The 144,179-nt window shown below is 37.5% G+C and overlaps 1 protein-coding gene across 8 annotated transcripts; it reads right to left on the reverse strand.

Moving 5' to 3' along the window:
• Positions 1-5,627: 5,627 nt before the first annotated feature.
• On the reverse strand, positions 5,628-119,532 carry NRIP1 (nuclear receptor interacting protein 1). Of its 8 annotated transcripts, XR_014263077.1 has the most exons (4): positions 115,706-119,532; positions 54,328-58,628; positions 53,361-53,431; positions 45,395-45,553 (listed from the first exon to the last, which is right to left on the reverse strand). XR_014263077.1 is itself a non-coding variant. In XM_082460334.1 (1 exon), the coding sequence occupies exon 1, from the start codon at positions 119,418-119,420 to the stop codon at positions 115,950-115,952; it is 3,471 nt and encodes a 1,156-aa protein (XP_082316460.1). In that variant the 5' UTR covers positions 119,421-119,532; the 3' UTR covers positions 115,405-115,949. The 8 variants fall into 8 exon arrangements, 1 of the variants encoding a protein (XP_082316460.1); XR_014263075.1 differs by lacking the exons at positions 45,395-45,553; positions 53,361-53,431; positions 54,328-58,628 and adding exons at positions 5,628-6,657; positions 20,824-20,916; XR_014263079.1 differs by lacking the exons at positions 45,395-45,553; positions 53,361-53,431; positions 54,328-58,628 and adding exons at positions 82,676-89,266; positions 109,786-109,940.
• Positions 119,533-144,179: the final 24,647 nt, after the last annotated feature.

Consider the following 144,179-nt stretch of genomic DNA (forward strand, 5'->3'; position numbering starts at 1 on the left):
ATTCTTTTTAGAAGAGTAGTTGAAATTCCCCAACGTGATGAGTCCTCCAGGGGAAAATAATGGTCTTCAACTTAAAATTGAAGTTTAAAAAAAAAGAAATTTCAAAATATTAAAAGTACTATGATAATGTCTGAAAATTAAAATAATTGCAAAAGATAAAAACAGCCATTTCTAATATGGTAATTATTGTCTGAAATGAGTGCCAATTATAGGTCAGAGGAACCTACAAAATACTGCATATTCTATTACACATTACCAATTTGGTTAAAGAGGGATGGCAGTATCTGTATGCATATTGTACAAAGACAACATATTGCAAATATATTTCTATAGTTATATTACCTATTTTACTGCTGCATGTCTAATGAACAAGGGAATTCCACTCTTCATTATTAGCCTGCAGGACTGGCATTTGCTTTACAAGGGAATTGTCAATACAGGAAAGGGGAGATCTCAGAAGTTATCCACTCTACTAATCAGCTCATTTACGACTGGCACATGGATTAAAAAATTGCCCAGCATGGAATCAGAAGCCAGTATTACAGTGTTTTATATCTAGGTATGAGATATAAAATGGTCAATTAGCAGTGTCCTAATAAACAAATGTATTTTGAACAAGAAAGCATTTCAAAACCATTTTTGCTGTGTCCTAATGTTTCAAGCACTTTACCCAAATACTCTTACCATATAAGTACTCTCCCACTGGGATGGACTGGTCCAGGATATTTCAAAATATCATTTTAAGGAACACATTCTTGTTTTTCCCTAATCTTACAAGCTTTACTTTCAAAGACCTTTAACAACAGGTGTTAATAAGGTAGTTATCACAATTGGCTACTGTTTATATATATTTAACACTAAGTATTAGAGAATATAGTGATGATAGATAGAATATATTATCATCATTATTTATTGTCCATTATTTTTGGAGTGTCTATTGCCTTTAGGAAATATTCTTGGCAAAAAGCACAATATTCTCTAGCACCACTTTTGCTGTGGTTTTCTAGAAATGCCAAATGCTACAAGCCTCCAGGGGATGAAGACAGTTTTGCAAACATGGATGAGTGCTTCATTTGGTGTCTTTTCACTTAACAGTCCTCAACAGAACCACTTATGCACTGATTATTTCTGACGCCATTCTATTTTGAGATGATTTCTCTAGCAAAATTTACGTTGGAAAAATCACAAACACAAGGAGAATGTTTTTTGTTCCCATAACACATTATTTAACAGCATTTTCTCCAAGGGACAGTTATTTTTCCTTCTGGAACATTCTTCTTATGAAGAACTATTTTAAACATGTAGAGATATTGTTTTACAAATAAATTATGACAGGATTTCTGTGAAGATGCTAAGTAACTTATATGAGAACCACTGTTTCAGATTTTGCAGGAATTTCAGAATCCTACTTTGAAGAGAACATTATGGCCAGGATCACTGTAGCTAAATGGGAACAAAAGCAATTATCTCCTACAGACAGCCTTTAAAAGAAGCCACCTTTACTCAATTCTCCAGATACTTATGTAAAAAATGATGTTTGGCATTTGATTCTACTAGAAAACCCTCACCTTTCCTTCAGCTACTTGGTTACGTAGACTTGACCTTAGATATCACAGAAGAAATATAGACTTCAGGTAAATGAAACCAAATTAACACATGAACATCTAGTGTTTCCAATTCTAATGATTTCTTGGGCAACTAGATTTTACTTCACTTTACTTCACTCTTGATAAGAAAAATAATCATCAGTGATATATTAATAAAATACCTTTAAAATCATGTATCTGACAGTTTAAGGTAAAGTTTATGCTCCAGGAGTTCAAATTTTACTGCATTTTTAATAATTTGTAAATCATGTTGACACTTTTAAGAAAAATGTCCATATTATCTAAGTCCAAATTTTACTGCTTTATCATTTCTATTGTGTATTTTGAAAATGGAAATCTTTTGATCTTAAATAACCAAGTAATAAAATAAAGTAGTAAAAGAAACTGAAAAGCCATGCATCTGACTCTTTATTTCAAACCATTAAAAATCAGAAAAAAATTGATGACTTAATTCACAACCAATAGAAAAAAGAAAAAAATCCTTCTTTATACTGAAAGTGTATAGCTAGATCAGTATGAATAAAAATGAGTAATTTCTGGTTGGTCAGGATAATGGGTAGTTATTATTGTACCGATATATTTAATAGCTTAACCCAGATGGCACTACCTTTCTTTGTCTGTTCTTTGTGAGAAATTACTTGGCTATTTACTACACTTATTTCCCAAAAGAATGCTTATTATTCTGGGAACACTACTTTACAAACACTCTATCATAAAGAAAAATAGGAAAAGATAATGTCCTCCACCTTTGAAATCTCAATAACATTTTAATGTTAAAAATGATTTGCTTTTTCCTATATCAGTGGTAACACAAATACAGGCATATTTCAGAGATATTGTGGGTTTGGATCCAGACCACTGCAATAAAGTGAATATTACAATAATGTGAGTCACACAAATTTTGTGGTTTCCTGGTGCATATAAAAGTCATGTTTACACTATACTATAGTCTATTAAGTGTGCAATAGCATTATGTATAAAAATGTGCATACCTTAATTAAAAACACTTTATTAATTAAAAATGCTAACCATCATCTGAGCCTTCATAGAGTCTTAATCTTTTTGCTAGTGGAGGGTCTTGGCTTGATGTTGATGCTGCCGACTGATCAGGGTGATGGTTGTTGAAGGCTGGGATGGCTGTGACAATTTCTTAAAATAACACAACAGTGAAGTTTGCTGCATCGATTGACTCTTCCTTTCACGAATGATTTCTCTGTAGCATGCAATGCTGTTTGATAGCATTTTACCCACAGTAGAACTTCTTTCAAAATTGGAGTCAACCCTCTTATGCCCTGCAGCTTTATCAACTGAGTTTATGTAATATTCTAAATCCTTTGTTGTCATGTCAACTATCTTCACAGCATCTTCACCAGCAGTAGATTCCATCTCAAGAAACCACTTGTTTTTTTTTGCTCATGCATAGGAAGCAACTTCTCATCCTCTAAAGTTTAATCATGAGATTGTAGCAATTCAGTCACATCTTCAGACTCCACTTCTCATTCTAGTTCTCTTGCTATTCCTACCACATCTGCAGTTACTTTCTCCACTGAAGTCTTTAACCCCTCAAAGTCATCTATGAGAGTTGGAATTAACTTCTTCCAAATTCCTGTTTATGTTGATATTTGACCTCTTCCAATGAATCACAAATGTACTTAATGGCATGTAGGATGGTGAATCCTTTCCAAAAGGTTTTTCAATATACTTCACTCAGATTCATCAGAAGAATCACTACCTATGGCAGCTATAGCCTTACAAAGTGTATTTCTTAAATAATAAGACTTGAAAGTCAAAATCACTTCTTGGTGCATGGCTGCAGAATGGATGTTGTTTGAGCAGGCATGAAAACATTAATCTCATTGTACATGTCCATGAGAACTCTTGAGGATCAGGTGCATTGTCAATGAGCAGTTATGTTTTGAAAGGAATCTTTTTATTATGAGCAGTAAGTTTCAACAGTGGGCTTGAAATACTTAGCAAACCATGTTGTAAACAAGTGTGCTGCCATCCACACCTTGTTATCTCATTAATAGAGGACAAGCAGAGTAGATGTAGCATAATTCTTAAAGGCTTTAAGAGTTTGAGAATGGTAAATGAGCACCGGCTTCTACTCAAAGTCTCAAGCTCCATTAGCCCTTAACAGGAGAGTCAGCCTGTCCTTTGAAGCATTGAAGTCAGGCATTGACTTCTCTCTAGCTAGGAAAGTCCTAGATGTGGCATCTTCTTCCAATAGAAGCCTGTTTCATCTACACTGAAAATCTGTTGTCTAGTGTAGCCAGATATTCTGGAACACCTGATGCAGTTTCTCCATGAGCACTTGCTGTTTCACCTTGCACTTTTATGTTATAGAGGCAACTTCTTTCCTTAAACCTCATGCACCAACCTCTGCTAGCTTCAAACTTTTCTTCTGCAGCTTCCTCTCCTCTCTCAGCCTTCACAAAGTTGAAAAGAGTTAGGGCCTTGCTCTTGATTAGGCTTTGGCTTAAGGGAATGTTATGGCTGGTTTGGTCTTCTATCCAGACCACTAAAACTTTCTCTTTATCAGCAATAAGGCTGCTTTGCTTTCTTACCATTTGCGTATTCACTAGAGTAGCACTTTTAGTTTCCTTCAAGGACTTTTCCTTTGCATTCACAACTTGGCTAACTGTTTGGCACAAGAGGCCAAGCTTGCAGCATAACTCAGCTTTCGACATGCCCTCTTCACTAAGCGTAATCATCTCTAGCCTTAGATTTAAAAGTGAGAGACAGCAGCACTTCTTGCACTTGAACACTTAGAAGCCATTGTAGGGTTATTCATTGGCCTAATTTCAATATTGTTGTGTCTCAGGGAATAGGGAGGCCTGAGGAAAAGGAGAAAGACAGGGAACAGCCAGCTGGTGAAGCAGTCAGAATACGCACAACTCTTATCAATTAAGTTCATCTTAAATAGGAGTGGCTGGCGATGCCCCTAAATAATTACAATAATAACATCAAGGATCACTGAAAACAGATCACGATACACACATAATAATGATGAAAAAGTTTGCAGTATTGTGAGAATAACCAAACTGTGACACAGAGACATGAAGTGAGCAAATGCCGTTGGAAAAATGGTGCCAATAGACTTGCTCAACACAGGGTTGCCACAAACCTTCAGTTTGTATAAGAAAACATGATTATTTGTGGTGTGTAATAAAGTGCAGTAAAGTGAAGTAGGTCTGTACTAAAAAATCCTGTTTGACAGAAATCCAACAAGAAGCTGAAGTAACATGCCAGGCATGTGGGAAAAACACTGTGGAAAAAAAAAAAATGCAGTAACCCTTTACCCAATAAATTCCTAGCATTTTAACAGATGGCTTTGTTATTGGCACTCACACATTATTTCAACAATTACCATGCTGTCTGCCAATCATTGCTTACTAAAATTTGTAAGGACAAAAATGATGCCCATTCCTGTGAAAATACAGTTGACCCTTGAACAACACAGGTTTGAACTGCATGAGTCCACTTATACATGGGTTTTTTTCAACAAACACATACTGCAGTACTACACAACCTAAGGTTGGTTGAATCGATGGATGTAAAACCACAGATACGGAGGTTAGTGCCCTTAACCCCCATATTGCTCGAGTCACCTGTATTGAGTTAAGAAGTTCAAAAGTATGATACCCTTATTAATATTACTTATTGCATATTAAATCAAATGAAATATAATACTAATCCTGAGAAGTAGCCTCTTAAAATATAAAAATACCTCGTCCGAATCTGTTTCTGCTCTGTACTCTTATTCCACCAACTCGGTTCCCTGTACAAGTCTAATCTATGTTCAAGCTTATTTAAACATATGAAACATTTCAGAGTTCAAATATGAAATTTATCCTGTTACTCAAGCTTTCCCTACTAGCAAACTTGGCTTCAAGCAGACCCCAGAGGCAAACCCTGTCAGAGAAAGATTCTCTAGGCCTACCTACCCTCTTCCAAATCCATCTCACTAGAGTAAACAAGCCACCAAAGAAAATCCCCATCCCTAAAATATTGCTTAGCTTTTGTGTTGGACTAGAGGGTATTATCGACATTCATTCAGAGTTGCAGTCCAGATTTCCCCTGTATTGGTTTCCACTATTACATCTATTATATGATATTCTTTTCAAGCTTATGTTTATAGGAGAAAATCTGAAATACTCAGCCATTGAGCAGACCAAACTCTTAAGCTCAATATACTTTTATCTTCTATGTATTTATGGTCCAAGACTGGCCTTCAGTTTAAAAGTAAAAGAATCAAATGAGACAAAGTATCAAAAAATATATTGCAACTCAATTTAGGGTTTGGTCTAGAAGGCCAAGGAGACTGTCACTTAAGAGAGAACTTCAGCCTCTCAACAAATCAAAGTTTATTTTCTTTGACTAGTTCCTTAACTGAAATGAAAAGGTAATTTGGATCATTTCTTGACATGCCCAAGCAACTAGTAAATTGAGTCAATCAGCCATAAGAGGTACAATAAACATTAATGTAATTGATATTAATCATATCCACTGCAATTATGTAAATATAGCTTGGAATGCCGTGTGTCAATTTAGTATGCTACTGGTGCTTTTAGAGAACCTGTGAATTTCTAAACTCAAAGGCACTAAGAATGCTTGAAAAGCGTTGATATTGCCATGAGCTATGTTCCAGCTGACTTAGGTATTAAAATCATCTTGACTTAAGATGGTTACATCCCAATAAACCCATGGTTAAGTTGAAAATATCCTAAGTCGAAAATGCATTTAATATACATAACCTACCAAATAACACTGTTTAGCTTAACCACCTTAAATGTGCTCAAAACACTTACATTAGCCTACAGTTGGGCAAAATCACCTAACACAGAGGCTATTTTATAATAAAGTGTTGAATATTTCCTGGAAGTTACTGAATACTGTATTGAAAGTTAAATAAAGAGCGATCATATGGGCACAGAATGGCTGTAAGTGTATTGATTGTTTACCTTTGTGATCGCGTGGCTGACCGGGAGCTGCAGGTCATCACCACTGCCCAGCATCATGAGAGAGTATCATACTGTATATCGTTAGCCTGGGAAAAGACCAAAATTCAAGCTTCGAAGTACAGTTTCTACTGAACGCGTTATCATTTTCACATTATTGTAAAGTCAAAAAATCGTCAGCTGAACCATCATAGGTTGGGAACCATCTGGATAGGCTGAAAGCTACCCTTGTCACATCTCACAAATAAAGCTGTGAGTGATTCCATCCTAGCCCTCTGGTGAAGCACAATTAGATGAACTAGATGAATTTTTATGCCTTGTATTACATTAACAGCCAATGAATTGAGGTTCTTCATTTGCACATGGGGGCATGAGAGGAAAGGAAGCACTGAATTGTCTTTCAGAATGTGTGGCCCTGAAATCTATTTTTGTAGGTGAGCCCTTTGAGATGCCTTCTGAATAAGGGCTCAAATTATTAAAACAAAATGCCGTCGTCTATGGCAAAGAAAGAGTTTGACTACATGAATGAGACAAAACAGAAACCCCTGGGAGTTAAAGGAATGCTTTAAAACTAGGATAAGACAATTGTGTTTCTGTTACGTATTACAAAAATGTAACTTCAGGAACATCCATCTCTGTTTCTGCTTTTGCAATTATAAGTTTTAGTTAAAAATTCTCAGCCATATCTTGCTCTCTTCCTATTGCGGAGATATAGCTCATGTGATGTCACAAGATGAAGGCTGCTAAGGCAGCTGCTCAACATAAAAGGTCTCTAAAAAGCAATAGCTACAGCTGTATCAAATCCTCCCTGTGGAGCCATATTCAGACACATGAGCCAAACTCATATCATGTGTCTTCTTCCTCTCATACAAATGAAAAGTAAAACACTGGGGGGAAAAAGACAGTAAAATCAACATTAGGCCTGTCAACTTAATTACTTCAGCACAAGTTATTGAGTTTTATGTAATGGATTCACCCCAAATTATGTGCTCCTATAAAACAATCATCTTTGATAACAGATATTGTTATTTAACTTATGGCTTATTTTCCATTTAGAATCACCTGGTATTTAATGTCACATGTTTTAGGCAATAGATGGACTCCTCTATATAAATACAAAGCATCAAAAATTTAACCTGCTTGCTCTTCTAATCAGAGGCAGCTCTACTGTGAAGTGATCTAGGTAGCCACCAAGGACTTAATAGAGGAAGTTTCAAGTAATACAGTCAATTTTACTCTTACCTTACAGAATTAAGAATAAAATTCAGTTTTCACAACATTTGATAAAACATGTATTTTGTTTCTTCTATTAGAATTTTAAATAACAAGGTAAACAAGTGTATCACACACACAGGCAAGAGTATTATGAAGTCACAATATGGCTTTGGTTGGGTGTCTCACTAATTCTAGGCCCACCTTTATTTCAAATGGATAATATTTGAGAAAAATGATTAGCCTCAACCCAAATGCCTAATATATCCAGCCACATTCACCAGAGCTATGCATTTCAGTTCAGAATTTTGTCATTTTATTTCACTCACAAAATTCTTTATGACTGAATCAGTTCACTTATATCATATGTATAAATGATGATCAATGGCTTGGAAAAACCAAAAAGCCAAAAACACTCATATTCTTCAACCCAGTGATCCAATTCCTGAAAATCTGTCCTATGGAAATAACATAAAAAACAGCAGCAAAGTAAGCACATGCTCAGTGCACTGCTATTTTAGGGGAAAAATACTTCTACATGTTTGCTAAATTACTCTATATTCACTATATGACATATTATATAGCTATTAAAATTATTGAAAGCTGTGTATTCTTATATTTAATAAGCAAAAGACTATTTGAAGGTGCTGTTTATATTTGCTCACCTTTAGAGCTACCTGGCGTTCTCCCTCATCTTTCTTGTGAACTGCTCGCACTCTGGTCACCAATAATATCCTAATGGTTAAATTCTGGGCCACTATCAACCTGTTATTTTGATTGACTTCAACAAGGAACAAAAGGAACTCAACCTTCTCTGCCATCACCTTCCATTTCTCCACTCCCTCCCTACCACATATACTTTGCTCCTTTTCCTGTATGCTCTAGTCGTAAACTTGGGGGCCTTCCTTGTCCCCTAAAATGATCTCTTAAATATCTGTTGTAATCCTGAGTTCCTCTCTATCTCCTGCACCAAGCTGCCTCGTTCAGTCCCTCATGATCTCTTCCCTAAACTACTGCAATTGCCTCCCTGCTCATCTCTCCGGTCCCAGTTTCTCCCCAGTCTATTATTTCATCCTCCACCTTCCCAATTTCTCACCATGTCACTTTCTCTTTAAAATCATTGATGCCTTCAAATTAAGCTCAAATAGCTTGTATAGCATGCAAGGACTTTCTTGCATCTCTCCTTTTCTCAATGACCCTATTTCACATTGCTATGTGCTCCCACTTATACTGAACCACTTGCATCTCCCCTCATTTCTGCACCCATTGGAATCCCTGTCTGCAAAGTCTTTTCTTACCTTATTTGCCTCACTCGCTCACCTGTGTCTCCTTTTACTATTTCAGATTACTCTTCACATAACTTCTAATTTAACTGTTTACATGTGCATCTCTTTCACTATATCTTGACCTCCTCTGGTCAGGCATTGTGTCATATTCATTTTTTTATCCCCAACTATGTTATAACCTCTGGTATTCAGTAGAAACCTAAGAAATATTTATTGAATGAATGAATGAGTGAATGAAAGGAGTAAATAAAGGACCTACAGCTATGTAAAATATGCATACATGTAGGCAAAGACTAGAAGTAAATGTGGGAAATAGAACAGCTAATTTCTGATAACTGAATTAAAAGTATTCCTATTTTTAGTTACTTTATGAAAATATTACAGTAATAAAGATCTTTAAAATCCATAGTAAATGCCTACTATAGAAATTTCCATTGATGCATAAATGCTGATTAGCAATATTCTCATTGCTTATAGTACTGGTAACTTCTGTACGTACTAGTGTGATATAAGTAGAGATTTTTTGAGAAAACTTTTAGGCCAAATAGAGTTCCTGTATACAAAATTATTGGTCCAAAGTCACAATATTCAAAGTCATTCAAGATATTAGAATCTTGGGGACTTATTTGAAATGGACAGGCAATTTCTGAAAGGTTTGCTTAAGGCTTCTGTCCTAAGTAGTAACTTTGCTAGTTCATGTATGCAGTTCTGTCCATATGCAGAATATGGAATTGCAAATGGGAATGAAATGCTCATCAATCAAACATCAAATACTAACAAAATCAGAAACTCTTTGCATTTCCAATTATGCTAGATCACTTTACATATCCCAAGCTCCCTAGCAGATAAACAACTTCTTGTGAGAAATAATAAAATATCATGCTTTCTTAGAATATATATATATAAGTAGAGAAGAATAGCAAGAATATGCGATCAGAGATAATCTCTTTTTAATCAACCATGATTAGTCATGTACCTTAACTGATACTACTTTCTGTAAGAATGTTCTTTGCCCTTTATCATTAGCTGAAGTTACAGTGAAAAAAAAAAAACCAATTTCCATGACTACTGATATATAAAATCATATAGGAGCAGGAACCTAAATATTTTAAATATGTTTTACTGCTTATTAGAAAAATCACATGATATTAATCAGTTCCCTCTCTGCTGGCTGAAATTCTTCCATGGTAGCCTAAAGAGCTTAGAACTATAAAAGACTATAGAGATCATCTAGAGCTTCTAACTTTTGCACATCCTGCTACATAGAAAATGGTAATATTTAAGCCAAATACTATGGGAGGGGAGTTACTACATGGTGGACCACTACAGAGAACTGCTCTTAAATCTTAGGCATCAAAATCTCAGGAGTTTATCAGGATGTCCCTGGGGGTTCAGTGATAAAGAATCCACCTTCCAATGCAGGGGACTAGGGTTCAATCTCCGGTTGGGGAACTAAGATCCCACATGCTGCGGGGCAACTAAGCCTGGGCGCCACAACTACTGAGCTCCAGCACCTCAATGAGAGAGCCCGCATGCCGCAAGCTACAGAGCCCACACGCCCTGGAGCCCGCACGCCACAACTAGAGAGAGAAAACCGGCACGCCACAACTAGAGAGAAGCCCGCGTACCACAACAAAGAGCCCACACGCCTCAACAAAAGATCCCGCATGTGGGTGTCGCAACTAAGACCCAAGACAGGTAAGAAAGAAAGAAAGGACGAAAGAAAGAATTCACTGAAAAAAAAAAATCTCAGGAGTTTATCAAAAGAGCCATACAAATCTGGTAATGTAATTTCAACTGTTATAAAGTTTTGAATGGTTGTAGGAATACAAAACAAAACAAATGATGCTCAAATTTTAAAGAAATTATATTAAATTAATTTATTAATATATAATTAATAAATTATATAAATTTAATAATAATAAAAATTATATAAAATTAATAAATTTTTAATTAATAAAATTAATATATATTAATAATTTTATATAATAAAATTATATAAAGTTAATAAATTAATTCCAGTCCCATAGCATTTTAAATATCACATTTCATTTCAAACTTTAAGGATCTAAGCAGGCTGCAGTCTTGGTCTAGCCCGTGGTCACTGGGATTGGAGAATATGTGTGGTTGTGCCTTCATATCAGCTAAAATCTATCTGAGCTTCACGTCTGTCCCAATCCCTGCTCATCTTCTCTTTCCTCCTCTGGTCTCTGATCAAAGGCAGGTGGACTCAGAGCCTGGATTCTCCTTCCTCAGCCCCCTCTCCGCATCCCTCCGTACCCTGCAGGAAGCTGTCCCCTGCAGCAGCCATCCCGGCCTCGGGGTAGCTGGGTGTTAGGGCTTCGTGCCCTCTGTAGACTCTAACCTAACCTTGGCATGTTTATGGGAGCCTAGAGCATCCTCCTTTTTTAAAATCTGGCCTCTGGCTGGCAAAGACGATGGCTTATTTGTCCCTCTTCATCTTTAACTTGTATATCACTTTGATCTTCATTCTTCTCTGTTTTTCCCGTTTGTGCCATTCTGAGAGTGCCTCACCATCCAAGCTATCAGATGAACTAGACAAGGGGATCTGAGCCCCATAGCCCTTCTCCCAGAGCTTTCTGGTGGCATCATCCACATCCTCTGAGGCCTGAGGGGGACGGCATGGTAGCCGGATAGGTGGCTGACTCAGATAGTTCTTCCCTTGATCTTGATTCCATTAAAATTGTCAGTGGTCAAACTTGTACTCCTCTGGTCCTCATCGCGGATAAGGCAGAATCCTTTACACTTCCCTGTCTTCCTGTCCTGCACGAGACTAATGCGAACAATCTCCCGGTACTGGGAGAATACGCAGAGGCTATCTCCCTCAGTCAGTTCATAAGAAAGGCCTCCCAGGAAGATCCAGGCACTGTCCTTGTACTCGGAGTGCCGTGATGCCTCAGCTATCACCATAGTACCGGCCTCCCGTTCATTCAGCTTGTTAACCAGCTGCACCTTGGTTAGCGGGTTCATCTCCCTGGCCTGGGGCACCACGCAAGAGCACCTCAGTGCCTGGGCAAAGCCTACGTCTGGTGGACGCAGGAGAGCGCTGCTTCTGGTGAAGACCTTCAGGGCAGGTGACCCACACCTGCCCTGCTCTCCCCACATGCCCTCAGCTGCCATTCAAGTTTCAACTTTTCATGGTACCTCATTCACGATGAAGAAGTGTGCTACTGCTCACTAGTTTGAAAGCCCTAATCTAGTCCATTGTAAAAATAGATGATTAGGTTGAAACAAAGTCTTCCGTTCTGAAAAGATGTCTGATCATAGAAGTTGTAACTTCTGTTTCATTTTTTTTCCTTATAATAAATCCATTTGAGAGTCTACAATGTGCTAGTTTCACTTTGGCTGAATTATTAAAAGTAAATTTTAAAAGTAAATATGTTACAAGGAAGAAACTTAGACTGAGCTTTACTTAATATGACTCATTGTATTAGAGTTCTCCAGAGAAATAGAACCAATAGGATGTAGGTAGGTAGGTAGATAGATAGACAGACATATATCTATGTATAAAGAGATTTATTATAAGGAATTGGCTCATGTGGTTACAGAAGCTGAGAAGTCCCAAGATCTGTAGCTGGCAAGCTGGAGAGCCAGAAGAACTGATGGTGTAGTTCGTGTAGTTCCATTCTGAAAGCTGAAATGCTCAAGACCCAAGAAAAGATGATATTTTAGTTCAGGTGGAAGGCCAGAAAAGACCGATGTCCCAGCTCAAAGCAGTCAGGCAGAAGGAACTCCCTCTTACTAAGGGAGGGTTAGCCTTTTTATTCTATTCAGGCCTTCAACTGGTTGGATGAAGGCCACCCACATTAGGGTGGGCAATCTGCTTTACTCATTCTACCAAATCAAATCTTTTTCTCATGTAGAAACACCCTCACAGACACATCCAAAATAACATTTGACCAAATATCTGGGCACCACGTAGTCTAGTCAAGTTGACACATGAAATTAACTATCATACCCATCAATTTCCAGATTAAGTCCCAAAGCCACTATAGTTCTGCTTCACTTTTTCATACTTATTTTATTGATGTAGAGAGTGATCCTTTGCTCTCAAAGATGGCAGTTCCCAGGGTGAATGCAACACACATTTGTGTGTACAGCGTAAAATGGCAATGAATAACCAATACCTACTAACATAAGCAATGACTCCACTGAATGACTCGTGGCATTTTGCAGAGTCTTAGTTTGATTTGATTCTCAAAATCAGCCACCCAAATTTTTGTGAAACTACTGCTACTTCTGTAACCCACAAGTCTATAAGAACTGACTTTTTTTTCCCCAAAGTTGTGCTTCACTGGGTATGTCAGTCATTTGCTAGTAGTCCCACTTGAAAGCTTCGTGAAATAGTCACTTAGGTGCAATGCTCATACTCAATCTCGTCATATGTCCAACCTGTTAAATCTGAAACCCAGAAGATAATTGCACACTTGTCACCCTGCTTTTGTTACTTCATTTCTATCATTATTGTTAGCACAGATAAAAGCACTCAAAATTGGCATATAATAGAGAAGTTGAATAAGCATTAGAAACCCCTTTATACCTCTAGCACAGAAAACACACCTCTACAGTTGTACAACTTGACCCATAATTAAATGTCATCTAAGAGACAAGATATATGTATTTCTAGTGAATAAGTGGACTTCTTGATTTATTTTACTTATGAAAGATGGACTAATGACATATGCTTCAGTGAGATGTTATCATGGATATAGCTGATAAAATATAACCCTGTGTATTAGAGAAGGGATTTGAAAATACTTACTCAGCTCTGTCCAGGAGCATAAATAATTTACCCCAAGTCTTTTCTATCACAAGCATCCAGGTTATTCTACACCCTTGAGACCATATGGGAATCAGGAGGTGGAAGTCAACCACTGTCAGTTATAAATCTGAAAGGCATTAGATGGAGGAACACACAAGGAAAAATATCCCCTCCAGCATCGATATTACGTGTATCATCATTAACAACAACACAAGTTACAAGTGTCTTATTGGAAAAATGATGAGAATAGACTTTGAAAAGCCTAGCTAAATAGGAATGTGTAGCTATACATACGTACTCCCTCTTTCTTTGTCTAAAAAGTCCACTTCACTAAAAAAAAGCTATATGAGGCACAGCAGGCCCGGTACCTAGGACCAGAATACTTTTTGAGGTCCATGAAAACATATTAATTCTTTAAAATCAGGAGAAAAATTAATTTCATGTCAAAGAAAATGTTTTAATGTATAATTATATCTTTAAATCAATGTAATCATAGAACATAATTTTTAATAATTGTGTTTAGGGATGATGGGGCCCATGAAGACAAAAGTGCTTAAAGCCCATAACAGTCGCAATGTGGTGCTGCTCCCCAAAGCTATGTTTACCCTACGTAGCCCTGCCTCCCTGGCCGTAGCTGATTGAAACAGGGATAGATGCCTGACCTACATCAGGTCTATCAGATTCTGTCTCCTATGGGTTTGGAATTGAGATTTAAACTTTATTAATAAGTATTTGTTAGCTTATGGGACCTGCACCTTTTGTAGCCTTTGGTACAGTCGTGTGTGTGATACAGTGATCTGTCTGCAAGAAAGGGAAAGGAATAAGAGATGATGTGGCCTGTGGGACAGAGAGAATGAGACGGGGAGATGCTGCCTGAGTTCCTGGCGCTCCCTAGTCTCTGTAGGCCGGGGCTTGTTTGTCCAGACTTTCCTGGAATCTATGAGGTGTCCCAGTCTCCTTCCTTAAATTCTATTTTTTAGGCTAAGCTGTTTGAAACTTTTTTTTGCTAATTTTAATCTAAGAGTACTGTATTAGTTTGCTAGGGCTGCTATAACAATGTACCACAAACTGGGTGGCTTAAACAACAGAAATTTATTATCTCACAGTTCTGGGTACTACAAGTCTGAGATAATATTATCAGCAAGTTTGGTTTCTTCTGAGGGCTTTGAGGGAAAGCTGTGTTCCACAATCTCTCTTTGGCTTGGAAATGTGTGTCTTCTCTCTGTATCTCTTCATATTGTCTTCCCTCAGTGTGTGCCTGTGTCCAAATTTCCTCTCCTTATAACAGTCATACTGGATTAGGGCCCACCCTAATAAGCTCATTTTAATTTGATTATCTCTGTTAAGACCCTATCTCCAAATAGGTCACATTCTGAGGTATTCAAGGTTAGGACTTCAACATATGAATTGGTGGGGGACACAGTTTAACCTATAACAAGTATTAAAACAAGAGGGTAAATGTAGATTAAATTGTAGAGTGCCAATGTATTATTGTCATTGATATTTTTGATATATTTCTTCCATTTTATGGAATTTGAATTTTTAAAAGGCACTTTAACACATAGAGGAAATATCTCTGTAGAAGCAGTCTAGGGGAAAGGATAATTGCACAGGGCGGAGGTGATGGCTAGAAGACATGAAAGTGCAGACAGCATCCAAAATGGTGTGGAATGGTTTTTAGGGAATGAATCTCATTTTCATGTTAAGAGCTGCCTGTGCAAAGTCTTCATTTTAGTAACTTGGACTTTATAAACCATGTTTTGTTAAATAATTCTCATATATAGACAGAGCCTTCAGAGAATGTAACAGAAGTTCCTGAGTACATGTGTTAGCATTCCTACAATTTCTGGACTACGGTATATAGCACAGTATATCATGTAATGTATAGCAAGAAGCTGGGAATCTAAAGATAGCATTAAATTAATGAAGTGTTGTACAGACAGGGACATTCTCATTATGTTTCTTTTTTTTTTTTAATTTTATTTATTTATTTTTGGCTGTGTTGGGTCTTCGTTGCTGCGCATGGACTTTTTCTAGTTGCGGCAAGCGGGGTCTGCTCTTCATTTGCGGTGCGCGGGCTTCTCATTGCGGTGGCTTCTCTTGTTGCAGAGCACGGGCTCTAGGTGTGCGGGCTTCAGTAGTTGTGGCTCGCGGGCTCTAGAGTGCAGGCTCAGTAGTTGTGGCGCACGGGCCCAGCTGCTCCGCGGCACGTGGGATCTTCCCGGACCAGGGCTCGAACCCATGTCCCCTTCATTGGCAGGCGGATTCTTAACCACTGTGCCACCAGGGAAGCCCTCATTATTTTTTGAAATAAGTTTTTGGGTCTTAATTTTTTCTCACATTCTTTTTAAGGAAGACTGACTGTAAAAATAATTGTATCAGTTGCTTCAAAACTGTTTAATACATTAGATGGAAGGGAAATAAATAAATAAATAGATAAATAAATAAACGGCACTTTATATGTTTCCTCCTCCTTCTCCTAAACTTGACTACCGTAAACTTAATTTTGCCCATAATTTTCTTAGGTTTTAAATTTCCCAAACATGATACAGTATCCCATCATAGCAAAGAAAATGGACTCTAGAATCAGACCACCTGAGTTCAAAGCCTTCCTCTGCCTCTATAATGCAGTTGTAGGCAACCTATTTAATCTCTTTGTGTCTCAGTTTCCACCACTATAAAGTAAAAATAAAAAGAGAACCTTATTCTTAGGGGTGTTAGGAAGATTAAATTAATTGATATAGATAAAGTGCTCAGCGTAGAGAGAGTGCCATTGAAGGCTTTGCTATTATTATTGCAGAGAATGAGTCCTGGCCCTCTTTTATGAAGTTTGCCTTTTATGACAGTCCTAAGGCAAATCTCAGCTGCTGACTGCCTTTCTTAGGTAGGTTAAAAGCACAGACTAACCTTGAGGTGAGGTTGTCTGGGTTCAGATCCACCACTTACTTCCCTAGCATCACAGAGTATGTAACCTCACTTTCCCCATCTGTGAAATGGAGATAATGGTACCTACTGTACAACATTTGTTGTTATAATTGAATGAGTTAATTTATGTAATGCACTCAGTACATACCAAGTGTACACCTACCTTAGTTATCATTGCCACTACTGGCTGAATTAACCAGGTGGCAATCCCTGACACTGAGCAGAGCCACCAATGACATAGCACTGACCCTGGTGAAGCTCATGGCCAGACCACTGCTAGACTCTACAGATTTTTGTGAATTTTTGAATACTCTTTTCTTTCTTGGAATTTATAGTCAGAGTTAAAGTCCTAATTTGAATAGCTTTGGCCTATGTATAAACACAATTTAGTTTTCTTTTTTGGTTTGTTTCAAACAGTTTTTTTAAATATTATAAGAGCAGTGCTTTAGAAATATAAATCTTAAATTTGTCACTTTAATTGTAAGTTAAGGACAGACATAACCTCAATGTAAAATACTTATAACCCCATGGCATGCAATTAAATATTTCTGGACCACTGCTCCCAAAGAATGGGGTGGGTGGGGGGAATTATGTATGAAACATGTATTGATATTTATACAGTATTTATAAGTACTTAAAATTTTTTGGCCTCCCTCTGGGGAAGGGAATCTAATTTTCTGATTAATTAGTATAAGACAATTCATTTCCCTAAGGTATAGAAATCAATAGAATTTACAGATACTTGATAACAATTTGATGATCACTCTCTTCAAAATGTCTGTATATGTGACACAGAGAAAACAACAATTAGATGTAAAATATGTAAAACAAAGCTTTTATTTTATTTGCATTTCAGAGCAAGAACATTGACAATGCAGTATTACTTTGCTGATATTATAGCACAAGAAAGAAATTTAGTCACACTGCTGATAAAAGAGATCATCTTGGAATTCTATACTTGTATAATTGGGGAAGTCTAATACATAGAAGTAAAAACATTTCCCACAGTGGTGCTAATTACTGTACAGTATCCATAACCTTTAGAGCACTGAGCTTAATTCAAACAGAAATAGCAGATGGTGTTTCAGGAAAACAAGCATTTATATATTTTTTTTTCCCTTTTCATATGCAGCTATTAGAGAAAGGCATGTTGGAAGTTTATTGAGATCCAATTCTATTTTGTTTTCTATTCTGCATTCTATATATTTTATTCTAATAACAATGAAATTAAATTAATTTTAACTTAAGAAAGAATATTATACTCATCAAATATCATGTAGAAAACATATTTTATTTATCTTGGCAAAAGTTCCACTCATTTGATAAGATAAAAGAATAAGCTTTTCAAATGTATACTGTATTTCAGATCATGATTTATTATTTTGTGCTCTATATTTGCTTTTGGAAGTGGACCACTTTGGGAGAATTCAGATTAGAGCAAATGGAAATACTGGCTAGAACCTGAAACAAGTGACATCTTCTGACATCAATTTGTACCATTTTCTATAAACAAACAAAGCCTGGATAAATCTACAACAATAATTGAAAGACTTGCAGGCAGAAACGCCCAGAGAGGCTCTCTCAAGGGGATGACATCATGATTTATAACAATCTTGTTAAACTTCAAATATATTCCTCCTGAGTGTAGTTTTGCACATCTGTCTTTACATCTACTCTTTGGCTTCCATTTTTATTTCTCTATTTCTATGACTATTCACTTATTCCAACCAAAACAACTGGAAATCAATTTATTAGCGACTGAATTAAACAGCCCAACCCCTAAAGTTTTCGAAAAAGACTGAAGTCAAATTTTATTGTGTAATATATGGATATAGCAGACCAAGGTAGGATGACCTACACTATGTGAGCGTTATTTGTATTAGCTGCTACTGCTATGCTTACCATCCAGAGAGATTCCCCATCCTCCCAATAAAACAGCTGGATTCATGTGAATCATCAATACCCTCAGGTATAAACTGTGTCAACTCTTTGCCCTAATTTTGCTAGTATATAGCCAGTATTAGAGGAGATGTTCTAATTTGATTTACTTTAACATGGTCAATTTCAAAAAAAAAAAAAATCGATCAGTGATAGTTGTTCTTTACAGCCCAAACCCCAAAACTGATGATACCTCTCTGAATTGATTTAGATTTGGTCCTGCTTGAAAATGACCTGTCTAGATTCCCCCCTGCCTTGTTATTCTAAGTCTCTGCTAAAACCAACACATACGCTATGGTCTGACCATCAGGACTGCATTATAAGTGAGTTGATATCTTTCATGGTCATTTGGACAGATTCTAAAGCAGTCTTGAATTAAATAGTCTTTATTCTGTTAATGTCATGTTACACAGAAGTTCCAGTCTGTAACATAAGACCTAATGCAAATATACCAAGATCTCACTTTAGCTGGGACCACCCTCCTTGATATTATTCTTAGAATCTCACAAATAACTTCAGGAATTGGTTCATTCCTCATATCAGAATATATGAGGCCAGAATTTGGCTCATGTGATTAGACTGAAGGCAAAATTTTCACTAAACCATGAACTCTATTTGGCAGTGGAAATGACATTTTTTTCAAAATGAGTCCCATCATGAAAGCCCTTGGTCCACTCACTCCATATCAGTATAAATCCTTGCTGAATCTAGAGATTTATGTTTTCAGTTTGGCCTTCCTTTTCATTACTGGAGAGCTTTAATTTCTTTTCATTACTTAGGGTTCTCTCATTTTCTTTCCTCACTTTCAGTGCTCTGCATATATTACACACCTATATTTGTCTTTGATAATGGAAAAAAAAAACTCATCACTTTCAATGCTCACTCGACATATCTTCATTATCTTGGGAATATCTTCACCAAAATATATTAAAATGTCACTAGAGAAAAATGAATGCATATAGAATATATGAATATTGCTGGGCTAGATCTGTATCTCTATCTCATTAGTCAGCATGCAGCCTCTTGGCTGAATGCCTACATTTCAAGCCCAGCAAAAAACAAACAACAAATAGATTTGAGAACATCAGGCACAAATAGAAAGAGTCCTTTTTCTGTGTTATTGTTCTACCAGTTATTTATCAATTTACGTCTTTTCCTTAGTCTTTTTTTTTTTTTTTTTTTTTTTGCTTCAGAGTCAGGCAAATTCCATTTGTTCCTTTTTTCTACAAATATTTATTGTGTACCTTCTATGTGCCAGGAGCTGCTATAGACACTGGGAACAAAGAATGAATAAAACCAGTAAAGTCCCTGGTCTCATAAATATTACATTTTAGTGGAAGATGAGAGTCAGTAAACAAATAAATACACAGATAAATAAAACAAATAAATACATGTGCTCTGGGGACAGGGGGTATGTTATTTTATCTAGGGATACTTGAGTAGAGACTTAAAGGAAAATAAAGAAGCAGGTCACATGAGTATCTGAGAAAAGAGTGTCCCTGGCAGAAAATGGAATGTGCAATAAAATCCTTCATAATATGAACTGATCAAGACTGGCTTGGAGATGTCAACTCCCAAGTAATGAACAGGTCAGAATTATAAGTTGTTTAAAATATCATATACTACTTTATTTTCTTAGATATTTTGCAAAATTCCTCCAAAGATATTGTTCATGTAACCTTTACTCATAGTTTCTAAATTCTTACAAGTTGGTATTACAAAATTGATGACTCTACACTTCCTCTCTTTAAGGTTGTTTTACATCTTTGAATCAATGGTGGGTGAGGTTTTATTGTACTGTGTAGTTGTTTGGTTACTTGCTAAGAAAATTTTCTGCAAGTTTCCAGACTGTGGGTGTATAGAGAGCACAAGCAGTATAACCAGATGTCCTCTTTCTCATTTAAGAGCTTAGATTTCAAGTGACACTTGCATATTTTTCATATCGACTGCTGCATTTCGTAGTAGAATGAATGTTCTCTGCAACGAGATGCTGTGATCTTTGAAAATGAATGTAAATCCCTATCCTCACAGGCAGTCTCCAAAGGCAATCAGAAAAATGCATCTAGATATTTGAACATAAACAGTGAAAGCAAGAGGAAAAGAGTCCTTACCAAGTGGAATAGAATACCAAATGAATGGAGTGCCAGCTATTTTATTCTTGCAGGCGAACAAAATGTCTCCTTTTTATTCCTTTTCTTTAGTGTCTGTAACCATCAAATGATTTAATTAATACTTGGCATTTAGACAATAAACATTATACCCCTTTCTTCTTTGATCATAAGACCAGCAGGAAGATAAGCAAAAAAGTAAATATTTCTAGAGGTTCACAAATACCTGAATTCAAACTAATAGCGAGTGCAAATGAGAGATAACACTTTCATCACTGGATTTAAGCTGCTTTTTAACCTGATAAAGTCTCAACCTCAACATTGATTTTTCTCTAAAATAAATAACTTATCTGGAGGAACAGCAGATGAATTTACATCCCGCAGAAATAATTTAGGATGCTGATTCTCTAAGGTTTGTTGTAAGACTAATAAATATTGACGAAGAACAACAAGAAAATTCCCATCCAAAATAATGTGAGCAGTTTAAAACTTTATTTTTTGTATTTTGCCTTTATTCTCAGTACTTCCTGTAAAGAGCTTAGTAATCACTCTTTGTCATTTATCTTCTCAATATTTACATGTATAAAATAGTGAAGGGAAAATAATCATTTCTAATGACTAAAATAAAGAGGGTTTAGATAAAATTTTAAGGACCTAAGTGGATTATTGGAGCAATTAGACAGATAATCCCTGCAAAAATTCACAAATGTGGTTGAGGTAAACATTGTTTTGTTAGACTTTGTGCCTATAGATTTCAGATAATCACCTTGATTTTCTCTTTACTCTTCATGAAGACACACAGGCTAAGTAATTTGTGTAACATATATTATCTATATGCTGCTTTCAGTAGCATCATCTGTTTAATCAACATTTATGGTTAGTTGACTTTTCTTAATTAAAAAAGGAAGATTAACTTAGCCATTAATTTACGATCTAAAAGTATAAGCTTCCACCTTGCCAAACAAATAACTAGCACTTGCAAATGACTGTGTGATTCCACTTGACTGATTTTTAGTGACAACATGGCGTAGTGACCTTAAGAGGGATAACATGGTACAAATGTAGTGTAAATATATATCAGATAATGTTAAGTGAAAAAAGTAGACTACACTATTACATCTCCACTATAATTAAAACTGTTAAAAGTAAGACAAGAAATGAATGGAAACAGGGAGAAAACATAATGGGTGAGTTCATTGCCATCATCAAAAATTTGGGTTCAACTAGATTTAGATTCAACTGAAATTTAATGAATCCCTACTATGTATCAAACACTATGCCAAGTTCTTTCATTCTCCTTTATCTCATTATCTTTCATCAATCTTGTAGGAATGGTTTATTATTATCCTCATTTTACCTAAGAAAAAAATAAATTTCAAAGAAAAGACTAGATTATATAACTTTGTGAGAAACCAGAGTAAGCCAGGGTCTCTGTTGTCTTTCATGTATTTCTTACAACACATAGTGGCTTGAAAATAAATAAATATAACTTGAAAGCCTAATCAGTTCAACTATCCAGTGGTTTAAAAAATACACAATATATGCTATATGTAATACACTAGGCCTCACTGTCATTAGGCATGAGGCTTTCAGGAATTACGTCTTGCTTATAGAGTAGGACAGTCATGGAAGTCCACGTGGATAAAGCTGCAATGGACTGTGGAAAGAGATCCAGAATATACCTCTGTGAAGAACCTTTATTCTGAACTCCTCTTATCTGTCTAAAGGCAGAGCCTCCCCAACGAATTCAGCTATCATAAATCCCTTTTCCAGGGGATTTTTGTGGCCATGAATAAGGTGGGAAAAGACCACTTGCACCTGCATAAACAAACATTATCACAAACTTTCTTATCTCCTGTTTTTTCCTCTAAGAACCCATTTATTTTTTCTAAAGAAACCCATCTTTTTCTGAGAACCCTTTTCTCACCCCTCCCTTTCCACTTTTAAGTTAGATATATAAGCCCCTAATCTTAGCTGTTTAATGAGCCACTTCATTTGTGCACTCCCATGTCCAAACAAATAAACTTTCTTTTTCTCTTGCTAATCTGTCTTTTTTGTTGGCTTAATTTGCAGTACCCCAGTCCCTTAATATAAGTGGGTAGAGGAAAAAGGTTTCCTCTCCAAGAGTTTGATGATGAGAATAGGGTGGTTGGAACTTATCAATCACTCTGGAGGCTGCCATATTGAGATATTTTACTATAAAGAAGCATATGCCTCTATAAATTATGAAACTGTGTATTCATAAACTTGCCAATATACTAAAGAATGCTGGTTTGTAGCAGACAGTTCACATTGCCTGCATGTTCTTTTTCTCTGGAAATTGAGGTTACTAAGTGTTAAGAATTGTAAACAGGACTTCCCTGATGTTGCAGTGGTTAAGAATCTGCCTGCCAATGCAGGAGACATGGGTTCGATCCCTGGTCCAGTAAGATCCCACATGCCATGGAGCAACTAAGCCCGCGCCCCTCAACTACTGAGCCTGTTCTCTAGAGCCCACAAGCCACAACTACCGAGTCCACATGCTGCAACTACTGAAGCCCACACACCTGGAGCCCATGCTCCACAAAAAGAGAAGCCACCACAATGAGAAGCCCATGCACCGCAACGAAGAGTAACCCCTGCTCACCACAACTAGAGAAAGTCTGCGCGCAGCAACAAAGACCCAATGCAGCCCAAAAAAAAAAAAAAAAGGAATTGTAAACAGTATGTGTGGATAAAACTAAAACTAATAAGATAGATGAAAAATACCCTATGCAAAGTATTTAAAGAATGTAGAATGTTTTTATTAAGGAAAAAAAGGAGAGTAATCTTGCCCTGAAGTAATTTTTTAGAGGTTTTCAACACATTGTTCCAAAACAAGAAAGAGGAAAATAAAGGACAAAAGCCTGATGGAAATAGAAAGTTATAAAGAGTTGGCAGAAAAGAAACAGGAGAAAGAAGAGAGCAAAAGCGAATAGCTTATGTGGTTAAACTGGCTAAGATTGAATGGATTTGTTACAAGGAGCTTTATTATCAATAACCAGTGTAAAACTAGAGTTTGGTTTCCTTTATCTGTAAAAATGACAAAGTTTTCTTGGATTACTTCTCTGCTCTTAATAACAGATTATAAAAGGTTTTTCTTTACCTTTTGAGTCTTTCACCTGGGAACAAAGATTCTGTGTCTTATCAGAATAATTTCTTGTGCTTTATGTTGTCTTTATCATGTCCTGAAAATTAAGAGAACCAAAACTAAGTTCTCTAAATGTTAAAAGAGCTAATTTGTTTATTTGTTTTAACAATCATATAATCTCCTATATTTACTTTTTTAAAAAAAGTTTTTATTGGGTAAAAGTCACATAATATAAAACATACTATTTTAACCGTATTTAACCATACAGTTCAGTGGCACTAAGTACATTCACATTATTGTGCAACTCTCACCATCATCCATCTCCCCAATTTTTCACCTTCCTAAACTGAAACTCTGTTCCCTTTAAACACTAACTTCCCATTCCCCCTATATTTACTTTTAAAATCTTTTATTATCACTTTGGTTGAATAGTATTGTTTCATATTGATCTGTGATCCTGTTTAATCAAGTGTTCAAACTTTTTGACATTTTTGATAACTTCTCCAAATCAAATTCTAAATAAAGTCTTATTGACCTTGAACTGACCTTGAGATTTCCCAGAAGGTCCCTGGAAAATTTCAAAGAATTTCTTTTCTTACCTTGTAAAAAGAGAGATGTCAAACTAATTAGGTTTATTTGATAAGCTAAATTGCATGGAAAGCATTGTCAAATAAGTAGAGATACTTACTTTCCTAGGTTATATTTGTATGTGTATATGTTATTAATGTAAGTATGTCAGAAATTATGTAAAGTTTTTAGAAATTTGACAATGTTCTTGCTATCCATAATATGTCTTGGTATAATTTTATCAGTCATAATGCCAGTTATTTTTAAAAGTTGTATGTGACAAAGTCATCTAAATTTCCTTTTCAATTGCCTTATAATAAACCCTCATCAGATCTTTAACCACAGTCATTTAAGACTTTAGTGATTCATACATAGTTACTGTTTTACTCTGATTCTTTTCTGAAAGTTCTTACAATCGGCTACTGGCCAAAGTGCTTCATCTTCATCAAAAAGGACTGTCTCAGAGACTCATGAAAAGGACTATGGCAGGTACTCTGAAGTACAAGCTTCTAATGGCATTGCTTAAATAACTTTAAGATCATATACTGGAATGAATAAGGATTTCCACAACGAATGGAAAAGCTAATGAGTTCATAAAACCACTAACCCAAGATCAAACAGAATAAGAATTAATTATGTGGAGCTGAAAGAACTAATGAAGAAGGATTATGGTTTCTTTTTTGACTTTTTCTCAGAGTATTACTGGTTTTTTAGTGTTCTGTTTTCTTGATATAAAGAACGTCTTTCTTTTAAGCTATTTATACACAATAATTGAATAGATGATACCCTGTAAGTAAAAATGAAGCATTTATATTTTTCTTGTTACCTGATCCCTCCAGAATGCAGAAACTCTGGCAATATAGTTATTTGTGTAAGTTCAATAAGAATATTTTCTCCTTGTAACAGGACATAATTGAAAACGTTAGTTTTACTAAAGCTTTCACTGGAATGTCATATTTGAGAATGATGTGCATAGCATCAGTTATAACCATAGAGTTTTAAGAAACTAGGTTGACTTTATAAAGCCAATGTTTACAAAGCCCTCTTTAAAAAAACTGGTGTTGTATCTGATTTATAGGATTCCAAGCCTTACAAATAAGTAAGGATAGTAACTTCCTGACCAGCTCAGGAAATGTAGAATATTTGGGGAACCTCAAGAAGAGACAAATTCACCCAAATCTACAGATACTGCAAATAAAGTCTGATGGCGAGTTCTTGGCTTGACTTCCCGAATTCAAGAGGCTTTAAAAAGTTCCAGCAAAGCAAACTTTAAAAAGTCTATATAGTCAATTTCCATCCTTGCCACATTTATGTAAATAACCAGGCCAAATTTAATGAAACTAGACTTATTTTGTAAGCAAGAGTAATTTTACTTTGCCTATTTTTGATCAAAATTGGGGTGACTGTAGAGAAAAAAGTTATGTTTCATTGAAAATCTGTAACGCATCCTTGTGGGTTATCAGATTCTAGTCCTATTCATTGTCTTTGAGCTGTTTTTGCCTGTTTCTAAACTGCATCCTGCAATCTTGTATATTTTTTCAGCAATTAATCTTTCTAGTTTTACTCCTACCCTCCTGACTTAGCATCACTGAGGACTAAAATTGCCCTTTTCCCAAAGAGCTGCAAGCTGAAGCTAGATGAATTAACACAAAAAATTCATCACCATAACTGTGGATCACTCATAAATTTTACTAGAAACCTGCATCTTCCATACTCTGCTCCAGGAAATAACCATGACTGTGACACTGCCACTACCATCCTTACTATACCATCTAAAGACTCTTTGAATGGAAAAACAAACAAAACAACACCCCCGGGTTTGCAGTCTATTCTAGTCATCAATCTTTATTTTTCTTTTGTTTCCATAGAAATATCCCTCATTAAGTGCCTAATTGCTTACACCATATAAAGGCCTAACTTTGGTGGGTGCCCCACCCCTACTTGTACCACTGCCTCCTGAAATAAGATACAACTGTATAATTTTACTGGCCTATTCCCAGGACTAGAATACTGATTCAATGAGATATGGGGTAATCAGACAACTCAGCTTATTTATGAAACTTATGGGAAGTTTCAGACAGGGAAATTAAGGGATACAGAACATAACAATGTGTATAATTTTTTTTCTGCACTTCCCTTATCTGTCTAAAGAGATTTCTCCCCAAAGAATTCAACTATCATAAATACCTTCTCTGGGGGTGGTGGTGGAGAATTTTATGCCTATGAAGAAGACAGAAAAAGACCACTCACACTGGCATTAAACAAACATCACAAACTTTCTTATCTCCCATTTGTTTTCCTAAGAACCCATTTATCTTTCCTAAAGAAACCCAGTTGTCCGTCCTGTAGAAGTTTTTTCTCCTTCTCGCTTTCCCCTTTTAAATTAGAAATATAAGCCATTTACCTAAGTGAATAGAGGATAAGACCCCCTCAACCCCTGCCACAGTGATTAAAGATTTAGTTCTGCAAAAAGAATGGGCTCAGAAGATTTAAAGGTAGTAAATAAATGAGAATGCCCACTGAAAGGGGACAAAGGGACAAAAGAAGAGAAGAGAAATGTAGAAAAGCTGAAAAGTCAATAGAAACAAAGCACTCTTTGGTTGATATTAAAACAAGCCTATAAACTAACCATTACATAAATAAATAAGGTAAAGTAGGGCTCAGTAAACTAAAATCAATTCTTTATCTTACATAGACCATTGGAAAGTAAACATTGGACTGAGAAGAATTTATGTTAGCCCAAACACTATTTAGAAAATAGGATTCTCATCTATTAAATACATTTAATTAATTTGTATTTAATTCCTTTCAAAAGAGTGGAATGAAAAAATCTGTAAATGCTCCTTATTGTTCTAACATGATCAAAATGAAATTCCACATGCAAACTAGAACTTCCTAATTTCATGCTCAAACTAATTCTCAGATGAAGATGGCCATGACCTCTTGGAAAGAATTATAAACCTGGAATAAGAAACCTTGGTCCTCATCTTCACAGTACATGTCTATATTTTGTCTATATTTTCTAAGGCTCTTTGCCACTATGAATGGCTTTCTAGAACCAGCCCAATGAAGCTGACATCCAAAGCTAATAAGTCAAAATCCCTAAAGAAAAGGCAATTATATTGACCTAGAGGCCACAAAATATGGGCATTCCATACAATCCTCCCCCACTACCACATCTCCACGTACACACATCACACTAGGTATGTCATTTCCTAAGGTTGGAAGACAGGTCAACTTATCCTCAGGCCAAGAAGTATAGCTGGATGGTGTAATCTGAAAAACTTCCTAGGTATTTTCCTCCAAAAGTTTATCCCCACACTTGTTTTACAGCCTCATTGTTAAACCTCTCTTTAGGATCAAAGATCTCTCTTCAGATTAAATGACAGTGTAAATGTGAAAACAGCTATCCCAGTGCTAGTCACATAGCACAGCCTCAATTAAATGCTTACTGAAAAAATAATGAGTTATACCTCCGAATAAATGTCTTAAACAGTTACAGACAGAGTCACCATTTTATGGCCACTTCATAACCAATATTGACTGTACAATTCTCTTCCCCTCTTCTTTAGGCGTGTGGAGAAGTGCAAGCTCTGTCACCATTCTTTCTACTTATCCTGCTCCATTGCCTCATAACACTTGCTCCATTGATAATCCTGTATTTATCTTGTATTTTCAATCACTTGTTTTACACTGGCTTTTTCTCTCAGGCCATAATTATGGTCAAGCCTCTCACATACTAAAATGATCCACATTTGGCCCTGTTTGATCTTTTAATGAGTAGCCTATCTTCATCCTTCAGGTCAAAGTGTTCTTTAAGGAAGTCTGTATGCAGAATCCTCTTTCTCTGATCAAGTCTCTATTCAAACATTTTAATCTGGCTTCTCTCTTACAACTAAAATGTGGCAAAAATGGCTACCACAAACTTCTTAGCTGCTAATTTCAGGAGCTTCTGTTCAAAAGCCACATATTTTATTTCTTTTCAAAAATTTTTTTTTAATGACACCCACCTTCCTGAAACCCACTTAGCTTCAATCACACAGAATACTCCCGGTTTTCTTTTCTGTCTGATCTTTCTTTTCCAATTGGCTTTTCTGGCTTTGTTTCCTCCTTTCACCCCTCAAATATTGATGTTACTCATGGTTCTTTGCTCGACTCTACCTTCTGTTCTCAGTCTGCACACTTTCCTTGGTGATCTCAACCATCTTTACAGTTTCAATTTCACCTATGTTCCCAAACATCGCTCTCCAACACTAGCTACTCTCCTGATTTCCTGTAAAATATTTATAACTGCTTCTCTACAGGAGTTTCATAGAAACTTCAAACTCAACATGTTCAGTGTGGACCATTTATCCAAATATTCTCATCTGCCAGGAATTTAAATTATGTCCATTACCAAACAACTCTCAAGGTTTGTCCATTCCAAGTCATAAATATGTCTTGAATACGTCTCTTCCCCTCACTCTCCACCATTCTCCCTTAGCTCTTGTCTTGGACAATTATGATGCCCTAAAATTCATTTTTTTTGGTTCCCCGATTCATTCTCCTCCCTATGCCTCTCTGTCACCCACAAGAAAAAATCCAAATCCTTAGCTTAGCAAACTCATTCAGACTTCTTCTAGTCTCTTGCCATTGCCCCACCATTCATGTATTCATTCAGTCAAGAAATATTTATTATAATTACTTAATATTTATTCTTTTAAATATAATGATGAATAAGGCATAGTCAATGAACCTGTAAAATTTACAACCAAGTAGAGAGGAAAGACAAATTTTTTTAAAGTGGTAGAAACTATGTCTTTGGGGTATATATTCTATACAGAAGGAGCATGAGAGAAGGAGTATGTAATTTTTCTGAGTGATATATATTAGGAAAAGATTCATAGGCAAAATTATGCTATACCTGAATCTTGAAAGAGCAAAATGGTGAAGGAGGGAGAGTTTAAGAAAGCCCTGTGCTCTAGAGAAACCAAATTACTTGAAGTTTCCTGTATTTTCCTTGGGCTTTCATACATGTAACTATACATACTGCTCCAATGTCTTCTCTCTTGGACACCTAATACAATTTTTCTGAGCCATCTAAAATGTCACTTATCACGTGAACCCTTTTATGACCCTGCCATAGACTAAATCCTTTTCTTCTCCCTGATCCATAGCTTGCCCATACCTCTAACTGCATTGTGGTTATTTGTTCCCTGTTTAGTTATTTGTAGCTAGGAATTATGTGGTTTTCATCTTTGCATCTTGATTTCTGGTAGATAACAATCACAGTTTCTATCATTATCTGTTGAATGCCCATAATTTACAGTGTTTGATGTACATAATCTCTAGTTTTCACAAAAACCCTTAAGTGTAGACATTATTATTATGTTTATAAGTGAGAAAACTAAGGGTCAGAGAGGCCATATTTGCCCAACTGGATACAGTTGGTAAGTAGTTAAGCTGAGATTAAAACTTAGATGTCAATCTGTCTCCAAAGCCTGTATCCTTATAAATGAACTACAGTATCATCCTAGTGGGTCCTGAAGAAATGTTGAAGGAATAAATGGATGAATTAATAAATGAATCATTGAATTTATGATCTTCTGGAGTTGAAATGATAAAAAATTAGGGCAAGCCCCATACTCATTAGCTCCCTTTCTTATATGAGTCACTGTCTGAACACACAAAATTTCATCTGCAGTCTTGCTGCATGTATCCTAATCATCTGTCCTGATCTGCTTGTATCTTGAACATAACTACCCCATTAAAAAAATTGGCTTTTTTCATGAGCACTTCCACATCATAAAATTCTACCTGAAAGTAATTACATAATGGTGGCTAAGCGCAAGATATTATCTGCAGATTAAAAAGTCTTTTTGTCCACATAGGAAAACAACCTAATAAATAAAATGTGGTTATTGTTATAATTAAATAAGCTTTAGAAATATATTCTCACTCATTTCAGATAATTTACATATCTGTTATAATTCCTTCAGATGCAGTTATACAATAAGTAATGTGTAATATAAAAATACCCAAATAGGAATAAAGCTTGTTTTGGTGTTATTTGGTGTTTACCTTGTCTGGGAAACCTAGAAATCAAAAACTTGAGAATGATACATAATTATCTTTCTGTTTTGTGCATTTTGTACGTATCTTTCATAAGCAAGTTCTGTAATTTGTAACCTCATAAAGAAAAATTGAGACTATCTGAACCCACTAAATAGCTACTTTAAGCATACTCATACCCCATTAATGCAAAATGAGGTTCCAGTGGCTTCTGTATTACTCAGTATACACTAAGCTATGCTGTAGTAACACATAAACCTCTAAATCCAAGGATATGGTAGGTTACATGTCTCCAATTATGTCCATATCCTGATCCCCAAAACCTGTGAATGTTGCCTTACATGCAAAAGGGGTTTTGCAGATTAAGTTAAAAATTTTGAGATGTGGAAATTACACAGGATTATCTGGATGGACCCAATGTATTCACAAGGATCCTTACAACAAATGAAGGCAGGGGGCTCAGAGTCAAAGAAGGAAATGTGAACATGGAAGCAGAGAAAAGACAGAGAGAGGGAAAAAAGAGAGAGACAGAGACAGAGACAGATTTGAAGATGCTATGTTGATAGATTTGAGGATGAAGGAAGGACCACGAGGCAAGGAGTGTAGGTGCCCACTAGAATCTCGAAAAGGCAAGGACACAGTTTCTCCCCAAAAGCCTCTGGTAGGAATGCAGCCTCAACAAAACTCTGATTTTAGGACTTCTGACTTCCAGCTGTGTAAGATAATAAATTTGCATTACTTTAAGACACTTAGCTTAAAGTAATTTGTTATAGCAGCAACCGGAAAGTAAGACAAAGGGTCTTAACATTTAAAAAAGCTGTCACTTTAGGCATGATACATGTCCATCACTGGACAGTGCAGGGGCTTTCCTTTATGTATTATACCTAGTCAAGGACCCACGTTGGCAGAGACTGCACCAACTGAAAATCATCAGTTACCCCAGCAAGGGGGAAGAGAGTGTGTGGTGATTTCAGACCCATTCTTCTATATTTTGGTCTAGAAAGTAACACATGGCACTTCTGTTTATGATCCTTTGGCCAGAAAAATCATATGATCCTGCCTAACTGAAAAGTTGCTGGGAAGTATAACCTTCCATGAGCCTGGAGGGAAAAACTGGACATTGGTGGGCACTAGTAAGGTCTGCCTCCACCATATCTGAGGGAGTTGATGAAAACCTTGGTCAAGATAGGTGAAAAGAAATCTTTCTGACCTGGCCTGCTCTAGATTCTACTCTTTCATAGATCAGAGTCTGCTCTTCTGTGCCAGTTTGTGTTGGGATGACCAGCTCCTTGTATTGTCAGAACCTATATTGTTAATTACAGAGAATTCTCAATTATCTGAAATCATTCACATCTAGATGTCATGTAAAAAATCTTTATTAACTCTCTCCATAACTGTAGCTATTGCAAAGCTATGCACAATTGAGAATCTGAGAAATTTATTTCTCCGTATTGTGTGAAATACCAGCTGCAAGTGCAAATCATGCTGGGTTTGGCATCTCCTTATTTTTCAGTCAGTGTTGTTTTCTGTATCTTTATTTGAGCCACATTGGAGCAGACTAAAAAAATATAACCCACTCTTTCTTTTTGTAGAAGAGAACAGCTCACGGGTAGACTGAACTCTGAAAACAGAATCCCAGTGTACTATTGGACACCCCAAATTTTCACTAATGCTGCTAGAGTACTCTAGAACTCTGTACTTAACCACTTCATGTAAATTTCATGTATATTATAATGTTCTCACTAGGTTGTGATGTTAAATATATGTGATTAAATGTCATAGATAAGAAAAACCAAGTGATACATATATATATATACATATATAGAGAAATTACATATATATATACATATATATATGAAAGGGAGACAACAGTAACACAATAACAGTTGGACCACTCTAGCTATGATAGGTATTCTTCTAAGAAGCTCCTCCTGTATAATTTCACACCCTGTATGAACTCCTCCCTTTGAGTGTGGGCTGGACCTAGTGACTTGCTTCTCATGAACAGAATATGGCAAAAGTGATGGGATGTCATCTAAGTGACTAGGTTACAAAAGATTGACTTTCCTCTCACTTGCAGATTCTCTCTCTGGCTGGCTTTGATGACGCAAACTCCCATGTTGAAGAGGCCCATTTGACAAGGAACTGAGGCTGGCCTCTGGCTAGAAGTGTGGAAGCGAAGCGCTCTGTCTGAGGGTCTGCAAGGGATTGAGTTCTGCCAGCAACCATACGAATGAGCTTGGAAGTTGATCCTCACTCAACTGGGCCTCAAGATTAGACCACAGCCCCAGAGGAAACCATGATGTATAGCCTGTGAGATATGCTGAGCAGAGGACCCAGTTAAGTTGCTCATAGATTCCTCACCCACAGAAACTATGAGATACTAAATGTCTGTTATTTTAAGCCATTGAGTTTTGGATAATTTATTGTACGGTAGTAGATAACTAAACCCTAGGCTTTTGTTTGTTTCATCTTTTTTATTGGAAGAACTAAATAATTTGTAACTAGGAAAAATGAAATGATTTCAATGATATTAATATGGTCTCTTCTGAATTTTGGTGACAGAAAAGCATAGTTCATTAAACTTTTAGGCATATCTCTTCTTCCCCAAACTATTTTTTTTTAATGTATTTTTCCTTTAAATCCTTTGAACCTTGTCACAGACATAAAAAATAACCTAAGCTCATAGAGAGGAAGACTAGAGAAATCAACTTATTTTAGAACATAAATATAGATTTATTGTGGCCAACTAATGATACTATAATATTGGCCAAAAAGTGCACACTCAATAAATTAATGAAAATCAAAGTGAATTAATTCCAGTGCCATATGTTTGGAAAACGTGGTCCTTAAAAGCAAGTCAACATCAGAAGAAAGAAAAATTCATTTAAGGACTATTAATCATCTCCTATCTCCAAGACCAGAAAGAAAAAAATAATTGACATAATTAATAATCTACTAGATCAAGATTAAAAAAATAAAGACATGCTTAATAAAAGGAAATCATACTAAATATCAAACTATTAAAAGAGAATACCATTCTGAATATACACTTCTCAATCCAAATGCATTGCCATAGGAAAGGTGTAATTCAGTAAAAAACTCTATATTTTAGATCCAAAAGCTTGAGTTATAATTGAAAAGAACCTTCCGGACCCATATGATGTTACCCTTATATATATACCACAGTAACATTTCCTCCAGTTCCAAAGTTTAGGATTTTATTTCCAATAGTGTTTGAGAGGTCAAGAGTTAAAATAATGTCGTTGTTATACATGAAAGACAAGAATTTGAATTGCAACTTGAAATCAATTGGAAACTAGTCCAGTCTCTAGAGGACAGTTGTAATGTGCTTCACAGGGCTAACTCCTTAAGAATCAAATGCAACTACAAATTCAGCACGCTAAATGAAGCTTTTCAATTGCACAAGAGAATGAATTTGCATGAATGACAATTTCTGCAATGCAATATATAGCTTAGCCTTGACAAAAATCTTTAACCTTAAAGATAATACTAATCAAAACAATTCCAAGCAACATTGTTTATTGTGCTGTTATTTGGAATTATCTGGTAAGATTTTACCAGTTTGTCAATAATTAGGTGTTTAGGTTTTTACTAGTTTGTTAATAATTAGGTGTTTAGGTTTTACATAAATGAGAACTAGCACTCTCAACTCTAAAATCTGGGGAGGTTAGTAGCTTCGTAAAGTTGGAGAAAATGTAAATGCCCAGGCTCAGTTTTCTCACGTCTGAAATGGAAGTCTGGAGCAAATGATTCTATATCAATCTGCTATTGCTGCTAAACAAACCATCCCAAACTTAGTGGCTGAAGACATCAGCCACTTATTCCTTTCTTTCATCCAGTGGGTTGGCTGATCTCAGTTAGGCTCACTCATACATCTGCTGTCAGATGACTGATTGGTTGTGATTAGCTTATCTTGATGGCATCACTGGGAAAACTCAGCTCTTCTCCATTGGTCCCTCACTGGCCTTCTCGTGTGTCTTTCCTGCAGACTAGTCAGGGCATGTTCTCACAGCAGTGGCAGGAATCCACAAAGGGAAGCAGAAATGTAGAAGGGTTGTTTCAAGCTTCTACTTGCATCAAGTCAGCTATAAGCCCATTGGCCAAAGCAAGTCACAGAGCCAAGTTAGGACCAAGATGGGAGTTTCTACCAAAGGGCATGGAACAATTGTCCATGGAAAATTGGAGCCATTAATAGAATCAATTTATCATACTCTCTAAGGTTCTTTTTCAGCATAAAATTGATTGATTATAGGGTTGGGGGTTTTTGTGGTTTTTTAAGAGGTCTCCAGCACAAAATACTGGGAAATATACTGAGCGTGAAGAGGGAATATAAAAGAAAGAGAACCAAGTACCTCCTCTTTGACAATAAGACTCCGTGTAATTAGATATGAATAGCCTATACCTGAAAAAAGTTAGACATATTTTAATTAAAAGTTAGTGCCATACAACCGACTGATCTACCTTTCATTCATTTTCCTCTTAATATTTTTCTACCAAAGTTTTTCAAAACAATATAATAACCAGGCAAGAAAAATTCAAAGGATAGCCAAGTTCAGTGAATGAATGATTACATACATTAACTTTCACTTCTCATTCCCATTCACAGAAGAAAAAGAAATTTTAAAAAGGGGAAAGTGATAGAGTATTTTTTAAAAGAAAGAATATTAGGGGTTTTATTTTTGCACATTTACTTTAACGCTCATCAGAGCCTCAAAATAAAAAGGCATCTTTTCCTTGGGATAGTTGTCCTGACAGATATTGAGGAGTAATTTGTACCAAGTAAGTGGCACTGCGATGTCATTCCTAGGAACTCTTTTATAAACTACAACTAGATAAAAATAGTCTTCCCTTATTGACCTCTTTTAGGACCAGAGAGGGAATCTATTAAATTTCAGGCTCAAATTATGCCCATAGACAGTCTTAAAATCCAAGGTTATAAGTCATAATCTTGGCCACTGGTTAAATCATCCAGTAATAAAAATGCATTTCTTCCCTGTTTTGAAGGATAACCCTGAGAACTAAGGTATGGTAGAGGACAAAGTTATGCAAGCACATATAAATCACAGTTATGTTTTAGTCATAGTCGTGATATCTCCGCTTCCAACCCCTCTCTCTTCTTTTCCTCTCAGGTAGATCCCAAGACTCTCAACAAACACATTTACAGTGATGTTTATACTTTACCCATACAAATGATATAAGGCGATAGTCAACTCTATAATCCTAATTTTCTAAGAATTCCTTAATTGGGTTAAAAGCTGTGACCAATTTTACTGATGCATAAAGAGTTTACTGAATCAACCATTATGCCAAGATGAGAAATCTGATAGTTTGGCTTCCAGAGCATTTATCTTACTAGTATCCTGGTGTATAGGGTGGGGGGATTGGGAGGAAGGGAATGATCAATCTATAGTGGACATTTGCATGTTCACAATTTCTTAAAGGTTCATATTTTATCTAGGCAAATCATTTGAATTTTATATTCTACTTTATATCATGGCACTCTTGGGTTAGCATAAAAGTGTTTGAAATTTTTTGACAGTTAAATTACTTCTTTTATTCCAAATCCCCATGTAAATTGGCACAATAGAAAGAAGTTGTAGGCTCATCCCGTGGTTTCAGTAAGCCATGTCCCAGTTTGGGAAACATGACACTAAGTCGGTCTGTTCTGTATTATCTGTATTTCCCTGACAATCGAAGTTTCATTTTCTAAAGTTAAAACAAAATCCTAACATAGTTTTGTATATTGGATATTGAACCTGGAATTACTGACTTCAAAATCCTTATAGATATCTTGCTTGATTCCTCTGTCAGGACCCAATTCTTATTTGAAAAAGTATATGAGGTCAGTTTCTGTTTATCTTGAGATTTCACTGGGATAACACAAAATGCCACAATTTTGCCTTCCAATTCCCTGTCTGGTGAATAGTTATATGCTGTCAGTAAAGTTCTTGAGCCTACATCTATGAAATGGGCCCAAAAAAGAAGGTAAAGAACAGGTAAAACTTTATGCAGATCAAACAGGATGGGAAGATGATTTGGAGTTATGTTCCAAAATCGGTCAGAATCTGCCGATTAGTTCTGGACGCCTTTCACACACTCTCAAATTCCTGCGAAAACATAGCACTCTTTTAAAATGTCATATTACATGGCCATTCATTAACTTTTATACTACTATTCAAGCCCATCATTTCAGAAAGTCCTTCCCAAATGTTTCAGGGTGAAACCAGGTTTCTCTAACTGCCATTTAAATCATCAAACCAGAATATACTTCTTTGCTCTTAATTTAATTTTAATTTACATCTGGTGGAAAGCCTGTCATCCAAATCTCCCTACCCTGCCAGGAAGTTTTCAAAAATAGAATATTAATTTGGGATGGGGGAGCTGGTGCAGAGCCAGCAGTGGCCAACCCAGGCAGCAGGGATCACATTTTAAAGGTCTTGAGAAAGAATAGTGGTGAGAAGGGAAGTAGAAAGGAGAATAAACTAAAAAGAAGAAAAACATGTTTTGTTTAGACTTTGTTCCTTATTTATGAAACTAAAGACTAAAATGTATTTTCAGTTTAGCACTTAATTTAAAGGAGAAAGCTAAAAGAAGCCCCCTGCTGGCCACTCCAGTTTCTACCCTATTGGCTCCAAAAAAAAAAAGAAAGAGAGAAAGGGAGAAAGAAAGACCTCTTTCTTTACCTATATTTAAGGCATAATTTAATCTACTATCATTATTTTTGATGTATCGTATTTCCCTTTAATTGAAATAAATACACTCATACCAACATAAATTCCTAACAGCAGTTTGGTAACTTGTCTTTCCTTGATCATAAAAAAACAATTGGTCTTACATATTTTGGCTTTAAATTGCATTTAAAACTATATCACTTGCAGATTTCTTTTTGTTCTTTATACTGTATCAGAGCATAAAACTTTGTGTTAACTATCTCAAACTCATGGAGGTCTTTAAAATAAAATGATAATAAATCAGAGTTTTATTCAAAATTACTTATTATAACTGTCTTTTGTCTTGTTCTAGAAAATTAAGGTACTATGCATAGCAAAAGTCCCCAGGCTGTATTTGTTTCATGCTGTAACCTGAATCTATGAAGAAGTCACCGCATAGACTTATTCTTTAGAAAACAGAACTCCTTAGGGCAGCATGACCCAAGTTGCACAGGAATGTAAATTAAAATGATTGAGTATTTCTCTCTTTCCATAAAACAAATATTTTACTACATTGCATACTATAATAACCTTTCTCACATCCAACAAAGAAATATTAACGTCTATCATATATAATTAAATACTCAAAGCCTATTTGTAAAGCAAAAGCAGCAGTAGAAATGACATTTAGTTACATTTTCAAAAGAAAAGTGTGATCAATGAAACAGAAGTATTCGCATGGAGAGCTTGTGCCCTATGACAGTGACAGTTATATCAGAACAAACTACATATAACATTTATCTTCATTTTGTTCCAGTATCGGCTGAGTGCATTGTTTGGGCATGTGTGAAAAGTGCAGAGAGATTGACAGCTTCTTTGGTACTGACTTGGCCTTTGTCTAGGCTTTCTCTTACTTGACTGACCCCTTCCTCATTTCTGCTGTCATTGACTTTGAGGAAGTACATGGCTGGGCCATTTTACATCCTCTCTGTTAGACCAGGGATAAGTCAGCTACTCACAGCCCAGTTCATGAGTCAATTTTAAGAACGTTACTATTCTACATAATACTCTTGACTTCTCAGAGTTGGTGGTGTGAGCATAAAGGTTGCCAGGACACGGTGAAGTTTTCCTGAGACAGAGGCCAGTAAACAACTTTATGACAGTCCTTCTAGACTGTTTTGCCTAATACCTACAAGTTGGTCATGAGACCGGCAGGGGATTGGAAATGTATTGCTTGACTGGGTTTTCAGATAGATAAAAAGAGGGTAAGCAACTGTGTCATCCAGAAGGTTCCAAAGTCCCGGGGTCATTCAGGGGCAAGTAGAGCAGCTTCCCTTCCCAAGTCCAGGAGCTCTCCCACCAACCAAAGCCCAGTAGGGGGCAGTTTCACTAAGCTAAACCTAAAAGCCCATAGCCTGCTCAGCTAAAAGCCAAATGAAAAGGCAAAGTTGCCCAAGAGTCATGAGACAGTTGGAAAATCCCTGCGGCTGGCACACACTGTAACAGAATCTGCACATTAAATCAGGGAGGATTTGTTTGGACCTCCAGTTTAGATAGAGAATAATGATTTCTCTCTTACTTTTTGTTGTTTTGTTAGTTTATGAAAATTGAAGTTTGTTCTCTGGCCTGACTGTATCCCTGCTCTTTTTTTTTTTTTTTTTGTCTTGAAAATAAAACTCATTTTATTCTTAGTTTAGAGCAACCATTTCCTTTTTTTAGAGATTATAATATTAGCTAATATATCCTTTTTTAAAATTTTTTATTGGAGTATAGTTGATGTACAATGTTGCGTTAGTTTCAGGTGTACAGCAAAGTGAATCAGTTATACATATACATAAATCCACTCTTTTTTAGATTCTTTTCCCATATAGACCATTACAGAGTATTGAGTTGAGTTCCCTGTGTCATGCAGTAGGTCCTTATTAGTTATCTACTTTATATATAAAATAGATAACCCCTGCTCTTTAAACAGCTGGCCAGTCATTGCAACTTTCCATTGCAGAGATGCTCCGGATGGGGGCAATATCAAACCTGGTCAGGGGATGGCTTTCCTCTCCCTGGCTGTGGCTTCCCTGTGCATGACACCATAGCCTTCCCAGACAGGACTACACTGTCCTTAAAAGGAAAAAGGCCAGCACACTTGAGGGTTGGATTGAGTCAGTGAAGTAACCCCTGAGAAGCACTAGGTACAACTTTAATGGTTCCTGTTTACTTTCCTGAGAAGAGATTATGAAAAGGAAATAAGATCACATTTTTAAGCGTTTTCATAGTGGAAATTATCACTGAAACCAAATACTCTTTTGAATCAAACAACCCTAAAGTGATGTACAATTCTAATATCTGTTTAATTAATCAAAGTATTTCCTAATAAATAACAAAAATACATTTTATTTGTGTTTTAGAGGGTACATATAATGTATATTCTCATAAATATTTAAATATAGCCAGTCTGCTTGGCAGAGAAAATCTTAAACTTTTCAGAAGTCTTCATTATCCTGAAAAGTTTTGAAGGGAAATAGAATGTTAATGAAACAGCTTTTTACTTAATCATAGAAAAAAATCAAATGAAATGATTTTCTAAACTCTGAAGGAAAAATAGATATATTAGGTTATAGACTGCAAATGCCTTTCTCATTTCAGACCTATGACAACATTGCCTGCCTTAGTAATTGTGGAGTATTAGGAATCTTGGGAAATAGTACAAAGCATGAGAAAAATCTTATATTTACATGTATTCAAACACATTTGTGTGTATGTGAGACTATATAGAGAAAATCTAATAAGCCTATATCTGTATCAGTATTTTAATACTGATTGGAGTAGCTTAGGAGCTTATATTAATAAAAAACACATCCTGATTTACTAAAATTTTAATAACTATATATATACATATATACATAAATAAGGAGAATGCCATGTGACAATTGAATTATACAGCTGCAAGCCAAGGAACACCAAAGATTGCCAGCAAACTACCAGAGGCTAGGAAGAGCAAGGAAGGGTGTCCCTACAGTTTGCAGAGAGAGCATGGCCCTGCCGACAGCTTGTGGTGTTATACATCTCTGTTTATTCATAGCTTCTTCTATGGTTGCTATGGTCTGAATGTCTCTATCCCCCAAAATTCATATGTTGAAATTCTTACCCCCAAAGCTGAGAGTATTAGTATTAGTAGGTGTGGCCTTTGGGGGTTACTTTTAGGTGGGAAGCACCTAACATTGCACAGATGTGCCGTCACCTCAAAATATTTTATAGATTAAATACAACTCCAATAAACTTTCAGAAATTAATTTGACAAACTTTTTTTTTAATTATACAGGTGAGAATTGCCAAAATAGTTTTGTGTAAGAAGAGTAATGGGGACGAGACATTTTTCATAGTAACAGATACATTGAAAAGATATAGTAATTAAAACAGTATGCTGGAATAGATAGATAATTTAGTGGGACAGAAAAACAAACTCAGCAAAAGCCTCAAGTATTTATAACTTTGTAGTAAATGATAAAGTTGGAATTATAAATTATTGGGGAAATGTGTTGCTGTTCAATAAATTGTGATAGGAAAAATGGTTCAATATCTTGGGATAAAGCATATAGTAAAATAAATTCCAGCTGAACTAAATAGATAGATGTAGAAAAATGGCAACATGAGAAAATAGGAGAAAATATAGATAGCTATTTATGTGATATTACCATGAGAAGCCCTAAGTATTAATGCAAAGTAAGAAATTGCAAGGCAGTATTTCACAGTGTGGTTTATTAACTACTTCATTTAGAATCAGCTCAGTTACTGCTAAAAACAGTTGCCAGGACCACACCAAAGGGTTATTGAATAATTCTCCCTGATGGTGGAGCCCAGGAATCTGTGTTTTCATGAATACACTAAGAGATCTTGATGCACATTAAATTTGAGAATCACTGCCTGGCAGGATAAAATTGACAGATTTACTACCGGTGTGAACATTTCTATAAAATAAGCACCCTAAATCAAGAGTCAAAAGAAAACCTGGCAAAAATAAATTGCAATATTATATGACAAAGAGTTGAACAATAATAAATCAACAAAAGAAAAAATTTGTAAGAAAACTTTGACTCTGTTAAAAGAAAAGCAGGGGGTTTCCCTGGTGGCGCAGTGGTTAAGAATCTGCCTGCCAATGCAGGGGACGCGGGTTCGAGCCCTTGTCCAGGAAGATCCCACATGTCATAGAGCAACTAAGCCCGTGCGCCACAACTGCTGAGCCTGTGGCACTCTAGAGCCCACAAGCCACAACTACTGAAGCCCGCGTGCCACAACTACTGAAGCCCCTGCATCTAGAGCCCGTGCTCTGCAACAAGAGACGCCACCACGATGAGAAGCCTGTGCACCACAACAAAGAGTAACCCCCGCTCGCCACACCTAAAGAAAGCCTGTGTGCAGCAACGAAGACCCAATGCAGCCAAAAATAAATAAATTAAATAAATAAATTTATTAAAAAAAAAAAATCTCAGTATTTTCAAAAAAGAAAAAAGAAAGAAAAGCAGGCAAAGGATGGGAATAGGCAATTCCAAATAGAAGAAAATGTCTAATAAACACACACACACACCCCCACACACACAGAGTCAATTCTCACTTGCAGAACAAAACCAGATTCAGACCCTGTGACAAATTGAGAAATATTTTTCTAAGTACAATGACTAGTATTGGCAAATGAACTTGTCCCTCTCAAATATCATGTAAGAGTTTCATGTGATACAGTGTTGCTGAAGAGCTATTCAGCAATATGAATCAAGTACCTAAAAATTATTGACATCTTCTGACCTAGTAATTTCTCTCTTTGGGAATTACCCTGAGAAAATAATCAGACCTGCACCAAATATTTATGCACAAGGATGAAAAAAGGAAAGCAAGGATTAACCCATGGTCTTATGTACAGCAATGAAAAATGAAAAAAATTCCTCAAATTATTTAATTTGGAAAATTCTCATGATATAATTTTAAGTACAAAAGAACGGGACATGTAACATTTCTCAGATATATGATTCCAAGCTTGTATTATATATATATATGTGTGTGTGTGTGTGTGTGTGTGTGTGTGTGTGTGTGTGTGTGTGTGTGTATTTAGAAATATATATATTATATATATTTAGAAAAGGTACTGGGAAACTATGCTTCTCAGAGAATTTTAATAATATAAAATAGCTTCAATTTTCTTCATTTTTTTCTCCATATTCCAAATTTCCTACAAAGGAAATATGTTAATTTACTGATTAAAAATTAAGAAAGAAGTGGCTAATGAATTTCCTTGAACAACACTGGCATGCCATAATGTATTTTTGAAGCTTTCATTTGGGCTGTTTAAGCCATAAACACACCTATGCATGAAATTGGCCTTGTTTTTTTAATAATTAGTGCCTTTTGGGTGGTCAAAAATTTAGATAGTGCTATGGACTAAATTGTATCACTCAAAAATTCATATGTTGAAATCCTAACCCCCAGTGTGACTATTTTGGAGATAAGAGTCTTCAGGAGGAAATTAAGGTCAAATGATGGGTGGGGCCCTAATCTAATAGGACTGGTGGCCTTATAAGAAGAGGAAGAGATCTCTCTCTCTCTCTCTCTCTCTCCCTCCATGCTTACACACTAAGAGAAAGCCATGTGAGCACACAGTGACCCAGCCCCCTACAAGCTAAAAGAAGAGGCCTCAGAATGAAACCTACTTTGACAGCACCTTGATCTTTTCCAGCTTCTGGATCTGTGAGAAATAAATTTCTGTTGTTTAAACCACCCAGTCTATGATATTTTATTATGGCAGCATGAGCAGACTAACAGAGGTAGTTTTTTCATGAGCAGACTAATAGAGGTAGTTTTTTCAGTCTTATCAGCCTGTTTGGTTTTAAACAAGTTTGTTAGTTTGCAAGATTCAAATCTAGTTACCAAGAAGCATGATAGCATGATATAGCACTTAGGTGGATAGTAATATAAATATGCTTAAAAAAAAAAAAAAAACACACTTTCATTAGAGAATCACCTTGCAAAGTGAGGGACTAATTAGAGGGAACACCATTCCTTTGGGTATGTTCTATTTACTTATTAAATAAACTTGTCACATTTCACATGGGAGCAGATAGAAAGAGGGTCAAAGTCACTGTCAGTTTTTAAACTTTTCAATGACTTCACTGATTTATTGAATCTTTGAATATTGATTACTGGATTTAGAATTATTACAAATAAATTTAACGATTCTATATTTATGTTTTAGCTTGCACTGGAGTAGGAAGAGGAACAAAGAAGATTTCAAACAGGTAAGTTTTAGATCTAAACTCACTAGTAAAATCACAATCACCAGAAAGAAACATCTTAGTATTTAAAATTTCCATTTTTGATGTATGTCTTTATTTTATTTTACAAAAAAAAGGGAAAGATTCTGTTATTTCTACTCTATTATATACTTCATATGAGAATAACTAAACACATCAGGCCTCAGTCTACTCCTTAGGAGAAACATGAAAGACATTTTAAAAGCTAAGTGCCTACACTTCCATCCTACCTTTCTAAACAATCACTTTTTTCTGAGTGATTTATTGAAAATGAAGACTAAATCCATGGATAAACATATGTGCTCAGAGCGACACATATACATGTTCTTTATATTTATTAACATAAATTCATATATATGTATATATAATATACTATACCTATATACATATATATAATTTTTATCTGCTTGGTTTAGGGACCAAGTATCTGTTCACTTTTCAGAAAACTTTAGGAAGTATTTATTTTTAGAAAGGCATGTAGAACAGCACAGCTCAATTTGGACTAGCCACTTTCCAAGTGGCCAATTAGCCACATATGGATAGCAGATACCCTATTAGCACAGATCTACATGAAGGACGTATGCATGTTTATCGTATTGTACTTGCAATCTTCTGTAGGTTTTAAAATTTTCAAAATAAAAAGTTGGAGGGAAAAGACATGTAGAAATATTGATACTTCCAATCACATTCATTTTGCTTCAAATAGTTTACTCTTTCTCATTCCTGCAGGGACATGTTTAATACACGAGCATTTTTGCTTTTCAAGCAGCAGTATCCCCTCAGGACCATATTATGGTCTTTCTATTCTTTGCATAGTTTCATGGCTCTTAAAAACTAATATCACACATGGAAGCAACCTAAGTGTCCATCAACAGATGAATGCATAAAGAAGAGGTGGCACATATATACAATGGAATATTACTCAGCCATAAAAAGAAATGAAATTGAGTTATTTGTAGTGAGGTAGATGGACCTAGAGTCTGTCATACAGAGTGAAGTAAGTCAGAAAGAGAAAAACAAATACCATATGCTAACACATATATATGGAATCCAAAAAAAAAAAACAAAAAAGGGTTCTGAAGAACCTAGGGGCAGGACAGGAATAAAGATGCAGATATAGAGAATGGACTTGAGGACACAGGGAGGGGGAAGCGTAAGCTGAGACGAAGTGAGAGAGTGGCATGGACATATATACACTACCAAATGTAAAATAAATAGTTAGTGGGAAGCAGCCGCATAGCACAGGGAGATCAGCTCAGTGCTTTGTGACCACCTAGAGGGGTGGGATAGGGAGGGTGGGAGGGAGATGCAAGAGGGAGGGGAGATGGGGATATATGTATATGTATAGCTGATTCACTTTGTTATACAGCAGCAATTAACACAATGTAAAGCAATTATACCTCAATAAAGATGTTTTAAAAAAAAAATATGACACGTAATAAGCAAACTAACCACTAGTGACACTAAAATGAGAAAGGGGTCCTTGGCATGGCTCAAAAAGTCCTGTATATAATTTTTAAATCAGTGCTGCAATTTGTGGTTCAGCAAGCGAGATGGTGTCTTGCTTGATTGCTCTGCCAATAAGCACTCGTCATTCTTGTCATGAACCAGAATCACAGCTTCTGCACTTTGGTTCCGGGAGGCGGAGTCTTCTCTGACCTCGTCTGTCTCCTCTGACAAGGAAACAAATTTCAGCTCCTCCGGGAAAAGATAACCCCTGCTGCTCCTTGCTTGGGAGGGAAAACACATTCTCCTTCCTAGCAGAGGTTGAAAGAAGAGTTGAGTACAAAGCAGTATATAGAAAGTCTTCATTTTCAACTCATCTCCCTTTCATTTTTAGGCTGAGTGCAGCCTTGCCTTGAGTGATGGTGACAACGGGCTGAATTTTCCCTTCTTGCTCAACTGATCACTTATTTTGACAATAGTATCTTTTCGGTAATAAGAAATCAATTCTAATTTCCCCCATTTACTTAACAAAAATATGGGCTGCTTGTTGATAGGACTGTCACATAGTTTTCTTTTTTTGGTGATCCAGAATGCTGAAGTTTGGGAGATAGGGAAAAACACAGAGAAACAGCTTTTACTGGGGGAAAAATATATATATAGCAGCAATGCAGCTACCCTAATTTGAATGGAACAAAGCCATCTTGTACTTCTTGTTCTTTTCAAGTACCTTTCTGGCATACCTGAGCTCTCACAGTCCCGGAGAATCATTAGAGACAAGAAAACTTTGTGATTGTTTTAGAACTTCAAAACTCCTGCCAGGATTGACTCTAAATATCAGAGAGGTCCTTGTGGAAGAGGATGTGAGGATATCTTGCTAAGCCAGCTATCAGCTGCATAGCCAGACCTTTAAGATAAAAGTTAAGAACAAAAACTTATTTTAGCTCCTCAGATGAAGGAAGGAAGAAAAGCAATTTGTTCCTGATTCAGAAAAAGTTGTTTAAATGTAATGAAAACTTTAATTTGTGAGTGGATAAAAACATTCCCTTATTAAGGCTTTATAATTGTATTAAGATTCTCAATTAAGAATATGTAAAATATATGTCTAAATATGTGTATTTAGTTCCAAACTTGAAGTTTAAAGGCGATCTCTTCCCACTCTGTATTTATATCTTTTAAAATTGAATATAATATTTATTCAGATTCTTTTTTTCTTATTCAATCTTCAGTGAAGAAAAATATAATTTTCTTCCTGGGGAAGCAGAGATTTCACACTGGCTTTAATAAAATCAGTTTCACCACTAGATATAGAATATTTCCCTAAGGGTCACGAAAAGCTGAAGTTGATTTGTCTTCACCAAAGCAGACAAGTTGTTAAAGGAAAGAACTGGTATGAGAATACTTCCCACTAACTGAGCCAGGAGAGAGGAATGAATGAGACGAACTTTACATACAAACACACATATAGTCATTTTCTCTTTATATGCCTCTTTCTCCGCTGCTCTCCTTGGTACCGTCTGCACTAGCAGACATAAGGAAAAGTCACCTCAACTCCACTGAGTGATACTGAAACTTGAAGGGAAAAGAAACTTGAAATGTGCAAATATATTATTGTTCAACAACTTTGCAGATGATTTTATTACCTTAAGGCTTCATGGTTTCTGTCTCCTCTCTCTGTGTCATTTCTCTGCCACTATCTCTCTCACACACACTCACCCAGAGGGACACACATATTGATACCCGGTGGGGATTTCTTACTTAAAGCTATTTCTTCTCCAGACTGAGAAAAGTCAAAGACCTGGATCCATTAAATGAATGATCATTTCCTGATATTTAAAGTAAACAATCTGGGAAAGCTATTTAAATGAATACGAGGATTCTACCCTTGAACAACACGGGTTTGAACTGTGCAGGTCCACTTATACGTGGATTATTTTTTCTTTTTTTTTAATTTATTTTTGGCTGTGTTGGGTCTTCGTTTCTGTGCGAGGGCTTTCTCTAGTTGCGGCAAGCGGGGGCCACTCTTCATCGCGGTGCGCGGGCCTCTCACTGTCGTGGCCTCTCTTGTTGCGGAGCACAGGCTCCAGATGCGCAGGCTCAGTAGTTGTGGCTCACGGACCTAGTTGCTCCGCAGCAGGTGGGATCTTCCCAGACCAGGGCTCGAACCCGTGTCCCCTGCATTGGCAGGCAGATTCTCAACCACTGCGCCACCAGGGAAGCCCGGATTTTTTTTTTTAAATAAATATGTACTACAGTGCTACACGATCCACCCTGGTTGAAATCTGTTGATGCAGAGCCCTGGATATGGAGGGCCACCTGTGAAGTTATACTCAGATTTTTAATGGAGGGGGTTTGGTCCCCCCAACTCCACATAGTTTAAGAGGACACTTAAGAAGCTTTCTTTTATCACTTCCTCATGCCAAAAACAGAAATGGGAAGTATGGCACATATGAAAAAAATATTTAATGTAATAGTTCCAGTTTCAAACTTCATCCTAATAAATGTAGACATAACAACTTCAACCTAGTTCTTCATTTGATACCAAATTCAAATGTTCTACCAAAAGTCTTAAGGTATCTTCTGAATAAAACTATTTTTTTCTCCCTAAGGCTAAGCCCTATGGGTAAGTGGAGAACTTGTAAAACTGGTTCTACTAGCAAACTATAAAACCTTCATGCCCTATTTACCACATTAGAAGAAAGCAACGTTCTCCTTTTTTCTCATTCTTGTTTTAGCCTGAACACATGGCTTTTTCTGAAGCTGTGCCAGGTTCAGGTCACATACTATTAGGGCAGTGATGACTGTGGATTACTGTGCGCACTCCCCCCATGGTTTTGTCTGTGAGAGCCCTTAAAATCTCTATCTGGCCCTGTTTTCATGTGAATGTGTTTGTTTCAGCACCTCTGGAAGATATTAAGTAGTTGTATCATCAGTAAGTGTTGGTGATGCTTATCTCTCTATTTCTCTGGATTCTAGCACACAGACTTTTGAGATGACCTACTAAGATAAAATCTAAGTGACATGTGTTAAAGAAAAAGGACACAATTTGATTGGAAAAGACGTAAGAAGAAAACGTGGAGGTTACTTTCTGCAATATGTGTCCAGGGTGACTGTTCTCTCAGCGCTTATTTTAGAACCCTGGCTAAATTCTTGGTGTTTGACTCACTGGAATGAAGAGTGAATCAAACACAAAGAATTTAGAATTCATTAGCTGGTGGCATCCAATGAGTTTAGAATACTCAATAAAGACTATATGTAGTTTAAAAAAAGCAGGGAGGGTTTCTGTTTCAATTAAAAAAAATTTTTCTTATTGAAGTATAGTTGATTTACAGTGTTGTATTCATTTCTGCTGTACAGCAAAGTCATTCAGATATATATATATTCTTTTTTTAATATTCTTTTCCATTATGGTTTATCATAGGATATTGACTATAGTTCCCTGTGCTGTACAGTAGGACCTTGTTGTTTATCCATTCTATATATGAAAGCTTACATCCTCTAACCCCAACCTTCCGCTCTAGCCCTCCCCCAACCCCCTCCCCCTTTGGTTCAATTTCTTAAATGTTCTTAGTTCACTCATTTCTGAGGAAGTGAAAACCTCTCTGTAGTTCAATTCTTGCCTCCACACTGCCTTCTCCACCCTTGACCTACCTCTCTTTTATTCTTCTCTCCTGTGCTCCTAACCTTCCCCCTCCCCATCAAATATGCAATGGAGAGAGGGCGTAAAGTCAGGGCTTGATCATTTTCGGTCTCATCACCAGTCCTGACTTAAATGCTCTTGAAGTTTTTCCTGGTAAAATCGAGTAGCTGTCCATATTAATTAAACTACTGAATCAATATCCCTGAAAATGTAATGGTTGAAATAAAACACAAGATTTATCTCTCAAGAAACCATCTGAGAGGGAAGGGGGATGGTGGGGAGGCTCTGCTCCTCTCAGTCATGCAGAAACCCAGCGCAGATTGAGGCTAGTCCTGACACCTTCAACAGGTGGCTCCTAAGGTCCATCCTGTCATCACTATTTCAGCCCATGGGAGAGTAAAACACAAAAAAAAGCTGTAGAAGTGAGCGTGCAAGTTTTCAAGGCAAGCCTGGAATGGCATCTATCACTTTTGCTTACACTTCACTGGAGAGAGCTTAGTGTTACGGCCACACCAGCTGCAGAGGGAGCAGGAAAATACAGTCCATGGCTGGGCAGCTTTATCCCAGTGATGACATTATCTTACTGCAGAAGCAATGGAGTACAGACTTGGGTGGACAACTTGTAATCTCCACCACACCCTCTAAGCCCTTTTATGGTCTTAATAAGAACATGAAGGGAACATGCAAGTACAAGAATCATTGTACTGGGTCCTTTGCAGAGCAAACTGTTCCTATGGCTTATATTAGTCATCTGTAATGGGAACGTATTTGCTTGATCTCACGAATTAGCATATACTCCTATTTCATAGATGAGTTATGAGAGCAAAATGAGAAAATATATCTGAAAGCTGTTTGGAAAAGCTAAAGGTATAGTCCTACAGTGTTAGAAATTAAATTTTTCCTTCATTGGAATATTACTCAGCCATAAAAAAGAATGAAATAACACCATTCGCAGCAACAAGGATGGACCTAGAGATTATCATACTAAGTGAAGTAAGTCAGACAGTGAAAGACAAATACCACATGATATCACTTATATGTGCAATCTAAAATATGATACAAATGAACTTATCTATGAAACAGAAACAGATTCACAGATATAGGGAACACACTTGTGGTTGTCAAGGTGGGGGTGGGTGGGAGGGATGGACTGGGAGTTTGGGATTAACAGATATATAGGTTCAATTTTAAAAAATTGAACCTATATATAAAATAAGTAAACAACAAGGACCTACTGTATAGCACAGGGAACTGTATTCAATATCTTGTAATAACGTATAATGGAAAAGGATCTGCAAAAGAATACATATATATGTATGTATAATGGGATCACTTTGCTGTACACCTGAAACATTGTAAATCAACTACACTTCAGTTTAAAATACATATATTATTCCTTCATTGTTGAAATCACAGTTTGAACCTATGAAGCCAGTGCCCAACATTTCCATAGTCAAATAAAATATAATAACTAAGAGGTAAACTCGAAAAGCAATCAGCCTTCAGAGTCCAAACAGAAAGTATATAAGTAAGGGTAGAATATATATCGTAGTTAAGCTAGCACCCTTTTGTTAACAATGGGTCTGAAACATAAAGGCAGATTTAACAATATAGACGGCAAATTTTATTCAATCATTCAGGATCACAGCTCAATGAACATCAAAATTGACTACCCTTCCGGTAGCATCACTGAAGTTTGGAGGATCAATGAAGTTTGAAGGCAAAATATAGAATGGAAGTCTAGAGAATGTTAAGGTCCTCAGTGAATGAACACTGGATAGAGAGTGTTCAGAAGAAGACTCAAGTTTTGTCCAGGGAGTACAGACAAATCAAAATAAGAGGATAAATAAGAAACAGAGCAGACCCCTTCTGTGGGATGACACAAAAATGCAAATCATGGCAGAATATAACATAGTAGTTAGTCCCAGGTTTTTAAGAACTTTAAAATAAGGATAGAGAACTCCATGCCCAATCCCACATAACCAACTGGATCAATACTCTGATATGTCATGGAAAGAGACCAGCTAAGGTTAGGTAATGGAGGTGCCCTGACCCATTGACTTTGTTACGGCCTTAGAGAGTCAACGTTTTGCCATTAAATGTCAGATCAATTCCCAATGATTTAAACATTACCCAGAAGTCTCTAGTTTCCTGGAATCTTTAATTTAAAAAAATGCAAACTTCAAACAGTACCATTTTCAAGAGTCTAAGGAATTATTTACTACATTAGCTTAATCCATCTCGCTCAGTCTTTAACATTCTTGTCTCAATTGCTTTCTACAATTTATAAAGCACTGCCTGCATTTAAAAAAAATCTACATTATTATTTTTAATATATGTTTATATCTATCTTTTCATGTTCAAGAAATAAATTTTCTCTCTGGGATTCTTATAAACAACTTACCACAGACTGTCCATTTTCTCATACAGCCCTTACCAGAATTATACTGCAATTACATATGAAAAGGTTTTTCTCCCTTTAGGTCAAGGACTGCCCATGTTTAATTAATCTTTTATCCATATGATGCCTTGCATATATAGGTATTCGATACATAAATTAGTACAGTTTTAGCCCAACTCCACTTCCCTCAACTCAAGGCCGTAGGAGGGAGGTAAAAGGAAGGCCCATCCATATGGCTACTATAAATTTGTAGGGGAACCTCTTAATTTTCCTCTCAGGAGTAAAGTGGACCAGTTGCTCTGGTTTTTCACAGGGAGAATCAAATTTGGTTTTCAATACTCCATAAAATGTCAGAGCTCCTCTAGGGGCGTGCCCTCTGTCTAGCAGTCCTGGATGAACAGGCACTGAGCAGTGATAATTCCAGACTTGCTCTTTTATACCTCAGGGATCACCAAAAGATTCCTGTGTCTAGAGACTGACATATCTTCTTGATGGGCATGACCCATGTTATTTGAATGACCGATTGAATGAATAAATGAGCCAAAAATTGCCATCCCTAGATATCAACAAATTTCCAACTGGCATCTGGCTGCCTGATGGTGTCACTTGCATCAGGTGTGACAAGCTGTAATCTAAAATAACACCTAATTTAGATCCTTGTGCACTTTCTGAACTGCTGGGGCAAAGAAGGGAGAAGATTACAGCTCCTTAAACTCCCAGACTCCCCCTTGCCTTGTACCTGCTGTACAATTATTGCTGCCTTGCCTGCCAAAGTTCCATTAAGGGCTCTGGAGCTCCTGGCACTTGCATGGATACTCTACTAAATTTAATCACCATAGATGACTTATGCTTGCCAGCTGGGTGCCTCAAACCAAAGGAATAATATCCGACAAATATATGGGGATCTAGTTTATCTAAATGTATACAGGAAGAAAACAGAGAGGAGGGGCTTTTTGGCTGGTGGGAGACCACTTGTGCACCGTGTGAACTTTAAACTTGCTCATTTTTGCTCTTTCTTTTAAGGGTAAAAAGTTCAATAAAAACTTTTTTTTTTTTTGAAGTTTTATCGTCAGTTCAAATAATCATGCCAAGAGAGGTCATATTGCCAGAGACAATAGACAGCTGTAGAGAATCCATCAGCCTTTGGCTGCCTCCGGATGCAAGGTCTTGGCTTGTCAGCTGAGTTGGGGTTGTGGGATGTAGTTAGAGGCAGCAAAGGCTATCTAGTGCCCACTGCCCTCCCATTAACCTTGGATGTGGCCGGGGCAACTCAGAAATGGGGTGTGGGGCTTGGCTGCCCTTCACAGAACTCAGACTCTCCTACCTGCAAGGGGGGATTCTTGGGCCTGACTTTAAAAGAGTCCTCAGGGCGGATAATTCACATACTGACTCATTTGGCACTGGTTCTCTGGGCTGTGCTTGACTCTCTGTTCTTCTTCCATTGCCTTAAGGCACAGATACTTTACAAAAAGAAAAATAAGTAAATTAAAAAAAAAAAAAAAAAATCATCGTCATCACCCTGAACTGAGCCACCAGTGATTTGCTTTACCCCATCACTGAGAATAGTGGCATAAACCTTTTTTTTTTTTTAATTTCACAAGTACAACGTTTCTTATTTGCATTGTGATGTTTTCCATTGTAAGTAGAGGTAGCTGGCAGACCAAACCCAGTCCTTCATTTATTTCCTGTCTAGATGTTGATGAAAGTGGCAATGAGGCATTATGACTTGTTTCATGATGACAGCCCTGCTCTGCTTGGTGACCTATGACCTCCCTCCTCAGGAGATCTTGAGGTTAACATGACGGCACACGGGACATCTATACAGGAAGGAATGTATTCAAGACCGGAAAACGTGGGAGGAATTTAGTGAATGAATGGGCCTTACTGAGCAGAGAAAACAATTGGGTAATTTTGCCCACCAAAAACCCCGATGAACGGTTATTTGCAGCCCACTGGTCTGTAACTTCAATCACCTGATGAGACATGTTCACATTAGTGCAGTCTCTTGCTCAAATAGTAATCACCTGCCTTGGCTGGCCCTTGTAGGAGGGAGAAGGAATAGAGGAGGTTGTAAAGCAGAAGTAAATTAGTGTAAAGCAGCTGAGAGTGGTTGAGGAGCTGGGTGGGAAAACATCTGTGACGGGATAGGAGTCAATTCCAGCTGTTGACACTTGGTCCAGGCAGTGACCCCAGGCCGTCTGCTACCAGGCGGAGCAGACAGGCCTCCAGCCAGCCAGCCAGCCAGCCAGCCATGATGACCTCCTTTTCCCACAGCTGTCTCTGCAGGAGGGTCTTGGGCAGGACTCTACAGTCACATCTCCCTCATTTCTTGGGACCAGGAAATGAGAAAATCATTGCTCACCCCACTCCAAACTTGCCTCATCTCAGAGCTCAGTATCCGCTCCCTGCTTTGCAGCCACGCTGGGAGGATCTCTTTAATAGAAGAAAAGAAGGACAGAATGTTGGAAGGGAGCTCTCCTTGACAGATGGGAGTGAGCGCAGTGAGTAACTTACTGGAGGCAATAAAGGTGTTAGCAAATAGCAGGAGGCAAGAGCGGGCCCGGGATGACTGGCTCTGCTACACGCTGCGGGCTGTACAGGCGCCAGTGAGAGCTGCCTATCTCGGCTTCGGTGTTAAAGCATGTGGCTCCCACAGATTCACAACGTAGTCCTCGGCTTTCTCAGTAGCACAAGCGTTGACTGGGTCCCCATCCAACTGAGGGGTCTACGATCTCTTTGTTACCCTCCTTTCTGATGCCTGTTCTCCTGGTCATCCCTCCTTCCTTTGTCCTGGTTCTTTTGTTCTTCTTTTCCCTGTTCCTTATGTCTCATTACATGATAGTCCCCCTTTTCCTTTGGGATTTTTGTCTTTTCTTAAAGCAAGGAGAGCCTCCTCATCAGTGTCAAGCCCAGCGTCATGCAACCAATTACCCTAAAATCACAGCCATCTAGCCCTACCCTCTGTGTTAAGAAAACCCAGTTGTTGCTGAGAATTGTATATCTATACAGTGTTTACACACGAACCATAGCAGGAATTCTTAAGGCAAGGATACCATTGAACCAAAAAATGTCATAACACAAAGGAGTCTCAGATGCTTATTATCTCCTCCCAACTACATTCCATTTGACAACCAAGCATGGTTGTAACTTTCCCATGACTTGGGAAAGTTGAATGAGTTCTTAAGGCTTACACAAGCCAGTAGAGTGAAGGACCCAGGCCTCTGGCCTCCCTAATCAGTGATTTGTTTTTCCACTTTATGAATTTTAACGTAAAAATAAAAGCCACAGATTCTCTAGACCCCTACGCAACCTAGGAGAATATTTCTTACCCCCAATCATGCTTGAATCCCTCTACTCCAGAAGTAAATACAGCTAACGAATCAGGGATGCTCTTCTGTGCTCCTGTTGTGTCTGACCTTAAGGAAGTCGCTCGCCTCCCTGGTTCTCTATTGTCTTTCACAGCTGAGGAGCCTGGACAGATCATCTAGGGTTGCTTCTAGTTCCAAAATTCAATGACCCTTTGAGCTTAACTTCTTTCACCAGAATACCTGTCCTTTCTAGGTAAATGGTGTTCTCAGTCCTTTCTGCTAAAAGAGGTTAAGTAAATAAAAAGGAAAGATCAGGTTCTGCTTTTGGCCTAAATTATAACTTCATGACCAAGGATGAAAGAAGTTAATAGCAATAAGAAAGCTTCCAGAGTCTACCATTTACAATTTAAATCCTTTACTTGGGAGGTTAAAAGTTCAAAGTTGAGTCATAGTCTGAGGTGGCTCTGCTCTTTCTTTTTAATTATCTGAGGTCAGGAAGTTAATAATACCAGAAATCCCCAGTGGAGACCTCTTGTGCACTGTGTGAGCTTTAAACTTGCTCATTTTTTTTTTAAGGGTAAAAAGTTCAGCAAAAACACAGTGGACTTTTCCTCTTAGCCTCCGCCCATTCATCCCCCAAGGTCAAAAGTTGAACTGTAAAACAGGAACCCTTGTTCTCTGATCCACATTTAAACAGATCACTTATTAAAAGGTAAACATTCTAAATGCAAGCCAAGATCCAAAGTGAATCTGTTCAATAAAAATAAAAATATTGTAATAAAATGAGTCTTTGATCTTTATCACTTGCCTTGGAGTTGAGCATCCGAATTTATTTTATTTTTTTGAATCTCAGAGAAAGAGCAGTCACAAAAGCTCTTTCCTAACCTATCTCTGCCCTGAGATTGGCATATCTGGAAAAGACAAACCTAAGACATTTTTTTAAATAATTGTGTTTACAGTCTTATCTTAAGGCAATTTCTACAACTAATTCTACACCATTCATGTTTGTTTGTTTTTTGTTTGTTTTGTTCAAACAGGAGTTCAAGTGTGGTTTAAATCTGAAAGATTTAAAGGACTGAGGAATTAAAAGGTGTTTGCTGAAAATGATGGGGGATGTGGAGAGGATAAAGAAATGGATGAATCAACCCAATGAACCTCATGGGAATTAGGAATGGACTATATTTGAAATCTTCTAAATGTTAAAGCTCAAACATGAAGCCAAGAGGACAGCTGTAGAGTCTAAATATGTACAGACGACCCTCCATATCTGAGGGCTCCACATCTTCAGATTCAACCAACAGCAAATCAAAAATAATCAGAAAAAAAATTACAGAATGTCCCACACATGTCAAGGGATGACTATATTTACTTCATAAGGATAAGACTAGCTTTCTTAAAGTAACCATGGCACATTTAAGAAGTATGGAAGAGCCAACTAAATATCAACCCAATCCAACCAGCTTGCTTAGAAAAACTCCCTAAACCAACATCATATTAAGCTGCTCTTTCATGCAACCCCTAAGTGTTCTTTCCTAATAAAGTAAATGATATATGTGTCCATTCTTTTCATTGCATGCCCTTTGGGAACTCTTTGTTAAAAACAAAAAAAAAAAAAGAAAAAGCCAGATCTGTGAAAGCACCTTTGTCACAATTTATCCAAATGAGAATAATGCCTCCTGCTTGTCTACCTTAATAATTTTTGTACAGTCTAATGAGAAAATCACAGAAAACAGTGAGAACCTTGAAATAAAGATATATAATGAGCACATTCATAATAAATACCTTTCACTGATGTTAGTTTTGACAAATGTCAGTTAAGTTCTTGGACTTTCTGATTAATTTTAATACAAATTAAAACTAGAAGATACAGCTCCAAAGAAGTTGTGACCTAGGCCCATTTACACTGTAATTTTCACAGTATCCCCTGGGACTCCTGGATGCAGCTGGATGACCCAGACCCAGGAATAACAACAAGCCAGGAAGGAAGTGAGGAGAGCACATGAGACTACTTCCTCTTGTAAGGAAGGACTCCCCTCTCAACAGCTGTAAGGAAGGGTGAAAATTCCTTATGAGTCAAAGTGTGACTTCAAAGTAAAGGATGAAATTTGAGAGATGTGATCATATTGATTAGGATGTTGACCAAAAGGAAGTCACTGAATTTAGAAGAGTGGACAGGGAAAATCAGGTACTAAACCAGAAGGTGAAGGGCATCTGGACACTGCTCACTTAGGCTGGTGTTACATTCATGAGAATAACTTCTGGTTTCAATTCATCTTGTGAATATATTCCCATGAATATTTATGTTTCTTCTTTTTTATTTTTAAGTCACCACATTGTATGTGAGCTAGTTGTTTTCAGCCTTCTGTCTGACTGAATTCCGTATTTTTTTTTTTCCTGCAAACCACTTCGTTTTATAAGAGGCTATTATAGGGTAAGACCATGTTGTGTTATGGGCATACCTATCCTAAATGTTCTCCTAGGATAGAAATAGGACTGGATCCATATAATGTCAATCATACAGAACACTGTGAGGCGTGGATTACAGGTGGTATGAACAAAGTGCCATGACAACCCTGGGTCTTTGCCACGTTTTTTCATGCCCCCTTGCCTTACACATTCTGGTCCCTCTTCCTGGAATAACGCACTAGTCTTTGATCCCTGGGACCCTGTACTCTGCCTCAGTACTGTTCTTCCTTCACACCTCACCTCCCTCTCCCTCTCTGAATGCAAGTGTCCCTTCCACAGCAATCTGTGCAAGCAGTGACATCAGAGTAATTGTCTCACTATACTGTAATGTGTAGTTAATTTTGCAGCCTCCAGCAATAACTTACAATCAGATTGAGAGAGAGAACTCCCATGCAATTCCTTGGGAGGTCCTTCTTCCAAAATACTGAATGAAACCTGATAGGAACAGGATCCAGTGTATACCTTAATGGATGGCAAAGGTCAGCTGCGACTCAACAGGGTCTATGACAGACTGAATTCACGCAGTCCTGCCAGCTTTCTGAAACACCACGAGCACAGCAGTTCTCAACTTTGGCTGTGCTTTGATATCACCTGGGAACTTTAAAATATCCTTGATGTCAGGGTCCCAGTCCTAGAAATTTTGAATTAATTGAACTGAGGTAGAGCAGGATCATTAGGGTATTAAAATGCCCCTGGGTGATACCTGTGACAATGAGAACTGAAGAATGAGGGGCACTGCACAGGAAGATGCTGTGAAATGCATCCAGAAATCACCAGTGCCATTGAGAGTCACAAATGGACTGTCAATTTACGTATACCTTATTTTCACAATTCTCTTGAAGAATAAGTCACTCTCCCATCTAAACTGATTTAGCAATTCTCTATTATCCTCAGGATAAAATCAAACATCTTGGCCAGCCAACGTATTACACTAGCCTCTCCACAAAATAGTCCCATCTTTTTCTTCTTCCTTATTAGTATCGTGTGTGCTTGAGTCATGCAAAACTGCTTGCTATTCCCTGAATGTGCCACGCAAACCCTTCTTATGTCTTCCCATGCGTCTGCTCTTAGGAATACCTTTCCTCTTATTCCTCCAGGTAATTCATATTCATACTTCAAGACCCAGATCAGGCTAGTCCTTCTCTGAATTCCTTTACTAGTGCTGCTGGTTTTATAAAGTGCTTCTGTTCTGCGATGCACTCAACTGAATTCACTGCTCAGGCATAGCAGTTAGCGCATTGGCTGAAACCAGCTCTCTATCAGCCACTGATGTATTGTTTTAGATTCCCAAGAGCAGAAAGTGTGTCATTTTTCTGGACCCACTTTCCCCGGTATCCAGCATAGTGCTTGACACATGGTAAGTGCTGTGTGAATGGCTGTTGAATAAATGGATAGAAGGATAGACAGATGGACAATAGAAAGATGATCATATAAATAACTCCTTTATCTATTTAACATCTAGAAGGACTCTCATGATGCCCATCATTGATGAGAGAGAATAATAACTTCCTGTTAGATTTATTTCATATTCATCTTCCAGAGGTTGGAGACCCAGGAGCCTGAGCCAATTATAGAAATATGAGACTCCAGGCCAGGGCAAGTGGCCCCAGGAAGAAGGGTTACAATCATGGTTTCCTTGGTTACGTTAGGATTTTCTAGATAAAAAAATAGAAGCAAAACATTGAGTCATGTAGTGTTTCAAAACTGTGACATTTCTAGACGGTTGCTTAGTCCTGAGCCATGTCGCTTTCCATTTGTTCTTTCCTCCCCTCACATGGGCCTTGGCTGCTTCTTCATAGAATCACAATCAATCAGTATAAATAAATTTGCTCCTCCTCTCCCAACTTGGGTTCCAGCTGAAACAAAATTATGAGTTCATAGCTTCTTAAAGCTAAAAGAAATTTTAGGGATCATCTCCTGCAACTCCTCCATTTTGCAGACCTAGAAGCGCTTGGGGGAGGTTCAGGGAATGCACAGTCTGTGGCAATTACCAGTGTAGCTGGGTGGTTCTGAACCTCATCAGCATAGGAAGCCCAATGAGATCACATCAACTGAAACATCCCAATCACTTAGGAACTTGGGTTCCCTCTTAAGATCTTCTCTATTTCCGCAAAGCCCCAGGGAGAGAGCCTATGTATGCTCAGAAACAAGTCACTTGATGTTCTTTGCCCCTGGTCCTTTCCCTGAGGCCCATTGCTCACTGGTTCCCTGCTCTGGGCCCCCCTCTGAGCATAGCCCTCCCTGTGTACTACTGTCTTCTGTAGACGTGCTCCCAGGCTCCTGCACGGTAGTCTCTTTTTTTGGGTGGGGGGACTGGTTGACGGAGTGAGAGGAAGGGTGGGGGTAGGGGAAGGAAGGGTGTTAAAAGACATAAAAATAAACTCTCCCCCAGCTTTTGAGCTGCACATTGTTATTGGTGAGCCAGAGCACTACAATCCAGGGCTCTAGAATTTGGCTCTAAAATCACATCTGGATTCCAAACTTGTCCCTGCCACTTGCTATCTCTTTGACCTTCAGCAAGATATGAAACCTTTCTGAACCTGAATTTCTATTTTTTCCTTCTTTATTGTAGTGGAAATGATAATTTCTTCTTCATAAGATTGTTGGGAGAAGTAAATGAAATACTGTCTTAATATATCAGGTGCTTAGCATACTGCTAGAAGTTGGTAAGCACTCAACAAATGGTGTAGACATTGTTATTTTCAACTTCATCATTCTTATCACTGTCACTTTAGTTATTCATTGAAATAGCTTCTTTGACTCCTAACCCTGATTTCAGTTGGGTCTTAACAGCAGTCCCTCAGGCCAGCTGGGGGAAAGCAATGTCTCCCCAACCTCTTCTTTTCTCCCTCACTGCCTTTCTCGCACCTGTACTCAACACTCATTTTTCCTCCTTTTCTCCACCCCAAGCAAGCAGTTTGGTTATCAGTTGGTACAAAGAGTTCCTCACATAGCCAAATTTTCATCCTGTTAGTGTATCAGCTAGGACATCTCCGTTGTTGTACTATCAAAGTCAGCCTATACTTCTGAAATAATGGAAGTCTTTATTAAATTCCAGTTTTCAATACAGGGGAAAAAATATATTTATATATATGTTTTGGTGTTCAATTTCCTCCAAAGAAGCTCTTCCCTTCTACAGAAATAGAGTTCTACCTTGACACGTGGTTTCCCGGAGAGAGTATCTCTCACCTTTAACCATGCCAGTGAGAACAATACCCTGGCAGTGAGCACAGCAAGAAGACGGAAAGAACCCGAGGCCCTGGGTAACTTTGTGCTTCTCCACCCAATTACTCTGATACATCTGGACTGTTTGGGCCACGGTATTTAGACATCTCTGCTCTCCTTACAGCCTGACATACCAAGTAGTGTAGTTTCTAAACATAGCAAGAAGAACATCTACTCCCATGATGTTTAGACTTCAATGCAAGCCTAAAATACAATGTTTAGTTAAAATATTAATACTGGTTATATTCCCACAAGAGGTTGGGGAAGCAAACATCTTCCCATTCCCAATATAGAAGCTTTCAAAATTTGGTATTGCAAAAGATTTCAAGACCTCTGACCCAGCCAAGAATTAAACATTCATGGTCACCCTCTTGTTATTAACTGAAGAAAGAGACACAGATCAAAGCAGGGAAACTATGTGCTTTATACAAATAATTTGTATAAGCAATAATTCAAGTCGCCTTTTAATTGCAAATAGATATGGACTAATTCACCTTTCAAGCAAATTAGGGGTCTTTAGATCAAACAAGGAAGACTTATATTGAAATAATTGGAGAGATTGCCCCAAATGCTATTAGTCTTGTAGTCCCAATCACAGGGAAAAGATTTTACTAGCTCAGGCTTAGGGTAAGACTGGGCAGCTCAGCTTAGTTCAGACATCTAAATCAGTTGTGGGATTAGCCTAGACTGTACCCAGACTGACAGCCTTGATTTATATATTTTTTATTATATATTTTTATATTATATGCTTGATTATATATATTTGACTGAATTTATATAATTTATGAATCGGAGTCCATGGATTATTCTCATAATGACTGGCCCATCAGAGAACAAGTTTTAGCACTCAAATGAATCCGTTTGAGGCAGCTACAGACTCTCAGAGCCCTCCTCCCTCACTCACCCCACCGTGGAAGGAGATCAGCTTTCAAGGCTGAGGATACCAGCTGTATCTGATAAGGGGTGAATATCCAAATTGTATAAACAAATCACACAACTCAATATCAAAAAAACAAACAATCTGATTAAAAAATGGGCAGAGGACCTAGATAGACATTTCTCCAAAGAAGACATACAGATAGATGGTTAACAGACACATGAAAAGATGCTCAACATCACTAATCATCAGGCAAATGCAAATCACAGCCACAATGAGATATCACCTTACCCTTGTCAGAAAGGCTGTTATCAAAAGGACAAGTAACAAGTGTTGGGGAGGATGTAGAAAAAAGGGAACCCTTGTGCACTGTTGGTGGAAATGTAAATTGGTGCAGCATCTATGGAAAACAGTATGGAGATTCCTCAAAGATTTTTACATTAGAACTACCATACAATCCCACAATTTCACTACTGGGTATTTAGCCAAAGAAAACAAAAACACTAATTAGAAAAGATATATGCACCCCTTTGTTCACTGCAGCATTATTTACAATAACAAAGATATGGAAGCAACCTAAATGATGTCCATTGATAGATAAGTGGATAAAGAAGTGGTGATACACACACACACACACACACACACACACACACACACACACACACACTAGAATATTATTCAGACATAAAAATGAACAAAATTGTGCCATTTACAACAACATTGATAGACCTGGAGGATATTATGCTAAGTGAAACAGGTCCGACAGAGAAAGACAAATACCATATGGTCGCACTTATATGTGGAATCTGAAAAACAAAACAAAACAGAAACAGACTTATAGATATAGAAAGCAAACTGGTGGTTTCCAGAGGGGAGAGGGGTGGGTGGTTGGGTGAAATAGGTGAAGGGGATTAAGAGATACAAGCTTCCAATTATAAAATAAATAACTCACAAGAATGTAATATACAGCATAAGGAATATAGTCAATAATACTGTAATAATTTTGTATAGTGACAGATGGTTACTGGATGTGTTGTGGTGATCATTTTGCAATGTATTTGATTGTCAGATCACTATGCTGTACACTTGAAACTAACATAATATTGTACCTCAACTATACTTTAATTAAAAAAAAAGACTGAAGACACTAGGCTCCATGTGACCAGAGATCCCATGCCAGGGGAGAGTAAGTTAAAAATAGACACAGGTAGCTATGTATGACTCCTTTTTGTGAGTTTTCAGGCCTCCAAGGGGCAAAATTGCTGATTTGATTCTAAAATGTTGTATTTATCTTATCAGAAAGAACTACTAAGCAGAATGATTTGCCCAAGAGAATATATGGTCACCATGGAGTGGAGAAGTGACTTCTTATCATCCAAATAATTATTTAAGCCTATATCTTTTTACTCAAGATTTTAATGATGAAATTATTAGAAAAACTAGTACGTTTTTATGGTTTTTTTATGGTACCTATCAGTACCATAAATAATGACTTTTCCATGCATTATTTTTGTCTTTGTTTCTTTTAAGTTTAAATGTTTCTCCCCAATTTTCTTAGATCATAGCCTTTGTTTGATAATATTGTGAGATGTATCTGATTTCTTATTCACAGTTGTATAAAGTGTCTTTCCTTTCTCACCATGACTTTGCACTATCCTTTATCTAGACATCAGCTCTGTGACAGGTGGTATTTGATATTGTGACTAATCTAACATCCACTGAGTCAAGGGTAATAACACAGTCCTAACAGTTGTTACATGCTTATAATGTGTCAGGCACCTTCTAGGCGTCTTATGTTTATTAACTCACAGTGTGCAATGTATATACATATACATACAAGGTTGTTTCTCACAACAACCTTGAGAAATAGATAATTTTATTATTCCCATTCTACAAATAAGAAACCTGAAGTTAAACAATTCAGCCTGCAGCATGCCACTAAGAAGAAGCAGGGCCAAAATCCAAAACCAGATAATCTAGCCTTGCGATGCAAAATCTACCAATGGTGCTATCTACTTTTAATCAAGACTATTTGGAAAGAAGTAGTAAAAGTACACGAGTTAAAAAGTTATAGAATCATAGAATCTGAGGACCAAAGAGAGCTCAAACATTCTTTAAGTTCTTCTTGCCCAAAACATCAATCCAAGAATTTAACTGTTTTTTCATTAAAAACAGACACCCAGGAGAAAAGACCTGAATATATCACAGAAAATAGCCCAAACAGATGACTGAACAGAACCACTTCCAAAAGAAGGAGGTTAAGGCATTGGTGAATAAAAGGCAAACTTCTGAAGCAGAAATCCAGCTTGGCCAGATATCAGACTCACTAGCATATAATCCGCTGGATATGATGTTGTAGGCGGTCAGGAGGGGAATGATAATGTTTGAGGAACACAAGCGCAAAAGGGTTTTTGTTTGCTTCTTTGGCAGCACTGAACTCTAGGAAATGATGGGGAAATTCAAATTTCTGAGAACGCTTTTCACAAGAGAGACAGAGATTAGAGTTTCCAATGAAGAAGGCATGCTGCAATCGAAGAAAGCAAAGTGCAATAAAGCTCTCAGGCCAGATGGCATTTATCTGAGTGTTCTGAAGGAAATAACATGTGAAACAGCAGAGATGGATGAGGGCACCTACTATGTTTGTAAAAATAACAACTGTTCTTGAAGTTTGTCCAGTTTCTAACACAGAGTCTGTATTTTTTAAAAAGGAACCAAGAGAGATTCCAGGAATTCAGTCAAGTGAACTTTGTCTTCATGTTAGGATACTGTTTGGGAAAAAAAAAAGAAAATCTGAGGACTATATACCAAATAAAATCTGGGCACTGAAATTTGACCAGCTCCCATCAACTCTACAGTAATGGGGGTTTCCACTTCTCCAACCTGAAAACTGATAATGACTGGTTAGAGCAACATGATGTATTTGCCTTTCAAAAGGTTTGAGAATGAAGAAAGAGAGGCTTGCTTGGATTTAAAACTAGCTAAAGAAATTAGAATCATTTATAGGGTATGTTTATGTCAAAGAACAGAGAAGAGCGTGCCTGGAATCTGATGTTGGGATGAAACTGCAGTTTCACAGTTTCACATTATTTTTTAAATAATTAGGAGGTCTGAGTGAGCCATAAGCAACTGACTCTCATGTGATTGACACTGTGTGGGGCAAGCAGTGAAAAAAGAAATGGTAATCACGTGACTGTACGGTCGTCATCACTAACATTTACTGAGTGCTCACTACACTGGCAGGCGCACTGCTTAGTGTTTGAGATCCATGATCTCCGTTATTCTTAGTCTGTGAGTGACAGCATATCCTACTTCAGAAACATCTGCTGTTCAGAAAGAAAAATGTCCTAAGGGGTCAGACAGGATATCAGCCACAGTCAGAGTTCAGATGCGCTCCAAACAAAGCTCATCCAAAATGCTCTGAACAAAACGTGGTCTCCATTTAGAACTGAGTGACGCCAAGAGGGTTGTAAAGGAAGCCAAGGATGGAATCTGTTCTCTGCCCCTCAATCCCCGGGACCAGCCAGGAGCTCTTATCTTCTAAACCTCCAGATAGTCAGGATGACATTGATTCTAAACTCCATCCGAATCACCAGCCTCGAGACTGGAAAGTTCTTACTGTTTTTTACATTTCCTGGTCCTTGAACCCACTTCCTCACCTAACATCTGTCCCTTGCTAATCATAACTCTTTTGTGTTTGTTTGTTTCCTGAGTCCTCTGGCTCAGTCTCTTCCCGTGGCCTTCATCTCTGTTGCCCACCTGGGATTTCAGACCCATGTGGATCTAAAGCCTTGTCTCAAGCTTTGTCTGAAACTTTCCCAGGCCTTTGTCCACAACCTTCTGCCACCCAACCCAGTGCTGACAGACAGTACAATCTGGAACCCATAAAGATTAGAGCTGTTGGATTAGTTAGTGACCCTTCCCAATTAAAATACTTAGCTCAGGGTTCTTCACACAATGCCCAAAGTACTTTCTGTTCAACAAAGGCTTGTTGACTGAATTTACAGCCTGTGCTGTAACATGAACTGCAGACCAAAGTCCAAATTACAACACATGACCTCTATGGCAAGAAAGAGTGAAAAAAATAAAACAACCTTGGACAGATGCCAGATGACGCTGGACCCATGAGAAACTCCAGAGAGAGAAAAATGCACTAAATAGAAATAGCAGTGCACACACCACAGCCTTGCTCTCTGATCCTTTGTGAACTATGATTGTTCCCCTTCACAAAATTATGAGCCTATTGAGAGTAGGGCACAATGAAGTGTCAAATGCTGGGTGCCTACCTTCCTCATCATGCCTGTCATCAGGGAACTTGGCAGGACTTGAACTTACACGTTAACCTTGTGAGTGGCCAAGCACTCACAATAGACTTGAGTACCAAAAAGCCACAACAAGCAGAGTGTGAAGCTTTGTCAACTTCACATCACATCTTGACAATTATTTGGAAAAGAGCCTTTCTGCATTTTCATCTTATGTATAAATTATTCTATACAGTCTCTCTTTTTCATTACCCAAGTCTGGTTTCTTCCCAGTCAAAGCCTGTGTCTAGCTCTTCAAGGAGCTTACTTTTCCTCTTGGTTCCTCTAAGCAACAGCTCTCCCTAATGCCTGGTGTGATGGTTAGTTTATGTGTCAACTTGGCTAGACTATAGTGCCTATTTATTCAAGTCATAATCTAGGCATTGCTGTGGAGGTATTTCATAGATGTGGTTACCATCTATGATCAGTTGCTTTACATAAGGGAGACTATCCTCAACAATGGGGATGGGTCACATTCAATCAGTCAAAAGGCCTTAAGGGCAAAACTAAGTTCTCCCTGGGGAAGAAGAAATTCTGTCTCATGTTGGCAACATCAGCTCCTGTCCAAGAGTTTCCAGCCTGCCAAACTGCCCCCTCCCCACAGATTTTGAATATACCAGCCTCTAAAATCAGAAAAGCCAATTACTGAAATAAACCTCTTCATAGATAAAATCATATATATATAAAATCTTTTTATATATTATATATGTTTGTACATATACATATATAAGTCCCCTCGCTTCCCTCACTTATAAATATCAGAGTTCCAGCAGCAAAAATAATTTATCCTCAATATTTCAAATGAATAGAGTTTAATGAAGGAACCATGAAATTGAAGTGTGAGCAGAGTTAAGGAAACAAAGAAGGGAAGGTTACACACCAGAGACTAGAGACAGAGGGAAGCGGTTACCACCACAGGGCTGCAGGGGCAAGGGGAGGAAGGAGGTTGGTTCACAGCCCAGTGAAAGCCAAGCCTTGAGCGAAGCCCCCTCCCAGCCTCCCCGCTTCAGGGAAGGATGCGGTATGAAGGGAGCAGGGAAGAAAGCGCTGACCTCTCTCTCCTCTTGCTCTCTAACCTCCTGTCCAGTGAGTCAACCTGTAGGTGGTAGAACCCAAACAGAAGCCAGCCAGGAAGGGAGGCTGGGAGAAACTGTTAGCGGGAATCACACTCCCAGGGCACAGACCAAGCAAACAGGGGAGGCTGCATCTTGGGTGGAGAGGGGGACAAGCAGAAACTATCCATGATAGCCTGGTTCTCCTAAGACTCAAGCTACAAGTTCACACCAGTTTCCAGCTTTCATAAGAGACTCTTTTTAATTTAACTTCTTACTTACTAGTCTACCATATCCAATTAATCCCTATTTTTTCTTATTCAATCCTATCATTTTCTCTCACCCCAAGTCTTATTTTTTTTATTATTCAGTTACATTCACAATATCCCAGAATTTAATTGCTCTCCCTACAATATTTATCTCTTTTAACAAGCTCCCCCTGAACCCCCAACTCAATTTTAATCGATTAATAAAGATACATACATCCATTTACAGGGAAAGCATAGACAACGATATTTTATAAAAGAATCTATATATGTACAGTAGGCTTGGGGCTAAATATTTTATACCCATCAGATTATAATCTACCACAATTTGGAGAACGTAAAGTATGTATTCCAAAATATGTGTTTAATGGGATAATTTTCTTTTCTTTATGTGTTCATCTCCATATGATTAAAAAAAGGAGACTTCTCGTATCTCATTTATTGTGGTGGAAGAGAGAAAAGGGCCTATTGTTATGTATAGGCAAGGCGCTAACTATAGAAGACACATATGCGGTTATCTGTCCAGCCCTCTCAGGTGGGAATTGCCTGTCTTTCTCACCACATTTATGAGGTTATCATAGACTGTTCTAGGGCAACAATGGATTGGCCCAGTAGTAAACACTAGACTCAAGATGACATCATCATAATCCCTACCCCAGACCTCATCTTCCTAGCCAAAGCTTATAAATCCCAGCTGGGCACCTGATACAAATGGGAAATTGGAATACATCCTTGAGAATATTTATCTAGAACTGGTAGTCATTCTTTGGGTTCCTGAACTATGACGTGTAAAGCTAAGAGGCCAACTATCAGTAACCACATATTCAGTCATGTGGAACAGAAAAGTGGAGGCAATAAGAGAGAGAAAGAGAAAGAGAGAGAGAGTGAGAGAGAGAGAGAGAGGGAAATAAAGCATAACCCAGAAAATCAAAGAGGAAAGAACCACACGGAGTCCTAATGGTGTTAGGTCTCTATTTCCAGTTTGGCCTCAAATCCAGATGCATTTCTACCCTGGGTCTTCTAAAGCCCCCACTTTGCTTAAAATAGTTTTTAGTTGGCTTCTGTCACACTAAGCCAAAGAGTGCTGATAAAAAGATTCCCACCATTTAAACTCATCGAATGGAAGGATGAGCTTCAAAGAGATCAATGGACTTGTCAGGAACATGTAGAAAAACTTATGAAAGAAAAATGCAAACCACACTTACTAATTTCTTGCCAATAATTCTGATGGGCTAATCTATTTCTATGATGTTGTCTTCAGGGGCAGGAAAATTTAATCCTATTTTTCCCATTGGGCTTTACACAAGGAACAACAATGAACCTTAAATGATTCTAAAGCATGGAATCCTAGGTGGAACAAGAGCACGATTATATTGAATCCTCATTTTAAAAGCTAAGTGAGTCATATTTCTCCTACAACACTTTGAAGTAGAGTGAACACAGTACAAAATCCAAAAGAAAGTCAGTTACTGGAGTACCACATGATCAGCCCTATCACAAAACAACTAGTATGATTGTGTCAGATGTTCAGGGCCACTGTAGGGACAGAAAGGATCTCTATCAATCCTAGTTTCTATTTCTCATCTGAGTTTTCTACAGTCTCTAAAATATCAATATCTGCTCTGTTTAAAGGAAACATAAATCTAGTAAATAAGAAAATACATGAATTAATAAAGGGTCTAACTCATCTGTTCCATTTTTAGCACCCATAGGGGAAGGACCAAAGGACAAAGTACCTAGCACAATGGCCATAGTTCAGTAAAGCTTACAAATACATTACAGGCAGTACAAAGTAACTAAGGTTCCTAAGAAAGGAAACTTCCTAGGGAGCCAATACTAGGAGCTTCTTCATGTATAGAGTACTATAGTCTTGTGTTTAGGAAGTTGAGTTTTGGAGCTGGACTGCTTCGTTTCCAATCTCCAGTCTGCCATTTATTATCTATATGAACTTGGTCAAATCACTTATCTCTGTGCCTCAGTTTCTTAATCTGTAAAGCAGGAATAAAAACAGGGGTCCCGCAAGTTGTAGCTGAGGATAGTAAATGAGTTCATAGACCTTATGCACTTGGAAAAAAACCTGCCAGATAGTAAGCACTAAATAGATGTTAGCTCTTTTTATTAAGAGGTCATGAATCACTTAGGTCTGTACCTTGAAATAAAGCACACACACATACACACACAAACACACACACACATACACATATCTGTTGGTTATTTAAATTAAAAAGAAAACATAAATTAACAGAGTAAATTTTCATTAAAGCAGCTAATGGCATAGTATAGATCAGCTGGGAGAATGAGTTTATTTCACACATTATTTCTAATATTGTTCCTCATAAAACAGTAGGACCTCATTAGATACATACATTTAAAGGGAACATTAAAAATATATAATGTATAACTACGCAGTTTGCTTAACGTTGCGTTTTAAAATTATTACTATTCAAGTGATTGTTAGTTTAAGGGGACTGTGTGAATGATTTTCTCAAGGAAATCAGTAACCCTGTTTGTTCAGTCCCTTGAGATCACTGGGTCATAGCAACTACCAGTATTCAGACGTTTGGGAACTGTTCAGGGAAAACTCAGCAGCTTTGAAGTATCCTCAAGTATGAGAAGGGCATGAAGAAACAATTAATCATAAACAAGTCATTAAAATTAAAAGTGTATTCTTAAGTAGTTTCTTGATTAAGAACAAATGCCTCATTAATCTGGAACATATTGACTTGAGAACACAAGTAAAGTCAAAGAGAGTAATGACTGACATGCCATAGAACACAACATGCTGTGTGTTCCCATCTCAAAAGCTTTAGAAGAACAGACTCCCCAGAAGGTCACTAGACACAGTGAATTGAACAGGAAATCCAGTGTCACCCAATGATGCAAAGGTAAACTTTCAAAAATCTAGACAACAGAGAACATTGTGTACCAGCATCGCTGAAAATTTCCATCTATAGATTCTGAGTGCATTCCATTTATTTCAGAATGAAAGTAAGCCTAAACCCAAGATCTAAAAAATAAAAATAAAACAAAAATATATATGTTTATAAAAAATAATAAGGCATCTAATTTTAAAGAAACTTAGTGTCCTTCTCCCTTACCCCCGTCTCCCAAGTTTTAGTTAAATTTGTGAACAGAAGTTAAAAACCAACACAAATAGCTTTGAAGATAATTCTAACAGCATAATTGGATGTGAATTTTCTTTGGACCAGACTCAAGTGGCATTTCTTAAAGGAGCATATGGTACTGAGAAAATAAAATAATAGATGCCCATCAGTATGAGATGCACATAAAAAATCACATACATAATTTTAAAAAACAGATCAGACATTAAACATCCATACGAGGATGACTATGCAGTTTTTTAAGGACTAACTCTTGTTTGGAAACAGCCATTAAAATATACCATATATTCTTCTGAAAAGCTTCATGATTTCTAGTCCATGGAGTAAGGGACTTTTTCGGTCTCAATCACTGCTAAATCCTCAGAACAGTGCTTAGGGCATAATCAATGCTCCCCATGTATTTGATGAATAAAGCACTTCAGCCATGGTTGAAACTATAGCTTGGATATGTATGTTGTGACCTGTAATTTTTACAATCAGCCTCAGGCCCTTACACTCTACAGCTGGCCCCTTACCCACGTCATTCTACACCTTTCCTATACCCAGCATGATTTTCACAGAGATGTCTCCTCACAATGAAGAGAAAGAAAATATCATGAAGGATGGTAGTAGTTTTAGATGAATATCATGTGCAACAGACTTCCCAAATGCCATTTTCTATAGTGTGGTACAAAAAGTTATGATAATTTTTCCAGGACCGGAATAAATTCTTCTGAAGTCAATCAAAATTTTATATGATTTTCAGGGTCAGATTCCAGGGAGAACACAACATTACCCTTACTTAAATCGTATACTTCATTTTAGACTTCAAAACAAGGGAAAGACAAAATCTTTCTAGAAAGATGAAATGGTGGTATGAAGAGAAAGAAGAGACATTACTTGCAGCAACTATAATCAGACTTTACTTATAGTAATATTTAAACTCTACCTTTCCCAAGGCTTTAATCTTAAAAGCAGGATGGATAAAGAGCCAGCACAAGAACATTTCCTATTTATTGAATGTACACTCATTTTGTGTAGAATACAAATTATGATAGCCCATGCTCATGAGAAACAAACAATCTAGTTACAGGGATACATCTAGTAATCAGGAAACATAATCATATACTTCCTTATATTATCTTAAGTATTAAATTGTGTAGAGCAAATACTAAATGGCCTAGAGATGAGAGATAATTCCAGCACCTAGCACATTGTCCAGCATATATTAGACATGCAATAAATACTTGATAGGTCACTGAAAGCTTGAATGAATGAGTAAATGAGTGAATGAATGAATGTTTTTAGGAGTGAATCCTGTTTAGAGTCCTGGAGGATGACGTGCAGGACTTGGTTGATGTTTCTGCAAATGACATTTCAATTTTTCCTACCTCTCCATCTTCATGCACATGACAGAAACTGTATCAACCTCTCATAGAAAAGATGGAAAGGTAAAAAATCCAATTGACCTCTTCATAGTGTTGGTGGTCTTGGAGGCTCTTATTGCAGTGACTCATGTGGCCTGACCAATCAGATTCTTCCCGTTAGGAATTCATTCTAAGAGACTCAGAGTGTTGTGATCAATAGGTTGTTTGCATTGGAGCCTGAGGCCATGCGAGATCAAGGCCAGGGCAGCCATCTGCAGCCCTGTGGAAAAATAAGCAAAAGAAGCCAGTAGAAATGAGAGAGAACTAGAATAAAAGCAGATTAAAAGGCAAAGTCCAGAAAAACATGGTCCTTGAAAGAGAGACAGCTTGAGAGAGGTGGCCTCTGCTTGGAGAGAAGGGCTGACTCAGTCCTGCAGCTTCAGGGTTCAGTTTTATCTGGATTACAGGAAGGCCTCTTTCCCTCATTTGAATTAAACTACTTTGGGTCAGTTTCTACTCCTTATGATTAAAGGAGCCCAATTTAAACACTTCACTTTCAGTAATTTATTCTTTTTTCCCATTGTAATTTGCTAATATTGTCTTTCCCTAACAGTTAGATAATATAAATATTGGCTTAGAAGTTCTTTCTTAAAGTCTTTTTAACTATTTGTCTATGCTAAGAGGGTTCGCTTTCTTTCATAATATTTCACAGCAATTCCAAGAGAAAAGGTGAATTTATTGTTCCTGTGAGTTTCTATTCTGTTCAAATTTTTAAATTCAAAAAATTTAAATTGTTATAAACCAAACTAAGCATACAAGAATACTACCTATAATTTTGAAGGGAATGCTTCAGGCTAGCAGCAGATATATTTATTAAAACAAAATATTTCATCAGTCTTATAGAGCTTTTGTGTGAACGTAGCAAATTTAGCATTTATACAAGGCCCAAGTACCACTGGAAAAGTTCTAAAAAGAATTCATTATCCAGGGCTTCCCTGGTGGCGCAGTGGTTAAGAATCCACCTGCCAATGCAGGGGACATGGGTTCGAGCCCTGGTCTGGGAAGATCCCACATGCCGCGGAGCAACTAAGCCTGTGCTCCACAACTACTGAGCCTACGCTCTAGAGCCCGTGAGCCACAACTACTGAGCCCACATGCCACAACTACTGAAGCCCCATGCCTAGAGCCCGTGCTCCGCAGCAAGAGAAGCCACCACAATGAGAAGACCGCACACCACAATGAAGAGTAGCCCCCGCTCGCCACAACTAAAGAAAGCCCATGTGCAGCAGCAAAGACCCAATGCAGCCAAAAATAAATAAATAAATTTATAAAATTTAAAAAAAAAAGAAAGAAAGAAAAAGAAAACAGTTTGGCAAAAAAAAAAAAGAAGAATTCATTATCCAGTTGTTCATGTCTACAATGCAAGGACAAGTTTGAACAGAATTTTCTGCCAAGTTTTTTTTTTTTTTTTTTTAAGTGCTTTGTTAAAACAGCTTGGGGTATCACTGTTTGAAAGTTAACCCCTGGTATGTGTTTGGCTGTTGGGTATTTTTGTTTTGTTTTGTTTGTTTAATTTGCGCATCTTGGTCACTTGAATGATCTAGGTGATCTGAAGCTGTTTGCAATAGAACACCCACACCTTCATCCCCAAAGTACTTGGAACTAGACCTATCAGGATAAGGCAGGTGCGGAAGGAGTCTCCCTAACCCTGCTGCCAGCGGCTTTCTGTACTTTGCTCCCAGAGGCCTCATTAGGAAGAGATGCCAGGTTACATGCTCAATGAGGAGATAGATCCTTGAGTCCTTGCTTATACCCAGAGTGTCTGGGTGAGAACCAAAGACCTCTGAGAGTGTGACCTATGACCAGTGATGCTTAAGAGAAGCACATGCTAAAAGGAAGTGAAATGTACTTGATCTTTTGCTGACCTCATCACGTATAGGAGAGAGAAAGCTAATAGTCTTGTTCTTGGAATACTTATTCTACTAAGATTTAGCAAAACAGCTTGACAAGTAGGTTATTAGGTTTCCTGCTAGGACTCGAGCCATAAGACTGCAAACAAACCCCCCAAAGGAAGAATAATAGATTGAGGTATTCATGCTATAATCAAAAGGGTAACTATTTATATGCACAGACAGAGCCCAAATCACATCTAAAATTTTCCATCTTGCACATCAGATTTGACGTAGAAAAAAGTAAATTTATAAAAGTTATAAAAGAAAAATTGAAAAATTTTGAAGTATGAAAAAGTATTGTATCTGGAATTTCAAATCTAATTCCAAACTGTGACTAATGGATGTACCGCATGTTTCTGGCTTCAAACCATATGTCACTGGAAGTGCAGAAAGGAGATTTTGAAAAGCATCTTCCCTTATCTTAAATATTTGCATTTTGACAGATTTCCAGGTTTTTTTTTTTCCACCCATGTAATGGACCCAACATTCTCTTCCTCTTTATTTATCAAACCCCAGTGTTCTCAGACTTCAGTCTGCAACCGGAATGAAGGTGCATTAATATCTGCATACAAAGTTACAGGTTTCTCTCTGCTACCTGCTTATCGTCTTAGGCCCGGAAGAGTTTTCCTACCACGCGAGAAATTCTAGCACTTTCCAATGTCTTTTGAGTGTTGAAAAGTCAGCTGGTTGTGCTCGTTCAGACCTGCCTGGCTTTTTGCCAGGTCCATGGGGCACCAGGGTGCCTGCCTATCTGAGGTCACTGACCCTTAAGAAGAATATGACTTTATCCAGCACAGCTGCTGGTGTTCCCAATGTTACACAGCACTGGGGTGCCATCCTGGCACTATCTTTCCTTCTTAGAAAATATTTCCAATTCCTTTAGGAATTAGAAATATTCACAGAGCTATCCATTGCCCCCACCCCATCAAGGAAAGAGATGCCATATTATCCTCTATATTTCCTTCATTTTCATCTCCCAAAGCCCTCTCAGGTCTTCAGACACAAAACTTCCTCCTCTCTCCTCCTTTCTCCAAATGCAAATCAGACATGCAAATATATGCCTGCGAGCGTTGCTGAATCCAAAAAGCTGTTCTCAGTTTAGGCTTAGAAAAGACCACAATCTACATCTACATTTGCCCCTTTGGAACACCAGACTGCAATAGTTAATAAAGATGAGACGCAGAGTCACCTTTATACCTTAGTCTTTTGTATTTTCAGTAAGATGAGCACCATGGTTCCTTCTAGCTTGCCAAAATAATTGAATGGAAATGTGCTGAACTAGGGGTAAAACTTTGTGCTGGCTAGGTAAAATGACATGTGCTATTGTTCACAGGAAATAATGGCACACAGAAAGATTTTACGTCTTGTCAAACAGTTGGAAGAGGCATGGATAAAAGAAAGAGAGAAAAACGGTAGAATAAACACCAGCGGTGAACTCCACTGAGAGAATTAATAGGTGTTATACATTAAAGAGATGGTCCGAAGTGGTTTATAACTGCGACAAGATGTAATCTGTTTTACCAGTGTGAATTTATGTCATCTGGAATTATGCATGGGATATACAGTACAAGGAACTTGGAAGTGGAAAAAAATGAGCTTTCAACAGAAGTGTTGAGTTGGCCCACTGATTTCAGGTGTGCTACCGAATAGTGAGATGACTCAGGAGTGACCCAGGACAAAAGGGGCACCCAACTGAAGGCTTGCAAAGTGGGAGCTAAAACAGAGAGAAAAAGGGAAGTAGATACCTGAATGAAGGACAGTTACAATAGCCTAAAAGGAAAAATAAAAAAGGAAGAGTATGTACTGGAAAATGATAACTCCCTAATTAAGAAAAACTAAATTTAGAATATAGTATGTACGCTTTATAAATCCTCAATTATCACAGCAAAGAAGAAAACAGTTTTTAAATTAGGTTCTTGGAAAATATTTAGATTATTATTTTCAAAACAGAGACAAATCTCTTCTCTAAATATAAAATCTTCTGAGTCCATCCGATTTTTCATCATGCTAGAGATGTGAGACTTACGTATTGTTTTCAGATGCAAAGTTCTGCTCAATTAGATAGAGATATGATTGACATCGTAAACACAAACTGGATCTTCAGGCTCTGTTACTTTCATGGAGTCTGAATCAGTGCCATCCCCTTTTTCAGAGTCAATACCTATGGATATTTCACAATATTGTGTTGACCTAGTTACAAAACAGAAAGTGTCGTTTCTAAATTCCGTGTGTGTGTGTGTGTGTGTGTGTGTGTGTATCTATTTGTGTGTGTGTGTATGTATCTATTTGTGTGTGTGCGTGTGTACGTGCGTGTGCAAGCATGCTGGCTGGTGGGGTAACAAGCAGCCCTTGGTCTATAAACATTCCCAAGAAAGAAATGCACTACTAGGAAAATTATAAGACATAAACTGGCATGATGTAAAAAACCAGCAGAATTTACACATCCAAGTATACGTGTTGCTTTTAAAGTATCCATTTGGGAGAGTGCACACTTATTCTAATAAGGTCGCCATTGCTCCAAACATTTTTTAGAGTTTCTTTTTGAAGATGGCTTTCATTTTCTGTGCCACATTTTTTTGAATGTTCAAATGGTAATGTATGTTCATCTTCTGAGTATAAATTTGATTTAGAAGTAACCAAAAAAGTAAGTCAGAAGTAAATCAGGAAAGGCAATTAAACTGGGCAATATCATAAAGAGGTAAGGTGAATACTGGCAAAGTTCTGTGTGGATGTATCCTTTGGGATATATTTAATTTTGTGAGCTATTAATTTTGTTACACGTCATACTTTCAAGTCTTTTTTGAGATGATTTTTTTGCCCTCGCTTTCAAAATTAGTAACATCCTGAATTCTGCTCCTGACAAACATACATGCACCTGCGTATGTGTGTTTCATTACATAATGAAAACAAAAAATCTACAGAATTCAATTATTTACATTTAGCAAGAAAAAAAATGTTGCTCCAGATGTAGTTCAATCCACCATTGATAACTAAAGCAAAATACTTGCAACTAACTCAAACATACACTTTTAAAAAGCTACATCAAAATATGAGATTTCTTGTAGCTAATTCTTTCCATCTATGTAAGGACCCACTCTGCAAGATGCTTTGACAGGACTTTTACTAACGTTTATGGTATCATATTATTTTATTAAGGATTCTCTCCTTTTGAAAATATTATTTTATAACCACTCCCATGCTATTCAGTTGTAACTATTAATATTTGTGCATTTTTTTCCTGTGATCTGTATGGGAAATTTTTGATACGAAATGCAGTAAAAGAATGTTTTGGTTTAAATTTTAGAACTTGAATTTGATATAAAACCATTCTACTAACCCTTAAATTATATCAACTCAGCCAAACTTCTTTAGGCAAAATGTTTCTCCCTTCCACTGTGCTCAGTGGCAAAGACTGCTGACTCGGGTGTTTTGCAGCTTCTAAAATAATTATTCAATATGATATTAGGTTATAGAATGTGGGCCACAAATCCTGAAGCCTAGAGAGGCCCTAAGAGGTACATTCCACTCTCTTTCAACTCTGCCATGCTCAAGCTTGCGTCTTCTGTCTCTCCTAGCTATTTAACTTGTTTTCTGAACTATAGAATACATGTTTCAAAAGTCAAGCCTTACCAATGTCAAAAGTGGCAAGAGTACTACAATTGTAATACAGTGAAAATGTGCAGTGCGGTTAGGAGTCAAAGGCTAACACAGATATAGACATGGCTGCAATAAGGTGGTGGACTTATGAGCTAAGTTTTCCTTCAAGTTTTCCTTCTTTCATAATTGTATTTAATTTACTTATTTTTCCAAGGGACATCATTTCTCTGAGATGTAGTCTCTCAAGCAGGGTTGCTTTACTTCAAAATTATTGGTGTTTGGGGCTGGATAAGTCATTGCTGGGGGTGGGGTGGGTGCCGTGTTAGGCACCGTAAGATGTTCAACGATATCCCCAGCCTTTGCCCACCAGATGCCATTAACATCCCTGCCCCCAACTGTGACAGCCAAAAATGATTCCAGACATGGCTCAGTGCTCCCTGGGGGACAAAATCTTCCCTCCCCACCACTCCTCCTTCTCCTGACTTGAGAACCATTGCTTTAGAGTAACCATGTGGATATTTAGAGTACATTTCTGACAATAAGTTACAGAAGGGGATTCACATCATGTCACTTACCATTCATGTTAGCTTAGGGTTTTACTACAAGTAGTTTAAGGCCAAGGTAATATATCCTAATCCATGTAATATAAATTCTTATCAACTACATTCCTACATCCTTATGTTCTTTTTAAACTGTGAACCTATGCTCCCATAGTTGCCTAAAATGTTCACAAGTAAGAAAAATGTACTGATTATAGACAATCAAAATTTTGATATGAAGGAATATCATCTCAAATATCTGCATTATAAAGGGTATCATCTCATATATGTGCAGCATTTCATGGCCACAAAGGTTGCTGTAGAGTATATGGGTCAGAATTACCATCGGTGAAGTAATACCTGAAATACCTTTGGATTATTACAGGCCAGGCCAAAGCAAGCAAAGCTCATTATATTTGAGAGCACTCCTTTGAGGTTTCTAAAGTATCACCAGTCACATGGCATTTGCGAGAAACATAGGTCCGAGACAACCAAGCGAGCACCTAGTGAGACTTCGAATACTGTGAGAACAAGCCTGATTCTGTATATTATGCTCACAGAAGTTTCGGGTCTGTTCTTGCCTAGCCCTGGGATTTTAGTAGGCAAGCAACAAAAAAGATGAACTTCAAATTTCACTCTGAGAAGTATCAGGCTTTATGGAACATAAGACTAACTCAGGAACAAAGCAAACCTTGAATAATAAACAAACTCTGATGGAAAGTGAATAAAGGAGCCCAGAGTGGCTTTCCGATTTCCTTGGCAACCAGATAAGCAAGCAGAAAGCATCAACCAGCTCAAAAGCTCCCATCCATACACACTTCATGCTCCCAAATACCTGAATAATAAAGATGATAATCAGACCGAGTGACAAAGTACAGATAAACTCACTCCGGCTTTGCAAGTACAAAACCAGTTATTCTACTCTTGATGTTTTAATAAGTAGAACTTTCCACGGATCATCAAGGCCACAGTGAACTATGTGAAAGTTTGCAGAGCCTAACATCATCAGGGTCATCTAAATTTGTGACCCCTGACAAATTCCAAGTTCCTGAGAAGATGGCAAGAGGAGAATGCTGCTTTACCAAAGGTTAGAAATATGGGAATACAGAATGTGTGTGTGAGTGCAAGCTATGTGGCTTTTGCATTCCAGCAGCTTCCAAAGCTAGCTATGAGAGGTCGGTGGGTCACACTGAGCTGCAGAAGCGCAGCAACACTTAAGATGTTTTGCTCTCCATACCCCGACTTGCTTAAGGTGTTCACTCTGTGCCATCTGAATCCCAATCACATCTCATTTGCAAATGAGGCATGGAAATCTCTTCTCAAAGTCTTAATACTTCTTTTCCAAATAATATTTACTTTCATGTGGCATTCCTTTTTTTTTTTTTTTTTTACTAATTATTCTTGGGTGCAGCATATTTTGTAACCACCTAAGAACACACTGATCCCAAACTGTACATATAAATAGTTATAGTCACACACATCAAAAAGCTGAAAGTTAGAGTGGGCTGAAGAAAAAAGTAGGAGCTAGAGAGAGAGTACGAGATTGGATAAAACAATAAAATAAATGAGGAACAGAAGTCATTTCTATGTATGAAGTAGGAGAGAGAAACTATTTCCTGAGGCTTTGGGGGAGGTAGATTTCCCACACAAAAGATGGCAGTAGATTGAAAAACTCACACGAATTGCTTTTCACTCCTCAGAGATTCTAAAATTGTAGGCATCAAATACAGTGTTAAAACTACATACGGTTCTTTTCCTCATAAGTAAATTACATTGTCTTAGTACTACGGTGTGTGGTTCAAAAGGCAAGTAATTATTTTTAGTGGCTGAGAAGAGATTAGCTCCACAAATAAGGGGCAATTTGTCAAAAAGAAAAAATAACGTAGCCAATAGAATTATGCTTCTTTGGGCTTGCACTTAGAATTAAATTCTAAAACTTGCCCAAACTCCCAGAACCAGTCTGCAAATATTGTACTTCACCTTCTGTCCATCCTTACCAATATCATCCTTCACACACAAGACTTTTCACCCTCTTCCTCCAGGCACTTCAAATATCTCCAGGACAAGACACTATAAACAGATGCCTGTGGCCAAAAGCACAGAGCTTTGTCGATAAATTCTTCTGAAATCCCACAAATGGAACCCAAGGGAGGCAAGAAGGCACATTTCATATTTAGCAGCTATAGCCTGAAATCTCAGGTTCTACATAAATTATTTTGTGATTAAATCCTAATCTGGTCAGTTTAAACAACCAAAGACCCAGCTCAATAACCCATCACAATCCCACCTTAAAAATGTAATTTTCTTATTTGAGTGTCTTCTTTAAGTACTAATCTGTTTCTTTTTTTTTTTTTTTTTCTGAAAATTCTGCCCCATGTTGCTATTTCTCTGACACTCAATATATTTTATTAAGAATTCCTCTCATGTGTAAATGATATCTTTGAATAATCTGTGCTGTTCTTAATCAGTTTTCACAACTATCCATAAAAAGCATGGATATTCATTTTAAGACACAGTTTGAAAGTTTTGGTGATAATTTGATAAGTAACAGCTATTGGATAACTGAAGAGAATAAATGTTCATGTATATGTCTTCCTTTTGTGTTAGATTTAAAAAATTACCATTTCATTCATGGTGGCTTCTTATATTAAATTTCTCGGGGTCACCAGACCTCAGATGATAAAAGGGCAGAAGAAAGAGATAGATGAGAACAGCTCCGAAACGACGGTGAAAACATATGGTGTCCATCTTGCAAGCATGAGGCTCAGGGGTATTATTGCCGCTCTCCCTGTGTTCAGAAAAGCTGGAATAAGCCAGCAGGCAGCCTGGTGTCTAGTCAGAAGAGTGCCAGAAACAGGTGGTGCCGACCTAACCTTTTCTTTCCACCACAGATACTCTGAGCAAATCCTACGTTCTTCATAGTATTGGCTTGAAAACACGCTTATTAGAGGAAAACCAAGTGTTTAAAAAAGACAGTTCATAAGGAGTCATGATGCCTGAAATTGTTGTTGTTTTTCTTTTACTTTGGGAAAATTATGTAATTTTAAAATTAAAGTATAATATGCACATTTTAAGTGTTCACTCGTGTGAGTTTTGACAAGTGGTGTATACTCCAATGGAACACCACCCAAACCAGATATAAAACATTTCAATCACCCCAGACATTTTCCCCATACTCCTTTCCAGTCAAACCCCACTGGACTGAATTCTATTGCCATCCATTATTTTTGCCTATCCTTGAAGCAACTTGCCATATGCATCTTATATCTGGCTTCTTTTGCTCAATATTATGTTTTTCAGATTCATTCACGTTGTTGCATATATCACTTGCTCATTCCTCTTTCTTGCTGACTAATATTTCATTGTATGAATATAACAGAATTTGCTCATCCATTTTCCTGAGATACTTAGATTGCTTCTGGGTTTTCTCTGATCATTCTTATACAAGGCTTTTTGTAGACATATGTTTTCACATCACTTGGTTAAACATCTAGGAGTGGGACTCCTGTTACATAGAACATTTAACTTTTAAGAAATTGGCAAACGATTCTCCAAAATAGTTGTGCCATTTTACACTACCAACAACAATCTGTATTTCAGTTACTCTTCATTCTCACCACTATTTGGTAGTGTCATTTCTTAGCCATTCCAGTGCGTGTGAAATGCGATCTCATTGTACTGAAATTGCATCTGCCTGAAGACTTATGATGTTGAGTATTGTGTCTGCATCACCCTCATTCACATGTGGGATGATGGCTCATGCCTACATTTCCTTTTGCCAAGTGTCTGTTCAAGTCTTTTTTCCCATTTTTTAATTGGATTGTTTAACTTTTTATTGCCGGCTTTTAAAAGTTTTTTATATATTCTGGGTATGAGTTATTCATGAAATAAAAATGATAAGAATATTTTCCCAATCTGTTGCTTGTCTATTCATTTTCTTTCCAGAAATTTTTAATTTTAATGAAATCAAAACATTGTTTTCAGTGGTATTTTTAAAATTTTGTCTAATAAATCTTTGCATACCCCACAGTGGCAAAGATATCTTTACTTCTTTTCTTCTAGAAGATTTTTTATTGTAATTTGTATATTTAATTTCATGTAGGGGAGGCAAAACTTTATCCTCTTAGGCTCCCTGGCTAGTTCTGAGAATTAAATTGACATAAGGCAAATTAACAGGAGAAAAAATACAGATTTATTTTTACATGTACGTGGGAGCCCCATAAAAAAAAATGAAGACCCAGAGAAGCAGCTAGGCCTAAGTGTTTATGCAATAGGTTGAACAAAGAGAGACAATTGTAGAAAAGTAAAGGTATAGAGAGACTAAAGAAAGGTAAGAGTTATTTTAACAAGGTCTGTTTGTACAGATTTCTTTCAGCCTTGACTCCCCATCTCTGGCGATAAGAATATTTCTTTCCTCCTGGTATAAGAAGGACATCTTTCACATGGAAATGTTATCTCTTCCTTTCAGGAAGAAAAGGGAGGTCAGAGTGTTCTTCTTATACCTGCTGTTTTTCAAGTGTCTTTAGCTCAAAATATTCCTTTTGCCAACATGGCATATTTGGGTGGGGTGGGGGTAGATTCTGCCACCCTTCATTCATGGTCCATCTCCAAATAATTTTTGGTGTATTGAGTGAGGTAAGGTCAAAGTTCAATTTTTTTCTAATGGATAGCCAGTTGCTGCATCATGCTAGAAAGAATTTTCTCTTTCTCACTAATGTGACTTGCCATTTTGGTCAGATATAAGTATATTTGTGTACATATATATGATATATTTATATATATATGTGTGTGCATATAACCTGTATATGTGTGTATACATCATATAACATGTGTATATATCACATTCATGTGTATGTGCCTATTTTTGGATTTTTAAAATTCTATTCCATCAATCTATTTGTCTATTATTATGCCAATACCACACTGACTTGATTACTGTGACATTGTATTAAGTCCTGAAATCAAGTAGTGTAAACCCATCAGTTTTGTTCTTCTTTATCAATATTGCTTTGGCTATCCTAGGTCCTTTGCATTTTTGGACTGATTTGTAATTTCTTTTAAAAAGTCTGCTGATATTTTTATTGAAATTGTATAAAATCTATAAATAATTTTGGGGAAATGGACATCTTAACAATACTGAGCTTTCCAATTCATGAATATGGTATTTATTTAGGTACATTAAAATTTCTTTCAGTAATGTTTTACAATTTGCTCATCCTTTGTTAGGTTTGTTTCTAAATATTTAAGGGGTTTTGAGGCTATTTAAATGGTATTTTTAAATTTCATTTTACAATTGTTAAAAATTAGAAAATATAGCTGCTTTTTGAATTTTGGCCCTATATCTGAGAATTTGCTAAAGTCAGTTATTAGTTCTAGTAGTTATTATTTTGTATGTGTGGATTCCATGGAGTTTTATACACACATAATTACACCACTTGTGATTAATGACAGATTCATTTCTTCCTTTTGAATCTTTATGTCTCATTTCTTTTTCTGGTCTTATTGTAGTAAATAAAATTTCTGGTCAGTGTGGAATAGAGGTGCTGACAGCCATACAAATATTTACTTATATATTTTCTCTTTCTGGTGTTCTTTGTTTTTTCTTACAGATCCTGGCTTCCATGTGGTATAATTTCTCTTCAGTTCAAAGAACCTCTTTAAGCATTTTTTGTGGCACAGATATGCTACAGACAAACTCTCAACCTTTTTTCCCTCTGAAACTGTCTTTATTTTATCTTCATTTTTTAAGGTTACCTTTACACAATATGAATAATAGGCTGAAAATTTTTTTCTTTTAACATTTTAAAGATGTTGTTCTGTTCTCCTCTAGCCTTTACTGTTTGTGATAGAGTGCTTATCATCATTCCCCTCTTTGCCATTGTCTTCTTTATTTGTCTGTTTTTAATGTATTCTTTTATATTTGGTTTATGGTACTTTGTCTATAATGTACTAAATGGAAGATTTCTTTGTATGTACTCCACTTAAGATTTGTTGGGCTTCTTCGATGTTTTTCATTAATTTTGGAAAATTTTTGTTCATTTTCTTTTCATACATTTCTTCTGCCCCATTCTGTCTCTCCTCTCCTTAGACACCAATTACACATATGTTACATCATTTGATTTTGTTCCATTGATCTCAAGATACTCTACTCCATTATTTTCACTGTTTTATTTTTTTTCTCTGTGTGTTTCATTCTGGATAATTTCTACTGACCTATCTGTAAGTTCACTAATTCTTTTTTGTGCTCAGTCCAGTTGTAAATAAACCCATTAAATGAATTCTTCACTCCTTGTAACATACATTTCATTTCTTGCATTTCCATTAGACTTTATAAAAATGTCCATGTCTCTAATAAAATTCCTCATCTATTCACACATGTAATTCATCCTTTCCACATATTGATCATAACTAAAGTCTCTTTCTGATAATTCCAACACGTGGAACATCTTAGTATTTGCTTCTATTGACTATTTTCTCTCTTTAACATGGATTAGGTTTTCTTCTTTCATCACCTGCCTCATACTTTTTTATTGTATTTTGGACATAGCATGTAGAAAAACAGTAATGACTAAAGTAAAACATTATTTTTCCACAGAAAAATCATGCCCTTTCTTCTGTCAGAGGGCAAATTTGGTGAGCTGGGTCAATCGAACCCAGTATCAAGCTGTGTTTAGACATTTTTTGCAGGTTTATACTCAGTTCACCACTAACTTCAAATTATTTGATAATGGGATCAGGAATTTCCCTTCAGTTGTACTTGGGAATCTTACCACCAGTGATACTCTGGAGATTTCTTTGTAATTTTCATCCAGCCTCCAGTTTTCTGAACCATGGGCCATCTCTTTCTTGACTGATAGCCTTGTGACTAGATTTTTAGTCGTTGGGGAGTTCTCTTTGCATTTCTGCCAGAATTCCTAAATTTTAACCTTGGACCTACCAATGACTGATTGTCTGACTTGGGTGAACTTATTAAACTTTTTCTTCTCATTGCTAAAATAGAATAAGGATCACCACTCCCATGTTTATTAAGCAGAGACCTAGCATTATAGAGCTAACATGCATTTAGGAGAAGCACAATATGTTCTGGTTGAACTGAATGTGAATGTCAAAGTCAGATTTGTTGTAGAAAATCAAATATTCTTTTTGGATTGATCTGTCTTCGTCAATAATAATTTTGAATCCAATAGTGTTGAATCAATTGCTAAACTAGTTTTTCTACTATAGGTCCATTCGCTTAGAAATAAGAAAGTATTAAATCAGTCTGAGTTATTAAAAGAAACAATGGGAGTACCAAATCAAATTTTAAAAACTGTACAGACTCCAGAGATAATTTTATTATTTGCAATTTTCTAAAGACCTCTAGAACTTTAGAAGTTATGATATTTTCATGCAAAAACATGAAAGACACACAACATAGATATTTACAACCTGCTGCAAGAAAGAGGTAGATAGGAAGAGAGGGAAGGAGACTAATATGGAGTTAATATTCAGCATTACTTCATCAAACATCTGCAATGGCTTCTCATTTATTACTCTAGGATAATAGCCACATAGAGTAGCACAGGGAGTTTCTGTGCTCTCTGTCTGTAACCGCGGTTTAAAAAAAGAAGTTTGCATTGTTGAAATTAACCCATATCCACTGCCAAAAGTACATGATCCAGTGGCTAGCATGTAATGAAGCTATTTCTGAAAACTGTGTTGTAATTAAATGTCACAGTCTTGCATATATTTCAGACAACTCAGCATTGAAGTCAAGTCAGGTCACCGATAGAAAGTTATTGGTCAATGATCCCATTAAGCAAGTTAAGGGATGCTCTATATTCAAAATGACTTCATCTTCTCTAAGGATAAAACCACCACATGATCCCAAAGGATGTCTCCTTGTCCTCATGAGAACTCCATTAAAAATTAATATATCAACCAATTACAATAAACTGTAAGGAGATTCACATTTATTGTGGGAAAATTTTATTATAATGAGAACATTGCTAGGAAAAATATCCCCAAATAGCAAGGTATAAGGTCAAAAAAAGAATTGAAAGAACCTTCTCTTCACCTTATTATCTCATGATAAGACCTAAGAAAATATTTGCAATGCAAGATAGCTTCTGATATACAATTTACCATGCCTGTATTTGTAAAGCCCTGTGCTAAAGGCCAGATAAACTCTTGAAGTGTTTCCCTTGAACTGGGGGGACATAAATTCACTTTTGTAAGCTCTTCTTGTAAAGATGATTTCTGGTGTAGGATAAACTGAGCACACATTTATATTCTCCCTCTCACTCCAAATCACACAAGATAACGACAACCGAAAAAAGAAGTATTTTAAAAAGTACAAAAAGTAATTTTAAAAGTATAAAAAGGGGCTTCCCTGGTGGTGCAGTGGTTGAGAATCTGCCTGCCAATGCAGGAAACACGGGTTCGAGCCCTGGTCTGGGAAGATCCCACATGCCGCGGAGCAACTGGGCCTGTGAGCCATAACTACTGAGCCTGTGCGTCTGGAGCCTGTGCTCCGCAACAAGAGAGGCCGCGATAGTGAGAGGCCCGCACACCGTGATGAAGAGTGGCCCCCGCTTGCCACAACTAGAGAAAGCCCTCACACAGAAACGAAGACCCAACACAGCCAAAAATAAATAAATAAATTTATTTTTTTTAAAAAGTATAAAAAGTAAAATCAATGAACCACAAAGTTTTGGAGTTTCTGAGCTATAGGAGCATATACAATCAGATCTTTAGCAAAACAAAACTGGAAGAAACTATTAGTTATAACATATGTAGGAGGTAAGAGGTTATAACATATGCTGTGGAAGTAAGAGGTTTGAAGATCTCTAAGCCTAGTATCAGTAATTCCAAGAATTAAAGGAAAACTCTGGAACATTTAGAAGGAATCTGAATTGGAGACCTGCATTTGGAGCAGTGGGCTAGTCAGTTTCTTCCTTTCTCCTTCTTTTGTGCTATGTGGGCTTCAACAACTGGTTAAAGAAGAGTACTGGGGTTGGAGAGGTCTTATAGTGATCAGGTAGCTACTGATTTCGGGGAATGGTGGGTACTCTCACACTTGGAAGACAAGCTTCCATTCCAAATGCTTCCTCTATGCACTGGAGGTAGATTACAGAAATACAAAAGGCACAGGAATGGTGATTCTCAAAATCAAAGCTAAAGACAGCCAAGAAGCGCTAATCATTTTAAGAAAGTCCACAATATAAAAGCCAAGCAATAGCAAAAAGAATGAACCCCCCCTAGAAAAACAGTTAATAAAGCTAACAAAAAGATTTAGAATAAGTACATAGTTAGATCTGAAAGAACGTTGCATCTATGAAAATATATTCCCTAGAGCTCTTAGAATAAAAACAAAACAGAAATGAAAAATTCATTAGGTAGGCAATAATAGCAGTAACACATACTATGTAGTGCATTAATGGGTTGAAAACTTGAGCTGAGACATTCTCACATGAAGCAAAACGTATGGACCAAGGAGGAAAAATGTAAGTGTAGAGTTAACAGATATGAAGAGTATATCCAGAAATTCCAAAACCCAGATTATAGAAATTACAGAATGAGAGAAAAGAGAAAATGCAGAGAAATATATCATCAAATAAATAGCAACTGAAAATTTCTCAGGCCTGAAGAAAGCATGAATCTTCAAATTAAAAGAGCTAAGCTAGACTTTAAATGAGCCAAAACCCCTGAAAAATCAGCCTGCCATGAGCACAGCTTCTCATGAGCATAATTCAATACTAGAAGGTAGAGATTACTACCTTCTAAATTAAAGGGGGGAATTATTTCAAACCTATAATTCACTCAGCCAAACTGGTATTTAAAGTAAAAGATAATATAAACAAATATTCAGAAAATCAAAGCCTGAGAGTGTTTACCAAGTTAAGCAATCCCTGAAAGAATTAGTTGAGAATATACACCAATAAATAAACAACGAATCCCCCCCAAAAAGGCATTATGTATTCCAAATATACAAAAGAATAGCAGCAGATTCATAGTAACGCCTACATAATTGTTGATGGGCAGTGGAAAACCAAAAGCATAATAAACTCCAGTTAAACTCAACATGAAAGGCGGTAACAGTAATGAAGAAGAAGAAAATGAAAATGAGGTAAGATTCTTGCCCTGTTGGGGGAACAGATACAGACATTTTTAATCCTAAATGTCAATAGAAAAATACAAATGTTAAAAAATTTGTTTAAATTTTAAAAGTGCGTATTAGAAGAATAGGATCTTTAGCTTCTCAATCACAATGTAAGAATATGGATCTTATAGAAAATAGTGATTTGAAATTATCATGCTTTCAGTCTTCCTCTTGTACATTTGAGGTTGATGCCAAATGCAATCATTTTCTGCCAAGGATGCACTACCTTTGCTGAAATGTTTTCTAGCTATTTGTCTATTCGTATATTATGTTACCATATATGCTACATCGTGTCACAATGCCAAGAATTTTCTGACAGTTTACAACTTTCTGAAGCTAAAGGACATTATTAGATCTGCTACACAGTACAGGCTGCCATGTGTCTTCAACTTTCTTCAAGCTAAGTTTATTCAGGGGCTCCACTGCAATGCACTTGAAAAAGCCCTAAAAAACTCCCAGGCCAGCCATTACTGGAGTATTGGGCTCTAGCAGAGTCATCTGGATTTTGCAAATGTCTGATTCATGCATTCTGGTATAAACTCTAATCTGAAAAACATTCCATGCTTGTTTAGATGATGAATGTGCCCTGATGTGTAGAAATTTGTCTTCCCTTAAATCCATTTAGACAAAATAAAAAGAAATTCAGAAAAGGACGATCACAGGTAATTTTATTAGCATCCCATCATAAAATGCAGCCATTTACAAAACTAACTTGTCTCTCCTTAGTTGGTCCAATGAAGAGTCCTGGGGAGGGTGAGGCAAGGATAGACTTGAAAGAAAAACAAGATCCCTGGGGTACCCAGAGATAGTATTCTTTTAAGTACATTGTACCTGGAGTCTTTTTGACACTATGACACACTTTAAGGTAATTTGTTTATGTTTTGAGAGATGGTTGCTCTTTTACAGATGTGTGCTTTTGAAGTTATCATCAGACAATTATTGATATTTTAGTAAATTTAACTGTTAATTAGCTGAATAGGCACAGATATCATTCATACATACAATGTGAATAGCAAAACTATTTGTTCCAATTTCTCTATAACCTGCATTATCTTTTATGAAACCCATGTGAAATAAAAAACGAAAGCTCCCCAGTAGATTTAATCTAATACATCTGTAAAATCAGTTATGACTTGGTAGACATGTGTTGAAATCTACCTAACATTCAGTTCTAGCTATTCTTCTCCTATAAGGGCTTGAAATTATTTAATTAAAATGGAAAATACTGAGTTTGCAAGAATGAGCAAATACTCAGCTTTGTCAAACAGTACATAGAAAACCCCTGTAGTAGATTCCTCATGTATTGAATACAGTCCTTGAATAAGAAGAGGCAAGATAAGAAATAGAGTTATTGATATATCCAGCAAGACCCCCGGCCCCTGCATATGCCCAGACACTTACTCTACCAACAACAGCAAATGATTTCATCAGAAAACAAGAACATATAGAGTCAGTGCCTAACTGAATGGGGTGACATGGGTTCTTTGCTTAAGAACTGTAGGGGCTGGACGATCCAGCAATGTATCTCATACAGCACCAAACTTTGAGATCGCCTGCTATGTAGAGAAGGGAAGCAGAAACTCTAGATTTAATAGCACCACACAAAATGCTTGAAAGACCTTGGTACTTTGGTTTTTAGGATTTGCGTGTTGGATTGTTTCTGGTTTTGATTTTTTTATGTATATATAAAGCAGAAAAACTATTTAAGGGCTACTAATTTGTGGGAGTAATCCAATTGTACACAGTAAACATTTGCTTTTTTTTTTTTTCAAATTAATTAATTAATTAATTAATTTTTGGCTGTGTTGGGTCTTCGTTTCTGTGCGAGGACTTTCTCCAGTTGCGGCAAGCGGGGGCCACTCTTCATCGCGGTGCAAGGGCCTCTCACTATCGCGGCCTCTCTTGCTGTGGAGCACAGGCTCCAGATGCACATGCTCAGTAGTTGTGGCTCACGGGCCTAGTTGCTCCGCGGCAGGTGGGATCTTCCCAGACCAGGGCTCGAACCCGTGTCCCCTGCATTAGCAGGCAGATTCTCAACCACTGTGCCACCAGGGAAGCCCAACATTTGCTTTTTAAGAGCTGAAGGAAAGGTAATTGAGAAAAAAAAAAAAATTACTTTGGGAGTCTCTACTTAATAGGACTTTTGTCTGAAACGCTGGGTCTGTCATGCATGCACAGACTCACACACACACACACACACACACAACACAATGTTGCCTCGAAGATATCTATTTGTAGCCCCAATCCATACTGCACAAATGTCAGTGTTTACTCTAAAAATAGCAAGTATTTAGATCTTACTATGTTCCAGACACTATTCTAAGTGATTTACGTATATTAATCATCACAAGAACTATATTATGATCCCCATCTTTTATGCAATCAAACTAAGGAGCAGAGATGTTAAGTCATTCATTCAAGTTCACACAACCAGTAAGGGGAAAGCCAAGCTTCAACTCAGAGGGTGGCCTACAGGGTCCACAATCTTCCCACTACATTCTACTATCCATCACTTGCTAAACTACTTCTCAGCATGATTGGGAAACGACAAAATACATATTCCATAATTGTGTCCTCTGAGTAGTGGGCAAGAATGAAGACTGGGGTTTTCCCGTAATGGGAACCACTTCAGAGCCACAGTAGCAGCCATAATGGGGATTTTTACTTTGCTTCTTAGAGAGGGTGGGGACAGAGCAGCAGCTCTGCAATACTGGGACATGTCTGGACAGGATTCACATTATTTATGCTCGGTTGCATCACTAAAACAGGTTCTCAAAATGAGGTGGGTCTGTTCCAAGATCCATTTATGTTCTTATGTATTCATCTGATTTAATCTTTAAAATTGTATCTGTCTTGCTGGAAATTTAGCTAATTAACTTAAGAGATCCCCCCACGCTGCCCCCTTATCTTCTGTTCCCAACCAACTGTAACTCTGTGGTTGAGTGTGGAACATAGAAGGTTGAAAAACCTGCATTCTCTCCCTGACTCTGCTACTGCATAACCTAAGTCAAGTCGTTTAACAGTTTTGTGCCTTGGTTTCATCGTCTGTAAGTTGTAAGGATTTCTCCCAGATTTAAAACTCTGATACTCTAGCTCACAGCATCCTCTGTGGACATTTCCATAAATTCCATGAACATTTGAATAAAATAAGAAAAAACTTCATGAGAAGAGGGGTCATGTCCATCTTAGTCACCAGTGCATATGCAGAACTTAGTACTTAGTTTGCAATCTTTAAATATTTGTTGAATTTTTGGAAATGTAAGAATATTCCATATATGTAATAAGCAAAAACAAAAGTAAAACTCAAGTATCTCAGGAAAAAGCCCTACATTTGGATCAGTAAATGGGGAATGGCCAGAAGTATTTAATTCACAATTTGACGCATTCTCTAAGAAAGATCTGATGAGGTTCAGGCCATGCTATCCCAGAATATGGTACCTTGGCATGTTGGATATCTTAAGCTGAAGGAGTTTGAGAAAATGGCAGAAGCAGAAAGGTCAACTCCGACCTGCCCTCCTTGCCCTTCTTCCCTGAAACAGGTCATAAAACTCCCACGTGAAATGTACCCTCCCTGTACCAAGAGGAAGGAAGACATTCTATTCACCAGAAACAGGGAATTGGGGGGCACAGAAATTTACACAAACAAACCTTGTTAAACTAACCCTTATCTTCCTAGTTACTTCTTCATCATTTACTACTCCTAACCCGAATTCCTGTCTTGCTAATTCTTCACAAATTTATTGTTTCTGTGTCTAAAAGATCCCGCTCTGGTCACTTCTTTGAGTCTTCATTGTCTTGTAAAGACTCCCATATACAGGTAAAAATTCAATAAAATGTGTATGCTTTCTCCTCTTAATCTGTCTTTATCAGTTTAATTTTCCCAGCCCCAGTCAGGGACACTAAGAGGGGCAAGGAAAAATTTTTCCTCCCCTACAGGTCTAATAAGAGTGCTTTTTCTCAGAGATTTAACTTTTAAAAGCTTGCAAATACCTTTGCTTTCCTTGCAGTGTTTATTGAATTCATTATAGCCTGGGGGTTGCCAATAAATACATCTCATACACAAAGGAAAAGTGCTACATACATCACTGTCTTTACTCTTATAGTCCAAGCTCACAAAATACAATGGAAAACTAAAACGCTATGTAGACTTACACACTGTTTTTTCAACAATCACCCTTGTCTCACGAGTACCTACACTCCGTAGCACCTCACCTAGTTTGATTTGCCAATGTTAAACTTGGGCACACACACCACACACGTACACTTAATGTAATTATTATCTTGGGAACCCCCAAATGACCAATGATGGAATGCTAGGAAATCTTCTAAGCTGTTCTGCAAAGTTTCTAGGTCAAACCTAAGCAACTATTACTGATTTTTGGCAGATATTTTGAACCTGAAATTATTAACTCGAATTCTCCCTCTTTTATCCATATTTTGCCCCCAAAAATGCTATTATCACTAAAAGTTTCATTTAGGTTCGGTCAAATTAGCTTTAGAAAAACAACAAGAGAGAACTGTATTGTTAGTTTTACACTGTTCTGATCATTTATGAATTGCTCCTAGATAAATGAAGTCTTATGGCTGTCAAATTCTCCCACCTACCCTTGCGCTGATGGGATTAAAAGGGAATAATGGTATAACTTCTTAAAAATAAATAAACATTTGTTTGACTTGCCTGCTGTGTTTCCATTCCATGTCAGATGAAATATTTTTCAGTAACCGAATGTTAAATTTCCATGCAATTGACTTAGATTAGAAATGAGAATTTTATATTTAGTGATATTTATTTTTGCTGTTAATGTGTATTTATTATCCTAGAGTTGATAGGGTTTGACAACTTTCACTCAAATCCGTTAGAAAATCTTGTCTCCACCTGAAAATATACTCAGAAGAAGAAGAAAACATCTCCGACTTGCACTTCTGTTGCTACCATCCTAATACAAGCAAGAATAATTTTTCTACTGGATTACCATAAGGGTCTCCTAACCTGTCTCCCTGTTTCCATCCTTGCTTTCCCCTACATCTACTTTTAACAGAGCAGATCAGGTAATCTTGTTAAATGAAGGTCAGGCCATATTATAATTCTGCACAAAATCTTCAAATGGCTACTCATTCCACCCAGAAAAAAGGTGAAGTCCTTACAATGACCACAAGATTCTGCAAGATCCACCACTCTCTCCCATCGCTCACTTCACTCAGCTACACGTGGTGCCCTTGTGGTTCTTGGGGTGGACCGGGCTTGCTCCTGCCTTAGAATCATTGCCCTGGTCAGAGCCAGTGTCTGAACTGCTCTTCCCCGAGATAACCACAAGACTAATCTCTCCCTCCTTCAAGTCGCCGCTCAAATGTCACTTTCTCAAACTCCTACTACCCTGTTTGCAACCACATCTGACCCCTAAATCTGGACTTCTGTTACTGAACCAAACTTGGGTCCACTTGCCTGCGGGCAATAAAGCCAATCTATTGACACTGCCTTGTGGTGAAGGAAAGTGCAACGATTATTGTAAAGCACCATAAAAGTAGTGAGTGCGGATAAAAGCCGAACTCCCAGATGGGTTTCAGGAAAGCACTTTCAAAGGCCAGGTGAGAGAGGGGAGTCTCAGGATATGTGATCAGCTTGTGCACAGTTCTCTGCTTGGTTGATAGTGAGGTAACAGCGTGATGTCACAGGGGTTAACATTAGTAATCCTTAGGCTCTAGTAGGCCTGGGGGCTATGTGTTCATGGTCATCAAGTAGTTATGTCTTCCATCTGTGAAACAACTCAGGAAATGTGCATCAGATACTGTTATCTAGATACATCAGAGAGGAGCTAAAGCAGAGAATATGGGGGGTGGGAGGGGGAGGTGGTCTGTCCCGGGAAGGCCCATAGGGTCCTGCTCCGTTACACTTCCAAGTCCACATATACTGCGCTTTCTTTTCACCATAACACTTAGCATTTTCTAATATTGTATATAATTTTCTTATTTATTATGGGTATTGCTAATTTTCTGTCACTTTTCCCCTACTGCAATGTAAACTCTTGTGAGGATGAGAACTTTTTATGCTTTGTGTATTAATATATTTCATGTACTGTGTTTGGGATATTATAGGTACTTCATAAATATTTGTTGAATGAATAAATGAATTTGAAATTCGAATCATTAATTAAAATTTTCTTACAAGAAAAACCCCAGGGGTAAGTTGATGTCATTCGTTTTGTCATTTAACAAGATCAGGGCCCTAATTCTCTGAGATTTCCTTGATCTTTCCCTTGTCTTGGTTGCCTTGTAGTTGCAGAATAGTTGCTGCAGTCGTAGTTACTGCTGCTATTCCAGGCATCTTATCTGTGGTCAAGGCAGAAAGAAAGACAAAGGAAAAAGGACAGCTCTCCCCAAGAGAATAAAAGCTTTCTTTCCTGTAATCTCACCTATAGACTTCCACTGGCTTAAATCTCGCTGGCCAGAACTGGGTCATAGGGGCTTCCCTGGTGGCGCAGTGGTTGAGAATCTGCCTGCCAATGCAGGGGACACGGGTTCAAGCCCTGGTCTGGGAAGATCCCACATGCCATGGAGCAACTAGGCCCGTGAGCCACAGTTACTGAGCCTGCGCGTCTGGAGCCTGTGCTCCGCAACAAGAGAGGCCACGATAGTGAGAGGCCCACACACCGCGATGAAGAGTGGCCCCCGCTTGCCACAACTAGAGAAAGCCCTCGCACAGAAACGAAGACCCAACACAGCCAAAAATAAATAAATAAGTAAATAATAAAGGAATTCCTTTAAAAAAAAAAAAGAACTGGGTCATAGGGTCAGGTTCAGCTGTAGGGAACCTGAGAAAGGGTTACAGGATTTCCATAACTGATTTAGACCAATCATGAATCACCAGCTTTAGATGAGAACATAGCCAGTGGATCCATTAAGTTGTGCCCAGGGGGAAAGGATATTGGGGAGGTAATGAAGACGCTGCCACAGTCCTGCTCTCATGAAACTTGCAGTTGACTTTCTGAGCCTAGCTAACACAGAGAGAAAATAAACTATGTAAAAGAAGACACAAAGTGTTTACTTCACTGAAGTTCAGAGAAAAGAAACAATTTACATGAGTTGGTGAAATAATAAAGGTAACATAGAAGAGAGTTCTTGAGTTTGGATAGGAGAAAACAAATCAGGAAGACATGGGTTGAGAGTGGAGATGGGTTTGGGGAGTGAAAGGCAGAATATCAACTCTAGCATAAATATAACCTATCAGTTATACAGTAAAGTGAAATTATGGCAAAGTTTTACACCAGCCCTTAAGGAAACTTATACAGCAGAAAAGATACAGAGTAAACAAACCATATGTCACTTAATATCTCCTGAGAGGACTTGGGGCTGTTAGGGACACAGCTGAACACTAGTGATCTAATCCAATGTTTTCATTATAATCATGAAGAAACTGAGGCCCAGAGATGTTAATTGATTTTTCTAAGATCACATGGTAGCTTTAATGGCCAAGACAGGACAGGTACTGAGATCTTTCTATTCCATCACTACATTTCCCAAATTTCATTGTAGCATGAATATCCTCCCTTGAAAAAATATCACCAAACAGCAATTTGTTATCACCAAATAACAAGATCCTTATTATTCTCATCCTGGCCTTCCTGTGTCCAACTGTAGCTGTGTTGCTAGTAAGTAACAAAAATTTGTTCAAAATTTGTTTCGAGTAAAGGAGAGTGCTGCAGAGACATGTATCAACAAAATCAGGAGGAAAATTGGATAAGAAAAGGTCAGTGTTTACACAACTGAGGATAGCTTTGACTGTGGACTGGACAGCTGTTAAATCCAGAGCTTTGTATCCCAGAAAAATACTCAATTATCAAAAAGGCATTCATTCATTCACCAGCTGCACATTAAGATTTTCTAATATTTAAAAGTCATAGAGGTCACCACGCTTAAAGAGATATTATTGAACGTTACTGTTCCTTCATAGAAATTGATTCTTTTACTATTTATTCAACTGTTCATTCAGCTGAACTCACTGAGGAGAACTGCACTGCAAATATTGAAACGGGGTCCCGTTGGAGGCTGAGTGAATCAGCATAAGTAGGCGGGGAGCTCTGCAGCCACAAGGCTGAAAACAAACACCCTGAATAAAGAGCCCAATTTCACATCCAGGACACCAGCCTCAAGCAGTTTCATTATCAACAAGTCTTTCCAAGTTCATTGTTTTTGCTCAAGACATATAAACGTCCCGTTTTAAACTTCACAACAATAACAAAATGTACTAAGAAACTAGTGAAGGGAGAGGGAAGAAAACTTCTAGGCTGAAGCACTAGGAAATGAAGTCACCACCCAGTTTTCCTTCCTGACCTCGGGCAAATGATTGACTTTGGAACTGACAATGGCCGGCTTAGAGCTATTCAGAGTGTCAAGTGCCTCCTGGTTTCATGTCACTGAACATGTAACAAAGAACAGGAAAAGAGAGACTGGGGTAATGGGGGAAAGGTACATATCAAATTACATCTTGAAATCTCAATCTTTCCCAAACAAATGTAAACACTTAGGTACATCTGAATCATTCATTCTGAAAACCCAACAGAGCCTTTCCTGGGCAAGTAGGACAGATTAAAGCAACAATAACTCCGGCTTTGCTCAACTGATTTTTCTAGATTGAGCTAACAAAACTGGTCTTGCAGAAACCTGCCCTTGCTTCCTTTCACCTACAGAATTAAAATGTCCCTCTTGGTTATAATGCTGCAGAACCACAACAGAATAGCCTGAGAAATCCTAGTAGGGAAGAGGCATCCAGAGCTGAAAGGTCTGAGTTAGGACTACATGTTGACTGGCTTTATTTATAGCATTATGATAATTTTCACAATGAGCTAATCACCTGCCAAAGGGCATCATCACTGTGTCTGTGCCACATCATCACGTTGTTACCAATCCACTCAGTCATCACGTAATTACAGAACTAAAGGTCTCAGGTTTCCTTCAGTTGTATTCACTTATCTATTCATTCACTGGTTTGATTGCTTACTCACTCTTCTTCCGCCAGTTAGCTACCCAACCAACTTTTATGAGTGGGACGGGCAGGCATGATCTAACTGATGGAGATGTGAAAGGCAAGACACGTTGCACAACCACGTAGTACCTGCCCTTCCAGGTATGGAAATGGAGATGTTGGGGCAGAATGGACTGACTGAAGCTTTGCCTGGGAGAGTTGAGAAGCCTTCACTGGATCACTGTCTTAGAGAAGTGATGGAGGGGAAGATAAGAATTAGTGACCAGGAAGAAAGGGCATTCCAAGCAGACGGAACGATAGGTATAAAGGCAAATAAACATGGATAGTCTTGGTATGCTTGGGGAAGGGTGGAAAAGTTCAATATGCTTGGAAAGAAAGCATAGGTAGGGATGAAAGGGAAGGGATAAAGAGCCACCAGGGAGTTGGAGAAAATGAGACTAGAAAAACAGGTCACTGTCCAAACTGCTTTTCCACTTACTGGTTTCTCAGCCCACTGTGATATGGCCTCAACCCCACCACTCCTCTGAAAGTACAGTTGTCAAGGTCACCAATGTCCTTCTTATGACTGAATACTTAGGTCGTTCTCAGGCCTCATTTTACTCATCATTTTTGCCAGTAGCGTACCAAAGGCTGGAGAGTAAGAGTGGTCAACTCTGAGTACAGGCAATAAGGGGGTGCCTTGTCTATAAAGAATTTAAAAACAATAATAAAAACTGATAAGTTTGGTCATTTTATATTACCACAAGGTACCAGCAATTGATCAACAAAATACTCCTCCCCCTACTTTATAGCACAGGGAACTATATTCAATATCTTGTAATATTCTAATGGAAAAGAATAGATATTTATATATACATATAACTAAATCACTTTGCTGTACACCAGAAACTAATACAACATTGTGAATCAGCTATGCTTCAATTAAAATTTTTAAAACATTTTTTAAATAAATTAATTAATTTTTAAAAAAAGGATTAAAAAATACTCCTCCCCAAAACTCTTTTATTGATCTAAGTTCTAGGCAATTGCTATTACTTTTGCATTTTAATAATATATATTATTATTATATGTGTATATTATAGTATGCTATATTATATGTATATACATATGCACAATTCAAATAAGCACCTTTTTATTACTTATCCTTTAACAAATATCATATTCTATCTGAAAGTTAATTTTAAGAGTCCACAGTTAAACAGTTCACCCCAGACACAGGTGGACTCATTTCAAGAGTAAATCCAGGGACTTCCCTGGTGGCGCAGTGGTTAAGAATCTGCCTGCCAATGCAGGGGACACGGGTTCGAGCTCTGGTCCAGGAAGATCCCACATGCCGCAGAGCAACTAAGCCCAAGTGCCACAACTACTGAGCCTGCGCTCTAGAGCCCGCGAGCCACAACTACTGAGCTCACGTGCCACAACTACTGAAGCCCTTGCGATTAGAGTCCGTGATCCGCAACAAGAGAAGCCACCGCAATAAGCCCACGTACTGCAACGAAGAGAAGCCCCTGCTCGCCGCAGCTAAAGAAAGCCAGCATGCAGCAATGAAGACCCAACACAACCAAAAATAAAATAAAAACATTAAAAAAAAAAAGAGTAAATCCATAATGATTCAGAATCATTCAGGCTTGCTTTGGTCATTGTGTCTCCAACCCTACAGTACATGTATTCCTATGTTTAATCAGTAGATTCAAAACATACCAAGTCAACAGAGAGACTGTAAAGACAAAGAAATAGAAAGTGAGTTCATTCTGTCATTTTTACGTTAACACATGTTAGGAGTTTTTATTTGTATTTAAAATCGAAAACAGCAAAACAGAGTATGAACTTTGAGGTATTTTTTATTTGCTTGGCAAGTACAAACTTTAATTCATACATGAACTAGTTTACTGAGTTTGAATAATATCTTTAAAACTGAAATTCATTTTTTAAATGGCGCTCATTTTAAAATTAAAGACCAAATCAAGAAGATGTTTATTGATTCTTACATGATGATGACTGAAATTTCACCATATGGAGGAGGGACTCTGCCCTGAGTATTAAATGCACTCGTTACTGATCAAGGCAACGTTCACCACACTATCTTTCGTTAAATACTCTTTTCTTTTGGTTTCCATGATACACAGTGTCCCAGTTTTTTCTCACCTAGTAGTCGCCTTTGCAGGATTTTCTTCTTCTCATCCCTTAAAGCACCATATTCTCAGGGTTCTGCCCCAGGAGGTCATCTCTTCTTAAACATACAAAGTGCCTTGGGCAATCTCTTCAGCTTCAAAGCCTTCAGTTATCAACTGCATGCTAACAACCACCCTCAAACCTATACTTTTGACCTAAATCTCTCCTGAAATAACTTGTTTATCCAAACTCTATGCTTAATATCTTCCCTTGAACAGAGCTTAGACATCTCCAATTCATTTGTCCGAAACTGAGCTTCATTAACTTCACCAGCAATTTGGTGAAGTCCGGAAAACCTTAATTTATCCTTCTCCTTTTTCACCCATGCCTACTCAATGACCAAGGCTAACAAATCTCTCTCCTAAATACCTCTTGTATCATCCACTTATCTGCTTCCTCACCATCACTACCATTCCCTGCGCCACCGTCACCTCTTGCCACGATAGCGCCAACAGCTGTCTGTGCATTGTAGACCAAGAGCTCTCCCTAAAGGGAAAATCGGATCACATCACTAAACTGCTTAACATCATCTAACAAATTTCGTGTCTTTACTTTCAAGATCCATATAAAGAGGTCTCTTTCGACCTTCAGGACCTCAGCTCTCAGCCATTCTGATTTGATTTCAGTTATTTTAATGCTTTAAGTTCTCTCCTACCTCCAAACCACTGCTTATGCTATTTCCATCCTCTAAATTTCAAAGAAAATATCATTTCCTCTATAAAGCCTGACTACTATTCAAGTTTGGGTTAGATGCTTTCCTGCTGCACCCTATCACAGCATCAAGTCTGTCTCTCCTAGTTTTAAACTACTTAGACTTCAATTTTTTTAAGAGCAGACACAGATCTGTCTTATTCCTCACTGCATTTCTAGGACCTTACACAGTGCTGTTATAGAGTGGGCACTAATAAATATTTTGTTAAATGAATGAATATATGCATGAGTCGCTTTTCCCCTCACAAGAATTTCTCTACACCATGGATCATGGCTGCTTTGTCTAAGGCTTACAGCATCAACTGCTCTATTTTGACTTATTTAAAATCCACCACGTGGGGATGGAATGCAGAACCTTCAACCAACATTAGGATTGCCCTTTCAATTTTAAATCTACTTATCAACAGAGATGGTCATTTTCAGTCTCTCTTGGTTCTGAGCTTCAGGGGAGAGTGTGTAGAGGGGATCTTTTCTGATTCCAGATGAAGAGATATACACAGAAACTACCCAAGTCAAGGCACTTCTTAAAGAAAAGGATGAAGCTTTCATCACTGGAGAGACCCAACTAAAGTCTAATGCCAAGGAAGAGAAGAAGAGGCCGAGTGAGATTTTCTAGCCAGCACGACCTTCCCTCCCTTCGTGTTTGTCTCAACAGCAGCAGCTGCCTATTGGTCCGGCGTTTACATGAAGATGAGAGGCAACTGGATGGATTCTCTGTCTCCATCCTGCCCCAGGCGGAGCTGAGAGCAGCAGGTAACAGGCACCTGGATGGGGCTCCCCACGGGCCGTCAGGGCTTCTAATCAGCTTCTCTCAGCCGGCAGATTTTGAACAGTGGGTATGTTCCAAATGTGTCAGGGCCTATTTTTCAAACATCACTGCAGATTCATTTGTTATGTCTTGCCTTTTTTTAGACCTTGACAACAAAGGGACATTTTTAACCAAGGAAGGGAAAGAGAGAAGCTAGTGTACACTGATGTCTTATGACATGCTAGGATCCACAGTGAGATTAACCTATTTCTTTGAGATCTTTGGGGCCCTATTATCTATGACTCCTTGTTATTTTCCATTCCAGGACTGCAATTATATCTCCAAAGGGGGAAGATTCAAACTATGCTTTCATGTTTATGTGCTCTGAATTCTGACATATTTCAAAGTGTGTACCTTAAGGTGGACTTTGAGGAAATACAGGGATCTCTACTCTGCTCCAGGTGTTTGTGTGTGTGTGTCCAACTTAGAATATAAATAACACAAGCATGAGAATCTTTGCTTTATTACTCTCTAAAGGACAGTGAGTGCTTAATACTTAAATTTTCACACACACGTAAATAAAACTCCCAAAGCTCTCTAATGGATTTTGTGCATGTTTACTGGAGCCTGCACCTACCCTAGGAAGATACTCGAGGAAGAGAATTTGGAGCATTAAAATGAACTCCTTTGTATTTCCTTTATTTCCTATGCAGCAACAGAATGATGTATAATTTTCCCAGAGCTGCTGTAACAAATCACCACAAACTTGGTGGCTTAAGGCAACAGTGATTTATTCTCTCACTGTTCTGGAGATCAGAAGTCCAAAATTGGTTTCACCGGGCCAAAATTAAGGTGTTAGCGGGGCCACAGTCCTTTCAGAAACTCTAGTGGAGACTCTTCCTTGCTCCTTCCGGCTCCTGGTGGCTCCTGGAGGCTCCTGGCGTGCCTTGGCTTGTGGCTGCGTCACTACTGCCTCCGTGGCCACATTGCCTTCTCCTCTTCTGTGTCCAATGTCCCCTTAGCCTCTCACTTGTAAGAACTCTTGTGATTGCATTTCATACCTGTCTGGATAATCTGTGATAATCTTTCCTTAAAAGCCTAAACTTAACCATATCTGCAAATCCCATTTTACCGTGTAAAGGAACATTCATAGGTTCCAGGGATTAAAATATGGCTATCCATATGGGGGTCATATTCAGCCTACCACAGGTGGTGCAGGCATCACCTTACTAAAAACGAATTTCTTCTGGGGTACAAGGCATTCAGGGGAAATCAAAGGTGAGAGGCACAAGCTGTGACAGCAAGAACCATTCTCAAAAAAAAAAAAAAAATTTATTCTGACTCTGATTCAGAAGTCAATGAGGAAATGGGTTGTTGACTTTGGAAAAGGATTGTGTGCCAAAATTTTGTGAGGCAGTTCTGTAAAGTTCAGATCTTAGAACACTTTTCTACAGAAATAATGAAGCTTAAGACAGTTTTGATTCTAGTGAGCCACAAAGAGCTAATTCAATGTAACTGAGGTACATCGAAGTTGTACCTTTTGTCTTCTTAAAACCTACTCTATGGAAATCATAAGAAAAGCAAAACTCAAAATATATGTGCAAAGATGTTTTTGGCAACACTATGTATCATAGCATAAAAAAAGGTTTGGAGAGAGAACCTTAAATAAGCAACAATATAGAAGGGTTTTAATAAATTATAGAATATACGCATAATGGAATGTCATTTAGCCATATTAAGTTGACGCAAAAATTGTTAGACATGAGAAAACGTGCATACGAAATTTAAGTGAACTGTCATGACAACATGTGTTTTTCTGTGAATCTATAATTTGGGCAGGGCTCGTTGGGGACAACTTCTCTCTACTCCACTTGGCATCGGCTGTAGCAGCTCAGAGGCTGCAATCATCTGAGGGTTCACTTACTCATATGTCCAGCCATTGACGCTGTTGGTCAGAACACCTACACATAGGCTCTCCGTGTGACCTAGGCTTCCCCTCTTGGTTTCCAAGGGCCAGTGTCCTAAAAATGAAAGCCAGGCAGAAGCTGTATCACCTTTTATGACCTAGCCCTAGAAGCCATGCAACATCCCTTTCACCACATTCTATTGATCAAGGCAGTTGCAAGCCCCAGCCAGTTATATGTGGAGGGAAAATAAGACTCTATGTGTTGATGGAGAGGCCAGGTTCTGGCACCAGAAAATATCTGGTGGCCACTTTTGGAAAATACAGTCTGCCACACAAGGACAGAGCATAATCCTGACAATGTTAAACACAAATACATAATTACTGGCAGAGTGCAAGAAGGTAGTAATAGCATTTCATATTAATAGAGATAACTAATAGTATTTATGTCTTGGGGATAGAATTATAGGTGATTTTTGTGTTCTTCTTTGTGTACTTTTCTGAATTCCCCATAAATTTTATGAGTAAATATAATTGTTATGACTGAAAATATCGACATCCTTTTTAGAAAAGAGAATATGTGAATAGCACTTTACACAATATTTTCATGTGTAATACATCACGTGATCCTAGCAATAGTCCAGTGGGCAAGAGGTACTGAACAAATTTTCAGGCCCCAAATCTGAGACTAAGACAAATTCATGCTAGTTTTGGGGGGAGCTGAACTTCAAATTCTAGTCTTTTGATTCCAAAGTCTTGTTTTCCACTGCACATAGTTTCCATGGTTTCTCCCTTAAAATGGGTTGGAAATTGCAGTTAATATACTTACAATCTAGGGGAGAACCTCTTCTGCTATTTTCTTGCCCTTCATTGCCACAGTGACAGAAGGATGATTCCTCCTCCCTCTTTATACCATCTCTTTTGCTCTAGAGGTAAGTGTTGGGAAGAGGTAAGATAAACCCTTGAGAAGCTTCTGAAAACGTGCAGGGAAAAAAGAATGGGGAATGCAGGAGTTTGGGATGGGGACTTGGGAGACTTCTCTTGCAGTGGGAAACATCAAGCAGGAGTACAGGGATGACTTTGGATCCTGTTGCCTAGAGGCTCAAATAGCGCAGGTAGGGACTGGCCATGTCTTGACCTTTACCACAGTGATGCTGAGACAAGATGTGTGAGAAAAAATGAAGCAGGGCTGACTTTCCCAAGGACATTAGTTTCCATAAGAAAGAGGAGAAGTTTCTGGGGATGGAGTAGTAAAGGAGTGAGTACTTAGTTCTAAGAGCTGATCATAAATAACTACAGGATTTTCATAAAGTGGGTGCTGGTAACCCAAATTCCCAGCAAATCTGGGAAAAGAAGGGTGTCTAGTTAGCTAAAGGATTCAAGAGCAATTAAATGGATTTGAAATGACCTCAACCAAAATTGTCTTCTCAGTTGAAATTTGTTTCAAGATGTGTTTAGGTTCAAATGGAATATCCAATTTTGGAAAGAGAAGAAAAGCTTTAATCATATAAACAAACTAAAATAATAAAACCAATAAATGTATATGGATATAGTTATGGTGCCTGGTTCTGACACCACGACTGAACATCTCTCTATTGTTACACGGAGCTTACGTGAAAAGCATTCATCCTCATTGGTTTTGAATCCTTCAGTGTCAGCGGTGCCAACTCTCCAGCATGTACTAGACTTCACGCTCAACTCCATCATCTTCCTTAGAGTCAGCCTGTAGAGCTTGTGGCAAACCTAAGCTCTTTCCTTAGGATTAGTAGATATCATTTGCATCCTTAAGTTTTGTGAATTTTATCTTCTAGTCCATAGTGTGAAGAGGAAAGGCAAACATTAAGATATAATCAAATTAAATTTAGTGATCAAAAGAACATTGTTCTATGCTCAGGCAAATCCTATATTAAAAGTAGATATTACTGAATGTTCATCCATGCTTCTGGTTCTTCTTTTTCCAGGTATACTACATACATAGTTAAACTTCCTACCATCTTGAAGCTAAGCAGACCAGTGCTTTGGTTGGTGTAATGTGAGGAGGTGTTAAGTCTTTTAAATTTGGTGCTCAATTCACCATGTTCTTTCCCCTCTGCCAAGGCAACCAGTGACACTCCCAGAGAGTGGAGGCACCACCACCCTGCATGAGCATGACCATGAGCAGAGCCCGCTGCCAACTCAAGTTGGACATGTCGCAAGAATATGAAATAAACCTTTGTGGTTTTCAGTCACTGACAGTTTAGGGTTGTTTGGTACTGCAACATAACGTAGCTTAACCTGGTTGGTACATCCGGTGAAACCGATGGGCTTGGAATTGATGATTAAGCATTTCTTAAGCACAGGAGTTGTGGGAAATTTGAATTATTGGGAAGGTCAGCTCTGCCCTCTTAAAACACATATCAAAAAAGAAAAAGGAAGAAAGAAAAATGAAAAAAATTATATAAAAATATATCAAAAATAATAAAAATCCCAATTTTTAAAAATTTTAATAAAAGAAAAAATTTGAAAAATGTCCACATAAAAGCCCTCACAGCAGGTCTATTCATAACTGTCGAAACCTGAAAGCCACCAAGATGTCCTTCAATAGGTAAATGGATAAACAAAATGTGATATATATACATACAATAGAATATCATTCAGTGATGAAATGAACTTAAGCTACAAAGGGACATAAACCTTAAAATTGTATTGCTAAGTGAAAGAAGCCAATCTGAAAAGACTACATACTATATGGTTCCAGTTATATGACATTTTGGAAAGGGAAAAACCATGAAGACAAAGTGATCAGTGGTTGCCAAGCCCCACAAAGAGGTGGGAGGGAGCGCAGGAGTGCATGGGAGGGATGAATAGGTAGAATTTAGGGAATTTTTAGGGCAGTGAAACTGCGATGATACTCAAATTGTGGGTACTTGTAATTATACATTTGTCAAAACCCATAGAGTATATAATACAAAGAAGGAACTTTGTATTAAAAATACAAAGTCCAATACAAAGTCCAATATAAACCAAGGACTTTAGTTAAAATAATGTATCAATATTGGTTCATCAATTGTAACAAATGTACAGCACTAATACAAGGTGTTAATAATAAGGGAAACAGAGGGGGTAGCAGTGTGGAGGTGTATGGGGGAGCTCTATTCTTTCTGCTCAATTTTTCTATAAACCTGAAACTGCTCAAAAAATTAATTTTAAAAAATAGCATAGGAAAAAAAACCAAAGAATAATTTTCCTGAGTTAAATACCAAAGAGCATTTAAATGATTACAAATTGAATATGTAAGTGGTGGCCGTTTGTTGCATTGAGTTTGGTCTGTTGGGTTCAATTGTGTAGCATTTGATGGCAGGAAGAGTTATGAATCGGAATATTATCCAAGGGAGGACATGAAAAAAAATTAAATGAAATTCTTGGAGAAAAGAAAATAGATTTAAGTAAATTATGTTTAATAGGAGGTAAGAAAAGAGTCTTTCAAAATAGCACGCGATTTAGTCCTCAGGGCCAGAAATGTGTCATCCTATGGGTAGAAATAATGCTGCAGCGCAACATTGCTTAAGTAGGTTACCCTGGAGGAATGTGGCTTTGAGTCCATTTATTTGTTGATGAGAAATAAGGTAAGTAGGAGGGACCCACTTTGGGAATGGCAGCATGAGGAGCTCAGCAAACCCGTTCTCCAGCAAAACAACATAACTGGTAAAATTATTTTTAAAAAATACTCTGCAAATTTTCCTAAAGGAACACATCAAATGAGGAACATTATCTAAGAAAATCTCTTAAGTCTTGCTAAGAACATTTGAGCCATGACCTACTCCTTCTCTCTCACTGCAGCTTACTGTGACGGAAGATCCACTCAAGCTGGGTGTGGCCAAGAAAATGAGGGTCCCTCTCCCCAGCTTCAGTTAAGGGTGTCAGTATCTCCTTGGAAGGGCCAGGTGACCAGCATTTCTCATCCTCTGCAAAACTCTGGGTTACAGAGGCTACTGTCGACTGAAAAAAAAAAAAAAAGCATAACCTAAACGTTGAAAATTATGTTTTATTCAGTGGACTTCCTGGGGACTCAAGCCCAGGAAGCAGCCTCTCAGCTCTGAGGAACTGCTCTGAAGAGGTAAGGGATGAGCCAGGATATATAGGAGTTTTTGCAAAACAAAAAATCCAGGGAGTCAGAACATCAAAATATTACTTACTATTAATTAAAGAAAAACCAGACATCTCAAGTTAATGCATTCAGTGTTTTTCTATGTACGGGAAGATGCAAGAATCTGGGGTCATTGAAATCATTCCTTTGATATGCACCTGACTATCTAGGCCCAGCATCCTGTTTTTCTCCATTCTGAATCCCTTCAGGGTGCATAGTCAGCTGCAGTGGCTTCTGGCTTGATGGCTGTAACATCCTTTGTTTACTGATATGGCAGGTGACATTTTTTTGTCAACACTACCTTCCAGGTGAGTGCCACTGAAAGTCACGGGCTTTCTTCCTCTACCGAGCTTCTTCTCTAAGGGCAGACAATCTATCTTAAATGTGGCAGGGAAGAATAAGGGGCTTTGATTGCCCTAGGCCCAGCTCATTCATAGGGTAGAGCTTCCCCACTGGGAGTGGTGAACTGAGAAGACCCAAAGCTATCATCCTCCCCCAGCACCCAATTTGTAAAAACAGGGATGTTACTCGGAGAGAAACGGGCCACTATCTCTGTCTTTAGCAATGGAGCAGTGGCTCAGAAATTTTGACCAGGGGTTGAGACAAGCCATAAAAACAGAGAGCTCTGAAGCTCTCCCTTCATTTAGAACAGAGTGTGAGAAACGTCAAGCCTAAAATATTCTTGAAAACGACAAAGATCTTGGTGGTAAGCAATTGAGAGGAGGCTGTTAGCTCTGAAAACAGTAAGGTAAGCCACAGGTCAGCTAGTTTACCAGAGGGAATCAGGAAAAGAGACAGCTAAGAAGAGCCCTCTGCGAGCAGAACAAATCTCAAAGACCTGCCTCAAAAACCACACTTGCAAAAGGGCCCAAATGTAATTGGGTCAGACAGTGGAGATATTTATGGCCAGGGCATTGTCAAAAAAAAAAAAAAAAAAAAAAAAAAAATATATATATGTATATATATATATATATATACACACACACACACACACATACATACAGAGAGAGAGAGAGAGTAATGAGAGGACAATTACTGGAGCCTAACAGCTGGGTGTGATACCTAAAGAGGCAGACAGCAGAGAGATCAGGGAAAGAGCCAACTAAACAGGACCCTGCTAAAACCAGTGTCATCCCAGGGTGACTCTGTTGGAAAACATCAAAGAAGACCTAAATATGTGGGAAGACACTCTATGGTCACAGATTGGAAGATTTAATTTTGTTAAAATGGCAATACCCCACAAATGATCTGCACAAATTCAACACAATCCCTATCAAAATCTCAGCTACCATTTTTGCAGAAATTGACAGTTTTATCCTAAAAGTCATATGTAAATTTAAGAAACCAACAACAGCCAGAATAATCTTGAAAAAGAAAAACAAATTTAGAAGACTCACACTCCCTGATTTCAAAAATGGCTACAAAACTCTAGTGATCAAGATGGTGTGGTATTGGCATAGGATAATCACATAAATCAATGGAAGACGACTGAGAGTCCAGAAATGAACCCCTACATTTACAGTCAATTGACTTCATACCCTCATACTTCATGTGTGGCAATATCCAAATCAAATGTTGATTGGTTGTCCATCCTGTTTTTGATGAGTGACTACAACAACGAAGTTCACAGCACAAATATTCATAATAGCTAAAAAAGAAAACAACCCAAATGTCCATCAACTGATAAAATGACATATACATACAACGGGAAATTATTCAGCAATAAAAGAGGAAAGTACTGATACATGCTATAACATGGATGAACCTTGAAAACACTAAGCTAAGGTGAATAAAGCCATTCACGAAAGGTCACGTATTGTACGATACCACTTATATGAAACGTCCAGAACATGTAACTCTATAGACAGAAATGATATTAGTTATCTAGTGACTCCATGAATATACTCAAAATCATTGAATTGTATACTTTAAATCGGTAAATTGTACAGTATATCAATTACATCTCCTTAAATCTATTCCATTAAAAAGAAAAAGAACGAGAGAGAAAGAGAGGAAAGAGAAAAAGGAAGGAAGGGAGGAAGGAATAAAGGAAGGAAGGAAATAAGGAAGCAAGCAAGCAGTCTGGTAAGTTGGATGATGTGTTTGTGCTCTGGCCTGTATTCCTGCTTCAGTAAGACTTCACTTGGTGATGATCAGAAACAGCCTCTAAGTGCTATATGGTCCCATTAATCTAGTGGCATCAATGTCACTGTTATTTTAAAAAGTTGCACTTTGACTATTCACTTTAAAAGTTGCACTTTGGCTTCTGGGAACCTTTCTTGCATTACTATCAGTTAACAATTTGGAGCAAAAGCGAGTCCTGGAATACAGCTTTAGCATGATCACCGCACCCTTAATACTGTTTTTTGCTCATTAAGGCCAGTTGGGTAAATAAGCATGATGCTTTGATGGTTGTTAGGTTGCTGTCTGGTTTGGTTTTAGGGGAAATGTTAAGTTCATAAGCTTCTCATCACTCTATTCCCTGGTCTCATATCCCAGTTCTGCAAGTCTACAACCTTACCCAAGTAGGAAGAGATGCTGGGGGAAAAAAATAAAACCAAAAACAAATAAAAACAACACAAAAAAACCCCACCTGATTTTAAATATCCAGACTCACAAGAAACTCCTTACCTTTGATGAGAGTATGAGTATGATTATTTTCTATTAATATGGTTAAGATTAGAAGTCTTCTTGATTCGCTTAAGCTAGAAAGGAGCTCATAGGAAGAGAACAGCTTAGGGAGGGTCCCCTCTTCCTTAGAAAACAAGGGACACTGTGCTTCAAACTTCTCTGTCCTCTAAATATGTCTAGCTCTTTCCACTATCTCTCTAATTACATAAAACATCCACTTAAAAATGTCCCCTTTATTTGAGACAGAGGTTTCCATGTTTCTTCCCCATGGCCTTATATCAGGTAGAAATCATGAGTCATCAGTCCCTGGCTAAGGAAAGGGGGCTATTTCATCTCCACTGAAAGCCTATCTCCTCCTCCTGAATATGCTCTACATTTGGATTTTCCACTGCCATTTGGACATATGATAAGAGCGATTTCATCTAAGACTTTATTCTTTCTCTTGGGGGTTGGGAACACGAAATGTGGTTTCTCTGGACAAATAAAATGCAACAGTTTAAAAAAAAATTCATTAGATTAATTTTATGTTATCAGAATAAAAGGAAATTAACATCTCTCAGTGCACCTCCACACATATGAAAGAGATGAGCTTCTGCTGTCACAGTGATTTAGCACACCTTTATTAAGGACCTGCTGAATCACTGAACACGTGTATTACTTTTCTGATACTCTTAGAACCTGTTGATGTGGCTTTCGAGGTAAGTTGCCACTGTCAAAGCCCTCTGATGAATGTGAATACGTGTGCTAGTGGACTAGTTCATCTGTGGCTCTGGTCTCTTGCATTTCCACACCTGGAGGGACTCAGATTTCCCTGAGGATCTGAAATAGCCTAATGCTAAATCCAGGTCCTACCCTGGTGAGGGTCTTATCATCAAGGAGTTAGTTGTACCACACCCACCAAGAGAGCATGTTCTGCTTGGGTTTGATTCTGGATAGTTCAGGAAGAGTGTAGCCCTCTGCATCATGAACTTATTCATGATTGGCAGGAGAGGCCATGGATTCTTGCCTCAGGCCTATCTCAGGGTGGTGTTTGGAAGGGTTGGTAGCTTCCCTGCTAAAGGCAAAAATTCTAAGATGCTCACTGCTGTTTGTAAGAAGATATGGTACAACAGGTAATTAGACCTACACTGGCAAAACCCCCAAAGTTCCCTTCCCGTTCTCAAGAACCAGCCCCTCTTGTTAGGAATCTCTCAGCTGATAGCATCTCTGCAGATCAGAGAGGACAGAAGAAAGAATGCCTGGCTTGGCCTACGGAGATCATGAGCCCTAGGGCTAGAGGTAGCCTGGGAGACTGGGCATTGCTTCACGGAAAGGGATGTATCCCTACCTTGTAAATTACTTTGTTTCCCAGCCCAGGGAAGGGGAGGCAGTCTTTCAGTTTTTGTGTGGGGAGAAATCAACCTTCTTTCATTCTTTGACTGGTCACACATTTACTGAGTAACTGTTATGTATCAGGATTTGGACACACTTCACACTTCTTGCCTTTAGAAGGAATACAAAGGATGTTGTTAACCACTCTAATGAGTGAAATTGAGAGAGGTCTACAAAAAGCATTACGGGACTGCAGAGGGCTGAGGGACACACTGCCTGGAGGAACTGCAGAGGGTTCTTTGAGGGGGCAGTATTTGTTAGGTTTTGAAGGTAAATACAAATTTACAAGGCTGCGGATGGGGAGGTGAGGGCAAAGGAAGGAGGTGTTTTAGGCAGAGAATGTCACACGGTTGAAGGTGATGGCCAAGAAGGCATCTTCTTGATGCCAGGAAGGCAGACGTGCTCAGGACACTGAATTCCTACTGGGAAGGTTTTGAACACTTAGAATGATTGGTGGTGATGGGCAGAAAGGTGTTAGATGGTGGGAGAATGAGTTGAAAATGTGAAAATGCAGGCAGGGCCAGAAGTCAAAGGGCACTCTACCAGATGCAGCAAGGCCAGCTAGCACATCCAACTGGGTGCTGCGAGTCTTATAAGGATTTGCAGCTCATGGAACGGTTAGCTACAATGGCTGCTAGGGGCAACCTGGGAGAAATCTATAGTTTTCTAATTAGAGTGAAGTCATCTCACTGTTCTATCCTTAAATTACCATTTCAAATCAATTAGCTAAGGGAAAATACAATCTCAGAAAACTTACCAACACCGAAGCTCTACTCTGGGGCCCCGCTGGTGCAGCTTTCAAAAACTACGGGCTGTGAAACCCATACAACGTTAGGCCATTTCCTTTTCCAGATGTGCTCGGAGGTGAATGCGTATCAGCAAAAAAGAGCAAAATGAACAGTCTCAAAGGATTGTAAACTTTTCTTAAAGCTCAGAGCACCTACCCAATGAAGTTTGGTAAACGCAAAGGCTGGACGGTAGAAGGCTGTCTAGGTCTTTGTCAGTAAAAAGGCTGTAAAAGGACTGTTTGGAATGGCTGAAACATCCTCTTCTGACTACAGAAGTATACTATTGATATTTTAAAATTTGGCTATTGCTGGAAGGGTTTATGTATTTACCTTTAGACACTCAAATAAGGGCATCATAAGTGCAGCAGCACTTCGCCAGGACTGAAGTTTATGGGATTTGAATTTCATTTCCAATTATCCTGCTACCAACTAAAGAGTACATTAACTCTGGTTTTTTAGAGCAAGGGTCTTTAACTTACCTAAGAAGACGGTATCTTTAAAATGTTGTAAGTATTATCGTGCCAACCATTTAGAGAAATGTAGCAGTAAATTAACGCTAAATGGTGCCGACAGATTCCTCCACCAACCCTTACAAGGTGCTAGCGTCAGATACTTCTTAAGTTTGATGGAATAAATGAAAAATGCCATGCTTAACATTTAAAATCTATTTTCTGTAACCAAATAGGTCACAGTTTAGTGATAGTAGTGGTAGGAGAAAACTTGTTCAAAATTATTTCTTTGTAAAGGAGATTTCCACATTAACAAGCTTGAAATAGAACTTGGCACAGAGTGGGTGATCATAATCTGATTAGATTATGAAAGACTTTCCATATTAAAGTCATTGGCACTAACTTATAGTCAAGAAGAGTTACTAACTGGGGTGGTTTTCTTCTTAAAAATCCCTCAGTTTATTACATGATGAGCTTGTTACGCCTTTTTACCGTATAAATCAATAAACGAAACAAAACATGGCTGTGCATCTCCGGTTCCGATGACAGTGCCTGTACAGACAGCAGAGCGTAACTTTTCAACATTTTAATCATGTAGAACAGCTGTGTGTATTTCTGTTACCTGGGTATTTTTTTTAGACAGTGTTTATAAACTTGTTAGGGAGAAGCTGCAAAATTTTCAGATTTTAATTTGAAATTTTAATAGGCCTATTTTAGTGTCAGAAAATAGAAACTGATCTTTGGGACAAGGCCTTCCTCTTAAATTATTATTAATATATTTGTAAAAATAATGCCCTCTCCCCCCCCCACCCCACCCCAGGCCGTCAGTTCACAAGTATAGTTCTTCTTCCTTTTTCTAAATAAATTGGTCTCTATTACCTATTACATATGGACATTGCTTATCATTCTCAACTACTTATTACCTATACACATATAGTATACATACACATGTGTGCAAGCGCACACATTCATTTCTGCAAAACGTTTGGAGACTTTTTAAAAAAATAAATTTAACACCCGTTGAAACTTGGATAAAAACCTAATAAAATCCTATCTTAAAACAAGTTTATATCAAATCAACTTTATTTTTGAACACTGTACAAACTTTTTCCCACTTCAAAAATCCATGACCATCCAGCTGCACACCAAGCAACAGAATCAAGGCTGGGTAGAACAGGCTATATAGGCTGATTGTCTTTCTGAGCTATGCTTCAGTTGCCCTGTCTCTAGATATACTAACTCGCAGGCCACCTTCTTTTTTTTCCCCTTTATTTTTCTGAGAAGGGCAAAGCATTCTTGAAGACTTGTTATTTTCATGACCAGAGACTTTTATGTTTATGGAAAACCTGAAAATCAGAGACAGCCCAGAAAATAACAATCATTTCAAACCAGAGACAATGCATTTTTTTTCCTCATTTATTCAAATTCACTGCAGGAAGTAAACACTAAAAGATTAAAAAACAAAACAAAAAATTCACACTGCAGTATGTACAGTTTCATGACATCACATGAAGAAATTAAATTTCTAATAAAAATGACAAATTATATTACTGAGCATATCGCATCAAAATTGGTTGTGTAAACCCCAGAATTCATACCATGAATGGTAATGTGCCTGTATTCCAGTACACTGGAATACTCCTGGTATATTATTATGTTTCCAATGGGATTAAAAAATTCATGAAAGTAGTTGTGTGAGTTCTTTATGTTGAAAAGTGGTTGACTTGATTTAAAAAGTTTTAAGACCCTTGGATTCAAAGCACATTCTTTCACAAAGCTTAAACCACGGAAGTCATGTCCAGAAATGGAATACTGTTATGTTGGGATGAATATCTGATCCGACTGCTTAAGACATTTTGCCAAATGCACAGATGCACAGGGTCCCCCATGCACTTTTCATGCAGCAGGTAATCACAACTTAAATAAAAGGCTTACTCTATACATTTGTCCAGACTTGCAACTGTATACACACATGCACAATTTTTAAACCTGTCCGATTATATTTACACTTATACATGGAATATACAGAAACCAAAGAGATTAAAAGGCTTTTCTGTTGTATTAGAACAATACAAAATATGTATTTTTCATTACGGAAATCACTATTTACATCACCTTTAAAAACCAATTTTAACATCTTCATGTAACAAGTCAATATATATATATATATACATATTATATATATATATATATATATATATATATATATATATATAAAATATATACTCTCACCAGTTTACTCTTCTGTAAGATGCAGCAGAGAATAAACAGGTAATGCTACCTTACTGATGTCAATGAGAGCTGTAGTACCCTTTCACAAATGACTTTATTAGGAAGAAATTGTCTAGATATCTAAAATAGTCCTTGAAAATGTGTATATGTGCATCCTTGTATCTACATATGCATAAATGAAGTGCATTTATGGATGTAGGCCCTTTCTCACCGCTTTTCTTTAAAATCATACTAAACTCAAACTGGGGACACTCTAGTAAATCAGAACAGCTTTCTTGGTGGTCATGTTTATTTATATATGACATACCTTCGTTTCTTTGACTGTTGACAACAGTAATAACAACAAAAAAACAACTGACCAACCAAAGAAACAAAAAAAAAGCAACGCTGGCCCTTGATGTTCTTTTTCCTGACCTAAATTTCACCCCCTTGTAAAAGCCCATTTTCCCCTAACCAAGGGGGAGTATCAATATTTTTTTCTAGCATACTTCTAAGGCTCCAGACCTTTCACAATGGCAGAAAAAAATGACTTGTTTAAAAGCTTATTTATACAGTGTAGACAATAAGATTGTCACAGAATAAAGATGGGATGGAGCTGAATATCTTCACTGGCCAGTGGAATTTTCATGATGTAGCATAATATTCACTCCTATTATTTTATAATATATCCAGTAACTATTTACAAATTATTTTGAGAAAAAAAAAAATAATCATTTAGGGTTTTAGATCATATTAGGAAATAACGCCCATTTTTAATATAAAAATCTTAGAAACAACCTCAAGTAGAACAATTTCAAATAGATTTCCTTCTAATTAATAGTCGATTATATAACAATTTTTTGATAGGTCAGTTGCTATAACTCAGTTCACAATAAAACCAAAAATATCTGCTGAAAGAACTGTGGATTGTAAAAACTGAACTGAAAAGCATGGACTTGTTTCAAGATAGAAACCCCATGCGGCTCAATAATACATTAAGTTCTTCCAAGAAAACATCAATGTTTACTTTTAATCACTATTTTAAAATAACAGATCCGATGGAGTGACTGCGTACAAATCTGTCATGTATATGTGCCCTTTGTACTTTTTTGTTTAGTCAATCTGAGTTCAGTGCCTTTCTTGGGTTTGAAATAAATGTTTTCATCTTTGTCAGCACTGTTCTTAGGACGATGGTTTTAATAGAAGTTAAGGATGTATTCAGGAGGAGTTGCCAAACCATCCTGGAATCACCTGAGTTTGGTAAGTGGCCCTGTTATTCCATCCCTAAGGCTAATTAAGTAGATGTTACTCATTAGAACACACAAATAATCACAGATTTTCCTGAGATGTTGAGCCAAATATGAAAGTTGTCCCCTCCACCCGATTTTTTTTTGTCATAAAAAGTATTCTGAACCCGATTTCCAAAGACATAACAGTAATATATGAAGTACAATACTGCAAATTTTGAGTTGATGTGTGACTGTACTGGGGAAAATATAGGCATCAAATAGTTTGTTCGCAATCCTGTGTTGAGAAAAGTCATAGGCAATGGTTTCAATTTTCAAAATTCAGATTTCAGTGTGCAGAAGAAAACACCTAGGGAGTATATTAAGATGCAGAAGGAAGATTCCCAGGTCCACTTAGCAGAGATTCTTGTTCTGTAGATCTGAGATGTTGCCTAGGAATCTGCATTTTAAAACAAGTGCTCCAGATGATTCTAATGCAGGTGGTCCGAGTCCAACCTTAAGAAACCCTGGTCATAAGACTCACAGGTACCACAGAAACGGTGAGAAGTAGCTTTTACAAGAGATGGTGAAAATTGTCCAAAGAAAAGCCATTTTGCTTGTTAAAAACAACTTCTTATTTCAACTATTCAGGAAATCACCTGAAGATACATGTTAACTTTCCTAATTCTGTAAAAGGAGGAATATTAATTTAGTAAAGTAGTTAAAATACAAAAATGGAAATCTGCCTTTTTTTAAAGATCTATCAAACTTCCATCAATTGTAATCAATGTTTACTAAGTAGTACAAGGCTTAAAGAAATATAGTATATTGAAAAGGACTGGGGTGGGGCAGACACATTGAGGAACCACAAAACCCCTTCCAAGAATTAAAAATAAATGTGTTTTTCTTTTTTTTTTTTTTAGCAAAAGTGAAAAATGTAAGGATATTTTTTTCTAATTTGTTTTTGAACTGAAAAAATGAATCAGTATTAGGTTTTTTGATTCAGTAATTATCCTTTAAGGAGTTATTATTTAACAATTTGGACTTTAAAAAAACGTGTTATGTAGGCTGACTTCTGAAAAGCAAAATAAAGTACCCTAATAAAGGCAGCAATGCATTAATCCACTGTGGGTGGAGATTCACATTTTAATTTACGCCTATTATTTATGATTAAAAAAGAATATCATTCATGGGCTACTCACAGTTGTTGTCTGATGCATAAGAAGGTGTTAAACAACCAATTGCTAGTTCAGCAGCTTCCTCATGACATCTAATGTAAAGCAAGAAGTAGTATGCATATTTAAACATCACAGTAACCAATTCTTTTCAAAATGAAAAAGTTTCAATTTATACCATGCTTTTCTCAAATCATGCGCTTATTTATACAGATCTCAAGTTCATACTAGTTAGTTTTAAAAAGATCCAAAGATGGATGGCAGGTACATTTTATTCTGATTCCTTTTTTATTGTTAGCATATTTCCCAGAAGTCCATAAACTTCTCCATTTGCACTGTGTGGGCGAGAGGCGTTATTTCCCATATGGCTATTGTAAGTGCTTCTTAAGTTAAAGAAAGAAGCTTTAGTTTCTGCAGCAGGAAGTAGCTCTTCTTTGATTGTAACCTGTGAGATACTTTCAGCAGATGAAGGCTCCCTCCAAATGTCCTTGTCCTGTGTTTCTCGACTGGTAACAGAATTGCCTCCTTTCTGGAGCATGTAATACAGTATTGGGTTAGTTTTGGTCAGTCTCGGAGAGTCTTTCTCATACTCACTTTTATCCACATCTGTGATAACCCACTTGATGGGTCCCTTCTCACTGGGCACGGAACACCCATTCGCAAGCCCAGGTTCTGGTCTAGACCCTGCGCAGCCCAAGTGCTCAGGGAAAGGGGGGCTCACAGGAGGCTTTCCTACACCTGGGTATGGAAATGTCCTGTGGCCCATGCAGCTGCTGGGCTGAGCAGCACTGTACGTCAGTCCGTTTAAAGAAGAAACGCTGAATTCAGGCTTGCTATTGGTCACACTGTTTCTGTGTCCTTTTTTTTTACTGTCGACGACAGAGTTACTCCTGTGCTGAGACAAATCTCTCACACAGTTTTCCGAGAGAAGCAGCTGTTTCAGAACGTTGAAGCTTTTGCTCTCTCTGGCCCAATTCCTGTGCTCACTTTCACTGGCTGAACCATGACTGGCAGGATATTTAAACTCAAGATCGTTTCTGCTAAGCTTCAGCTCCTGCTGGTTAAGCAAGGACCCATACAGCACCTTCGGGGCACTGTGGCTGTTTGCAGCATCCACTATGTTATTTTTCATCTTTTTAAATGGATTTTCTAACGGCTCAGTATGAAGCTTCCTTTTCTTAGGGACCATGCAAAGATTCTTTGATTCTAGAAGTGTCAGTTCACTATTTCTGTGACTGCTGTCCAGGTCATCAGCCAGGTGACTCTCTTGGTTTTGTCTCAGCAGTCGACTTAGCAGACCGTTCTTAGAGAAAGAAAAATCCTGAGGTGAGACGGGCTCCGATTTGAAGTCCTCGGATGCTGGTAAGACAGCTGTGCTTCCCGGCAAGGCAGGAGCCACGCCTAAGAAGGGGGTGCCCTGAGCGTCGTGGCTCAAGGGCACATTTGTGGTATGCGTATGCAAGTCATCGCAAGGCTCAGATTTTATTTTCACCATCAGTATTTGTTCACTTAAAGCTCTAGCTGTATGTTCCTGAGTACTTTCATCTCTTAAGGGCATCTTCTCTCTCTTTTCGGGCTTCCCTTTGTTGGGGTTTCCCAGCAGCAACTGGAGGACGGTGCGCCTTTCAAGCAGATTTTCTATTTCAGAACCAGAGAGTCCTGGTTCAGGACCTGTTGCGTGACTGCCGAATGCTTTATTTTCTTCAACTGCATTGGTTTTATTTGAGAGCAGAGGGCTATTTAGTCTCTCTGTCATACCTGTAGGTTTCTCTGTGTTTACACTCAGCAGCTGTTTACTGGGTCTCTGCTCTTCCCCCGACACGGAAGACTGCATTCCACATTGCGCTAAATTTTGTAACAGTTTACTGGCACTGAAAGTGGCAGAGTTTTGCGTGCCTTCAGCTTGGACTGGTTTCTCCCCTTGCGATTCTTTGCTTTTTGTGAGGTCCATCAAGTGGTTCGATGCGGTATTCGCTGGCTTTTCGGACTGAGGGCCACAGGCATACGGTGGGGAATTCCATTTGATGACCAGAGAGTGTTGGGAAAGGTTGATGGGAGACTCGGCTTTGGTGGATGCAAGTAACGGTGGACTGCTCACCGGAGGAGTCCTGCTGGTACTCGGGCTTTCTATCACGGAAGTCCGCGTGTAATTACGTGTGCTGAACTTTGTCCCATCGCTGTGTGGTTCCTGAGGGCTGCTGTTTCTTTCTACATTTTCTTCATTCTTATGGCCAAGTAGCAACTGAAGAAGGGTTACTTTCTGGTGCGCATTTAGCTTAGAACTCTTTGAGGTATCTTGATCTTCTTTGATATCTACTTCGGGGACTTTTGGATCCCAAGTGTTTAGCAAGGACTGAGTTAAGTTATCCAGAGAAACAGGCCGGTCAGGTTCTGGTTTTTCCATTCGGTGTTTGCAAGACAAGTCTATGGGAACACAGTTGGAATAGGAACTTTCATCACCACTGCTATCATCTGTAAAACTAGGATTGTTATCTGAGTATTCATCAATCGTTGTAGGGGTACTGCCCTCCTCAAAAAGGCTTCCTTTCTCACTCTGATTGTGTCCGTTCATTGGCTTAGGTGTGGTCTGGCTTTTAAGAAGATGTAAAAGCAAACTGTTATTAGCAGCTTGTTTTGCATTGCTTCTTTCCAGTGAGTTCTTACAGCCTGCATTTTTGGGGGGAGAAGGAACAGTACCCATCGGATTTGGAAATGTTGTACTTTTGCTAGCCGTTAGTTTGTTTGATGATGCTCTTGCCTGACCATTAAGATGGCTCGACATTCCTTTTGAGAACTGGAAACTGCCCACATCCTTCTGGCCATTTTCTTGTAATCTGGCCATAGCAGCAAGTCTTTCACTTGCCGCCTGATTTGCATTTTGTGTTTTTAAAGCGTGTTCTCGAGAATACTGCTGTAAATGGGCTTCGCTTGAAAGGAGTAATGCTAATTGGCTACAAGCGACACTTGGTTTGGGTGAAGTGGCAGGACTAGCCCTCTTTTCCACCATGCTTGCGACAGCCTGTAATCTTGCAGCACATGACAAGGGCTCACTCATGACCTTTGTGCCACTCTGTCCCACATGATGAGGTGACTCTACGAACCTATCTCTGATGAGGTTCTTAGTTACGTCAGGGAGACTGGTGTCAGGCTTCTGATCTTTAGCTTTACTTTTCTTCAGCAAAGTTTTTAAGTGGCTTGATGCGACACCGTAGCACCTTAAATCTTTCTCCACTTTTAGAGAGTTATGACTGAGGGCGTATCCTTGCTCCTTGAGGCTCTGCCTAATCTGTTGTGACAGAGCAACAGTCTGCAGCCTAGAGCTGAACGACTGAAGCAAAGAGGCCAGTACCGTGTTATCCTGTTTGCCTTTAGGCACACTGTCAGCCATGCCAGCCAGCAAAGCTTCCTTCTTTACGTTTAAATTTACGATGGAATCAGACAGCCTCTTCCGCTTCGCTGCATTCCAGTCCTCAGAAGACTGCAAGAGTCTGGCTTTTTTGAGATGCAGCATGCCAGATCCCTGATATGTATGTGTATTGAGAACTGGACCATTACTTTGACAGGTGGGAAATGCATTACCAGAAATGTTAAAGTTCTGATCTTCTTCATTACAGCCAGCAGACTTTCTGTCGATGGCAGTACCTGATCCCTCTGCTGCCTGATGCATTAGTAATCCTTCTAGGTAAGTTAAAACAATAGAATCCTGGTGCACATCAGAGCCAAGCTCTTCTCCATGAGTCATGTTCAATAGAAGTGTTCACAAAGGCTTGGTTTCTATTCACTTTGAAGAATGGTGTTCTGTGGGTGAGTGAGATGTAACTTCAATTAGTGAATGTCGGTTTCTCACCTTCCATAGTAATTAGACAGAGGTGTACTGTTCCGTTCCGACCGGGATTGGCCTGCTGGTTGGCAATGACGAGACAAAAGGCAGGCAGACTCCCAACGCAGCCTGACTGCAGAGTTGGTAACTCCCAAGCAAGAAGCAGCAGCAGAATTCCTCAACACACGGGTCTGCGGCAGCAAGCAGACAGAATCCTTAGCGAATGTACTGCTTCTCCTTCTTCACCTTTCGTTCCACAATAAATGCAAACATCAGTGTTCTATAAAATAAATAAATAAAAAATAGTTAAGGAGGTGAAGCATTAGAATTATGCTGTGATACCTGTAAGCAGAAAAATACAGCACTTGTCAGTTTCTAAGTGTATATATACAATATACAGATATATGCATTGTAGTCACTTCTTTAGTAATTTATGTTATTGTTATTCCTATTAAATTAGAAATCTCTACTGGAAATCCTATGGATTAATCCATATTGTTAAAATGATCCAATCAGAGAAGAGAAAATAATGTTACATAACTGTCTTCAAAAGTCCACCATGTTTCTGAATTTTCATAAACACCTTTCTGCAAAGTGATGTGAATGCTAAGTCTTTTCTGTAGCACCACAGCTCTATGAGGGGCTAGAAGGAGCTTCCTTACATTATGAGGAGCTTAGGAAGGAACAAGAGAAGTATCGAAAAAGGAAAAGAGATCCACGTGACATGGACTCATCTGACGAGTTTGATGTGAGGTTGAGGCCGACACAACGGATTCACTTCTGATATCATCCCCCAAACATCAGACATCCCATAAGTTATCTGGAGAATTTCCGTTTTCAAAGAATTGGAAGCCCTAACAAGTGTAAGATTCTTTTGTAGGCCTGTGCAGCTTGTGGTAGTCTTGGTCATATTCACAAACGTTTACATATCATCACAAGCTTATTCACCCCTAGTTCTCACCATGACATTAAAAACAGAAGAGTGATCCTTCAGACGCTCCTGCAGGTCTATCAAAGGCTTAACGTATCTGTTTTAAAATCCCCACACATGTGCTCCATGCAGAATTTTTTAAATGAGGTCCATCCCTAGCAGATGCAGAATACAAGTTACAGGTGAATCTATAACCCTAAGTTTCTAGAATGTTCCTAATATATAATAAAATACTCCTCCTCCCTACCCATGCTATTTCTTTGTGTGTGACACTGTTATCAATAAGGATAGATAAAATGTTACATGTGATTGAAAAATTTTTTTTAAAAGACTTAAAAATGAAAGTCATTATTAAAAAAAATGTATTAGGGTACTTGCACCAATTTTTAGTTTAGAAAATGTGGGTACTGTAACACATAAAAGTGTAACTATGTGTTTACACTAAGCTATCACATCATCCTGTAGAAGAGTGGGCAAGAACCAAATTTAGAATAGATCTGAAGGAAAGAGGAATAATCGTTCTCAGAAAATTCTAAGTTAAAGTGGTTATTTTTCATTAATTTCTTTGAAAAGAAAATTCTATAAACAGCACCAATTACATGAACAAGAAGAAAAAGAGCTTTTCATAGAAACCTGTTTTTTTTAAACTTTTTAAGGTTAAAATCGTTTGATTTAAGGCTAGTATTAACCTGGATTCATTTTCTTTCAGTGGAAAGGCAACCAACCACATTATTTTTGAATCACCGACATATAGCTGGCTTACTTGATTTTACATACATATTACTTAAGAATGCTGCCAAGTGTTGAACACTACCTGAGTACAGTCAGTTACAAATACCTAAATGTCAACACACATTTAAAAATTAGGCTTTTTTGGAGATTTGCAAGCAATATATTTAACAACTGGAATATTTTACAAAATACTGTGATTCATTAGCTTGTCAGTGGATCTACTGGTTTACTTTTAACTTCAACAATGACTTTAAATATTAGAGCTTGTATACATGTCCATTTAAAAATATTCCATACTCTCTTCATAAACAAAATAAGGAAGAGACTTGACTTGTACAGCAAACACTTGTTTAAGTGATTTCTGCGGAAAGGGAAAAAGAATTATCCAAAATATTTGGTGTATGAAAGGTAAGAAGGACCAAAGGGGGAGTAAAAGTACTGAGGGAGAAGAAAAAAAATAGGAAAAAGAATTCAAATGAAGGTCTCACAAATTTTGCAACTCTCATGAGGTTTAGAAGAAAAAATTCAGTTTAGAAACTAAAATACATTAATAGCCTGTCTTTAAACATTAGGTTGGTAGGCATGACAGGCAAAATGAAGAAAGATTTCTTTAATGAACACTAAAAATACATACACACATATATATATATATGTGAATGGGAAAAAAAATAAAACCTACCCAGTGATAAATTAAAAGCTGACTGAACAATGTCTATTTCAACTTAGCTGTCATTTTTATAGGGTGATTCCATAAAATTTTTAGAAAAAGATTTTCTGGTTTTAACAAAAAATTTAGTGTAACATTTATTATACCAAGAAATGACTTAATTTTGATTTTGGAATTATCAGTCTAAATCAAAATCAGCTCTTTATAATTTTAATGAATTCATTTAACCCTCAGTATACCAAGAAAAACAGTCATCACCATTTACCATCTGGGTCCAATGAACATTTCATCACTACTTAGGTCAACTTATGAATAATTTACAGAAGAATAAAGAGATAATGTAAAACAACTTCGTTAGAATTTTTAATAAGAATTTACACATAGCAAACCCAGTTCTTAATTCTATATTTTCCTGGTTTTGAAGGATAACATATCTGAAATGGGCAAGGCACTTTGGAACTGATAGCTCAACTACTGTCATGCATGAATCTGGAAATACCCTGTAAATACCAATTCCAGATTTCAAATACATGTCTAAAAGGTTCTAGCTTAATCATCACCTCTGAGTCTTCTTCTTGTACTTGTATAATTCAAAATGTGTTACTTTGGAAAACTTGGACAGCTCAAAATTATACTGAGGAAAGAAGGACAGAAATCTTTCTTGTTACGGAATTGCAAAATATTTTTTTATTTTTAGATTTATTAATACCAATTACAGTGATCAATCCAAAGAATTATGTCATTTTCATGTCATCTACTTCCTTCCAATCGCTTGTTACACACCAGCCGTGTGTATTTGTACACTTCTGTTTCAAAAAATGTGGGTGTGTCAACATCATAAAAGAACCAAGATAGGGCAGGCGAGGTTCTTGTCACAAAACACTGAATGAAGTCCTTCCTAATAAGCAACTAACTGGAGGAAAATACTGTATTTCCTTTTTGTCTTTAGGACTATATTGTTATGGTAACTATGTGAAGTGATGGATATGTCAACTAACCTCACTTTGGTAATCATGTGCATATCAAATCAGCACATTACACACCTTATAAAATATGATACGTCAATTATATCTCAATTAAGCTGGGGGGAAAAAGAACTATATTGTTCACTCATTGATCCTTGAGTTTGAGAAAAATCATCTTGGATACTGTCATCTGAAGACAACAGTCCGAGATGTTGCTTATACACTCAGTGTCACCATCATCAATCATGTATAGAACGCTACTATCAGTCTCTTCGCATTCATCCAGTGACTCATCTAATTGAAGCATCTTCCTATGCCAACTTTCTTCTCTTTAACATTAGGGATGGAAAATAAAAAATACTGAATTCTCAACTATACTTACTACAAATTTAAAACAAAACAGAAAGACTACAAAGATAATCTCCAAACAATTTTTTACACTCTTGAAAGATAATACAGTATTAACAGGCTATGCTATTAGAAAACTGAAGATGATACAATAATGATGACATATTTCACTACTGCATCATCTTTCTAGGCACTTTCATTAACTTCCTTTGGCTTATAATTTTAGTCTTTATATCATACAGTTGGAAGTAAATGATGAATTAATTTCCAAAATGATAAAAGGGCAAAATGATTAAAGATACAGGAAAAATAAGATCACTAAGATTCCATAATGTATGTTAGAGTTATAAAAAGTTCCAATGGATACACATGGTAATAACAAGATATAATGTTTTTTTCTATTGAAAACACATTCATTGAAACATTAAAAAAGAATAAAAGTCATATAATACAATCCTTCTTACCAAACAAACAACTTCAAACTAAAACTGGGTTCAAAGAACCCTGACTGTATACCAAAGGTTAATGCATTTCAAGATAATTTAATAAAATTCATGTATAACCATTTTACAGTGTTAAAATTATAAATGAAATCTTCCTATTATTAATATAAAATTGTTTATAAGCATAAAAATATCTTTAAATTTAATAAAATTGAGATTTTATTGGTCCACTAGCATGCAGCAAAAAGAATTATTGTTGTGGCAGGACAGAATTATTAAAAATAATAATAAAATCAAACTAAACCATAAATGAATTTCATGCAGTCTTGGCCATATGCATAGATAGATTTTGGCAAAGATCCAAGTTTCAATACGCAGACTGGTTTAATGAACTATCTAGTAAAATGCTTGAATTTAAAGTATGTTTTTCTAAAAAGCTACATTTAAAAAAAAGAACTTGAAAAATAAGACTTCAATATAATGTAACTTTTTTCTTAGCGCTTTAATTGATAAAAGACAGTTGTAAATAATCTGCATATTAACAATTCCTAACTAGGTGTTACATTGATTCTCTAAAGCAAAATATTTCCATTGTACTGTTTTACATTTTCTATTTGGAAATGGTTTATTAAGCAAAGGGAAAATTCGCTGAATTTTTAAACACTTTTATAAATGGTGAAGTCCAAGTAAAAAGATTTTACTTGGATAAATGAAGGACGCATCTAATAGGATTCTTATATGTGGGACTACTTTTGGTTGAAAATACATGAGAAAGGTCTTTCTCTAGCTGTATTTAAGGAAAGGATTCAGTATCTCACTGGTAATCAAATTCTCCATTAAAAACACATTTCAATGATTAAACATCTATGAAGTCACTTTGTATGCTATTTAAATGATGTCTAATGAATACCTCACGACTTCCAATTGTTTCCATGAAATCTCCAATTTCTTCTGCATTATCAAGTAACACCTGTTTGAGTATTGAATTTAAAGGTATTTCTGCAATGCCACTTTAATGAGCATTTGGATTCTTGGCTCTGGTTCCTCAAAATGCAGAAGGAACTGAGAGGCTACTCCTATTGGACAATATTACCTAAGTTTCACTGTAGAGTATTTTGGGGATGCAATTTTATGCAAAAGGAAAGACAAACATTAAGATGTTTCAGTAAGCATTAGAAGAAACATATGTAAGTACTAAGAAGATTCAAAAGTCCTAATTATTGAAACTTTTACTTAAGCAAAACAAATCCAGGTAAATGATTCAGAGAACTCTTGGTGTTCTCCAAGGTGAGACTTTGAAAGAAAGTTTTAGGAACTGAACAGGAAAAAAAACAAAACAAAACAAAACCCAAGAAAACTTTATCAAGATGTAACACCAAACAATTTATGCAAATAGATGAGATTAGCTTTCTAAACCAAGGGCCGATGAAAAGTTAGAATATATAAAGCCCAACACTTAATGTCATAGAACAATAAAGGAAAGTAAAATTTCAGATAATGGTCCTGGACTTCACTGAAAAGTGAAGAATATAGTGAATCCTCTATTATAAATTAAAAGTTAGTTTTTGAAAAAAAGTTAAGAAAAATAATAAAAGAAATGTTCAATTGTTGCCATTTTACAGCTGGGAATAATAATGGGCATAGTAAAGGAGGAGGCCTGGTATTTCATTTATTAGAATATACTTCTAATTTTTTGAAAAATAAATCAGAATTAGAATATGTCCTTTCATATAATTTAAATTCCAAGATAATTTTCGTTGTAGCATTATCTATCAAAAAATGTTCAACCTGATGGGTGCCAAGAAAATACTTACCTGAAAACATTTTGCTCAACTGAGGGCCTTAACATTTAAAATTAGACCACAAGAGCTCTGGCCCTGTCCCAGGGGTTCTCATTTTAGGTGTAAATACTCTTCAGAGATTGGTAACAGAAGCTACTGACACTGTAGTGAGTAAAACAGCTGCCCAGATTGCTCTCCATTGCAACCTGAGGGACTTACATAGTTTTGCCCAAGGGCAAATTTGCTCCTACCTTCCAGGCCCATCAGCTTTAACTTGCTGTCAGCTGCTTCCACAGGAGTAAAATAGTGTCACTCACTTTCCCTATTAAGAGACTCACTAGGAGACGTTAGTGCTTGACTGACTTGAGTGTTCAACAGAAGGACATATGTATCTGAGGACCTCTTCAACTCTAAAATTTTATTTCTATGATTCTAAGTAATTTATCAAACTGTAGTTGATAAAAATGACAAGCATTTTAACCAGAAAGATGACAGGCTGTCATAAAAGTTGTGGAAATAGCCCTGACCAGTATGTTCTATCGTCTTTTTAGTGAATTCTAGGGGAAGGAAATGATTTTGAAATAGTCATACACCCTACCCATTCAATCCCCCAGTTGTTTATCTTCAGTACTTTCTTTACTGGGGCACAGAATTTCAAACAGATGTTTATTTAAAAGCTAAATATGAGCTTATATTCAAACTGGAGCTTTTGCTTATCTCTCAATGACTATATACTGAACAAAATGCAACAGTAAAGATTTAAGATCCTTGATGACATAGACAAATGCATGCGAGAGGTAAAAAACATTACCCTGGAGACAGAAACAAGTATCCCCTATAAATGATACAGTGAAATAAAGAAGAGCTTCTTTGTTCTGAATTATTCTCAAAAGGCTTATGTCTATGAATCAGATTCAGTAAGTCCACTATCCATTTTATTCTGCCTCTGTAGTTTACATAAAAATTTAATTTATAATCAAAGTTAAGAGTATGAAGTTAGAGATTTTAAATTAAAAAGGCTCACAGAATCAAAGGAGCTAGAGACAGAGCTTAACTGCCAAACAATTTCCACTCCAAAATGGAACACCTTCATGGATGCTGTGCTGCATTATCTTGAAAACACAGGAACTAGAATATTTTTAAATAAAATTAAATTCTAAGTGTAATTTTTAAAAATCCAGGAAGAGAATTATTATATGATAAAGAATACCTGTGATACTCAACATTAATATTAATGTCTGTTCACTGCCTTCAGTTAAACAATAGTTTCTCTGAAGAAACACAAAATAATTATTAACAAATTATTTGGTGGCACATAAGTGTGGAAAAAAGGGTTTAAACATAAAACTAACAGGGTAGAGCTTCTCCTAACCTTTTCCAATAGCTCTTCAAAGTAACTGGTGCTTTCTATCAGATTTGAAAAGCATAATAATTTCCAATCTCTATCAAAATATGAAATATAATGGAAAACGGTGCTTCCTTCTCCTGGAATTGTTTGAGTGTTTATAGTATGTGTGTGTATATATATAGATATATACATATCTCTACATCTATATATATATATATGTTACATATATATGTGTATATATGTGTGTGTGTGTGTGTGTGTGTGTGTGTGTGTGTATATATATATATATATATATATATATATATATATATATATGAACATCCTTTGAGACTGAAGCATAAATCCTATTAAACTCAACTATAGTTTCCCTAGCCCTAAAATAGATTTGACATACAAATATAAACACAAGGTCAAGGTCATAGATCAGTAAGAAAGATTACCAACAGAACTGATGTAACAGCTGGCATTGATCCTGGGGCTTTTAGTACACTTACCAGACACTCTGCATTTACTCACAGGGGTACACTATGTTTTAAAAATGTTCCCCATCTTTGAAGACAAGATCTTTATGTGCTTTTTGTTATAAAGTATGTTCTACTAAAAATGTTGTACTGGATCACAGAGTAAGAAAGGAGAGTAGTGTACGTATGTTTCAGAATCATGAGTTTTTATGTGTGTGTACGTATATGTGTGTGTATTCTTGGGTATTTATTCATTTGTTATAACTGATCCTTGCCACGTGACAACTTTGAAACTGATTTAACTTACAGGTTCCTGAATCGACCACGCACGCTCCCCGACACCTCTAAGCCTTTGTACCAGCTAAAATGCAAACTGTCTATTTCTCAACGTCTTGGGTCACTTCTTCCCTAATACACAGATCTAACTGCTAAAAATTGGTTCAACCAGAAAAACTTTACAATGTGTCCATAGTCTTCCATGATAGTTTCCAAATTATACATATACGAAGAAACTTTGGTTATCAACAGCAGCAATGAAAGTGACTCAATGGAGTATATTATTGAATAGTATAATTATCTAACAAAACCATGCCTTTTGTTTCAGCTGCTCAAACAAGATACTTAATTTATCTTAAATTACATTTATGAAACCAAGAGTTATATGATGAATGTGCTTACTGAAGCATTCTGACCAAGAAATTATTTTTAAGAATGCATAATGCTGTTGGGGTAAATTTATAATATAAAAGCCTTCCTTGTTAAATTAAGCATCACCTGCTGCAACTTGATATAACTTGCAAATTACGATACATGAACATGTAAATGTTCTCAATTATCAGTTTTTTATTTTGCAAAATTATTTTTGATGAATTAAGTAGGTTGGAATGAAAATACCAGAATTATCCTATCCTAGAAGGTCTGCTAGTTTCTCAATAACAAAGGAAAAAGGAAAAAAAAATTTATCAAATTAAATACCACTGAAAATGGAACTTCCTCTACCAGGCAGAAGCAGACCAAGGGTATATCAAAATTACCAGTAATGGGCACCCATTTGTACATCAAACTTTGATCACAAAATCTACTGACATATTGTCTAGTTTAAAACAAACAGAATTCCTTGTAAAATATACTATATTAAAGTCTATTTAGAGGAATCACTTACCAATGAATAAATATGTTCTGGGTGAAATATGTCCTGGGTGAAAGTGCTGCCTTGCTGTGTGAACTCTGACTTGATTTTCCAGAAATAATAAAAACATTATGACACCACGCTTGCCCATAATGGCCCAGAACACAAAGCTTTCTAGATTGAGGGTTTTAGTCAGTCTGTGGCAGAGAAGTATTGCTACAGACACAATCCATGGACAGAGAGACATAGTGCTGATATGTGTAAAGGGAAGAAAGAGGTCAATGAACTTAACAGGCTCCCACCCCAGGGGATTAATGAGCAAAACAACAAGAATACGCACAATGTACCTGGAGAATTTCTATGTCTTTAAATATTGACAGGTAACGTTAACATTAACAGGTAACGTGTTAAAATACGTTCTTCAACTAGGGAGATGAAGTTACCGGCACACTGTCAGTAGGCTATTTACTTTAAGTGGTTTCATTTTGATTGTGAAACTACCACCCATACCTTTCCACAACGTCTCTCTTGCTCATCAGTACACAGAAGCAAACGTCTGAAGTAATAATCTTAGGAACTATGGCCAGTGGCTGCCGATCTGAGACCTGCTATCCGGGTGTCAGGCACGTTCAGTCCATGAGCAGGGACCGTCTGCATGGCCCTTGCCGTGGCACCTGACACTCAGCTATAGACTGGAGTGTGGGTAGTGAGGAGGTTTTAGAAGAGGCTCCTACGAGCTGGAGAAGAAGCAGGAAGAACAGTCTAGGTCACATAGGTCTGTGCCTTCCTGACTTCACTTACTGGACCAAAAATATTTCAGAACAACCTTTACTTTAGCAATTAAGATCATCAGAAACAATTACTACTGTCTACTATGAGCATTATTTAATAAAATTATTTTAACACCAAAAAATGAAATACTTTAGCTTTGTGAGAATCTCTATTATATACATCATTTTTCTTGCTCTCTTTCTTTTTATTCTGGTGGAGATAGAATGATGACACATGGACTGGCACGTATATACCATACTGACACTTCTCTGTTCAGTACTTTGTTCAACTCCAGTATCAATTACTTAAATTCTTATGTCAGTATTTCCTCTATTTATATTTTGCTTTATTGTTTTGGTAGTTATCACACTTTCAATTGTAGCACTTATATAAAATGAGTAATTTGTTTTATATTTAAATTCTTGTCATTACACATGAGGATATGAGTAAGACATAACAGTGGGAAAAATAACGTGATGTAGAATAAAAAGAAAAGAATCTTCTGCTCAGTGTCCTTCCCTACCTCTTCACCCACACAATCCCTACCATCATCATCATTTGATAAAATATATAAGAATTAAAAGCTGCTCCACTTACCCACAATCAAGCTAAAGGAACAAGATATCTTTTCTATTCTGTAAGTCTCAGCTGAGGGCTATACCTCCCTCCCTCCTCCCTGGGCAGCCTTCCCTGAACTATACAGGCTGAGGACAGTTTCTCATCTCTGGGACTCCACAGCACTCAGTAGATCTTTCTATCATCTCATCACAGGACTGTATTTTGCATTGTTTATGCACAGCCCTCAACTAGAATGTAAACTCCTTCTGGGCAAGGATTACGTCTTTGTCACCTTACATCCCAGCACCTGGCAGAGACAGCATTTCCAGCAGGACATGCAACAAGTCAAACTCCTAGAGCCTCAGACTATAAAACGCGGGATGTACCATAATTCTAAGGTAACTTAAGATTTGAAATGATGTAATAATGGTATTTATAATGTTTGGTTTCAAATTCAAGACATCATCCCCCTCTCTGAATATAAATTAACCAAAAAAATTAAAAAATTAAAGAGCAATAAAGTATTTTATTCTACGCAGGAAGTTCTGTGGGTTTGGAAAACATGTGTGACTAGTATTCTGCTAGAAAAATACAAGATTTAAATATTTATGAGGGTCTTTACTTTAATATCTGTTCATTAAAAAATGATCATATTCATTCAGTTTCCTTTAACCAGTGTCTTCCTGGCTAAGGTTTGTAAGACATAACACGCCCACAGACCATAGACAAGAATGAGCAAATGTTTCAAAATTCTGGTATCATAAAGCTTTTCACCATTTTCCTCTCTCAAACTACTCACTCCACAGGAAGTTGAATAAAATCTATTTACATTAAAATATTTCATGGTTAAATTTTCTTACAATGGAGATGTATTTAAGAAATGAAGTATCACATTGAAAGATTTAATCCCTAAAATCAGACAAATCAAACTCTTCCTAAAAAAGAGTTATAATGAAATGGGGAAAGGAAGCCTTTATGAATTAACTTTGTATCACATATTAACCACAAATGAGAAATTATTTCTCTTTCTCCATTTGAAAAATCAATCACTGAAGTATATAATAATTATATACCAAACAACTTGAACCCTTTAAATTGTGCAATGAAGATTAAATCAGGGCTTCCCTAGTGGCGCAGTGGTTGAGAGTCTGCCTGCCAGTGCAGGGGACACGGGTTCGAGCCCTGGTCTGGGAGGATCCCACATGCCGCGGAGCAACTGGGCCCGTGACCCACAACTACTGAGCCTGCACAGCTGGAGCCTGTGCTCCGCAACAACAGAGGCCGCGATAGTGAGAGGCCTGCGCACCGCGATGAAGAGTGGCCCCCACTTGCCGCAACCAGAGAAAGCCCTCGCACAGAAACAAAGACCCAACACAGCCAAAAATAAATAAATAAATAAACCCAAAGTTAAAAAAAAAAAAAGATTAAATCAAATTGGCCAAAGCTATTCTTACGACGATCTTTTGCATCTGAACCTGTATTTGCTGAAGAGCTTCAAGCATGAGCTTTTACTGTGGCTGGCTAAATAAAAACAATATCCTGCCATAAAGTGATTCAATTAGAATATGTGAAAGCGATCAAATTACTTTTAAAAGCCTATACCTGAAAATCTAAAAACCAATTCAACAAAAACAAACATTATCCAAGCAGGTCTGGAATACTGATGCAAGAAGAGTCAACATGTCATTGCCCTGCCTTTCCTACTTCTTCCATATCTGCATGCTGCTGTTAGCAGCAACGTAAAATCAAGGAAATTCACTCCTTTGACCTGTACTGAAGGGGTAAGCTTCAGGTCCCCACTTGCTTCATGGCAGGGTATCAAACCTAAATGATGTTTCTCAGGTCTGCGGAGGCTAAGAAGTCATGTAGGTCCAGAAACTATCTAACTCTGATGTAGATGGATACAAGTTTGAAAACACATTTTTCTAAAATGTACAATAAGACACTCTTTAATATATATTAAAAACAAAATATATCATACTATACTCCAAAAGCTATTTAGGCATTTGTTTTAAAGTAATCACACTATCAATTCAAACTTTCTTGTCTATCATAAAATATTGTGGGGTTTTAGGGCAGACACTTTATTCACTTGGACTAATGACTTGTTTTAAAAGCTAAACTGACAAATAGCCTAGCCTCCATAATACTGGGAATACAAATTTATGGAAGTTGTATAACAATGGCAGAACAGCTAATTTTTATGAAGAGAAACCTATTTTCCTATGATGACTCTACCACTAGCTATCATTTTCCTAACAGCAAATAGATTCTACAAACATAATGAGACCAATTTAAAAGTTAGGAGAGAGTTGAACGGTCATCTGCCTAATCAATCATCCCATCCAATGCTTAAACACCTTTAATAATCTATTTGCTAACACTGGTCGTCTAGTTTATTTCTGAAAACTTCTAGTGACCATGGATTGTATTCCAAGGTGGTGTCTTTTGGAATCAGATGGCTCTGGGTTCAATTTCTGGCTCTTCCATTTGCCAGCTGTCTGACCTTGGGCAAGTTAACTACTCTTGAAAGTTCTATCTTTAAGTGTGAAAAAACCAATACCTATTTCACAGAGCCACTGTGAGGAATAAACCTGACAGTGCTCATATAGTGCTCAGCACAGCGCCTGGGCACAAAGCAGGTACTCAACAAGGATTACCCATTATTCAGAGAACTCATTCCATATTTGCACAACTGCAGTAGTATGATATTCTTCCCTGCCCTGGGCTATAATCTGTCTCCTTTACTCTGATCATTAGTCCTTTGTGGGGCCACAGAAAACAAGGCTAATCCTTCAATTATCCTTCAAACATTAGAAACATTATTCCACTAAGTCCATCACCTTGTTAAGGTCTACATAAGATAGTTAAATTCCACTGTTGAAGGAGTCTAGCAAAGGACAAACAAAGGAAGACACATGCACCTGGGTGCCAGTCTGCAAAGATGCAATTCTTTATAAATTCTTGACTGGCCAAAGTAGTGTACAAATGTTCCTGGGAGTTCTCCACCACAGGCTGTTGACTCCTACTGAGTTTACTATACATTAAAAAAGCCCTGCTTTTCCCCAAGTGCTTTAAGCCATACCTCCTCCTCAAATGAAATGCCAAGATATGTTTTCTTTGATTTTTCTCCTGGGGTTGGTTAATATTATATTACCTTCATTCACATTTTAACAAACAAGCAATTGAGTGATCGGTTAATTGGCCAATAAGTGGCTCGTCCAAAATTAATTTAGGGAGACTTCCCTGGTGGCGCAATGGTTAAGAATCTGCCTGCCAACGCAGGGGACACGGGTTCGAGCCCTGGTCCGGGAAGATCCCACATGCCGCGGAGCAACTAAGTCTGTGCGCCACAACTACTGAGCCTGAGCTCTAGAGCCCGTGAGCCACAACTACTGAGCCCATACGCCACAACTACTGAAGCCCGCACGCCTAGAGCCCGTGCTCGGCAACAAGAGAAGCCACCACAATGAGAAGCTCGCATGCCACAATGAAGACTAGCCCCCGCAGCCAAAAATAAGTAAATAAATAAATTTATTTAAAAAAAATTAATTTAGGGTCTTCTGAGTTCCAGCTTTCCCTATTAGTTTAAATTGCCACAGACTATAACAATGGTGAATTTGAAAGCATTTGGTAAAGCAAATGATTTTGTAGCACCTGGAGAACTTTGGATTACTTTTCCTACTCTAAAATCTGTGTCTGTTGTTGTCTCTTGTTTTTATTAGAAAGGCCACAAAGCACAGTGGTTAAGAGAACAGTCTTTGGATTCCTCACTCTGCCATTTGTCAGTGGGTGACTCTAGTCAAGTTACCTATCCATTCTGGGGCTCCGTTTCTTTAGCTGTAAAATTAGAATCATAATAGTACCTACCTCATCAAGATGTTCTATTACATGAAATATGCCTGGCATTTTCTAAGCATTAGATTAACGTTATTCTACGGACGGAGCTCCAGACTAGAGGACTTTCTCAAAAAAACTTTCTTCACTTTCACCCCACATAAAGCTCCTTGAGAGTTGGTATTGTCTTTGGCATTTGTATCTCCATGCCTGACATTTTCTGTTAAATGCTTGAACATATTCTATATATATCCTGTAAAACTAAAAAAATACTTTGGACCTGGTAATTTAATAACCTAGCTAATTAATTCTTTAATTTTGTAAGACATGTTTACTTAAACCAAAGAGTCATTCATTTCATGTACAAAAGATACCTATCATTTTTCCTTCCCTAGACTTTTCTTCATGAAGAACCAGGGGAATGGACCATGTTGGGAATGTGACTCAACTGGACCAATTCATTCCTCTCTTGGGATATGTAATTCAAAGTGACTGAAAACCTTCATTTGGGGGTTGCTTTAATAGGCCACATTTCACAGATTAGTATACAGAGGAGTCAGGATGCTGAGAGAAAAGAACGAAGTAGGTGCAGAGAGAGAAGCAGAGATGAGGAAGGCAAAAAGGAAGAGAGAGAGAGAAGAGACAGCAAGGAGTTGATGAATGGTTTTCCAGTTTCAAGAAAGTGCAGTGCACTCCTGTCACTGGGCTCCTGAAGAGCCTGCTACATGCCTCTAATAAATCTCCCTGTACTTGAGCTTTGTTGAGTAGGCTTCTGTTCTATGCAATTGCAGCATCCCTAAGATACCGCAGTAGTACTATGTAAGAAGAACTACACCTTTAAATCCGTGGTTTAAAGACCTCTGCACATATCAACGCTCTTTTCCCACAGTACCTGTACCTCACGTATGTACCTCCAACACATATCTCCGATTTTCAAATGGGGACAGCCAATGACACAAAGAGGTAAATAAGATGTTCAAGGTCACACTAAGAGTTTGTAGGGACAGAGCTGATAAAATAATTTCAGATTTCTTATTCCCAGGGGCCTGAACTAACCAACAAATCAGCTGCCTCCCTTGATGGAACTAAAGTATGCCAATTATCCAAACTGTGTAGGAAACACTGACCAAAACAGGGGTTAATTGGACATTGGTTGTTTTAATTCCATAAGCAGCTCTTTCCCTGAGCTACCCTGGGAGTGAATAACATACCTTTTGCAGGGATGGGAAGGAGGCCAGCACAGGCCATCTGGCTGAACGTGTCCTTTTGTCAAGTTATCCCTGCAGCGGTGTGAAACTTACTGATGTTGAAGAACTTTACAGTTTAATTTGTTTTATCATTTTCCCTACTCTATTGAATTTAAAAGTAGATAAGTCTTTATTTTCATATGAGCCAAGCAGTTTAACTGACTCTGAAGTTACTGAATCTACGTGAATGTATATATTCATGAACAATTCACTTAGACCATGGCCACTAGTAAAGAAATGAAGACTCATTTTATTTTTCACATGAAAAGTAAAACAAAATATTGATCTTCCTCTCAATCAAGGAAAAAAAGGAACCATGAAAGAACACAGGTAGCCTATTTCCTTGTCCATTTTCCTGACTTCTTACACTTTGTAATTTTGCTAAGATGACAATAAATCTGGACTATTAAATTCAAGAGCACTTCCTAAGACCTCAGAGTCAGAACCCATCAATTGGTTTCAACTCATGACTCTAGTACCACTAGCCAAGGGCATAGTCAAGAGCTCTTAAAGCCCTGAAACATGTATTTTTTTCCTCCATCCCTTCTTTCTTCCTGCCTTCCTCTACCCCTCCCAACCTCTCAAATGGTCTACTTTCTCTAATTCTTCTTTCCATCTTTTAATTCCCAAGTCTTAAATTAATTCTACCTGACTTACTCATGATGCTGCTGGCGTTCAAAACTACAAAGGTTCCTGATACTGACGTGAAGACCATATTCCCTATGTTGGGAAATGTGTATGAGGTGGGATGGGGTGGGTTATTAATACTTAATAATGCTAGTATTAATGTCCAACTGTGGGTCAGACTAGGGTTGTCCAAGCCCTAAATGATGAGCCCTGAGCAACCTGCAAGGCCTTGAGAATGAATGGATGAAAACTAGGCAAGCTTAGGGGGAATGCCTTAATCTAATACACAACCTAGGTACTATGCCTATTAGTTAGAAGAGGGTAAGGGTCCATGCCAGGGAGCTATAGCAGGAACCAGATAAGAGGTAATAAAATCTTAAGGGAGATGCTGGTATTCAAGCTATATGTATGAGCAGGCTGGAAAGTGAATTCTTAAAGTGGAACCTAGCACAAAGGCAGGTGGATGGGTTATACTGAAGTTGGCAAGGAAATAAAGACCAGATGGTTCTTGCTCGGAGGGCCAAATAGCAAAATATCACATAAGGGGGATCTTGATTCAGCCACCTCTACCATCTCTAGCAAAATACGCCCATCAGCGGTCATGGCATCTAACAGCATCTAACAGCAAGCAACATCACACTCTTATAGTGCCTGCAGTCAAAGTTCATTAGTGAAGTTGGGTGGGTGGGAAGCAGGGTTACCCTGGGTCAGGCAAGGCCAGGTTATACCTAGGGATTCCAAGTACTTCTTTAATTTCATCTGCTGCTGTAAACTACTGGGTTTCCACCTGTCTCCAATTCTTCTTAAATAAACTTTGGTGGGGCCCTAGATAACAGCCTTGGCCCCAAATGTTTCAACAACAATTGCCCAAAGGAAGGAGTCAGAAATAACAATTACTCCATGGTGGAATAAACGAGAAAAAGAGGCAGAAGGTTCCACTGCTGCAGTTCTCCAACTATGTCTCACTCAATTTCTTCCTGTATATCAGGTAAAATGCTTCTTCCTTTCAACAGGACCTGTGTGGGATCAACATAGGGAAGACACTGAATCCAGCCACATGGACCAACTCCTGCAACTCTGAGGCTATGAGAGACGGTGAAGAAAGAAAAAAGTGACCAAGTGTTGTCATCTTTTTGTGCCTCACTTTACTCATTTAAAAGCACTAGGCTCAACAAGGTCCTCTTTAAGATTCTACTGCATCTCCCTGGCTCTAGTTATTTTAGCTGCATATTTTGAAGTCCTTCTTGAGAATGTTCTCAGTGCAGCTAAGAATAATCACTTTGCCTTTCTTTTTCTTCTGCATCATTTAGGACTGATGCTCCTTTCGGGCTTAAGTATGTGTTCCCACTCTAGATAGAATAAAATGCTTTCTTTCAGCCTCCCTCTTACCCACAGAAGGGAGACGTTTGTAAGTGTTACTCCAATTTTTTTGCAGTCGAGCTTTAGAGACAATTTCATGGATATCGGAAGGAAATAAAAAGACTTGCATAAATGATACCAATTTTCAAACAGTAAACAGAATAAAGAAATTAATATGCTCTTTTATGAGAAGAAAGAAATCAGAAGAAACATGGCCTTGTTCCATTTACTTTCCTCCACAGCAATCTTAGAGCCCAGGCATATGACAAGAATTTGCCCATATACTCCCAGCATTAAAGTCGAAGATGTCTACAAATGTTGTCCATTTATATCTGAGATGGTCGGAAATCTCATCCAGAATTAAAAGGCAGTTTTTCCTTTAAGACTTTCCGCCACTTCTCTGACCACTGTTTTCGCCTCTATTCTGCATATGTTACAGACCTAAAGGAACTCAGCCTATTTTTAAATAAATGACAGAGGCAAGGATATCACTTAAACAATTTAACCTACAAATTAAGTTTGATTGAGTTTTGTGGGTTTTGATATAGTAATAGAAATGGTTTATAAGTTTCTGTATTATACTTACATAAGAGAATACCATTCAAACTTTCCAAACCAAAAACTTAGTATTTCCCCCCCAAAAATCTAACTGTAAACACGGGTTTGCTATAAAATTATTACTGAAGTTGATTTATCAAGTAAGGTGTCTCCTCCACCTACCCCTTCACAGGTACATACACTGCAGGAATACTCAGAAGAGTGACACAAAGGGGAGAGAAAAAACTCTTTCAATCTACGAAAAACATCTACAGTGTACTAAAAAAAAAAAAAAGCCCCCAAATTTGTCAATATTTTTGTTCTAAACATATTATTCAGTAGCATAAACACTGTGCAGTAGAAATGGCTGGAACACATGTTCAGGATAAAAGGGCTAGGTGGAGTTCTGTATAACCAGCAAAATGGAAGAACAAAATTATACATTGAAAACTGTATATTGGAACAAAACTAAGTAAGAACGTGCCTTGAATCTCTACTATATAAACAAGAAAAATGGTCATCAGATACTTGATACTAGTCAAATCTTACTTGTAAAAATTATGTCTGAGAAGGGATAGAAATGGTTAAACCTTCTTAGAATCTCTGTTCAATAATCACTTTTTACTTATTTAGAAAGAATGCCAATGGGAAGAGCACTTCTACAACTAGAGAGGGTAAGCTTTGTGTTTTGCAGTGTTAAGTATTTAGACCTGTGTGTTATCAGTGATGCACCCGGAGACAAAAGACGACTGGAAAAAACCAACTAAAATCGAGAACAGTAACAACAAAAAAAGTCAGGACTGAGAAACTCAACTTCATAAACTATTTTACAGTCCTATATTGGCTACTGACAGGACTAGACACCACTCCAATCCACCAGCTGTCAATCTTAACAATTTAAGATGAAGAAACTCTTAGAGTCAAATTTTCCACAGCTTACTTCTGAAAGACCTTCTTTTACACCTTCCAACAATCTGTATATTAAAAAATTCCTTCCAGTTTTCATTTCTAAAAGATACCATGAGCTTTAAAAATAAAAACACTGGGACTCATCCACTAGCTCTGTAACTAGGTAATCTGTTTGAGCCTCAGTTTAATGTGTATGATACCAACTTATCTAATAGGACAGTTGTGAAAATTAGATAACATGTATAAAACATCCAACATAGCAAGTCCTCAAGAAATGCTACCTTTTCCCTCTTTATGCTCCTTATATCTCTAACAGATATTGCTAATAATTTACATAACTGCTTTTTTAAATGATAGCTTACTCTTTTATTTGTTTGTTTATTTATTTTTTGGCTGTGTTGGGTCTTCGTTCCATTGTATGAATCTAATGACACTAACTTGTCCATTTCACTATTACTGGACGTTTAAGCAGTTTCTAACAGTTTGTATTATGAATAGCACTGCTGTGAACAACTTGTTCACATTTCTGAGTTTTTTTTAGGATAAGGAATCACTAGGTCAGAAAGTATAATACTTTTTTTTTTTTTAATTTTTAAAAATTTTTTGCTGCGTTGGGTCTTCGTTGCTGCGCGCGGGCTTTCTCTAGTTGCAGCGAGCGGGGGCTACTCTTTGTTGCAGTGCACGGGCTTCTCATTGCGTGGCTTCTATTGTTGCAGAGCACGGTCTCTAGGCGCGCGGGCTTCAGTAGTTGTGGCGCACAGGCTCAGTAGTTGTGGCTCACGGGCTCTAGAGTGCAGGCTCAGTAGCTGTGGCACATGGGCTTCGCTGCTCCACGGCATGTGGGATCTTCCGGGACCAGAGCTGAAACCCACGTCCCCTGCATTGGCAGGTGGATTCCTAACCACTGCACCACCAAGGAAGTCCTACAGAATTGTTTTAATATAATTTTATACTAATTAAGCAAAATCTATCCTTTCCAAAATTAAACAGTACAATGGAAACTAAAGTAGTACCACATTGCAAATGTTCTGGATACTCAGGTATTCTTAACCATCTTTTTATAAAATAATACTACAAACCAAGAATCTGCCATTTCTAATTCCTAGCTAGCAGAATCTGTAATTTAAAGTAGACCCATATATAGGTATTTTACTATGACTTGATACTTTAAAATATGTGACACTATTAGTGGTAACATACCTATTGATTCCACTATCCCACTGTTTATAAGATCATGCATTAAAAGCAAACTGCCACAAAAACAGAAATATAGATCAATGGAACAGGATAGAAAGCCCAGAGATAAACCCACACACATATGGTCACCTTATTTTTGATAAAGGAGGCAAGAATATACAATGGAGAAAAGACAGCCTCTTCAATAAGTGGTGCTGGGAAAACTGGACAGCTACATGTAAAAGAATGAAATTAGAACACTCCCTAACACCATACACAAAAATAAACTCAAAATGGGTTAAAGATCTAAATGTAAGGCCAGACACTATCAAACTCTTAGAGGAAAACATAGGCAGAACGCTCTATGACATAAATCACAGCAAGATCCTTTTTGACCCACCTCCTAGAGAAATGGAAATAAAAACAAAAATAAACATGTGGGACTTAATGAAATTTAAAAGCTTTTGCACAGCAAAGGAAACCATAAACAAGATGAAAAGACAACCCTCAGAACGGGAGAAAATATTTGCAGATGAAGCAACTGACAAAGGATTAATCTCCAAAATTTACAAGCAGCTCATGCAGCTCAACATCAAAAAAAAAACCACCCAATCTAAAAATGGGCAGAAGACCTAAACAGACATTTCTCCAAAGAAGATATACAGACTGCCAACAAACACATGAAAGAATGCTCAACATCACTAACCATTAGAGAAATGCAGATCAAAACTACAGTGAGGTATCACCTCACACTAGTCAGAATGGCCACCATCAAAAAATCTACAAACAATAAATGCTGGAGAGGGTGTGGAGAAAAGGGAACCCTCTTGCACTGTTGGTGGGAATGTAAATTGATACAGCCACTATGGAGAACAATACAGAGGTTCCTTAAAAAAGTAAAAATAGAACTACCATACGACCCAGCAATCCCACTACTGGGCATATACCCTGAGAAAACCATAATTCAAAAAGAGTCATGTACCACAATGTTCACTGCAGCTATATTTACAATAGCCAGGACATGAAAGCAACCTAAGTGCCCATCGACAGATGAATGGATAAAGAAGATGTGGCACATATATACAATGGAATATTACTCAGACATAAAAAGAAATGAAATTGAGTTATTTGTAGTGAGGTGGATGGACCTAGAGTCTGTCATACAGAGTGAAGTAAGTCAGAAAGAGAAAAACAAATACCATATGCTAATACATATATATGGAATCTAAAAAAAAATGGTTCTGAAGAACCTAGGGGCAGGACAGAAATAAAGACACAGACATAGAGAATGGACTTGAGGACACGGGGAGGCAGAAGCGTAAGCTGAGACGAAGTGAGAGAGTGGCATGGACATATATACACTACCAAATGTAAAATAGATAGCTAGTGGGAAGCAGCCACATAGCACAGGGAGATCAGCTCGGTGCTTTGTGACCACCTAGAGGGGTGGGATAGGGAGGGTGGCAGGGAGACAGACGCAAGAGGGAGGAGATATGGGGATATATGCATATGTATAGCCAATTCACTTTGTTATACAGCAGAAACTAACACATCAGTGTAAAGCAATTATACGCCAATAAAGATGTTTAAAAAAATAAAATAAAATAAAATATTAGAAGTTAAAAAAAAAAGGAAACTGCCAGATTTTTATGCTGCTCAGCGAGCTTCCTTGAGTGTTACCTAATATTTCTTTTTCTTATTTTCATTAACTAGAAGAAATAAAACTATTAGTTTATCAAAAAGTATCAGTCTTGTCAGTGATAAGAGACAAATCAATTTCAATCCTGTTAAAGACATATGATTTTTAAAAATCTTATAAATTTTCACTCGAATTTCAAAACTCGTTTGATTTTTATAGTGAAAAATATTGTTGATAGTGTAAATGGTCATTAACAGGGATACTGTGAAGATACTTAACTTCAAAGATACCTAAAATACATTAAGCTAAGAGTTCAGGTTTTGAATCTTAGTTCACATACTAACTTAATTTTTCTGAGATTCTGGAGATAATGTTACCTAATTAATAGGGCTATAAAAAAGATTTAATGAACTAAGACATGCAAAGCACATAGCATTGTGTATGGTGTCCCTTAAGTATTCATAAGTGGAAGCAGACTCTATAGCAAATAAATTTCTTTCTAAAGTAAAAAACCAAAAACAGCTCAGGAAAAAAAAAAAAAAAGACTGAGCTATACTGCTATGTCTTGCATTTTTCAGTACTATGAAAAATAATCCAGAACTTGTATCATCAGACTAGTATAAATAACAGTAAAAAGCCAAAGATTAAGAATTATTCCAATTTTATACAAATTAAAAAGTGGTACTACAATTACAGCTTCTGAGAGAAATAAAACATGGCAAATCTAATTCACATTCATGCACAAAAATACATACATACACACAAACTACATAAGGAGCATTTTGATAAGAGGCTATCACAACATGTACCTGAGAGATCAAAGTTTCAGCCTAGAGCCTGTCACTTACTACCCTATAACCTTCGCCCCTTGCTTAATTACTCCAAGTCTCTCAAGTTTCTTCACTTACAAAAGAGAGACAACAAGCTGTATCACAGAGAACAGTTGGGAGGGTTAAAGGCTATATAGTCCTGCGGGACCTGTGATGTCCATAGCTTCTATCAAATTACCAAACGATTACTCGAACCACAAAATATTAAGAAATGTCACAGGTTTGTCAAAAAGTTTAAAAACCTTTAAAGCTATAAATGATTTTAAAGTATTACTATTTCCACGAACTCCAGTGTTTTCGAAGCCTGGTAGGAATTTAATTTTGTAAGAATTTTTTTTTTTTAATTTATTTATTATTTATTTTTGGCTGCACTGGGTCTTCGTTTCTGTGTGAGGGCTTTCTCTAGTTGCGGCAAGCGGGGGCCACTCTTCATCGCGATGCAAGGGCCTCTCACTATCGCGGCCTCTCTTGCTGCGGAGCATAGGCTCCAGACGCGCAGGCTCAGTAGTTGTGGCTCACGGGGCCTAGTTGCTCCGCAGCATGTGGGATCTTCCCAGACCAGGGCTCGAACCCGTGTCCCCTGCATTGGCAGGCAGATTCTCAACCACTGCGCCACCAGGGAAGCCCAAGAATTTTAATATTCCATGAACACTGGACGAAAGAGAATTCCTAAACATGTAAACCCTAAACCAAATGCCTGCACCCATAGCTTAAGAAACTCCATCAAGAGCTTCCCTGGTGGCGCAGTGGTTACGAATCCGTCTACCAACGCAGGGGACATGGGTTCGAGCCCTGGTCCGGGAAGATCCCACATGCCGTGGAACAACTAAGCCCCTGTACCACAACTACTGAGCCTGCGTTCTAGAGCCCGCGAGCCACAACTACTGAAGCCCACGCGCCTAGAGCCCGTGCTCCGCAACAACAGAAGCCACCGCAATGAGAAGCCCGCACACTGCAACAAAGAGTAGTCCCCGCTCGCCGCAACTAGAGAAAGCCCGCGCGCAGCAACGAGGACCCAACACAGCCAAAAACAAATAAATAAAATGGATATATATTTTTTAAAAAAAGAAACTCCATCAAATAAGACTGAAAAACTCATTGATGATTAGAGATACTATTTTTTATATAACATTATCTGACAACTGTTGTGTTAAATGGTTTAGTGCTGTGTGTGTGTGTACACTACTGCATTAGCTTCCTAATTGAGCCCCCTCCAAAACATTCTCCACACTGTAGCCAATGCTCTTCGTAAAAGGTAAATCCCTTTGACTAAAAACTCATTATGGTTTCCTGTCTCACTTCAAATAGTCTAAATTCCTCTCTACGGTCTACAGGGTCCTGCATAATCTGGCTCCAGAGAATTTAAGGAACCTTATCTCATGTCATTTAGTCCCTTGCTCATTACACTCTAGTCAGGCGCTGTCCAGCAAAACGTAATGAGAACTACAAATGTAATTTTAAATTATCTAGTAGTCATATTTCTTTTAAGTTTAAAAGAAAGGTAAAATTAATTTGAATATATTTTATTTAACCCAATATATCTAAAATATTACGGTATCAATATGAAACCAATATAAAATTCTTAAGATGTTTTACATCTTTTATGTCATACTACGTCTTGTAAATTGCTGGGTATTCTACACTTAGAGCACATCTCAATTCGGACAGGCCACGTGTGGCTCAAGGCCACTATACTGGACAGCGCAACCCTAACTACACAGACTTCCTTCGATCCCAAAACAGACAGTTCTTCCCGGCCCTCCAGCCGGTGCACGCGTGGGTCCCGCTTCCCGGAAGCCTCTTCCTACAGCTGCTGCTTTGCCTCCCTCCCACAGTTCACCTGAAACGTTACTTCCCAAGACAAGCCTTTCCCAACGGCCTTCGTAAGTGGGTCTCCCCGGGTATTCCCTAGCAGAGCACACAGGAGATCAATCGTCCTAGGACTTCTCTCGTTCTGTAATACTTTTTGCTTGTTTTTCTTTTTGTTTTTTTAATACTTGTTTATCGCTTGTCTTCTACTGTTACACTGTACTTACTGCTCCAGGAGGACAAGGATTAGTTTTATGCTATTTGCTACAGGCACGGCTGAGACACTGAATTTCTGCTGAATAAGTGGATGTCTACGCATCTTCTTAGTTTCTCTCTGACCGCTTAATTCCATACGTAACACTAAAAAGCATGGGAAATACATATACAATTACTTACATTTATCACGTAAGCCAAGTAAAGATGATTACAAGGTATAACTTTAAGAAATCCTTCTGATTTTCAAGTAATACGCTTTTATAAAGATCAAAAGAAATAATCACTTCATTTAAAATTACAAATACTATATAATGAAAAAGTAAAATTTTATTTAAGCTGAGGTCAAACTGTAAGAAATTTC

This window comes from Balaenoptera physalus (assembly GCF_965194825.1).
Source record: "Balaenoptera physalus genome assembly, chromosome: 4".
Taxonomy (NCBI): domain Eukaryota; kingdom Metazoa; phylum Chordata; class Mammalia; order Artiodactyla; family Balaenopteridae; genus Balaenoptera; species Balaenoptera physalus.

What these genes read in the sequence shown, in the direction of transcription:
- NRIP1 (XM_082460334.1), bottom strand. Translation starts at nt 119,420, where the DNA reads ATGACTCATGGAGAAGAGCTTGGCTCTGATGTGCACCAGGATTCTATT.